At 41.6% G+C, this 144,179-nt stretch overlaps 5 protein-coding genes and 2 long non-coding RNA genes across 12 annotated transcripts in view; 2 read left to right on the forward strand and 5 right to left on the reverse strand.

The window, feature by feature from the left end:
• sil1 (SIL1 nucleotide exchange factor) overlaps positions 1–2,210 on the reverse strand; it is a 5,205-nt gene extending 2,995 nt beyond the window's left edge. Inside the window, exons 1-5 of the mRNA XM_076086806.1 lie at positions 2,058–2,210; positions 1,539–1,630; positions 774–894; positions 585–690; positions 334–412 (exon numbers count right to left, since the gene is read on the reverse strand). Coding sequence (XP_075942921.1) covers positions 334–412; positions 585–690; positions 774–894; positions 1,539–1,630; positions 2,058–2,136 — 477 coding nt within the window. The 5' untranslated portion in view covers positions 2,137–2,210. The remainder of the gene's footprint in view (positions 1–333; positions 413–584; positions 691–773; positions 895–1,538; positions 1,631–2,057) is intronic.
• A 3,249-nt stretch (positions 2,211–5,459) lies between these two features.
• trappc11 (trafficking protein particle complex subunit 11) lies at positions 5,460–26,237 on the reverse strand. Of its 2 annotated transcripts, XM_076086808.1 has the most exons (30): positions 25,878–26,237; positions 25,003–25,231; positions 24,579–24,748; positions 23,571–23,641; positions 23,185–23,299; positions 22,754–22,853; positions 22,574–22,647; positions 22,316–22,412; positions 19,424–19,557; positions 18,787–18,928; positions 18,288–18,381; positions 18,061–18,140; positions 17,403–17,481; positions 16,058–16,112; positions 15,542–15,687; positions 14,796–14,857; positions 14,447–14,579; positions 13,987–14,117; positions 13,322–13,447; positions 13,038–13,231; positions 12,743–12,891; positions 12,476–12,597; positions 9,782–9,901; positions 9,191–9,256; positions 8,702–8,858; positions 8,411–8,522; positions 7,824–7,915; positions 7,494–7,627; positions 5,962–6,129; positions 5,460–5,862 (listed from the first exon to the last, which is right to left on the reverse strand). In XM_076086808.1, the coding sequence occupies exons 2-30, from the start codon at positions 25,207–25,209 to the stop codon at positions 5,818–5,820; spliced, it is 3,375 nt and encodes a 1,124-aa protein (XP_075942923.1). In that variant the 5' UTR covers positions 25,210–25,231; positions 25,878–26,237; the 3' UTR covers positions 5,460–5,817. The 2 variants fall into 2 exon arrangements, with proteins under 2 accessions (XP_075942923.1, XP_075942922.1); XM_076086807.1 differs by lacking the exons at positions 25,003–25,231; positions 25,878–26,237 and having other exon boundaries at positions 23,571–24,412; positions 24,579–24,689.
• Positions 26,238–26,976: 739 nt separating this feature from the next.
• Positions 26,977–65,967, forward strand: rell2 (RELT like 2). Of its 5 annotated transcripts, XM_076086813.1 has the most exons (7): positions 27,117–27,182; positions 31,258–31,320; positions 59,553–59,762; positions 61,238–61,300; positions 61,600–61,654; positions 62,431–62,607; positions 62,697–65,967. In XM_076086813.1, exons 3-7 carry the CDS (start codon positions 59,567–59,569, stop codon positions 64,591–64,593), a joined length of 2,388 nt encoding a protein of 795 aa, XP_075942928.1. In that variant the 5' UTR covers positions 27,117–27,182; positions 31,258–31,320; positions 59,553–59,566; the 3' UTR covers positions 64,594–65,967. The 5 variants fall into 5 exon arrangements, with proteins under 5 accessions (XP_075942929.1, XP_075942925.1, XP_075942928.1 ...); XM_076086814.1 differs by lacking the exon at positions 31,258–31,320 and having other exon boundaries at positions 26,977–27,182; positions 62,522–62,607; positions 62,697–62,838; XM_076086810.1 differs by lacking the exon at positions 31,258–31,320 and having other exon boundaries at positions 27,005–27,182.
• On the reverse strand, positions 38,275–38,967 carry LOC142945878 (uncharacterized). The gene has a single exon (XM_076086816.1). The coding sequence runs from the start codon at positions 38,965–38,967 to the stop codon at positions 38,275–38,277; it is 693 nt and encodes a 230-aa protein (XP_075942931.1).
• Positions 50,816–54,446, reverse strand: LOC142945877 (uncharacterized). Its single transcript, XR_012952953.1, has 2 exons — positions 54,169–54,446; positions 50,816–54,028 (listed from the first exon to the last, which is right to left on the reverse strand). It is a non-coding gene; the product is annotated as an uncharacterized LOC142945877 (long non-coding RNA).
• Positions 65,968–73,923: 7,956 nt separating the features above from the next.
• Positions 73,924–105,601, reverse strand: LOC142945876 (F-BAR and double SH3 domains protein 1-like). Its single transcript, XM_076086815.1, has 21 exons — positions 105,581–105,601; positions 101,277–101,374; positions 101,070–101,115; positions 98,846–98,919; positions 97,231–97,375; positions 96,970–97,106; positions 95,778–95,841; positions 94,183–94,311; positions 93,003–93,125; positions 91,905–92,000; positions 91,528–91,644; positions 89,267–89,371; positions 87,993–88,148; positions 87,296–87,424; positions 86,711–86,794; positions 83,043–83,187; positions 76,597–76,697; positions 75,833–75,943; positions 75,496–75,637; positions 75,307–75,362; positions 73,924–75,118 (listed from the first exon to the last, which is right to left on the reverse strand). The coding sequence occupies exons 1-21, from the start codon at positions 105,599–105,601 to the stop codon at positions 75,068–75,070; spliced, it is 2,130 nt and encodes a 709-aa protein (XP_075942930.1). The 3' UTR covers positions 73,924–75,067.
• Positions 105,602–119,256: 13,655 nt separating this feature from the next.
• Positions 119,257–120,455, forward strand: LOC142945862 (uncharacterized). The gene is made up of 2 exons (XR_012952949.1): positions 119,257–119,684; positions 119,938–120,455. It is a non-coding gene; the product is annotated as an uncharacterized LOC142945862 (long non-coding RNA).
• Positions 120,456–144,179: the final 23,724 nt, after the last annotated feature.

Below are 144,179 nucleotides of genomic sequence, written 5' to 3' on the forward strand. Positions count from 1 at the left end.
AAGGGGAAAATAGTATAGTAGTAGATATTTGGAGAAAAAGATGTAAATATTCTAAACATAGCGTACACTTAAACTGATATCGACTTCTTTGTGTGGCTAAAATACGTTTTTCCCGTGCACAGCAGTACATTATTTTGCTCCTGTACATTATTTTGCTCCTGTGCCGGTTCTCCCGTCTGTTTCTCCACACTGGGGGTGTGCCACCGGCTATCTAGTGTAAGTGATACACCGACTATGGACCTCATACAACCCCACTTCAAAAAATACAAACTATCCTTTTACTCGAATATTGAATATCTGTGCTGTTAACTGTTGGTCTGTGTCTTTGCTCACTGGGCTCAGGTCCTCAATCTTCTTCATGGCCCGTTTCAGCTCATCAGGACTGATGGTGGACCGGATCTCTTCAGTCTCTCTGCAAAGACAGACCTTTACTGCAGATAGAATATTCAGATTGTGTCCTTCTCGAAGCAAGAACACTCAAGGCTGCAGTAACTGCTGCTTCTACAAAGTATGCAATAGGTGAAATTAAATACTTATTGAAGTCACTTGATCTTTAAGGAAGGGGTGTTTTCCTGGACCCATACCTGTGTTCTTGTGTCCAATATTTAAGCTGCTCTTCTCCCAGTCTGACCTCCCTCTGTCCTGTTTGCAGATTCAGCCTCACATGGGAACCTGCTGGCACTGCTTGGCCTGTGCCACACACACACACACGTCTAAAACAGAAGAGTCTTTTTGACTATGACGAAGTACCAGTCCACCCTGCAGTACATTACCTGCTTTGAGCGTTTGCCAATCCTCAGTAGGTTGGACCACCTCTAGATCTCCTTCATCAACAGTCACCTCTGCTTCTTCATCAGCACCTCCTCCCTCCACCACAGTTAATGCACAGTCAGACTGCACACACAGAAAACAACATCACTTTTTTGAAGTTTTGATACCAACACAAAAAACCGATTTGCTTTTAATAAGACTAACTATTATGCATGCTTGCATATTAGTTTTTAGGAATTAAACCGATTTATTTTCCCTGCAATGGTCTTGGATCATGGAGTGCATAAAACCCAAATTCCTTCTCAGTATTTGAAATCTTACTGGCCCTGATAACAGACATCATCCCATCATTAATGTACCCCAGTGTATCTTCCTGTTGGAGAAAGCTGGTTACATTGCTGTCCAAAGAATCAACAGGGCAGCATTGTTCTTGATAAACTGTCCATCTTTGCAGCTACTTTTGGTGATGAGGGAAACTCCTCTTCCCTCAGGAACTCCAGTAATCCTCAAATCAAGACTCCTCTCATTAGTTGAACACTAAAATCCAAATTGTCAGGTATTTTCCTGCTGATGCACAGAACCTCGTGATAACTGAGTTCGAGTTGCTGTTCCAACTTATGGCTTTCGTCCCTTGAATATCAAAGTTGAACTACACATAGAATACCATCCAGTGGCTAAAATATTTCACCCTATTGCATGCTCGGTCCCATCCCAAACGTGATGTAATGTAATGCATGAAAAACATTACATCATCCAGTAGAACTCACCTTCTGTCCAAGAATGCTGGCTATCTGACAGCAATGCAGCAACAGGAGAAGAGCGGCTCCAGCAGCACTGCAGGATATCAGCTTCATGGTGACTGAAACAGGAGGGAGCACAGCGATACAGCCAAACCGATACCACCTGTGTCCGCCTGCTGAATGTGGAGAATAAACTCTTTCTCCCCAGCCAGACTCCATCTACAAATATGCTGTTCTAAAGTTACCTTGTTCGGGCAAGGGCACAGTTACATTTGGAACATATAAACGTTGTCTTTCTTGAACTTTTATTTGACTTATTCTTTTAGCATTGCCTCCTGGTATTACACGTTAAGAGAGTTAGATGTATGACTACCAAAGGTTAGGTGTCCAAACGGAATTAGTCCGGATTTTGAACTGAGTTTGGCGTGGCGTAGCACACCTTCCCATGTGTGACAGCAACCAAGCAATAAAGGGCAAAGATACCCAGACTGGATATGAATGTAAGAGTAGTTAGAGTACACCGGCAGAGCTAGAGCAACAACTCACCGGTTCCAGTGACATCAGACACACTCAGCACACCGCGCTTCCTCCTGAAGGCTTCTGTCACTGGCCTCTGAACTCTCATTGGTCCACGTGGGTCTTCGTCTTCTTCTTTAGAAAGCTCTTAAAGCGGTGGCACGCGAACATTGCTGCCACCAGCTGGTCCGGAATGGTAATTAGCCAATATGATATGTGTCAAATTTGACACATTATATCATATTGGCTACATTTATGTAGCTCTTTAGACATTTTACATAAAGTGAGAAACATTGTCACATGCTTGTAACTAGTTATTCAATTAGGCGTAGAATGAAGCATCTTCTCTCTTTACATTTACAAATATTCAAAACAATTCACCTCATGACATGACTTATCACTTCACCACATAGAAAGACATTAACATTAACATCATGTTTTAACCCTCTATGTATCTATGTATCTTAGAGAACAAGTGGCCATGTCAATAAACTGTCATACAATTATATATCATTTTCCATTTTCAATGAGTTACATCTTTTTGCCAACATCAGTGCTGATCAAAACTACCAAATGTTAATTGATTTTCAACCTTTAAATACCAGTTTGTGACATTACAATGGACATTTACAAAATGGAGACGATAACAGCATCTGTCAACTACAAATTGGAACAATTTTTGTCATATTGGGAAAAATGGGTTACATATGTATCACCCCATATACCTGGCTTTATTTTCATAAATCGATGAATGTACCATAGAGAATACTCTGTACACTCTTTTAAAAAAAATATCCCTCCTTGTTCTTTGTGTTTACCTTAAATGGGCATCATCTGTCTGTCATCTCTCTCACAGAAATGGAAACAGCTAGGACAAGGACAACACAGCTGGACAGATAAAGGTAAATAAAAGACAGGGCTCTTAAGTACACAAGAAGTGAACAGATATAAAAGTAAATATTAATATTAGCTTATATCAATATATATAAAAATCCCCAATGACCAACAATAACATTTAAAAAAAAAGTGTTCTGTAAGTTGTAAACAATACAAATAGTGCAAAAAAAACAAATACTGAATGAGTACAAGTGGATGATTATGTGCAGTTCATTCATGTAAGCATGTAATGTATATACAGCGTGTAAGATGTATACTGATGACGGATGATATGCACATGTTCAAAAACAAACTAAAATTATAATCTACGATGGCAGCCGTGCATATTTTGGTGTTCGAGGGTATTTGACAGTGACTGATGTTAACTGTTCATCTGAGTGACTGTTTGTGGGAAGAAACTGTTCTGGTGTCTGGTTGTTTTGGCGTAATGTACTGTAGCGCTTCCTAGAGGGGAGACGCTGAAACAGGTCATCTACAGGGTGAGAAGGGTCTGCAGTGATGTTCCCTGACTCTGGAGGTAAGTCCTGTCCGTTGTGGTCTGGTGGTGGCTGATCCTAACCACACAGTGATGACTGGATTATTGCGCTGTAGAACCGGATGAGTTGCACCAGAACTTTTTAGTTTAGTTTATTAACTGGATTAGCTGACGCCTTAGCGGCCGCTAATCTTCCTGGTCCACAGAAAGAACAAAATGTAACACATACAAAACATGCAAACCATGACGTGAAACAAACAGTTAAAAATAGTACAATCAGAACAATAAAAATAATAAAAAATAAAAATAGTACAGTCAGATACATAGTGCAGTCAAAGACTATGTATATTGTATGTAATATCTTATTAATCAAGGCTTCATAGCAAAGGGGGTGAATACATATGCACACACAACTTTTTTTAAATGAGCTGTTTTTTTGTATTTCACCTGAACTATTTTGTGTAGGTATATTACATACAGTCCAAATAAATATCCAGTTGAATTCCAGCTTGTAATGCTAGAGGGGTGAATTCCTTTGCAAGGCACTGCACCTGAATTTGCTTGACAAGCAGAATGGGTCACAGATATACTCATATATATATATATATATATATCATGTGTTTCAATATAATTCATTGCAATTTCAAGTAGCCCAAAGTACACATTATCATGGAATGAAGGTAACTCTTATTATTGCAATCTTAACAGGGAATTGAAGTCAATAGATTAATGTTCATGTGTTTTGGAAAACTGAACACTGTATAATGCAAACTATTTTTAATACTTTAAGATTTAAATATATTAGAGCAAATACAGTGAAGTCAGTAGAAGAAAGAATGGAAATTTAGTAAAATAGAAATATTTCAATGAAAGCCGTATATATATATATATATATATATATATATATATATATATATATATATATATATATATATATATATATATATATATATATATATATATATATATATATATATATATATATATATATATATATATATATATATATATATATATATATATATATATATATATATATATATATATATATATATATATATATATATATATATATATATATATATATATATATATATATATATATATATATATATTTTAGTGCTGGGCAATTACAATTTTTAATCTCGATTAATCGCATGATTTCTGATAACTGTCAGAAATGAAAAGACTACGTAAAGTGCTTCATCCAATAAACTGAGAATGATTAGTTGTCTGCCATATATGGACCAGGAGCTTAAAGAAGAACCAAGTAGACAAGTAAGAATCGGGGCTTTTTTAGGGCTTGAGGCTCTTAAGTCTTCTGGACTTTAGGGGGTCTTAAGATCTTGAACACGTTTGAAGGTCTGATTGGGGTTTTGAACTTTTTACATTTAGTCTTTTCTTTTACATTACCCATTTTTGTAAACTTTTATCTCCTTTTATTGTAAAAAAAATAAATAAAATTTGTTTGTATTTTGTATCCGACCAAAGTCCAGTGTTGCTCATCTCTTCGTAGTCTCCTAAAGGTAAGAGAGCTCTTCCCCTGGGACGGGCTGACAGGAGTAATTAATCAGACATACACCACCCAGCGGGGAGTAACGGAGCCCCTCGTTCCTGGTGCGACTGATTTCAAAGAAAAAGCAGTGGCGTATATAACACTAATGACGGCTCTACTATAGCCAAGTGTGCCAGTAAACCATGACAGTGAGCCATCACCAATGTTATCAGCAACACCTGTGCTTTTCATGCCGCTGCCCGTTTATACTTCGGTCTTCTTGTTTCACCGACAACACCCCACACTTCATCACACACGCATTCACGTTTACATTACTGATGTTACTGACTGACACACTGCACAATGGTAACTATTGATTTATTTAGTTATAATAAATACCTTTAATTTAGCATCATCCCTTGTGTCCTTTCCATATTTGTCATATCCTAGGAGCCGGGTTATGACCACACCCATTCATACACTGATGGTAGGGGCTACCATGCAAGAGGCTACCTGCCTGCACTGTTAACAGTCATTATATAACATGAACATGGAACACAACTAGTTTACATCACTTCAATTTAATTAAACTTTCATCACATTACATGTTAATGTATTACACTTTACCCAAAATTTCATTTAGCTCACATCGGATTCATACATGATTTTCATTGTAAAATGATCATTAATCTATCAGTATATTCACCAGCCATCCTGCTCATCAAGTCATCACATTGACTCTGAACAAACAATTGTCTCCTGATGTTTTGTCAACCCATGGTTTTCCTGGTGTGTTTTTACAGAACAATGTCAAACAAACAAATAGTGTTAATATTGTCATCTGTGAGGAATCATACATCTAGAACAAGCTACACAACGTTGCTATGTTTTCATATTTACAGTTAACAGTTTGTGTGTTCTTCTCAAGCTGCAGCAATGGAGGCATCATCCAGCTGTCGACCCTGAGGCTGAGGAGAAAGGAAAAGACGATGCTGAATATGTTTACACATTCAGATAGCAATGACTGCTAACTCAGTGGTGCGGATAGGTTTCTGTGAGTGTGTTACCTTGACAAAGATGCGTTGGGGCAGGAAGCGTCTCAGTGTGTGTGTGTTGGCGGTCAGGCAGCGGGGCAGGCTGATGTTGAGCTGTGGTAGTGTTTGGTAACCAGCCATCAGTGGGTAATAGTTATACAGCATCTGCTGCTCTGTGCCCGGAAGGATACGCAGACGTACCTGCACACACACACACACACACGCACACGCACGCACACACAATAAATAACAGTAAAAACTGCAAATTCAAACCTGTAATTAGTCGTCGGTCTCCAATGAGAAGTGTTCATTTATACAATTTAAGTTAACGAAGGAGACTTTCTGACACATTTATAAAATAGAGCAATCTGTCCAGCACAACTTTCTACATGACATTAAACAGGTAAAGTATACAACTAAATACGTCACAATTGTCAAAAATCTTTTAGTTTTTCTGGAGATGCTGTTTATGGACATTTATTGACATGATGAACTTTAAATTAGAAATAGTTTCCCCGATATGATCAGTACAAACTCCACTAGCAACTAGATTCGGGAGACATTTTGAGGCAAAAGTGTGAACATGAACTTAACTAAACTTGAGGCTAATCTGAACCAAACTGAACTGTCACAGTTGACATTTTTTACTATTCTCAAATAATGTCAACTTTTCATTTTGGATTCCATAATCAGCTGTCTGTTTCTCACTCATATGTCATTGGTTGAAGTGTGCTGTAACATTTATTTTTCTTTTAACAGGTTTGGTTCTCTTTGGCTGATATGAATGCAATTACATGTCAACAACCTGTCTTGGTCTGATTGAAAGCTAATTCTGCTACGCTTCTGTGATGTTAGCTTGAATTCAAAAGCTAAGCTACATTTGTACTCGTCAGCTGATCATCAAGGAAGCAGCCTCTTCAGTGATCTGTAAAGGTGATGATGCAAAGTGTATGGTGACTGTGCTGAGAACCCCCACACCCCCACACTGGGTGGTTTTTGCAGGGCGGTTTTCTTTCTCACAAACTGATGACTTCATAATCAGTTTTTTTCTCAGATATGTAATACTTAATAACCTTAGTGTAGTCTCGTCATTCCTGTGGTTGTCCTCATAATACTACCCTCCCCCCCTCAGCTCAGTAAATACTTTGAAAGGTTTTTTACCTACGATGGCCCGAAAGCAGTCTTACAAACTGCTGTAGATTAAACTATCTAACAGTATATAAAGAAGTTAAAAGAGCTAAAATAAGTCAAATGCAAAATACACATTAATACAGCAGTAATATTAATCCAGAAACATCATATATAATAGCAATACACTGTCAGGGAACATTTTACTGCACAATGAGTACTTCTTACTTTAACCTGCAGTAGAGCATCACAGTGATATTAGTACTAAGTCAGTGTGACAAATAAACTGACAGGAACTAAAAGGCATCTTTGGTTCAGGTAAGTCACCACAGATGTAATCAGGAAACCTTTTCATTTCACGAAAAACTATTACTTTTGACCCGGCTGATTGAAATGCAGCTACATCACCCTTCACTTGAAAGGGAGCACCGTCGTACCTGTTTGAGTCCAGAGAACATGAAGGCATCAGACGGTTCAACGGCCATCTCCACCTCCTGCACCAGAGAGGTTCTGTTCTCTATGTGGTAGCGAACTGAAAGAGACTCTCTGACTCGCCCATATGACGGTAGCTCTACACCAAAACAAAGACATGTAGAAATAAGATGCCAACATACAACACAACTGACAACAGGAAAATTAATGATGGAAAATATAGAACATGTATGCATAGTGTGTGCAAACTAACTAAGTAACACTTGTAAGATCAGAGAGATAAACAGTCAGTTTACAAATGTGTACAGTGTGTTGTGTGAATTCCGGTGACTAACCAGCGTGGATGTAAAGAGGGACAGACTCCAGGATGACATGAGGTAGAGTGACTGCAGTCTGGATGAGGGGACTGTTTGCACTGGAGGACTTTCTGCAGGACAGAGTTAAAAAAAAGAGTTACAAATCTAATACAAATTACTAATAGAATTTAAAAAAAATTGCCACTTTTAATGTGGATGTCCAATCAGTATTAATGTTAAATGTAGTCAATTAACAATGACTTTTTACACTGGTATTACTTTTACTGAAGCACTTCTTCTACCACTGTGCTGTAGTTAACATTTAATCATGAACACATTGGTTTATAGATGTGAATGGTAATGCTTCTGATGCACGGATGGTACATGCCGACCATATCCTCTTCCACAGCTAATGCAGCTGCAGACGCCATCTGCATCTCTTCAGCGGTATACTAAAATAAATATGGCTGAATTTCTGAGTCAGCCTCACTACATTTACCATCAAAACTGATTAGCTATACACATGAAAGACGCCAGATTTGCCCTTTAAGAGTTTTACAAGCCGATTCAAAGCCACTAATGACCGCTCTCAAACTCCCAATGTCTGTTTATGTGTGTGTACATACCTCCTCCATGATATCAGGTACTGTCCTGTAGCTACAGTGTTATTGCTGTTGACCAGCGGTGGACACCGGAGACAGAAACACTCACTGGCACACTCGTCTGTCTGCAAAACAACTGGGGGGGACGAAAAAAAAGAAAAGAAGAGAGAGCGAGAGAGAAAGAGAGAGAGAGACACACACACACACACACACACAGTTGTAGTCATAGGATTTACATTTGGTTTTTTACAGCTTTGAATGTAAATGTAAATGTAAAATGTAAATGTAAAATGTAAATGTAACCTCATCAGGTACCTTCCTGTAGCTGTGACTGCAGCTGTGGTGTGTTTGTGTTCATAGTGAGCAGCTGCAGAGAAGAGGAGGCCAGCAGAAGAGGCCAGGGAGACGATGACAGGATGTCTGTCATCAACAGGAAGGGGATGTCCACCACCACTCGGTCCAGTGGCTCAAACTAATAATATAAATAATAATAAAGTCATAAAGTCTCACCAGCCATAATACCTGCTGCTGCACAACCACAATCTCAAGGCTGACTAACAATCGAAGCTATTTTTCAGTTCCCACTGAAGAGCATTTCTAAAAAATACTAATTGGAGTAAAATATACATGATCTGCCTGTTTAAAACTGTAAAGTGAAGACAAAACACATAATTACTGGTTTTAGAGTCAATTCAAAAGTTGTTGTGGCAGCAAACTGCACTAGAATATAAAAATATATGAAAACTAACAGCCCTCTGGCACACCTGCTTTGTACATAAACTAATAAAAGTATCAGCTACAGACCTTGGTGGACACAAACTTGACAGACACCTCAAATGGGACCACTGTCTCTATGGTAACAGTCTCATCCTGAAAGACAACAAGTGAAGAGTGAACCAAATGAAAAAAGCTGTGCGCATGTACAGTTGCACTCAAAGTTATTCAACCCCCATTGAACATTAGGTTTATTGGCAAAATTGACAAACTTTCAGCTGTTTTCAATAAACAACTCAAACAAGGACCATTTAAATAGCTCAACACAACTAATACTACAAGTGGTTTCTCCAAATTCAACACAAAATGCCACTTTTCATGACTACTGCAGTCTAAAGATGCTCGTCATGAAGGGGTTGAATACGTTTGAGACTGCAGTAGTCATGAAAAGTGGCATTTTGTGTTGAATTTGGAGAAACCACTTGTAGTATTAGTTGTGTTGAGCTATTTAAATGGTCCTTGTTTGAGTTGTTTATTGAAAACAGCTGAAAGTTTGTCAATTTTGCCAATAAACCTAATTTTCAATGGGGGTTGAATCATTTTGAGTGCAACTGTATAATTGAAACATGAAACACTATGCTAGCTGTCAGCTATGTCTGCAGGTCAGATGAGCTTCTCTACCTTATGACATTTGCAGACAATCTGACGTCCTTCCACTGTGGTGTCGATGCTGTAGGCCACATGGAACAGGAAGACCCTTGATCCAGTTGATACACACTTGACATATACGCATCTCTCCAACTGCAGGCACATCCCATACAAGAATGAAATAGTAAATGGTCAATGGACTGTATTTGTATTTCTCTTTTCTAGTCTTCTGACCACTCAACGCTCTTTAACACTACATGTCATCATTCACCCATTCATACACGAATGACAGGGCTACCATGTAAGGTGCCACCTGCTGTAATGGTATTTTTTTACGCAGTATATATTTCTACTCAGTATATTGTATTCATGCATAAGTCATTTTGCTCTGAACTTAGTTGAAATTCACCGTGTCTCTGTTGTGCAGAAGAAGAGTTCTCCCTTGCCTGTTCACAAAGATAACTAACTGTGTTCTATGAGAAGGTTCCAGCACCAAGGCCTTTGGGCTGCTTGTTGTTCATTGTTGTTCCTATCAGTCTGAGACCAAAAGTCTGAGACTGAAATGTCTGTAACATTGGCCATCGGCCCCCACCTTTGTTCATTCTGTGTAAAGAAAGCTTGTTGTCTTTTTTCTTGGTTCTTCCCAACTGAGACTGTACGCATTCTGTTGTGACGATTGAACCTTCTCTGCGCAGAGAATAAATACTTAAAAGACAACCCAGGGTTCATACACATTTTGACCAATGGATTTCCATGGCTTTAAACCAAATTTCCATGACCAAACATTTTGTGAAATCTCGGTGTATACATGAAAAAGTGAGAAAATGTATTTAAACTACCAATGAGAATTCCAAAGCATACAGTATACCTTAAATGACACAAACGAATGAGACAATAGTTTGATTAAAAGAATAAACATTTATAAATATACTCTGGTTGACACTGACACATCAATAAGAGCTTTAGTAGGTAGTAGCATCCAGCTAGTGCACACATTGCTTTCCCTTTTGTAGTGCAAATGTTTCATTGAACCCTGTTACTGTACGGCTTCATATTAACTTCCACTGTTACTGTACAGCTGTTGGAATTGTGGCCTATCTTCTATTTGCAATTAATATGCATTCAATCCAGTTCAATTATTTAAATGAAAATGATAATCTACTCTGGCTAAAGTAGCTTATCAAGAGTAAAATAATAGCTAATCTATACACACCTCTGCATTAGCAACCTGCTGAAATGAAGGTACAGGCACCTTAACACTCTCATTACTTCAGGGTTCTTGAGAGCAACGTGGGTCTGTTGGTACACTGGCTGTGGTCATTACAGTAAACAGTGTGAACAGTGTGATGAGAGGGCATGTGAGCCCTTGTTGCTGTAGTTCATCTCCTTGGAGCAGAAGCTGCATTTAGCATACCCTGCCTTATCAATGTATTTAAAACACTGTGACGGCAGGAAGCTGTACTCACGTCTGTTTAGACCTCCACCTTTATCCAGGCCCAGCTCCACTCACAGCTCAGCCCTGCGTCAAGCTGCGCTACACAACCAGCCTCCTCTCCCTGAAGCTCTTTGACCTCATCATCTCATCAGTATCTGGGCCTCATCATCGTGGTCATGAAAGTTATTCCGACCAAGAAATCGCCTCATTCTACTTTGAGTTAAACAAAACAACCTGCAACCAGATGCGCCGGTGTTCCGGTGTAACGTTAACGAGTGACCGCGTGAACTGAACCGCACACCGGAACACGGGAGGGCTGCATGTTTAATCACGCTACGTTTTTTCCTCCTCAATCGCGATAATGATGAACGTTAACAGTCGACAAAGTTCCGCATGCAGTGGACGTTAACTTAACCCAGCAAGTATGAACGGTAACGGAACATAACGGAACTTAAACTTTAACGGAGGGAAATGAAGACGCTGTACACATCTGAACGCTGATTGGCCAAGACTCGACCCATCACAGATGTTCTATTGCGAAGATCACGACATCACCTTTTCTCCTCGTCTCACTCCAATCTGAGAAACGCTGGCTGGCAACTCACCGTAAATGAACGACATGAAAATATGAATATAACACATTTCCATGACTTTTCCAAAACTTTGGGGATTTTATTTTTTTCAAGCACTTTTCCAGGCCTGGAAATAACCATCTTAAAATTCCATGACTTTTCCAGGTTTTCCATGACCGTACGAACCCTGACAACCTCTGGTTTTTGGTATTATGTATTTCAGCAGTAAAAGTAAAAGATATTTACCACCACACTGCCCATAAGGACTCTATCTAACATGTATACTACATTGACACATCGTAGGCTACGGGAGCTATTTGGGGTTAGGTGTCTTGCCCAAAGACACATGGACTAGTGGAGCCGAGGATCAAACCGATCCTCTGATTGAAGGACGACGCTGCTCTCTGAGCCACAGTGGCCCTGAATTACTACTTTTCACTGTGGAGAAGGTAAGGCAGGTGTATATATGAGGAATATACAGTGCAGAACATGTTGTGATTCCTCATTCTTCAGTCAAATATTGTGGTCTTAGTGGGTTTCAATGGAGACATTTTTGTTCCTAAGGATCTCAGTGCATTTCGGTTAGACAGTTTATTATAGAAGCTGAGGTTGAACTTCCAAAATATGCAACAACATAGCCTCATTTATCCCAAAAATGGAATTAAAAGGCCCAAAATGTCCCTAGGGAGGCATAATGGTTCATTTTGAATGTGTGTGTACCTTTGCTCCTGGTTTCAGATCTCCTAGAGGAACGTCAGGGAGCAGGGCAGGTGCAGTGTCATCACAAACCTTTGAGCCATCGAGTGTCACATGGGTGGTTTGGCCTAGATTGGCATCCTGACCTGGACAGACCAATCAAGAAACACAAAACCAGAAACTAAATGACCTTGAATACGTTTGAAATGCAAGCAGTTTTCCAATTTCAAAAGCTAATTTAGCTGCAATATATTAACTTTTATTCTTTATAAGTTTGAAATTTCAGTGTACCTGGTTTGAGGCCAGCTGTCAGTTTGACATCCTTTGCCACAACCCCCTCCTGTGATTGGACAGTGAGGTTGATGCAGTACATTTCATTGTTGAGTGCAGGAGGCTGGTGGCTCAGCTGAACAGAAATCTTTGGGACTCTGGAGATGATCCTAAACAACAAACAGTAGCGAACACACAAAACCCTTCAAACTTCTGTTGACTTCAGTGGAGATAAGATCTGATACTGTAACTGACAGATGATATAATAACTTTTACAGGAATACTGGGGTAGTACTGTGCCTGAACAAAGCCTTACATGGTACTGGGCTGCATGGCCATGATGTCCCAGTCCAGCTCTTGACGTGCCTCCACACCCCGCCCCCATCGGCGTGATGACCTGCTAGCCTGCAGGGCTTCATGGGTAGAGGCTGCATCTCCACCTGCCCCTCTCCAGCTCACAAACACACATCGGCCACTGTCACTGCCCAGCATCAGCTCAATACCGGTCATCTAAAGGTGCATAACCAAAAACATACACAGTCAGTGACCATCTGTTTCTCTCCGTCACGGACAGACAGACAGACAGACACACACAAACACCTCAATCTTCTTGCCAACGTCTTCGGTCTTCGCTACAAAGCTGAAGTTGTGGCATTTGGTTTTTCCTGGCAAAAGGCTCATACTCTCCTGACCTGCAGACTCCACCACACACCACTGGTTGTACTCCTGCACACACACATGAAACATCATTGTTTCAGTCAACATTTTCTATTTCTCAAAAATGGGTTAGAAAACGGGCCTGTGACTTAGGTAACCACTGGCAGTGTTGTACATAGAAGATGCTCATGTTTGCTTTCAGTTCCGTAGAAGTGCACACTTAAAGTGATATTGAATTTTCAGGTGTCTACAATGCGTTTTGCTGCTGCCCCTATCCACAGTGCAACATCATTTGCTCCTGTCCTGCTACTTCTCCAAAGTGGAAGTGTGCCGACTGCCATCTACTGTAGGTCAAACACTGATGATGGAGAAATACCTCTTAAAACCCTCTTCAAAAAATCCCAACTATCTCATAAACACCAACTAAAATCAGTAACTGCTGGAAAACAGAGTTGGATCTATTATTATTTCCAACCATAACTAAAAGTTATTTTGAAGATGTTTCTTATGTCTTGTTTGTGTAGTGGAAATCCAACAAAGAAATCCAATGCCTGATGCTGGAGAAAAGAAATATTTTCTGCCTTGTATTACATTTGGGTGGAGAGTACCTGGTTACTGAGGCTGACAGCCAGCTTGTTGAAAGATACAGGATGAGGACAGTCGGCTTGGAGGAAAACCTGGAGTTGGATGGGCTGGTCTACATGGAAACTGGGAGACTGGAACCTGGCCTTACACTGAACTGGAGTCAGAGAGAGAGAGTTTGAAACCATATCACCATATACTCTTAGAAATACAAGACATATTAGAGTACTTAGTGCTTGTACTAGTGTTCCTCACAGAACATTGCTTTAGGAGATTATCAGCCTCATGCTTGAAGCTTTGAATGCTTGAGGCCTTCATTTGAATTTCCCAAAAAGAAAAACAAATCCAATTGTTTAAAGTATGACAAGAGTAAGAGCATTACTCTTCATGTACACGGTGAACATTGCAGAGAGTAAAATACAGTTTTTAAATGTGAACAGTTACGTGGAGTGAATGGTTGACTTTGAGTGATTGTGTGTTACTCACTGAATGGGACGTAGTCCTGCACTTCTATAGTGAGATCATTTGATCCGGACAAAGCCATGCGGTCGCTCCACAGCGACCTGGCTGCACCGTCAGAGGACGGATCACACTCTGGCTCGGCGTCAGGGACTTCATTCTGAAAACAGAAAGACAATTCAAATATGTATGAATGAAATTAAATGTCAAATGACGCCTACTATTGCATTTAAATCATACCTTAACTGCAAATAGTCACATTCTGACATGGCTTAGTGACATGCTAGTTCTTTGATATTGCTTGAATCCACTGGATGGCTATTTGATTTGCTGAGCGAGCATGTTGTGTTGGGCCGGTTGCTATCCTTCTACTCACCATCAGGACTTGGATGAGATTCTTCTCAATCCTCATCTTTTGTTCCTCCTTCAAGGTTGAAGCTAGAAGACAAGACGACTAAACAATTACCTCTTCTACCATATATCTTTAGAACTGTTGGGTTCTGTGGTGAAATTGAATGCATAATATTTATAAATCTTGGGATATCAACGTAGTCAACAATCAGATGGCAGATCCGTCCCACATAAGCACTCAACCTGTGGGGTGAACCCTTTAGGATTTTGCAGCTAAGGAACAGACAGGAAGTAGTATTTGGCCAAAAACCCCAACACAGAACAGGTTCTTCCAATTACCAAATTAAATGTTTTATAGGACCAATTACTTGTTGTGTTTTGTTGTTTACTTATTCTACTTGATGAATTGTTCTTATGTGTTTTAGTGTCAAGTTCAACTAGTAAACATCACATATCACTCATGAGTGGTCTCATTTTTGAAAAGAATAGCGTAAGCCATTAATGATCAATCGTATCAAACAGACATTTCATTGTAATTTAAAGGCATATTGTTTGCACTTAATGCGATACTATTCTCCCCAAAACAAAAACAACACTGGTCAAGTAAGGCCCCTGACTATGGCAATCTCATCAAAATACAACAGAAATCTATCAAATATAATAAAATGGACAGTTTGTATCATCGATAAAGTAAACAGTGTAACCTCCTTCATGCCAGAAGTAAACGACATTGATTGGCTTAGAATCGCTCAGGTTACCCTTCTTGCTTACCTCTGCCCAGCAGCTCCATGCAGTATATGATGTAGTCTTTAACACTGGCCATCAGATAAGCACAGCGCAGAGCGGTGGTCAATATGGCGGTCAGGAGGCCCCACCATCGCTCTGTGCGATAGTCGCACATCACATAGTCCAACAGCCTGATGCAAACACACACACACACATGCAAATACTCATATGCTGCATACAAACACAGATTAAGGAAACAATCTCACTGTAACTCTAGATGTTAATAGTTCTGTTTGGAAAGTAGATTTGGTCTACTCAAGACTGGCTCATCACCCATTAGCATCCAGTTTCCACACAGAGGGTATATATTCCATCTGTGGAATATACTAACCTGAATTCAAAAAGTGTGTATTTTTCTCTTTTATGACAAACTGTGTAATGCATGGCTGACACTTTGTGTGAAGTATCACTTTAAGGTTACTTAAAGACTTTTTGGAGCACGTACATGAAAGTCAGAGAGTGGAATTGTCCTTTACAAGTCCAGCATGTGTTTGGACTTACTTAAGGGCTTTGGTGTAGTCTTTAGCATGGTAGTATTCCTCTCCCATCTGCACCACTGCAAAGGAGACAAAACGACACAAACACTGTGTGTGACAAGGTTAAACATTTAAGGTAAAGTATAACCCTTGTGCATCACTAGGGACAGTTTAGATTGTTTGTATTGAATTGTTTTGGACCATTATGGCTGTGTTTATCCATATGGAAGACATTTGGCTAGGATGTGAGTTTTGTTAAGTTTTTTCCAATAAGTCTATAATAAAACCAAAATACAGACACCCAGGGCCTTAAGACAAAAATGTGCCCATTGAAACCCCAAGGCCATTTCAGCATAAAATTATGCATTCTATTACATCTGGCTTTCAAACTATAGCGCTGGTTTCAAGATTGTAGTTTTTACTGGTTTTTACCAGATTGAGACATTTTTGCATGTTAGTTCTTTGACGTAACATACATGCTATTTTCCTGGTTTCTGTTAGGGTTATTGCTGCTGTATTATGGAGCAATGCATCCAAATCAATGTTGTTTCTAATCATTGACAATCAAAATCTCCCAAGCATTGTTTTCATAATAACAACAGTGGTATTACAAACAGACATTTAAAAAGGTTTACATTTCTGAAAATAAATGAATACTTGAAGTCAGAACTCATACACACTTTTAACGATACATTTCCATAACCTTTCCATGACTGTGAGGCAAATATTCATCACCATACAGTCTCTGAAATGTCTGCGTGTATATGAAAAAATTAAGAATATAGAATTTACCACAGTACATCTAAAATAATAATAAAAAACAAACTATGGCTGGCGGGAACAAAAGCTGGCTTGTGTCTTCATATGACATGAGGCCACATATGGCTCCTCTAGCAGATATCAATGTCAAGTAAGCCAGAAGGCAGATCCTGGTCTCTCTCAAGCCACGTCTTAAGTTACTTGTCCAAGTGCAGACCTGGCATTGCACTAATTTACATGTCTTCAAAAAGTACAAGCTGCAACTCAGGTTGGAGGCTTTAGTGACATAACTGATCTGAAGGATGCTTTGATGACCTCACCTTAATAAGTGGTCACATAACCGACAATTTGCATGTCCTACGTGGTACACCAAAGCCTCAAAACGTCTACCTGATGAGTGCAGGTGTTTACGTCTACATGTACAAGGCTGGAAAATGAGAATGCATCAATAGTCAAACTCACTATAAAATACAAACAGCATTTACAAGAAGAATAACATGTAGTGCCTTCAATAACAATGAAATCTAACACTCATTTTGTTGTAGCATCCTTTGGAGGCACTGGAGGCCGTAAAAGGACTGTGGACATTAAAAGAGCACAATGATACTCACTGAGGTGACTCTTCATTCGAGGGCATTTGTACTTCTTAAACTGGGCGACAGCGTTACTGAGAAGTGCTATTATCAGCTCCTGTTGGGGCAGAGACAGTGAGAGGTAACATTTTTAATATGGGACTGTGATGACAGCAGGAGGTGCATCGTTCTGAAGACTGGAGCATTTTGTGTTGAAGGTGCTGAAAACAACTCGTTTCTCAAATTTGAAAACATTGCTACTGTGATACTTTCCTAGCATAAAAGCACACCACAAAACTGACCATCTCTCCTCTGCTGTTGACTCAGTATGTAAACACACACCCACACAACTACAACACTATTTCAAGCTTGGGTTAAAGAATTATCTACGAGAAGGAATTTAAAGCTACTTTGTTTAAAATTTGAAATATTATTATTATTTCGAGTTTGGCGCCCTCCAGTGGTGGCATTAAAAAAAGACACTGTGGCAAATGGCAATGCAAACCATTACACAGAAATTGCACACATTTTCACAGAAATTTACTTATTTTCTACAAACAAAACCCATTAGAATAATTTTAAAATAATGCTATAATCATATATAAATGATAGAACTAGTGTATTTGAGATGCATGCCTTAAAGCAAAGGGACAATGAAACCATGAGTTACAATTTGACCACAGCTGTGAATTCTTACAGAATGTGGTACATCTCTCTCTTTGATCTGCAGGGCCAAAATCCCTGTCTTCTCCTTCTCTGCATCTGGAGGTTCAATACCTGGAAACAGCACAGAAACCATGCTTTACCCATACATGTCTAACACTGTCAGAGACACTTGACTGGATGTCATGATGCAATGCTAAAAAATGTGTCATCCAACACTTTTTTAATTGGACATTAGACAAACTGTGTGTGAGAACATACTCTGGTGTCCTTGTCTCCATGGTCTCTGGCCATAGAAGTCCAGTCCCCCAGTGTGGGTGTCCCCTGGTTCGGAAGAGGGATGAGTCGCTCCAGCCTAGAACAACCAACCAATCAAATGAAACCATTAACTGGTGTTTTATGGGAAAGATAGTACATACAAGCTTCTTCATAGAAACTATTATTCATTCAGGTTTAACGTGGTGAATATTATTGGCTTTTTTGCAACTTGATTTATGAAGATTCTATTAAGATTTTATCTTAAGACTCAGCACTTACTGTTACTACAACAGAAAATTGTGTTTTTTAAATTCTTTACACAACTATTTCTGTCACTCTTTATGCAAATAACCTTGTGCAGCATTATGAATGTCTTCCAAGGAGAGACTGCACTTATCATGTCTCCCCTCTCTATGACGGCTGGCTGTTTGCATCAGGTATAAACCTTTGATTTCCGACATCGTCCTTAGAGAGGTAGTAACAGTAGCTGTAGCTTTATCACCTGACAAAGCTGCTGTGCCTGTTGTTTCCTGTCCTGGCTGTAACAGGCAGCTTGTTGGTAGTAGAAACCAGGGTTCTGGGTCTGGATGGCTGTCAGACCCAACTTTATGGCTTCATCAAACAGCTCACCAAACGACTGGAACCTGTGAGGAAGCAAAGGACATTCTACAGTAGATGTACACGTCTGTCTCCATCAGGCATAAAGATCAGTCCCCAGTACAACATGACTAAGAACTCGATGGAAAATCGATGGAGGAAAAAATAAAAATACTTTTGCATTCTCGTGAGAAAGTTCTGCGTTCCCTCGCATTTTTTTAAAATTTATTTAGAGTCCCTATGACAGCTACAGTAGCTTGGAAAATAGCAATATGGGGCACAGAATTTGATTAACTTCGTGTTTATCAGACCACAAATGAGACAAGAACTAGCTAGGTACACACTGCGGTCCCTCCGCCTCACTCCCCATCGCTAGAATACTACACTAATTTAGCAACTGGGATTCAGCCAGTGTAAACCCCAGCAAGTATTGTCAGAGTACTTTTTTCAGTCATGCAGCCAAGTAAATAAAAACCTATAATTGAAGTTTTAATAACTTCAACATGTTAAACACAGGGTGTGATGAAGAGTGTGTATCTTACTGTTTAGACATCCATGCAGCGTGCTCAAAGGCCAGTTCAGCACTGCCGATCTTCTTCTTACACAGGTCAATGTGCTTCCTAAACTGGGCAATAGCATCTAGAGGAGTGTTATGCTGGAAACACAGACGACATATCTAAAGAGAAAAAAAAAAAGAGAACAGCAATTTAGAGAGAGAGGAAAAAGGAATGACAGCTCTTTCTTACAGTTTCAAGGTAAAGGTGTGAACATTATCTAAAAATAGCATACATTTAAACTGATATTGATTCTTTAGGTGGCTAATATGCATTTTGCTGCTGCCCCTGGCCATAGCAGTACATTGCTTTGCTCCCATGCTGGTACTCCTGTCTGTTTCTCTAAACTCGGGGCATGCCAATCATCATATACTGTGGGTCAGTGGGTCTCAAATGGGGGTACGCGTACCCCAGGGGGTACGTTAGATTTAAAAATATATATATATATATAAAATTAGCATCCATTCAAAAATCCTTTAAAAATAGTTAGTATTCAATATAATATAAGTGTAAGTTCATGAACAGAATTTTATATTCAGTAGGCTATTCAATTTCATTATCCCAAAAACCCAGAGTCTCCCCCATACCAGGATGGTTTGACCCAACCTGGCACACGCCACCTGTCATCACCTGTCAATCACTGCCGCCATGAAAAGTCAAACAATGGAGTCGTGGTTGAAGCGAAGCAGCAATGCTGCTGAAAACACGGAGGGACAAGTGACAAAGAAGGCGAAACCAGAGCCGGCACTATTCCGTCAGTATTCAGAAGAATATGTTTTAATGGGATTTACGCCCACGAGTTGCAACCCACCCAAGGCTTTGTGTTTTTTTCTGTGGGGAGAGATTAGCCAACAGTAGCATGAAGCCAGCACATCTTCAGCGGCATCTCAAGACAAAACATGCAAGTCATGTTGGTAAGCCACCTGAGTTTTTTTAAGAGGAAACTTTCTGAATTGCAGAAGCCTCCACGACATCAGCCAAAGCCCTGGAGGCCGCTTATGTCTTTGCTCATAGCTAAAGCCAAGAAACCATTCACTATAGCCGAAGACCTGCTCCTTCCAGCCGCTGTTGTGCTGGCTGAGACCATGCTGGACACAAACGCAGCGGAGAAGTTAAAGACTGTGCCTTTGTCAAATGACTCTGTGAGCCGCAGAGTAGATAAAATGGGAACAGACATTGTCGAGCAAGTTGTGGGAAAACTTAGCGACTCTTTTTCACTCCAGCTGGATGAATCCACAGATGTCAGTGGAAATGCACAACTTGTTGCTTTTGTGCGATACATCAATACTGACGACATTTATGAGCACATACTATTCTGCAAAACTTTGGAGGGAAATAACAGGAGAGGACATTTTAATGTTGTCAACACCTTCTTCTGTGAAAACGGCATGAGCTGGAAATCTTGCAGCAGCATCTGCACAGACGCAGCAGCATCAATGACGGGCAGCGCGAGAGGACTTGTAGCGCGATTTAAAAAAGAAAACCCCGACGTGAAGTGGACTCACTGTGTCATACACAGGGAAGCATTGGCGTCCAAGAAAATGAGTCCTGTGTTACATGACGTTTTGAACGACAGCATCAAAGTGATCAACTTCATAAAGTCAAGACCAGGTAATGCACGCCTGTTTCGCCACCTCTGCTAAAACATGGGAGCTGAACACACACAGCTGCTGCTGCACACAGAAGGAGAATACTCAACCGGCTGTTGGAATTACGATCTGAAGTACACACCTTTCTGATGGAACACAGATCTCCCCATGCCACCTTGTTCCAGGACACAGACTGGCTTGCAAAGCTGTGCTATCTGGCAGATATATTCAGCAAACTGAACGAACTGAATATGTCTCTGCAGGGCAAGGACACCAGCATTTTAAACCTGTATGACCAGGTGGGTGGCTTCCTGAAGAAAGCAGCGCTGTGGAGAAGGGCCTGTGCACAGGGGGATCTCACCTGCTTTCCTCAGGTGGATGATTTTCTCTCTAGTGAGGATGTGGACAGAGCTCCACTCGGTCATAGTGGGACATTTGACCAACTTGATTCAAGATTTTCATTCCTACTTTCCTGACATGGAGGAGAAATCTGCACAGCTGGATTGGGTGAGAACCCCATTTCTCTTGTCCGAAGCCAACGGAAGCAAGCTACCTGTCACTTATCAGGAAAAACTCCTGGAAGTGTCATCTGACCGTGGCCTCCAGATGAAGTTTGCCACATCCACACTCACACAGTTTTGTGTGTGTGAAGCAGGAGCACCCTGACCTGGGACAGACAGCTTTGGAGCAGCTACTACCCTTTGCCTCCACATATTTATGTGAGGCCTCCTTCTCTGCAATGACTGTGATCAAAACAAAGCAAAGAAACAGACTGTGCCTGGAGAAGAGCTTGATCACAGCAGTTGCCTCCCTGCCACCAAGACTGACAAAGATCCTCAGTGAAGCACAAGTTTCTCACTAAAATGTAAATGCAAAAGCACTCAGTTCAATGCAACAATGCAATCTTCAGTGTTGACAGTTTAATAAGTGAGACACTGATGGCACAGCGCTGTGTGTTACATATTTTTTCAACCAAGCACTTTGCGCTGGTTAGGGGGTACTTGGCTGAAAAAATATTCCACAGGGGGTACATCACTGAAAAAAGGTTGAGAACCACTGCTGCAGGTAATACACTGACTTTTCTAAGTACCTCATACAACCCCAACACATAAACGCTGACTATTTGATTCATTAGTTGAAAAGCCCCTGAGTTGAATCCCATTTCTCAGGATCTCATCTTTGTTATCTTCTGGCTGATATGCATGGCCCTAACTCTTTCTGAGATATCTGGTCACAGGCATGTGATGAGAGGATCATTTTCACAACTACAAACCGACAGATGGAAATGTACCTTATAGTTGATGAATCCTGCCATAGTTTTGATCTCCAACATGTTGGTCTCGTGGGCCCTGAGCTCATGAACAAGACTGTATGCAGTTCTGTAGTACCTACAAAAACAAAATAAGAGATACGGCTGGAATACAACATATAGGTCTACCTGTGTCTATACTACCAGCAACCTTAAAAATGTAATGCTTCCGAATCTTTTTTTTTGTTCAAGTTCAAGAGTATCATTGTACCCATTACGAGTCTATAGGCTCAGACTTACTTGAGAGCATTCTGGGTGTCCTGTTTCAGCTCACTGAAGAAGGCAATTTTAAACTGGTGTCTGACAAACAGCAGCTAGGAACATCAGAGAGATGAAGAAGAGAAGAGGAAGAAGACAGTGTAAGGACAAGGCATTTTAAAGTATGTGTGTGCGAGTGTGTGTGCGTGCACGCCTTCCTACCTGATGTGTTGTCTTGTTGAGGAACTCTTTATGTGATTTGACTCGACGGATCTCAGTGTAGTAGTAAGTCTGAGCATGTTCGTAGAAAGCATTCTCCAACCTACAGAATCACAAATTCTGTTTAATAAACACACAATGTTTCGAAGAGATTTCAAGGTATTTATTTGCTGCATGTTTGACATGCATTGGTTTCATTTTAGAGAGAAGACTGCACCATGTTGAAAGAGCTGTCAATGTCACAAAATAATAATCCATTTCCACTACGTGGCAAGTGTATTCAAAACTGCATATCAATCATGTAATAAAAACATCAACTTTAATTGGAGAGCCAAATGTCAATGTCATTTGGACAATTAGTTCATAGATTGCAAAATATCTATCTACATCGATATGTATTAAAAATGTTTATATGGCATTAGTGAATTAACTACCTTATAATGTAGCCCACTAAGTGGTCGGTGTGTGGCAGTACGAAGAGACTCTTGCCAGACAGATCACAGGCATTACAAAGAGTTGCTGCTCTCTCTGATGCTACCAGGTCCTCTCCTGTACAAAGAAGAAAATAAGTGATGTTTTGGGAGGAAAAAGAAACTGGAAACAGACAGCATTTGGCTTAGGTTTGGTTGAACACTTTAAAGTTGCTGCCTAATGTTTAACGCTTTTTAAAAATACGTTTTCCAGTGACCTTTGTGCGTACAGCACAATTTTGTACTGCAGAAAGAGAGGCAAGAATATACTGAAGATACACGTTAATACTTATGTGGATGAGATATGACACATTTGCATAACTTAAATATGATTCAGTAGAGAACTTTACCTGGTGGTAGAGGAGTTTTCTTCTGGATTAGAACCACAGCTACCTTGGTGTTCCTGCCCTGAAGACTGGTCCTAAAGACAAACGCAACACATATGACTGCAGAGAAAATTGTTCCAGACTCCAGAATTCTGTTTTTGTATTGCGTTTCTTGCGTAGCATAAAGATGTTTTGCGTTTTTTGCGTAGCATAAAGATGTTTTGCATTTTTTGCGTAGCATAAAGATGTTTTGCGTTTCTTGCGTAGCATAAAGGTGTTTTGCGTTTCTTGCGTAGCATAAAGGTGTTTTGCGTTTCTTACGTAGCATAAAGGTGTTTTGCGTTTCTTGCGTAGCATAAAGGTGTTTTGCGTTTCTTGCGTAGCATAAAGGTGTTTTGCGTTTCTTACGTAGCATAAAGGTGTTTTGCGTTTCTTGCGTAGCATAAAGGTGTTTTGCATTTCTTGCGTAGCATAAAGGTGTTTTGCGTTTCTTGCGTAGCATAAAGATGTTTTGCGTTTCTTGCGTAGCATAAAGATGTTTTGCGTTTCTTGCGTAGCATAAAGGGATGTCAAGAGCTGATCTGCTGGATAGTTTTAGCTCTATGAAACCCGGTCCATTCCAAATGCTTTTCTTGATTTTTCCAGGTATGACAGCTGTCAAAAATGCTTTCACTACAAAAGTCACTGAATACTGAAACAAGTTTTGGAAAAATTGAATAAGAAACAATTTTAACTATATAACAACAACAGTCTTCTGGCAGCGTTGCATGATCTATCATTTATTTAGCGTTATGTTGTAATTTTTTGTAAATGGAAATGGAAGTTGATCTGAAAAACAAATGCTGAAAATCCATGACAAGTGTTATCTGATGAAAAAAAAAAACATCAGAACAACTACATACAGAGTACATAAAACAGTTCAAATGGACCAAATCATGGCTGATCAAACAGAAATCAGAAGCATCTACCTGCTCTCTCGCTGCTAGTCACCCAATAAAACCCTTTCTGAAGGCAAATAACATGTACTCCTACCTGACAATCTCCACTTTAGTTGCACATTCAGATTGTTTCTCTTTCCACTGTGGGTCATCCCAGTCCAGTTCGTAGAATAGAACAACCAGAGCTGGTACCAGGTTCAGATGTTTATTCATCCAACCTGTTTTCAGGATGCCTTTAGGGATGTACCACTCATAGGACGTTCGCTAGACAGGCAAACAGAGACGATAAACTGTTCAGAAAAAAAGGTATACATACTTGACTGCAACACTGATCTCAGTGAATACTTCACAACTCTTTTTGTGATTTGATGTTTTTCCACATCTTAGCACTGGCGCAGTAATTTGTGAGTGAGCATAATGAAAACTGAAACTGTGTTCGAATTCCTTGTCATAGGTTGGGCTTTTTGGGATATCATACTGTCTTGATGGACTTCTAGATCTCTCTATCCACTGCTCACCTTTGTACGACATTTGGGGTATTCATGGTCTCCTGGAAGGACTTTGAAAGAGATAGGAACTCTGTCAGCTCGCCGGTTGGCGCAGAAGGCATCCCAAATGGCCCGGTGCACGGCATTGTACACCACATCCAGACCAGTTAGAGCAACAAAGGCCATGGGCCGACAACATAGCTCTGGAGGAAGCTCCCACTGGGAACCTGCCATCATGTTGGTTTAACAAAGGATACACCTGCACAGGACAGAGCAACAGAAACATCTTCAAGGGAAACACATTTTCTTGGATTCTTACACTGTACCAAATACCCTAGTACAGTGAGGTTATAATGTATCTTAAATTAGCAATAATGCTGAGAGATTTTCTACCAGAATTCTATTGATTTTCTGTTTCTACATTTTGTGGTAACTGTACAAGGTGGTTTTCAAAAAATTGTGTTTGACTAATTTACATTTCTTGACATAAAATGTATTTTGTGCATGTATCATTACGGAATTTCAACACATAAGCCTCATCGAACAACCAAGCATTAACAGATTTATCGATATCAACCTGCAGGTCACAAGACTTGAAGTTTAGCCGTAGCTAACGCAGAGTAGAGTTAAGCTAAGTAACGATAGGTGCCAACAGTGACAGTTCAGTTGTTTAACGTTACTTCGTGATGACTGAAGCTCGACTGTTTCTTGGGGAGAATAACTAAGTTAGTATATCTAATACATATGCAAATTTACTGTAACGTAAATTCAAGAAGCGGGTGACAAAATTATTTGCTATCAAAGTAAATACAAAACCGTTCAGATAAACGCGGAAGTGACATGATCTAACTCTGCTACAGCTACTGGCACTGATGAAATAGATGACGTTACATTAAACAACATACCTCAGTTGCATTACTTCATGTGAATTGGTAACGTTGTTAGGTACTGCTTGGATGAATTCGCTAAACTAGCTGCACTTCATAGGCTGGGGACTGTCTATAGAGGTTAGCGTTAGCTTAACATGTAACGCTAGCTAGTATAGTGGGCGAGGTTGCGAATCCAACGCCCAAAAAACGTAAATGCACTTTTAGGTTTCGGCTGCCTGGCCACGTTTTACCAAAGCCCCAGCGCTTGTTACCGTTCGACGGCTAGTCGCCGATGTGTCAAAGTCGACGGAACGATAAATAGCTAATTTAGCAGCTGTTGCTGAAGCAACAACAAACTAGCTAGTTAGCTAACGCTACCAGTTGCGGAACTTGAAACACATCCGGTTCGATTTTTCAAAATGAAATACTAACGTTATCTCAAAACTATTTGCAAATGAGTACATACATTTTTACTTAAACAATAAAGGCATATGATGATAAAATAATCCCAATAATGATGATGATAATTGTAATTGTAACACTGATAGAATTCCAACCCCATGTGACGATTTATTGGTTAAAATTACCCCTCTGAAATTGTTATCCCTTCAATAACTGACCCCATTAAAATATGCTAATCATTATCGATATAATGTAAGGATTAAGGATAGCATACCCCTAGTTTGTTCATTTTGTCTTTGTGTTTGTCAAAGTTTTACATTTTCATATGTTTATATACATATGCATATTCCTTTTGGGACGGAGCTTCCAATTGATGAAACAAATACAGAGAATATTTAATTCGCCTGAAACAGCAGAAAATGGGAACATTTGAATTTTTTATGGAAATGAATTATATGTTGGGGTAAATGTTCTACCTTGGGAAGGATTCAGTGAGACTTTGGTTATATATTTCTAAAAATAATTAGTCATTCAATTAACTGATCTTTAGAAAAGCAATACTTTACTTGTACTAACTTTATACTATATGTATAATACTATATGTATAATCATTATTTTATAATTACATTGTAAAATATGTTGTGGTCTGCGAACATACTTGGATGGGTGGAGGGTAAATAAAACAGATAGGCACCACATATTTCAGTCCATGTGAAGCTGCGTGGAGCTCAGCTGACTCTGGATAAATAAAGGTTAAATTCAAATTTGCAGCAGGAGTAGCTCGTGGAGCAGACAGACAGATGCCTCCCAGCTTCCTGTCATCCTGCCCGCCTCAGCAGATAGCCGCATCCTCTTGCTCCGAGCAGAGGACACGGAGCAGCTGGCTGCAGCCATGGGACAATCTCACCAGCTGGAACACTGGAGCTTGTCTGACTGAAGGTGCAGTATCCTGGCTAGATGTCTCTGTTTTGTGGTGTCTCGGGACCAGTTTTCTAAGTATAGCTTACTGTTTAACCTTCAGGATTCAGATAAGGTCTCACTGTGTGCTCAGTGTTGGACCGCTTTCCGTTGGGTGAACACATGACCGTGTGCCTAGAGATGAAGATGACGGTGTGGTTTGGGTGTTATTGACTGGAATGGGTGGGGATGATGGAGTGAATCAACGTGACTGTAGGTGATATACGCCGTCCCGTATCCTGTGCATGAAAAATGACACAATCTCACACTTTAGTGTTTTCTGACTTATAAGAAGGTACACGCAGTAAATAAACCCAACGTGTTTCAGGAATGAATAGAGACGACTGCTAATTTCGGCTTTATTTGATAATAATCAATATCTACTATATCAAGGTTCCAAACTTGAAATAGTGTCGCATATGCTTCCATCATAACACACCGCGCCCCCCTGGACCAGACAGCATACTGTGCTAAAGGTAAGGTAGATTACATATGGATACGGTTATTCATTTACTTTGTATGTGAGCCGAATTGCAGAACAGTGCCACGTGATTAAATAGTAGGTATCCAACATGTTTTAAAGACCTTGGTAGCTGCCAATAAGTAAAGTCGCGGGAACTTGAAACATTTTCGAATGACGTCTCGTGAGAGTGATTCTCCGGAGCATAGAATGGGAGGACGGTAACCCCGCGCTACAGTCTACGCCACAGGTGTCAAACTCAAGGCCCGCGGGCCGAATCCGGCCCGCCACGTCATTTTATGTGGCCTGCGAATCCGCCAGCAAAAAAAAAAAAGTTTTCTTTTTTTAATTTTGGAAAAATAATTAAAAGTTAGACTTGAAAATAAAAGTATCCCCATGGTCGAAATTATGAGATATAAAGTTGAAATTATGAGATAGCATGTTGTCTGTGTACCGACATTAAAACTATCACAACAGGTGGACAGGAGAGGCAACAGCTCGTAAAGCGGGTTTCCAACAGGTGATTGAGTTGAAAAAGATCGACAAATAATCCCAAAATGTCCACGAAGAGAAAAATTTATGCAGAGGGAAGAAGATGTAATTTAAGATGGGAAAGCGAATACATGTCTGTGCTTCAAGGAGAAAAACGGGTCTGTCTTCTGTGTTATGATGCGTGTCGGTGATGAAGGATACAATTCACGTCGGCATTTTGACACCAAACACGGAGCTAAATTTAGCCTCCAAGAAAAACATAAAATTGTCCAAGAATTAAAAGGCAGACTGCAATCACAGCAGAATATATTTACAAAAGCTACAGCCCAGTGCATGCTAAAGGTATGTGAGCAGGTGAGCTCCGACCAGATACAGACTTTTACAAATGTTAGTTTGTGAAGAAACACCATCGCAGACCGAGTTCAGGAACTAGCAGCAATCTAACAACACAGCTAAGAGACGAGATACATCATCTATCAATGTTCATAAGAGGCTCAAGGCAGACTTGACTGTCAGTGAGGAGCTCTTGGATGTAGCTGCCATGCACGGGATGACGGCAGGGAGGGACATTAGTGATGCAGAGAGGTGACAAAAATAGCTTTGAACAAAGTTAATGTAATAACTTGTGTTTGATGAAATTTGTTTTTGTTATTTTCTTTAAAAGTTTGATCTTTGATAGAGTAATGTGAGTTTCTTAACCCTAAATTAAAATTATTTATGTTATAACAACAGAAATGTGCTTAAATATCATTTTTCATTTATATAACTGCATGTACAATATTTTTACACTTGAATAAACAATAATCAAAAGCAGAGACAGTTATTTAACAATATGTTAGGAGTAGTTACAGTTATACAGTCTTACAGTTACAACCGGCCCTTTGAGGGAAACCATGATGCTGATGTGGCCCGGAGTGAAAATGAGTTTGACACCCCTGGTCTACGCTTTAACTAAAGACCAGTCCCGTAGTAAGGAAGGAGTGGAGCGGCTGATGCCGTGGGGCGTAGAACTAAAGAAGCAACATTAATGACCTATGAATAAGGTTGTGGGTCCTCATTGGGAGTCCTCAGTGAGTAGAACATTGACAGTTGGTTCCTTTGGAAGAATTTCGCCTGTTCTGGAATGTAGAGGAGTCGGCTTCAGTCGTGGAAAAAAACTCAAAGATCTCAGCCTTCCCACGGGAAGTTAGTCAAATAATCATCAGATGGCACTGATGCTGCTGCTACTGATGCAGCCTAGTTCATGCTGTACGTACGGCATAAGCCACGCATAGAAGTTTTGCTAAACTATTTCTGTCACCAGTAATAAATGATGGGGGTTTGTACACTTCGGCGTAATGTTAATAAAAGTGCCGTTTTAAAAAGAGAAGTTATGTGTACCATCTGTAGGGACAACACATGTATACAAGATATATCGCATACACATTTTTCCTTAAGATTTGAGTCCTGGTTGATATAGAATTTCTATATGAGTGAAAAGAATGACGTGGTAGAGTTTAGCATTCTGGGGTCAATTCAAAATTCCATACGAACATGCTATTTTTCAGAATTGTGTGCATAGTTTCATTTTTTATGTGTAATGGAGAAAAGTGTAATGCAGCATTTTTCCATGAATGTCACCACAGACACACAGTTTGTAATACTGCAAATATATACACCATTGTGCTGCCTCCTTTGGCAATATATAGTGACTTAACAGACATTTATTTAAATGAAAATCTTTGAGATCGTCACTTTAACTGACATGTCATATACAATTAGGGCTTAAGATCCATCTGTACATATTTTATTTTTGTATTCATTTATTTATTCACATTTGCAGTTTGTGTGCAAGTCTGAGGATGATAATGCTCTTAACCCCATTGGATTGTGTACTTTGTTCTGTTTGCGCTATGGATTTGTTTGACCATCATAATGAACAAATAATTACTAGCCTATTTGTTTCTGTTAGAGTAGGAATATGTTTATCCATCATACCTGCTTATTCCTATTTGTTGATGCGTGTGGAGCTGGTGTGGAGGCTATATCCGTGCTGTCTGGAGGATATTCCACTTGCATGCATTGAGCAGAAGGCAAGGAAAAAAAACTGGACAACCAGAAAGAAAACGCATACACAGCTATGGAATATTCTGTGTTTTCAGCTAATCTGAGATGTATGAATGTTGGACTTATTTGCATGTGTTTTGGACTGTAGGAACCACACAAACACAGGGAGGACAGGGGCTGACATTCAGACCAGTCACACAGTGCCAAACACGAAGGCAAATACAATAAATGACATGCTGATAGTCGAGGGGATTCACTCTTTTAAAGTGAGACGGATTCAGGAAAATATTTAAAGGGATAGTTGGATTCTATTGTTTTTGTTTGTAAGTTAGACAAACCTATGGATTGCTTTTGTCCCCATACATTAGAAGCATGGTGATCATGATAGTCATGATAGTCATTGTTGTCCTTTCCATTAAGTAAGTAATGTCAGTAGCACAAAGGTACGCATAGAGTAGAAAGCAGCAACCTTCTACAAACATAGAGGAAGTGATCAAACCAAGTGGACCTCCCATTTGTCTGATGTGAACTTGTCCTGTGCCTGTCTCATGCCACTGAGCACTAAATAAAGAGCATATGAAGATATTAAAGCCACAGGTATACTGGATTTTACTGGTCCAAGCTGTCACATTCAGTTCAGTACAAAACTAGGCTTGTACAAGCAATTCAATTTAATTAATTTTGTATAGCCCAAAATCACAGATATCAAAAAGAAAATCAGAGGGCTTTACAATCTGTACACATACGACATTGTCTGTTCCTGGACCCTCACATCAGTACATGAAATACTCCCCCCAAAACTGCACTGCACTGCAGCAGCATATTAACAGAATGATCCCATCATGATTGTTTCTGTGGTCTTTTAATAAGCTATTAATGAGAAAGTAACATACTGTCAGTCGCACCTGAGCTGACAACGGTGCTCTCAGTCACCAGTGAGAACTCCATTGCTAAAAGCTAATTCAGTCAGTGACAGTGGTGATTCAGTATATTTAGTTCACTCTGTAGATTTGACTCATTCCAACATGTACTGAACATCTCTATTGTCCTTTAAAATAGGCAGGGCAGAGTCAAAGATTTCCATCACACAAAGGAGCCCATTGTGAACTCCACGCTGACACGGTAAGAACATGCATAGCCAGAAGCCTTTCGCAGTGCGGCAACAGTGCTAGTAACTGCAACACATGCCGCCATTGAACATCTGAAATTTAATAAACACCTAATAACCTTGCAGTAAAAAATTCTGGTTAAAGCCCCATTGAGCCAAATTGATGATTTGTGATATTGGGCTGTAGAAGTAGAATTAACTTCACATGACTACTTATGTTAAGTCTATAATGTTACACTTTCAACATTATTTGTTGAATAACAAATAATGCTGAGCAACGCAATGTAGCCGTAAAGCTCTGAACACACACGTCATTGGGAGACGATTCTGTCGAGGTCATGATGATGCTGAGTCATCTCTGCTGCTTTCAGCTCTGTGCCTCTTTAAGCTGCGAGTGCGTGTCAGGGAGAGAGACTGGCCATGCATCAAGAACCTTCATCTCAGCGTCAGTATGTTTCTTCCTGCGTCTGTTTCTTTCATCTATTCGTTCACATCCATCGTCATCAATTGAATATAACAATAAGTGATTTTGTTAGGTTGAATAGGAAGGAATGTATAATTCTGCTGGTTCATAAAAGTTGTGGCCGCCAGGGGCATTGTTTAGTCACTGGACAAACAGCAACTTCTCCACTCATAGCCATCTGATGTCTCCCCCGCTTGGCCTTCTTCACCAGTTTGTTGTCTTTGGTGGCAGGGAAACCCCTACGGTTCTCACGCCTAGTCCCACAAGCCATGATGTGTTTTTGGTCCAAATCAGTCAGAAGCTTGTGACTGGTGTAGAAGTTGTCCATAAATACCTGATATCCTGTTCCCAACAGTGGAATTTCCAGAAGCCTCATCTCAGCAGAGTAGCCCAGTCCATCTTTCAACTGTACTGCTGTCTTCCCCTCAAAAAATTCCATGTGTAGCCATGCATGTCTGCAAGCACAAACCGTTTTATTCCCCACTTTGTTGGTTTTAGTGGAACCTAGACTTGCTTTTCAATTCAATTCAATTCAATTCAATTTATTTTTGTATAGCCCAAAATCACAAATTACAAATTTGCCTCAGAGGGCTTTACAATATGTACACATTTGACATCCTCTTGTCCCGGGACCCTCACATCGGAACAGGAAAAACTCCCCCAAAAAAAACCTTTAACGGGGAGAAAAGAGGAAGAGACCTGTGGGAGAGCAATAGAGGAGGGATCCCTCTCCCAGGATGGACAGAAGTGCAATAGATGTCATGTGTGGAACAGGATAAGTGAACAACACATTCAATGTAATTACAGCACATTCAATGTATAACAGAACCACGGCAGGAGGCAAGACCTGGTCCAGGTATAACCCGGATACACAGGAATCTGTGAGGCGAGAAAGCACAGAGACTCTGGTGAAGAAGCAGGTCAATAATGTGCAGTAATGGTATCGGTAATATGAATTTTTGTAATGTGAGTAATAATAAAAGTGATATTAGCAGTTGGAGTCAGCAGGGCCATGGTAGGAGGGAGGACCAGGGTCCAGATGAAACCATGCTCCATGGAAACCTGTGAGGAGAGAAAGCACAAGGACTCCGGGGAAGAGACAAAGTCAGTACTGTGCATTAATGGTATCGGTAATAGGATTAAGAATGTTAATAATGAAGATCGTAGTAGGTGTCAGCAGGGCCATGGCTGGTGGAAGGACCAGTGTCCAGATAAAACTGGGGTCATGGGAACCTGTGAGGCGAGAAAGCACAAATACTCCGGGGAAGAAGTAAAGTTAGTAATGAGCATTAATGGGACATCAATTCATACAGACAGGTGAAGAAGAGGAGAGAGGAGTTCAGTTTATCCTAGGAAGACCCCCTGTAGTTTTTGCCTATACCAGTTTGTCTAAGGGCCGGTCCAAGGCAAACCAGAGCCAGCCCTAACTATAAGCACTATCAAAAAGGTAAGTCTTAAGCCTACTCTTAAATGTGGCGAGTGTGTCTGCCCCCCGGACTAAAACGGGAAGCTGGTTCCACAAAAGAGGTGCTTGATAACTGAAGGCTCTGGCTCCCATCCTACTTTTTAAGACTCTAGGAACCACAAGTAACAAGTAATTAATGGAGCGCAGCTCTCTAGTAGGGCAGTATGGTACTATAAGCTCTTTAAGATATGATGGTGCCTGACCAATTCGGGCTTTGTAGGTAAGTAAAAGTATTTTAAATTCTATTCTAGATTTTACAGGGAGCCAGTGCAGAGAAGCTAATACAGGAGTAATATGATCTCTTTTCTTAGTTCTTGTTAGTACACGAGCTGCAGCATTCTGAATCAACTGGAGAGATTTAAGAGACTTATTAGAGCAGCCTGAAAATAAGGAATTGCAGTAATCTAGTCTAGAGGTAACAAATGCATGAACTAATTTCTCTGCATCGCTTTGAGACAGGATGTGCCTGATTTTTGAAATATTACGTAGGTGAAAAAAGGCAGTCCTAGAAATTAGTTTTATCTGAGAGTTAAAAGACAAATCCTGATCAAAGGTAACTCCAAGATTCTTTACGGTGCTGTTGGATGCCAGCGCAATGCCATTCAGAGAAACCACATCACCAGACAACCGATTTCGGAGGTGCTCTGGGCCCAGTAGAATAACTTCAGTTTTGTCTGAGTTTAACATCAGGAAGTTGCAGGTCATCCAGGTTTTTATGTCCTTAAGACATGCTTGCAGTTTAGCAAGCTGATTGGTTTCATCTAGTTTGATCGATATATATAATTGAGTATCATCTGCATAACAATGAAAGTTTATAGTGTTTTCTAATAATATTGCCTAAAGGAAGCATATATAAGGTGAACAAGATTGGTCCATGCACAGAGCCTTGTGGAACTCCATAATTGACGTTGGGCTTCATCGTTTACATAAACAAACTGAGATCGATCCGATAAATAGGATCCAAACCAGTTCAGTGCGGTTCCTTTGATGCCAATATAATGTTCTAGTCTCTGCAACAGGATGTAGTGGTCTATAGTGTCGAACGCAGCACTAAGGTCTAACAGGGCAAGAACAGAGACTAGTCCTTTGTCTGATGCGATTAGAAGGTCATTAGTTATTTTTACCAGAGCTGTCTCTGTGCTATGATGCTTTCTAAATCCTGACTGAAAATCCTCAAATAAACTATTGTTACGTAGAAAGTCACACAACTGATTTGCAACTGCTTTCTCAAGGATCTTAGAGAGAAAGGGAAGGTTAGAGATCGGTCTGTAGTTGGCCAACACCTCTGGATCGAGAGTGGGGGTGAGGTTTAATTACAGCTATTTTGAAGGACTGTGGTACATTAATAAATTTATTAATAAAGACAGGTTGATCATATCTAATAAAGTCCTGCTAATTAATGGTAGCACTTCTTTAAGCAGCCTAGTCGGTATAGGGTCTAAGAGACAGGTAGAAGGTTTAGACGTAGAAATTGTTGAAGTCAGTTTGTCAAGGTCGATGGGAGTAAAGCCATCTAAACATATATCAGGGTTTACAGCTGTTTCTAAGGTTACTCTATTTGTGGAAAGATCGGTACTAGTCGAGGGCAGTACATTGTTTATATTCTCTCTAATAGTTATAATCTTATCATTAAAGAAGTTCATGAAGTCATTGCTACTGCGGTCTATAGGGATACTCGGCACAACAGAGCTGTGACTCTCTGTCAGCCTGCCTACAGTGCTGAAGAGGAACCCGGGGTTGTTCTTATTTTTCTCTATTAACGATGAGTAATAAGCTGCTCTGTCTTTACGGAGGGCCTTCTTATACGTTTTAAGACTGTCTCGCCAGACTAACTGAGATTCTTCCAAATTATTGGAATGCCATGTTCTTTCAAGTTTTCGCGATGTTTGCTTTAATTTGAATTTGCGGGTTTGAGGGTTATACCATGGAGCGAACCTCCTTTGTTTTACTAACTTCTTTTTTAAAGGAGCAATAGAGTCTAGTGTCCTTCTCAGTGAGCTTGTAGCACTATCGACAAGATGATCAATCTGGGTAGGACTAAAGTTATCACAGGAGTCCTCTGTTATATTGAAGCATGGTATTGAGTTATATACAGACGGAATCGCTTCTTTAAATTGAGCTACGGCAGCATCAGATAGACATCTAGTGTAGTAACTCTTGCTTACCGGTATACACTCCGTTAGTAGGAATTCAAAGGTTATTAGATAATGGTCCGATAAAAGAGGGTTCTGTGGAAAGACTATTAAATCTTCTATGTTAATGCCATAAGTCAGAACCAGGTCGAGAGTGTGGTTAAAACAGTGAGTGGGTTTCTGTACATTCTGACAGAAACCAATCGAATCTAATAATAAGAATAGAATAGTACTTTATTCATCCCCAAGGGGAAATTTGTCTGTGGCAGCAGCAAACAGGGTTACACAATAAAATAAAAATATTAAGTGTGGAAAATGCACAATATATACAATGTAATAAAATAAAATAACCGAGCAGGACCTATTTCGATTTAAGAAGATAAAGTAATAAAAATGCACAGTTTAAACACTAAGTAGAATCGTATTAAATTAACTAAGTATGAAAAAATAAACAAAACAGTAGTGCACAAGATCACCAGCAGCAGCAACAACAGTGTAGCATTGTTATAGTCTTGTGTTTGATTTGGCCAGAGGTGATTTATTATAGAGTCTAATAGCAGAGGGCAGGAATGTTTTCCTGTATCGGTCCTTGTGACAGCGGAGCTGAATCAGTCTGTTGGAGAAAGTGCTCCGCTGTCCCTGCAGTAGGTGGTGGAGAGGGTGGTCCGGGTTATCCAATACGGATAATAGTTTCTTCAGTGTCCTCTCCACCACCTCTTCCAGATAGTCTTGTTTGCAGCCAATGATGGAGCCGGCCTTCTTAATCAGTTTATTAAGTCTGTTGGTGTCTCCGGCTCCAATGCTGCTCCCCCTGCAGACTACGGCGAAGTACAGTGCACTGACCACAACAGACTGGTAGAACATCTCCAGCATCTTGCTGCACACGTTGAAGGATCGAAGTTTCCTCAAGAAAAAGAGTCGACTCATCCCCTTCTTGTACACAGCGTTGATGTTGGTCTTCCAGTTCAGCCTGTTGTCGATGGAGACACCCAGGTACTTGTACTCCTCCACCATGTCCACGTCCTCTCCCAGAACTTTCACCGGTTGTGGAGCCGTCGTCTTCCTCCTGAAGTCGACCACCATCTCTCTGGTCTTGGCCACGTTCAGACGCAGGTGATTTCTACCGGCCCACTCTACAAAGTCAACCACTACTGTCCTGTACTCCTCTTCCCGTCCGTCCCTTATACACCCGACCACTGCAGAGTCATCAGAGAACTTCTGCAGATGGCATGACCCTGAGTTGTACTGGAAGTCAGTGGTGTACAAGGTGAACAGGAAGGGAGACAGGACAGTTCCCTGTGGGGCTCCAGTATCACTGACCACCGTATCAGACAGCACACGGCCTAGTCGGACAAACTGTGGTCTGCCTGTGAGGTAGTCAGTGATCCAGGAGACGGTGGATGCGTTAACCCCCACCACCCGCAGCTTCTCACTCAGCAGCACTGGTTGGATGGTGTTGAATGCACTGGAGAAATCAAAGAAAGTGATTCTCACAGAGCCACCGGTTCCGTCCAGGTGCGACTGAGCTCGTTGCAGCAGGTAGATGATGGCATCGTCCACCCCCACATGAGGCTGATATGCAAATTGCAGAGGGTCCAGTGAGGATTTCACCTGCGGTCGAAGGTGGGCCAAGACCAGCCTCTCCAGCACCTTCATCACATGAGATGTGAGGGCAACTGGTCGGTAGTCATTGAGGCCAGATGGTGTCGTCTTCTTTGGTACGGGAACCAGGCACGACGTCTTCCACAGCACCGGGACTTCCTCCTGCTTCAGGCTCAGGTTGAAGAGGTGTTAAAGGACATTAGACAGCTGGATGGCGCAGGTCTTCAGGACCCTGGGGCTGATGCCATCAGGTCCCGCAGCCTTTCCTTAATGGAGTCGCTCCAGCTGTCTTCCCACCTGGCCAGTCGTCACAGAGAGGGGGGGGAGGGCGGTCATAGTGTCAGTGGTGGCAGAGCCCTTTGAAGTGGAGAGCTCTGAGTCCATGCAGCACACCAGGGGGGACAGAGGGGGAGGTGTTTGGGAGATGTGGTGTGTGGAGGAGACAGATGAGGGCTCTGAGCTAAACCTATTGAAGAAAGAGTTTAGCTCGTTGGCCCTCTCCAGGGAGCCCCCTGGTTGTCTCCCTCCAACCTTAAAGCCGGTTATCTGCTTCATTCCAGTCCACACCTCCTTCACGTTGTTCTGCTGGAACAACAAGATAAATGAATAAGATAAATGCAGTACTAAGGCTATTGTTCTCGACATCCACATGAATATTAAAGTCACCTACAATAATTACTTTATCTGTTTTAAGGACTAGACTTGATAAAAACGGAGAAAATTCCGATAGAAATTCAGAATACGGACCTGGGGCCCGGTACACTATAACAAATATAACTGGCTGTATTGTTTTCCACGTTGGGTGTGAAAGACTAAGAACCAGGCTTTCAAATGTGTTATAATCTAGTTTAGGTTTAAGGTTTATTAATAGGCTTGAGTCAAAGATGGCTGCTACTCCACCTCCTCGGCCGGTGCCTCGAGGAATGTGAGTATTAATATGACTTGGAGGAGTTGATTCATTTAGGCTGACATTTTCTTCATTACACAGCCAGGTTTCAGTAAGACAAAATAAATCAATATGATTATCTGATATTAGCTCATTTACTAGTACAGCTTTAGATGGCAAAGATCTGATATTTAAGAGTCCACATTTAATTATCCTATTTTGTTGCACTGTTGCGGTAGTTTTAACTTGGATTAGGTTATTTTGTTTAACTCCTCGATCGTTTATTTTTGATTTAATTAATTTAAGTGGCCGTGGGGCAGACACAGTCTCTATGTGGTTTTGCGTGAGTAACTGCTCCAATAGAAGCTCAGAGAAGTGTGTAAGACCGCAACTCTGCTTCCTGGTCTGAACTCTGGGTTGTCATGGACCAGGTCCACACAGAAACTGGGTCAGATTTGCAGAGATGAGATCTGCTCCATCCAAAGTGGGATGAATGCCGTCCCTCCTAAGCAAACCAGGTTTTCCCCAGAATGTGTCCCAGTTGTCTACGAAGCCCACATTGTTTGCTGGGCACCACCAAGACAGCCAGCGGTGAAACGATGACATGCGGTTAAACATTTCATCATTGGTCAGATTCGGGAGGGGGCCAGAGAAGACTACGGAGTCCGACATGGCTTTTGCGTATGTACACACAGATTCCACATTAACTTTAGTGATCTCAGAGAGCCGTAGTCGGGTGTCATTACCGCCAACATGAATAACAATCTTACTGTATTTACGGTTATCTTTAGCCATTACTTTCAGATAGGACTCAATGTCGCCTGCTCTGGCCCCGGGTATACATGTAACTGTAGCCTTTGGTTTCGCTAGCTTCACGTTTCTCAGAATAGAGCTACCTATGACCAGAGTCGGTCTCTCAGCTGAGAAATCAACTCTGCTGGGTGCGGAAGACCCGTTTGTAACGCGAGGTGGTTGCTGGCGAGTCGAGTGCCTCCCGGGAGCAGTCACCCGGCCCCCCGGCTGCTCGGGGGCTGCAGGGAGACGGCTAGTGGGAGCCACGTCTGTTTGGGCCGCACCGGCTACGCCCGCAGTCACCAGCGTCTTAGCTTCCATGGTGCGGGGCCGTACTTCTATCTCGCTAAGCCTTGCATCTAACCGTTGAGTTACCTCAGTCTGCGCCAACGAGTAGGGGTGAAGGGTAGAGGAAGCCCGGGAGGGAGTATTCTCCGTCAGGACTGCGAAGCGGTTGGAGGTGTTTAACGGAAGCTCCCCAGCTGGTTTTCTCAGGAGGCCGCTGCGTACCACCTCCGTCCAGGATGCCGGTTTCGGAGTGGAGCTATGGGAGCTTTTGTGGCTACTATCCTCTCATCTATTGCCAGCTTCTGGTCAGGATGATACGATGCTTTACAGGCTAACATAATGTCATTGTAAAGTGGCTTGACTTTGAAAAGCCGGTCATGCTGTGGAGTTCCCCTTTTCTCTTCATTTTTTTCATCTTCATCAGGGTCACTGAGGTGGAGACACCAGAAGATGGCATTGAACCGATTTCGGCTCATGGCTGACACTGGAAAGCGGGAACTGTAAGGCGGTACTTTCCTCCAGTAGTCATCTTTTGTAGGACACCTCACCAGTCCACAGAAAATGATGACGGCCAAAAATGTGAAAACCTCGTCCTTTGTTATGGGTTTCCATCTGAATTTTTTTCCTACCGCCTCCAGTTTCTGTGCCATCTTATTTGTGTTTGTAATGATAGTACGTACCACAGTGAGGTTGAAAAACAGCTTGACAAGTTGGAAGGGTGACCACCTTGATTCTCGGCTGATAGTGGGGCCACTTGAATGATGAGGGTGAAAGTTGTGTGGGAGAGGCTGTGTGTCAGGGTTATCCGTCTCAAGCCATTTTACAGTCTCCTCCACTTCCTCTTCACCTCTCCTTTGTGTAGTGGGGGTCTCAGCAGGCTGTGCTGATGTTTAGCTGGATGGGGTCGTTGACACACTTCTCCGACCTGTGCTCAGTGCGGGTGTGGTCAATGGCTTTCCTCTTTGTCTGGAACGTTTGAACGTTGAGGGTGGGTGCTGGAGGTGCAGGTCTTCTCTTTGTCCTGGATGGTAGTGGGGGAGGGACTGACGATGATGGCCCTGGTTGTTGACTGAGCCCAGGTGGTTCATCTGTGTCCTCATCATCCAGACTGTTAGAAAAGTTTTAGAATGAGTTGGTATCACTACTGTAATGATAATTATATTCACCAATTTGTAGCTCCATGCAAATATGAAATCTCCATGGGACAATACAGTAGAATAACAGTAATAGTACAATGATAGCATGCAAAATACTTGTAGTCACAGATGAAACACATACCGTGACTTTCTTTTCTTTCTCGGTTGGGTGGCAGCAGGAGAGGCCTGTGGAGGCTCCCAGTCCTCATCATCATCTACCTCATCGACACTGAGAAAAAGAATAAACAAGATTATAAATAGTTTATGCAACTACCAATACAAATAATTGTTTCAGCTAGACAGCTAGAAGACAAGTAATAACTACTCAAATGTGGTCAAATGAACAAAACATCCTAAACTCAAGTACATACAATGGATAAATAGCATGTGGAAAAAGTATGTCTCTCCACCAAAAGCGACTATGTAGCAAACAACACACACCAGAATAGCACAAAGATATATATAACACATGTGAAACATGAAATAAATATAGGGTAAACCAGCTGTGATATGAATAATCGTACTTGTCTATGACCGGATCAATCCCACGCACAAACAAATCCTTCTCGTCTGTGGCATAATCCTGGTCGCTGTGGGAGGAATCCTCAAAAATCTTGTGCAATGCTTCTTCGACGGAATACTTTGTTTTCCTTTTATTTTTAGCCATTGCAAAAACTAAGTATTTATGGTCGAAGACGTGGTGTCTGTAATTAGCAGACTTGCTGTGCGTAATAGCGCACGACCGAGTATGCAGGTAGCTCAGTTACGTGTGACTGTATACGTCCCCAGGAAAGCTCAATTTGCATATGCAATACGTCGTTAGAAAGCCTAAAGTCTCCTCTAGACCAGTGATTCTTAACCATGGGGCCCACGATTGGGCCGCGAGCGCCACCTAGAGGGCCGCAAAAAACTTTCAGTTTTGCACCTGTGGGCCGCGAGGGCCGCGGGACCGCATAGGTTATCAATTGAAGACACCGGAGATATTACTGTTATCCATGAGACACTCAGTTACAATATAGCTTCCCACCACCTGCTCCAATAAGCAGAAGACACTCAGCTAGCCACTAGCCCAGGGGTCGGCAACCTGCGGCTCTTCAGCCCCTCTGTTGCGGCTCCCTGAGTCTACATCAGGGGTCCCCACCTCCCTAACAGGCGGACCGGATCCGGACCCAGGCCCTAAATCCGATAGATAATTCGGAATTATACATATTAGGCACTGAGTTTATACTTTCACCGGCGCGTCTTATCCAGCCGTTACGGCACTTGTTCGGCGGTGCAGGAAACACACCGACCAATGCATTGTAAATCACATCAGGTGATGCAGCTCAGCCAATCAAATATGGGTATTCTGACAAGTTTCCTGACTCGAGCGAGGTTTACACACACGTGACACACGGAGGAGAGACGAGGAAATAGAAAGAAGAGCAGGGAAACTGCGCTGATAGAAGAAGATATCTCGCATGACGTTCTCCAAAAAGAGAAACGTGTTCAGAGAGAATATAATTTATAAGCAAGAATGAACAGAATATTATATGTTAATTATTCCTACAGGCAGTTAAATCCTCTGCCTCTGTCAAGCGCTTTTCCCTGCGAACGCGAACGGCTAATCATGATTTTAAGACTGTAAACTATCCTCTGTAAACTATCAATGGATAAATCCAAAAAAAGAAAAGTCACGGAGGAAAATAGAGAGTTTAACTCTGCGTGGACGTCTTAATTTGCTTTCACTGCCAACGATGCTGGCTTACTGTATGCTTCCAGAACAAGCACACAGCATGTGCTGAAAAGTGTCATGCTGGAGATGATTTCTCAGCTGCTGCAGCAAACTCTCCTCTTCATAAGAGTTTGATATTGTTATATCAGGTAAAATTGCAATAAAATGTCAAGAATTGTCTTTATTCTTGTTCTATATTTTCATAAATACAACAAACTATAGTTTTTGTATATATAATATAACTATATATAACACTTTATAAGCTGTGATATCAAATAGCTTTTGCAGCTCCAGACACATTTTATTTGGTTTTATTTGAAGCCTTCAAAAATAAAGCGACACTTAGCGACGAAACATCCAACGCTTGTGGGAAAGCCTGTTGGGCTTCTTGTTGTGTATGCAGGTTTACATACACATGATAAATAAATGTCTTTGTGATCATCACATTGTATCATCTCATTTATTTGACAAGGGTTTTGCTTGTTAAACTGTAAGTGGATTTAATATAGTTATTGAATACAAATCAAACCAAGAGTGAGATCAATTAGTTAAACTAATACAGTGTTAATATTTGAATGGGCCCCGGGACACTTTGTACTTGAAAAGTTGGGTCCCGAGGTCAAAAAGGTTAAGAACCCCTGCTCTAGACGAAGGGCTTGACAAGCCTAACCGTATCGCTAGCTGTTACTAATAAATGCAGTCAAACAAAAACAGAGCAAATCCACATTTTAAGGGCATGGTAAAGATAGCTCGGTCTCCTGGCTTCAATACATTACTGTCAGTGAACACACAACGCTTAGCCAGATGCTAACATAGTGCAATATTGAAAACCGGCATCATTATGATCGGCAAAGTCATTTTTAGACACAGACACACCTTAATGAATCATCAGAAAAAACCCGCACATGAAAAGTGAAAATTATGACCCCGTTGATTGACGGCTTATGTCAGAGAAAAAATAGGTTTGTAGTAAAAGTACTTGCCTTTTCTGAAGCCGCTAGCTCCATGGTAACATCCGCTGGTACATTCACTAGTAAAGTCGGTGTGTCCTGTAACTTCCGCCGTCGAAATGCTGCAAGACCCGACTTGCAGCGGTTATCGCGACTTTAGACAGTGTGTGTTTGGGCTCCTCTTGTGAAAAATCCATAAGAAATAAAATAAATTAAAGCTGCGAGCAGCATTGATCGGGCCCTCGCAACTTCACGCACGTCGAGGGTACTAGCAGGACTCTGGCCATGAATTTCTGTGTCCATCACACTCTGCGTGCATGAGTGAGATATTTCCTGCGTAGACCAGCAGCGTAGCAAGATCATGTTGCCAGGTCTTAAGCCTCAAATGTTTTGAGTGTACATCCGATACAATCATAAATGTAAGCCTTAAAAGATCATTAAGAAAATGAATGTGTGTGAATGTGCTTCAGTGTTTGTAACATCACAGACTGTCAGTTTACTGGGATGGGGTTCAACTCCCTGCAGTGTCCTGCTGATTGTATTTGGACTTACATGAAAGTTAACAAAACAGTAGTGCCATTTGCTGTTACTTGAACACTTCAATTTAACACTGTTTTCATTTTAAGTTCTTCTGTAACTTTAGATTGTAGTGTGAAGCATTCATTATAACGTTTAACCTGATTGTCATGAAGAAGCTCTGGACAGATCCACTGTTAATCCACTGTTATCTAACGTTTGCTCTCCAAGCATCTTAGTTTGTACATATTTAGATCAGAAAAGTCTTTTTCTCATGGTGTGCCCACAAACCCTTTCAATAAGTTCAGAGTTTGGGCCGCTGTAATTATAGAATCCTGCTTACGTCCGTGCTTATCAGTAGGTGGCGCTATGACTATGAGTTAATATTGGCATGCAGAAGTCCTAAAGCCATGACAGTCAACAAGCATGTCAAGTTTGGGACAGTTTTGACAAAGTACAGTCGAGTTACAACAGCTTGATGGATGATGGCGAACCATGTAAAATGGCCATCACACCATATCCACGTCGTTTGATGAAACCTAAAGCTTTTAATCGCTAAGGTCTTTAGATTGTTCTGACCAAATTCTAAGCTGATCGGATTAATTCCCTAGGAGGAGTTTGTAGTACAGCACCTGGAAATGGAAAAAAAACACGAGAAATTCATACAAAATTCAAAATGGCTGACTTCCGGTTGGGTTTAGAGCATGGTCCCAAGAGACTTTATTTTAAGTCCACATGTGATACATGTGCCTACCAAATTGTGTAAATCTATGTGAAACGTACAGCGAGGGCTGCATCGTTGAAATATTGTAGGGGGCGCTATCGAGCCGATTTGCCACTCTGAACCAATAAAATCATATTATATAACTACATCTTGGGCTTTAAATGTGTATGCCAAGTTTGCTTATGTTTCGAGCATTTCTAGCCTCTCAAAAACACCTTCATTTTTCATGGTGAAGAATGCGTCGCCACGGCAACAGCTTTTCACGAAACAACAAGCTTTGAGTAACTTTTCATCACAAAGGTCTTTAGACTGTACCAACCAAATTTGAAGTTGATCTGATTAATTCCCTAGGAGGAGTTCGTTAAAGTGCAGCGCCTGGAAATGACAAAAACTACACTAGAAATTCATAAACAATTCAAAATGGCTGACTTTTGGTTGGGTTTAGAGCATGGCCCCAAGAGACTTTTATTTAAGTCCATATGTGATACATGTTCCTACCAAATTTCATACATCTAGGTCAAACATACTGCGAGGGACGCCGGCAGAAGCGGCCATAAATATCTGCGACCATCAGACACCGTGCCCACAAGTTAGACATATTTTTAATGCTTGGACTGTGTGACGCTGGAAATTATGTAGTGCAAATATTCCACCAGTTCCTGTATCCACTTTGTGGCGCTAGAGAACACGCGCAAACATGCATTGTGTTGCTCTACATCAAGTATAGACCACATCATGTAAATGTCATATAAATCGGATTCAGTTTGTCACATAATGCTGTCTTCCTGTTGCCAGTAGGTGGCGCTATGACTTTGAGTGAAAATTGGCTTGTAGACATCTTCAGGCCATGACTGTTATCAAATATGGCAAGTTTGGGACATATTTGAGCAAGTCCAGTGGAGTTACATCAGCTTGTTGTTTAATAGCGAATCACCTACAATGGCCGCCACGTCACGGCTACGCCATTCTATCAAATGTAAAGCTTTGAGTAACTTTTAATTGCAAAGGTCTTTAGATTATACTGACCAAATTTGAAAAGGATCTGACAAAGTCTCTAGGAGGAGTTCGTTAAAGTATAGCGACTAGAAATCATGGGAAAATTCACACAAAAATCAAAATGGCCGACTTCCTGTTCATTTTAGAGCATTATCCCAAGACACTTTTTTTTAAGTCTTCATGTGATACATTTTTCTACCAAATTTCATACATGTAGGTCAAACGTAGTGCCGGGGCTGCGTTTTGTGGAGTTACATCCGGGTTGTTGTTTAACGGCGAATTACGTAAAATGGCCGCCACGCCACGGCTATGCCATTCCATCAAACGTAAAGCTTTGAGTAACTTTTAATAGCAAAGGTCTTTAGATTATACTGACCTAATTTGAAAAGGATCTGCCAACGTCCCTAGGAGGAGTTTGTTAAAGTATAGCGACTAGAAATCATGGGAAAATTCACACAAAAATCAAAATGGCCGACTTCCCGTTAATTTTAGAGCATGGTCCCAAGACACTTTTTTTTAAGTCTTCATGTGATACATGTGCCTACCAAATTGCATACATGTAGGTCAAACGTAGTGCTGGGGCTGCGATTTTGAATATTTGTAGGGGGCGCTATCGAGGCAATTTAAAAGGGTCAAGCCAAAAAGCCATATGAAATATTTATTTCCATCACCTATGACACCTGTGCAAAGTTCCAAGGCTTGTTGAGCATCCTAAGTCACAGAAAAATAAGCTTCATTTTTCACGGCGAATGACGCGTTGCCACGGCAACAGCGTTTAACAACAACTCACAATAGTCATGATGAAGCATTATCAATGTCTTACGGCTTAGCTTACCAAATTTGAGACTGATCTGGGCAACTTCCTAGTCGGAGTACATCAAAGTATAAAACTTGTCATTTCCTTTTGCCAGTAGGTGGCGCTATGACTTTGTGAAAATGTTGCCATGGAAATGTACTCAGGCCTGGACCAGCATCATGCATAACAATTTTGGGGCAGATTGAATAAAGTACCTTGGAGTTACAACAACTTCCTCTTTCATGGCGAACAGCACGAAATGTGCGTGACATGGGCGCCACATAAAACGAAGGTCGTTCAATGTCAGTAGACCATTTTAGTAACTTTTCATCATTAATGTCTTTAGATCATCTTGACCAAATTTGAAGTTGATCGTATAAATTCTATGGGAGGAGTTTGTTACAGTACAATGCCTGAAAACGATGAAAAATGCCTAAAAATGCAAAGAAATGGGAGTATTACTGCATCGCCCCCTAGTGGTTGTATGGAATGAAAATTTGAGGGCATGTTACAGGACACAATGTGAACATATGCTACAGATTTCGTGATGATAGGCCATATGGTTTTGAAGTTATATATATTGCTGTAGAAGGCCACGCCCTATGAAGTTCATTGGTCCATATATTCTTAATACAATGACATATCAATAAGCTTTTAGTGACTTTTGATTATATAGATCCAATAATGATCCACAGCAAATTTGGTACCAATCAGACCCAGCGTGTAGGAGGAGTTTGCCAAAATGTGTTTTTCACAAAATTCAAAATAGCGGAACATTTTGGCAGGCGGAGCTTAGGGTTTTGATTGACTTTTTTGTAGAGTAGGCGGAGCTGGACATGTGAGTCGAATTTCAAGAAAATCTGACATACTGGGTGAGAGGCGCCGCAAGGCGTTACCGGTCAGAATGCTAGGGGGCGCTAGCGAGCAATTTTGTCATGCTCGAGCATTAGACCCATAAAATATCAAATTTTCCCGCAGTCCTGATATGCTCACCAAATATTGGGGTGTTGGGGACATGATAAAGCCCCCAAAAAGGCGTTTCATTCGAGATAATAATAATAATAATAATTCCTACAGTTTCAATAGGGACCTCGCGGCCCGACGTTGTCGGTGCTCGGGTCCTAATAATAATTCCTACAGTTTCAATAGGGACCTCGCGGCCCGACGTTGTCGGTGCTTGGGCCCTAATTAAAGCTGCGAGCAGCATTGATCGGGCCCTCGCAACTTCACGTAATTTAACACTGTTTTCATTTTAAGTTCTTCTGTAACTTTAGATTGTAGTGTAAAGCATTCATTATAACGTTTAACCTGATTGTCACGAAGAAGCTCTGGACAGATCATTTATACTAATGCCCACTGACATGGTTTGAAAATCCACTGTTATCTAACTTTTGCTCTCCAAGCATCTTAGTTTGCACATTTAGATCAGAGATGTCTTTTTCTTATGGTGTGCCCACAAACCCTTCCAATAAGTTCAGTGTTTGGGCCGCTGTAATTATAGAATCCTGCTTACGTCCGTGCTTATCAGTAGGTGGCGCTATGACTATGAGTTAATATTGGCATGCAGAAGTCCTAAAGCCATGACAGTCAACAAGCATGTTAAGTTTGGGACAGTTTTGACAAAGTACAGTCGAGTTACAACAGCTTGATGGATGATGGCGAACCATGTAAAATGGCCATCACACCATATCCACGTCGTTCGTTGAAACCTAAAGCTTTTAGTAACTTTTAATCGCTAAGGTCTTTAGATTGTTCTGACCAAATTCTAAACTGATCGGATGAATTCCCTAGGAGGAGTTCGTAGTACAGCACCTGGAAATGGAAAAAAACACGAGAAATTCATACAAAATTCAAAATGGCTGACTTCCGGTTGGGTTTAGAGCATGGTCCCATGAGACTTTATTTTAAGTCCACATGTGATACATGTGGACTTAAAATAAAGTCCAAATACCAAATTTTGTAAATCTATGTGAAACGTACAGCGAGGGCTGCTTCGTTGAAATATTGTAGGGGGCGCTATTGAGCCGATTTGCCACTCTGAACCAATAAAATCATATTATATAACTACATTTTGGGCTTTAAATGTGTATGCCAAGTTTGCTTATGTTTCGAGCATTTTTAGCCTCTCAAAAACACCTTAATTTTTCATGGTGAAGAATGCGTCGCCACGGCAACAGCTTTTCACGAAACAAGGTTTCAGTAACTTTTTATCACAAAGGTCTTTAGACTGTACCGACCAAATTTGAAGTTGATCTGATTATTTCCCTAGGAGTAGTTCGTTAAAGTGCAGCGCCTGGAAATGACAAAAACGACACAAAAAATTCATAAAAAATTCAAAATGGCTGACTTCCGGTTGGGTTTAGAGCATGGCCCCAAGATACTTTTATTTAAGTCCATATGTGATACATGTTCCTACCAAATTTCATACATCTAGGTCAAACATACTGCGAGGGCTGCTTCGTCGACATTTTGTAGGGGGCGCTATTGAGCCGATTTGCCAGTCTGAAGCAATAAAATCATATTTTATAACTACATTTCGGGCTTTTAATCTGCTTGCCAAGTTTGCTTATGTTTCAAGCATTTTTAGCCTCTCAAAATTACCTTCGTTGTTAACGGCGAAGACTGCATCGCCACGGCAACGGCGTTCGACGAAACATCAAAAGCTTCATGAACTGGCATTATGAACTTCTTATATTTGTGTGGAACTAATTTGATATTGATTTGATTTACCTAATATGAGAAACAAGCCAAAGTATAAAGACTTTAACTTCCTGTTACCAGTAGGTGGCGCTATGACTATAATTCAAAATTGGCCTGCAGATGTCTTCAGGCCTGGAGTCTAATCAAACATGTGAAATCTGGTAAAGATCTGATGATGTGGAGTTACATCAGTTTATTCATTCATGGCGAAGGATCGAAATTCGCCAAGCCGCCACGTCGCCGCCCTTCAACAACTTCTTACAATTTTCACAATGAAGCATTATCAAGGTCTTAAGGCTGTTCTGACAACATTTTAGAGGGATCTGATTAATCTGTGAGGAGCAGGATGTCAAAGTACACAACTTACAACTTCCGGTTGCCACTAGGTGGCGCTATTACTATGATTCTAAATTATCATATAGATGTGTTCCGGGTCAGGATGTTATGACATATGAGAGATTTGGAGCAGATTCGACAATGTACGGCCGAGTTACAACAACTTCCGGTTTCACGGCGAATGGTGTTTTTTTGACGCCACGCCACAGACACATAGTTCGATAACTTTTTGATCTTTGAGTAACTTTTCACTGCCAAGGTCTCAAGAGCATACTGACCAAATCTGAAGTCAATTGGGTTAAATCTCTAGGAGGAGTTCGTTAAAGTACGATGCCTTGAAACGGTCCAAAAACGTCATAAAAGTAAAAATGGCTGACTTCCTGTTTGGTTTAGAGAAAAATTCCAAGAGGATTTTTTGTACGTCCCATCACGATCCACATACCTACCAAATTTCATACAGCTAGGTGAAACCCGGTGTTGGGGCTACTCAATAGGGGGCGCTATCGAGCCAATATTTCATACTGGACACCCCAATCAGACTGCAATTTTCGCAAATTCTGGCTTGCGTGCCAAATTTCAGAAGTTTTCCAGTATCCCAAGCACCTCCTTTTTGCGACGAAACACTAAAAATAAGAAGAATAATTATAAACAATCGAAAAACAAAAGGCAATAGGTCCTCCGCTCCGACTACGTCGGTGCTCGGGCCCTAATAAACAATCGAAAAACAATAGGTCCTCCGCTCCGACTACGTCGGTGCTCGGGCCCTAAATAAATGATTTCTTTGCAAAGATGAGGATTTCGTGAATGCTGGGATACCAAACATGTCCATATTTATTGACGTAGTGTGCGTAAGTAAGCCGTAAGAAGGGGAGGGGACGTCCGCGAGGAGTTGAAGAGGTTAAGTATTGCGATAATATCGTAACGTGGGACCTCTGGTGATTCCCACCCCTACTACAACCCCACTTCTGTCAACTCCATCCCGTCTTTGTGGACTCAACACCAGCGCACGCCCACTCCCTTATAACATCATCTTAAAAAAACGCACGTGAATCACTGGCATCATTCACTCCAGTTCCACCAACCCGGTTCCACCAACCCCAAGGTCCTCTTCTCCACAATAAATAAACTTAACTAAATAAAAATAAACCCATGGACAATCTCTCCCACTCCTCCACAACTGAGAAATGTAACTCCTTCCTGTCATTCTACAAAGCAAAAATTTTGAACATTTACGACCAACTGGCCACTTCCAGCCTCGCCATATCCAACCCTATATCTGTAAATCCCCCACTAACTGACCGGTCACTCTCCCAATTCTCCCTGATCTCCCCCTCAGAACTTAATAAATCACTGTTTGACATCTGCGACCTGGACCCCATCCCTTCTACTTTAGTCATGGCTTGTCTCCCGGCTTGTCTCCGCCCGCCCCTTCTCTCTGTCATCAACTTCTCCCTGTCTACTGGCTCCGTTCCTCCCGCCCTCAAACTAGCCACAGTCACACCCATCTTCAAAAAGCCTGGCATTGACCCTGACATCCACAACAACTACAGACCCATCTCCCTTTTTCTGTCTAAAATACTGACACGCACTGTTGCCCACCAACTCAAAACCCACCTGGACTCGAACCAGCTGTATGAACTATTTCAATCCGGATTCAGAGCTCATCACAGCACAGAAACCGCCCTAATCAGAGTCTCCAACGACCTCCTCCTCTCTTCAAATCATACCTCTTTGACCGTGAACAGTTCATTAGCATCAATAAAGTCAAGTCCAACACAGCCCCAGTCTCTCAAGGTGTCCCCCAAGGTTCGGTACTCGGTCCCCTCCTCTTTATCCTCTACTTGCTCCCCCTTGGCAACATCATTAAAAAAGGGCCTCCCGCTCCGACTCACTCCCACCCGCAACCTTAGATGCGCCGACACCAACCTCCCCCAGCGCCTTTGTGGTGGAAAAATTATTTTAGCCGCTGCTGAGTCTTTTTAAGCTGAAATGAAGAAAATTGTCAAACACAACTTGTCTTTTAAAAGTATTTATTCTCTGGCCAGAGAAGAGGCACAGTTACACAGTCACTCAGACTATGTAGAAGTGTGCACTACAGAAGTCAAAATCACACAAAGTTATATTCAAGGGTAGGGGCCTGTGTACTGGAACATCATGTTTCAGGCTGTGCAGGCCATGGTAGTAAAGTATAAGAGGTAGGTGCTTTATCTGTGTAATAGACACATAGATATATACGTTTTATCCTTAGGGCACAGAACATGTGAATATACATTAGGTACTTGTTATCCAACACAGTAAGTGTCTGTCATGATGCAAGCATATGACAGACTGTTTCACAACAAGTATATAAAACAGTTCTACTTATAAGAATATATGATACTCATAATAATATCAAGTTTCCATTATACAAACAGCAAGATACATTTGAGCACATATGTTAACACAAAGGATGAAGGTGTACTGAGTTCAGAGCTAAAGTACAAGCACTTAAGCATTTACACAATATACTAAGACATTTTCCATTACACCTTCTCCATTGCTGCCCCCTCCTTCTGGAGCTCTCTCCCCCAGCACCTCAGACATTCACCATCACTCACCACTTTCAAAACTGCACTTAAAACTCACCTATTTAAATCTGCCTTTAAGCTGTAATACTAGTTATGTATGTTCCTTACTCTTGTCATCTCTTTTGTTCATATTCATATTGCTTTTATTGTTTCTGTTTTTACCATGTAAAGTGCCTTTGAGTACCCTTTAAAGCACTAGACAAAATAAATGTATTATTATTATTACTGTGAATAAATGGAGCTGAGTATTTGATTTCATTTATTAATCGTCATTATACCACTTGCTGTACTGTGAATTAAACATTTTTTTGATTTCACAAAGACGGTGACGTAAAATAAGCTGTTTTGAAGGTGTTCAGGGCTGAGTGCTAATGATAGAGTATGTAGGCCTACTATCAATGCTTAACCACCCTAAAACATTTCTGAGGGATAAAGTGCTGATAAATATGTTTGTGTGTGTGTGTGTGAGGGGCGTTATTGGACCCTGATAAGCCAGCGGGAGGGCAACACTGATAAGCTACTATATGTAAACTCAGTCTCTACACTGTGTGTATGCATATATTTTTTGTCAGCACATTCACAATTAGATGTTATGTGTCGTATACACGTAATTATATACATATGTTAATATATATATAAAATATAATATATATATAAGTTCCCTTGTTTGATCTTTTTCTCTTTTTATTCTCACGCACTGTCTCTAAGCCTATGTGTAGATAGAAAGGAAAGGTCTGGCTAAGGGGAACCCCCCTCCACTGTACAGGGAGGGCACACGCTGTCTGCTGGTTTGAGCTTCTTATCCAACGCACACATTTTTACATTGTTTATCAACCAAATCTCAACAGCTTTTTTTCTGTGTTTTTGTTGCCACACCACATTGACTTTCACATGTTTGGATGTGTCCACCGTTGACCGGCAGGAAAATGGTAAGAACTACTGTATCTATTTGCCAGCTATCATGGAGCGGCTCCGTGGTAGAGCAGGGTCGTCCTTCAATCAGAGGATCAGCGGTTCGATCACCGGCTCCACTAGTCCATGTCAATGTGTCCTTGGGCAAGACACTTAACCCCGAATTGCTGTGCCTGCGATGTATGAATGTGTGTGAATGTTAGCTAGAGTCCTGATGGGTAGGTGGCACCTTGCATGGTAGCCCCTGCCATCAGTGTATGAATGGGTGTGAATGATGTCATGTAGTGTTAAAGCGATTTAAATGTTCAGAAGACTAGAAAAGCGCTATACAAGTACAGACCATTTATCAGGCATAAAGACAGATGCTACAAGGTTTCTGTATTTTGCAAGGCCTGTGCATTCGTAAGAGAGTTTATAGGTATGGCAAAATTACACAAATTGCATATTTAAAAAAAGGTCTTTAAAGTAAATACATCACTACAAGATAAATGGGCTATACAAGCTTGTGCATGTCATGCATGTGCAGTGTATCTTTGTGTGGTATCTGTTGATGCTCGCTACATGGTTTAATTGTATCTGTTCTTCTGTTCTTTCTTTCGTTAAGCAGACAACTGGCTTTCATTTTTGTGGTTTAATGTGATATATAGTATTTTTCCCAGATACTAGTTAAGACTCCTTTGCTGAGGCAATACCTGAACCTCTGTTTTCTGTGTATCAAATTCTTATTTACAATTTAATTTACTTAGGAATATGCATTGTTTAATTAAGGTCTTAAAATTACATATTGACACAGGGCAATGAAGTTAGGTAATAATTAAGGCCCTGTCTTAAGACCCTTATCTTTTAACTTGATAATCTCCTTATTGTACATTCTTAAACACATTTACATTTAATCAAACCAACTGGCACACAGTGAACCTGGGGGATTCAGGGCTCCTGTTGGCCTGGTTGATAATCTAGCCATGACCACACGAGTCTCTGACATTGCTGTGAGATTGTGTTTGGGAGCCAGTCAGACATGAAAATGAAACTTACAGTCATTCGGCTTGGGCTGTACTTGTCTTCCTCTTAACTGCAGACAAACACTGAACTGTTGAACCCATAGTTGTAGGACGAGCCAAGAACTGCAGCCTTGGTTCAGCAGGGTGTGATTGCAGCCACATTATTATCACACAGTGATCAGAGAGTCCCAAAGCTGCACGGGGGACAGAGAGATAAGCATCCTTTATCAATCTTCCAGGCCCAATCCCAATGTCCCCCCTAATACCTTCAATCCTGAACCCTCAGGGACTCTGACCTCACCTGTTAAATTGCTGGGTGTGAGAGACTGCAAGGGCTTGAAATTGTGTAAATTGGACAGCATTTTGCTGCGACATATCACGTTATCTTGACATTTATTGACATTATTTGTTTTTAGCTTTTTACTCCATGATTTGAACGTCTTCCAGGCTCTTGCCTCACGAGATGAGAGGTATTTGTCAAATAATCGATTTACTTGTTTATGTCAAAACAGCTTTGATAACAAAATTAAAAGAAATGGTTGATGAATATACCACGTGTGTAATATAGTCTCTGCTTTCATTCCTCTGCTTTCATGTGTTTTTATGTTCCATCTTTAATCCTTAATGTTTTGGTGTGAATGTAAAAGGCCATTCAATGTAAATTGTCCAATGTAAAAGAGGACAGCACCCATGTGCTGTCCTCTTTGTTAACCTTTTTCATACGTCCCCGGCTTCCATTGGTAACCCTGTGTATAAGATAGATAGACAGATAGTTAAGTCATCTTAAAAATATTAGATGTAAAAATGCACAATATATACAATTAAATATAATAATATTAAATTAACTAACCAAACAATAGGACAAAGATTTAACAAACAGTATTACGGTGTTATAGTTGTGTGAATGATCTGGCCAGAGGTGATTTATTGTACAGTCTAATGGCAGTGGGCAGGAATGTTCTCCTGTATCTGTCCTTGTGACAGCGGAGCTGGATGAGTCTGTTGGAGAAAGTGCTCCGCTGTCCCTGCAGCAGTGGTGGAGAGGGTGGTCCAGGTATGGATATGGATAATAGTTTCTTCAGTGTCTTCCTCTCCACCACCTTTTCCAGACTGTCCAGTTTGCAGCCAATGATGGAGCCGGCCTTCTTAACCAGATCAAGTCTGTTGGCTGCTCCTCCAGCAGATGAAGTACAGTGCACTGGCCATAAAGTCAAGGGGTTATTGCAGGGCAGGGGGGAGGGGCTGGAGTCAGTAATATGGGTGGGTCAGGTGGAAAAGTCAAGGGGCATTTGGTTGATGGGTAGAAAATGGCCATGAACAGGTTTGGTTGGAGAGGTGGGAATGTGGCTGAAGGAAGGGAGGGTCAGAGAAGCAGATTGTGACATCCTGTAATTAAAAGCCCACTCACACCAGAACATGGCACAGACTACCACGCTAGCCAGATGGGCTGGAGCTATTCAGTTTCTGGAGCCTCTTTGTATTTTCTCTTAGTCCTGGTCACACCAGCATTTAAAATTGTGAAATGGTGGCAATTCCATAGCGTATTGAAATTGACGTGATTAGTTGATTCCCTCCAACAAGACAATATAAGTCTGCACAATTGTGATGGACTTTTGTAATGATCGCAAAAGTCTGCCTTTGGGTACGGCAATTGTGAATGGTGAACCTATGGGTTATTTTCCTTCACATATTTAAAAGTGCTGTATTTATGAATGTTATTAGTTGCCTGTAATGATTAACACAGGATACGAATAGGGTCTGTTATTGTTTTTATTTTAGTTGACCTGGTTTGTATAAATTGTGACGGGGGGGAAGTGACACGAGAGGAGAAGGTGTGCGCCGACAGGAAAAGCCGTCGGTGTTTAGTGGACTCGGAGAGCACGATTTGCAGGTGACTGCTCAAAAAGACCAGATAGGACCTTTCCTGGGATTTCAGAGCGGGAGTCTGCACGGAGATTCGGCAAGGAGTACCACCAGCTAAACCGGCGGTGGTGAGGTAGCGTGTGTTCAGGGGATTAAGGAGCCGCGGCGTCTCGTACGCTTCCGCCTATCATTGACTTTGCGTCGGAATTGATTTTGTCATCGGACTGTTTTGCGTTACTTTAAGAAACTTTGGAACTGGGTTTGAGCTACAACTTGTAAATGTTTGGTTTATTGTGCCAGAGTAGAGCGGGAGCGTCACGGTTATTTTGTTCTGCTGTATCCCGTATGCCGAATGAATTTGATTTATATTAATTAGTGCTGGGCAACGATTACAATTTTTAATCCCGATTAATTGCATGATTTTCTGCGATTAATCGCGATTAATCATATTAAGCGCAAAATTCAATAATGAATTCAAAAGTTGTGTATTGCGCACTTTTATTTTAAAAGTACTGCTATATGAACAAAAGTGCAATAACATTTGGTTTGCAAACACTTTAAACAAATAAGGTTCTTTTTAACAGCATTATTCCCTTTACACAGTGTGACAGAACGATGCAGGGGACGTGTTCAAAAGGCAGATGTCTCGCAGCAGCGATCATATTTCTTGCAGCGATGTCCAGTAGTCTCCAATGAGAGCAACAGCTGGTGCACGTTATAACACCCTCACTTTTGTAGTCCTCTCCTTTTCATACAACTCGTGTATTCTTCTTGTAATAGTGCGTCTTTAGGCTCATACGTGCCGTCATTCGTTGCGATCCTAAAGGTGCGTTCACACCAAACGCTACGCGAACGCACCTTGAGAACGTTCCTTTCACATCTTCCACAATACTAATACTATACTAATACTAATCGGCTGCAGTTTGTATCCACTTCTCTGTGGCATTTGTTAGCTTGTCTTGCTTTTGTTTATCTATACTTCTCACACACGCTGCATCAACGTAGTCTGCTGAAGACTTTCTCCACCGCTGCCAGTGAGCAACGGACTTTCAAAATAATAATTTTTAAAAATGCGTTAATGCGCGATAAAATAATTGTCGGCGTTAATTCATTAAAACCTCTTGTACACGAGAGCCCCCTTTAAAGGGGGCTATAGGGGGGCGGGGGGGTGGTGTACATGTGTACAATTCACTTTTGCGAAAGGAATAAAATAATAAAACAATAAATAAAAAAAACCTGTGTAACAAAGAGATTCTGGGCGAAACAACCATGGGAGCCATTTTACACACTGCAAAACACAATTATACATGAACTAAGATCATATCTGGAAGATATCTAGAAGATTTGCCACAAATTTGGCCAAAAATCGACGAACTGTGCTCTTTGGATGATCTCTCATCACGAAGCACGGATCGCACATGGCGGATGAGCACATCTAGCAGGCTCGTGATTCGACCCGGATACGCACAGCGGCGTCCAAATTACTCTCTTTCAAACCGCTCAAAAGTTATGGGTATGCATGCCAACATCAGCCACAGGTCACGAGAAAAATAATTGGGTAAAAAAACTTACGTTTTGACGGTTTTGGCGATGAAAAACGGATTTATTCCAGCGGATTTCGGAGCAGCTCTCTCCTCCATGTTGTGCTGCATGCCTGTGAGTGAGATCAATGCGCTGGCGGAATGAATGACAAAATGGCAGACGATTCTGTGGGGTGGAGCAATCCATGTAGAGAGGGGGGTTTGCCCTGCATTTTGCGATTTTTAGTCAGTAAAGAGAAACGGAGATTCTCAAACACCCCCGCATGGCTCCCGTTGGACTATCCCACATCTAAAATGGTCTCACACTTGTAAATCGGCCGATCACAGGCCTTACCAGGGTCACATATACACATTATGAGCCAATTATTGTTATGCATGACAGATATGACACATCATAACTGCTCAAAATTATTCAAAATGGTATCAAACTGATTTATTAGGATTATTGAACACTCAGTGATAAGAAAAGTGAATATATAGTTAATATTTAGTTATATAGTATATAAAATTAGAATACAGCAATGCAACTGCTGCTTCCAAAAATGAGAATTTTGCATGCCCTTGCTTGGTTTATGCTGGCCTGCTTCACTCAGTCAAAGTCAAATTTTGATTGATTCAGTTTTAGAGACTGTAAAACCTGTTGTGCTATGACTTTGGCTATGCCATTCATATTTTTAGGCCTTATTTCAAGTAATATTTTAGACACAAGTGCTTTTTTTTCAGGCGAACTTGAAACTTTTTCAATTTGAGCTGTGCCATATGTGTATTTGTTATTAACCAGTAACATATACACAATATTTACACATATCAGCACATCTCACAAGTGTTACCTGTATTATACAATCAAAAAATTATTAAAATAGACCTTGTAGTTGCAGAAATACACTCACTTTAGTATGGGTATGCAATTTTCGACCAGAGGCCTAAAAATAGGGCCAGTGTTAAAGAGGGTCGCCCAGCACTAATATTAATATATTGTGTTATATTTAACTGACTATGTGGTTTCTTTTCTGTCTGATGTGGTCTGTCCTCAGAGTGAATAATAGAGAAGACCCTTCAGTGTTTTTTTGTACCCTAAACTGTTATGCCGTGTTCACACCACAATTCGCGACACTGGTCTCGCTGGGGACTATTTGTGTTCATTCGCGTGAATCGCGCTGGACACGCCAGAGACGGGGCGTGGCTTATCGCCCTGGAAGCCGTTCAACTGTCTGCCATCAACCATGGAAAAAATAACCTATATTTCTCTTTAGTACGTGTTGTGGAAGTCCCAGATATCACGGGAAACTAAACGCCGTCATGTCTGGGTGGATTTTATCGAGCTGTATTCACTGTGTCTAGCAAGCCACACGTCGGTTGGTTTACTACAGCTGTATGAACACAAAATAAACTGATTTGGCTGTGATTTAACGGCAATAAACCGACAAAAAGGGAAATAACTACGTAATGATGCCGATTTGTAAAAAGTCTGAATCCATGTTTAGTTAGTTCTCTCCGCAAGGTTTACACACATACATTTATACACATAGTTTGGTCTCTATTGATATGAGGTATCGTAGAGCTCTGGGTCAACGCTCATAGGCCATCGCGCCGCAGCGTCACGTGATTTTTTCGCCTAAGTTGAACAATTTCAACTCGCGCATTTGTGGCGTTTTGGCGTTCGAATTCGCGTCAATCGCGCGCGCCAGACGCGCCGTGCCATCGCAAATTCGCGTCACTCCAGTCTCATCGCGTCTGTGCATAGACTTTGTATGTAATCTACTTGCGCGAATAATTTGCGCCGCATTTGGTGTGACCGCACCTTTACGCAGACGTAGTGTCTGTATACCTGACCAATTCAGATCCGCCCGTAACCTACCGCGTATGTACTTTTCCCTTTTTAGGTTAATATAATTAGGTGAATTGTTACACTTTGACACACACATTTTGAGCCATTGACTAATAACAAGCCATCCTGACAGTGCTGGCCTTTGAAGGGAAAGAGCCGGAGAGTCCAAAATAAGGAAGCCATCGTAACTTTTAATCTGTGTTGCGCCATTCACTGTTCACAGACAGTTTAACAGTTAAGCTAATGAGCTAACGAGTTTTCTAACTGGCCATTTGCTAACTGACTTTAGTACTTTGTTCACGGTCAGTTAGCAAACTCTTGTTAGCTTTGCTCAACCACTAACTAATAAATTCACACAGTTTATGCAAAAGACATGTTTGTAACACTGAGTCTTATAACTGCCTGTAAGGCATTTTTCTTTTGTGGAACAGTTTTCAAGGCAAAAAATGAGTGTCTCTCTTTCTTCCTTCTTTTCTTTGAAATATCTGAAAGGTCACTTCATATGGATCTATCTTCCTCCCTTTCTCTGTTTACGCTAGCTTGAGGTGTTTCTTGCTTGCTTTGTTGAGAAAGAGTTGATGCACTACATCTGTTATGGAAACGCATTTGCCGAATAAATTCTGACTAAGAGAACATTTAACTCACATGACTGATCAGTCATCTTCAGTGTTCTTTCTGGATATTCGAATATTCTTGGTCTCTAGACAGCATTAAACATTCTAGCAGACATGAAAAGAACAATTACTAATTGCCGTATTGAAACAAAATCTGTATTTGTTTATTGCACATGAATTCGATTCAATTTCCAGTTACGGTTCCAGTTTGCAACCGCTACGTCCTCTACTCTGTTTACTGGCAGATTGCAGCCATTCCTAAAGCATAGTCTATACGCGAAGTTCTGACGAAACTACGCTGTAGTAGAGTTTATTCGCTCCAAACCAGTTGTTAGAAACACGCTTAATATACATCTAAAAACCCTAAAAACCCTCATTGCTCAACTTAATTATTAAATCGAATCTTTCTCTCTTCATGACTCAGACCGAACCTACGTTATGACTGAATTAGAAGATTCTGGGGTGGTGGATAATCCCTCGCCCTACATAATCTTTGTGGTGGTCTTCCTCTTCTTCCTCACCGGACTGCTTGGCTTTCTCGTCTGCCACCTGCTGAAGAAGAAGGGCTACCGCTGCCGCACTGGAGAGATGAACGATGAAGAGGAGGAGGAGAAGCTTGGAGAAAATGAAGACGGTGGGTTGAGAATAGACAAGGAGGTCACAAGTACCTAAAGGGACACTGAACAGGTTGCATTGAATTTACTAGTCTCGAGGAGTGCTATTCAGCCTGTGCATAATGTTTGTGGGCTCTGTAGAAGTTTTCAAATGTCATCAGGGTTATCAAGTGCTTAAAGACCACACATTCCTAGCAGAAAGTCTGCGTGTTTAAAAGAATGGGCAATTACCAGTGTTGGGAACGAAAAAGCGGGGCACCACACTGAGAACAGGGACCAATAACCAAACTATAAACTGAGTCTCATAATTAGTGTTCACTCACGATGACCTCAATAGCCAAAGGACTATTACACATTCAGAGTGAACAGTGAAGGTGTGAGTTTGAGCAACAGGCCACATATCCAGCTATAATCACAATACACATGCACAAAGTAATCAAACACAGCTGCTCTTTAAAGTATAACAGAGTTTATTAAGTTCCAATTATGTCAACTAATATCGAAACTAACAACAACTACTATACATTTATAGTACTCTACATTTAGAGAAAGAGAGAGAGAGAGAGAAAAAAAACCTGGCTACGTCACGTGGGACTTCACGTTGAAGAAACCCGGATGACGATCTTATACTCGCCCAGCCGCGGTTCTGACCTTTGAACTGATAAAATAGCAACTACTGTCCCCACTAGCGGTCACTGATCAATCTCAAAACACGATTGCAGCAGTATGAAATGCACAGTCACTTCTACACAACATTAACGATCTTGGTCATTAATCTCGGCGATTATTGAGCATACACAAAACCAATAATAACACAGTAACTTAAACAAAACACAAACAAGATAATAAACGCACTATGACCTAAATCTGCCCAGACTCACTAAGCTAAACATCTTACGTTGAGATGACTTCTTAATGGTCCTTCTCTGTTAAACTCAGGCTGCGCAGCTCTCAATCGAACATTACATAGACTTTGTACTGGGGAGCTGGCAGTGTATGTCTGGACCAACTTATTTGAAAATTTTTGCATTCTCAAGTACACCTCTTCCGCTTAATGTCTGAGTTCAGGGTTGCAGTGCATGTGTGAAAGAAACATTACTCTATACTCTAATACTCTATACACAAATACTCAAAAAACTATTTGGTCTTCTTTGAAGTCTGAATCACAAGTGCTCTCACACACACTGATTTAATCAAACATAACCTTACTTTGATACATAAAACTGTATATGCACACGTATGAGCATTCATACACTTGTAAACACACAAACACAGCTAAAGATAGTGGACTTCTCTGAATGGCATGATGACTATTTGAAAAAAAAACCATTTGCCCCAAGGCAAATGAGGGATAGCTCTAAACCTCTTGTCTCTTCTTGTGAACTTGAGTGAACCAACCCTTTAACTAGTGTTGGTTGACAAACCAATCTGGACCAGTTTAGGCAAAGTTTAAAAGCTGAGGGTTTAATCTGTTTGTTGTTCTGCTGTGTTTCAGATGAGGTCGAGGAGAACCAGGACACAGTGGAGCAGATCCTCAAATGCATTATTGAAAATGAAGGTGACCAAAGAATTGCTGAATAGTAGTTTGGATTGAATATTGTTTAATTTACTTCAAGTTGAAATTAAAAGTCATCAACATTAATCTATTCACTTCTTTGCTGCTACACTGTGATCTGTATCCGGATCCTGTTCTGGGGATGATACATGTGATGGATAAAAACAACATACATACATATCCTGCAATAAATAATGCTTTGCCCTGCAATTTTATTCTTATCAGAGGAGATCAGTATGTATCGGCCATCTACCAGTACTTAGTGCGACTCTTTTATGGGTTCTTCCTGTTGTGTCCTCCAGCTAACATGGAAGCCTTCAATGAAATGTTTGGAAACCATGTGCACCATGACCCCAGGTAAGCTCATCCAACAGTCTGTATTAGTGTGACACATTTCTGTCTGTTGACTGCATGGTAATGTCACAAGGACACAACTATTTCTTTTTTAGCCTCAAGCTCCATAAATCCTGGAATCTCCTAAAATGAACATGAACAACGTATTTCTTCCTCATTAGTAGCTTGAATGTCGCTGAGCAGTCACACTACTTAACGGTTTCCCATATCTGACTACTGTATGTGATATATTCAATCATTTTAAAACCAGCATTCAGGAACATGTATTCATGTATTCGCCGAAGTTGAACAATTTCAACTCGCGTGTTTGTGGCATTTTGGCGTTCGAATTCGCGTCAATCGCGCGTCAATCGCGCGCCAGACGCGCCGTGCCATCACAAATTCGCGTCACTCCAGTCTCATTGCGTCTGTGCATAGACTTTGTATGTAATCTACTTGCGCGAATAATTTGCGCCGCATTTGGTGCGACCGCACCTTTACGCAGTCAGACGTAGTGTCTGTATACCTGGCTGCACAATTTTAATTTTAAAGACTGCTAATCACTGATTTTGCCTTGTCATCACCAATATTAATATTCTGACAGACTAAAGCAATTAGATTTTCTAACTTTAATTGTTTAACATTGCCAAAATGATGTGCCAGACAACACCAAATGTTGGCTTACATGCAGCCCGGAGAAGCGTAATTGCAGCTTTAGACTACACACATTACATACTATACACATACACATACATAAGAATGATGTTCATGGTAATACTAATGATAATGTTGATGTCCAGGTTGCTTAAGGAGTCCGTTGGTGGTGTTCCTCCCCATCACCACACAGTCCACTCAGGTACCGACCACAACTCCTGTCACCTCTGTGCCCAGGTCCGATCTAAAAGGGGCCGAAGACAAAGTCGAAGCCCCCGCTTTAAACAACGTCCGAGAGAGCAGACTGTCTTCTCTGTTGGCAGGTAGCAAACAATGCAACCACTTAAGCAGAGTGCAAGTTTGGATAGAGTAGCAGAAATATTTAATCCTGAATGTATCAAAATCCTTTCAGGTTCCGGGTGACGCATACTGATAAGAAGCTTCACGGAGGTCCTAATCCAATAGTCAGTTCAGGAGACCAGCTGGATCAATGCCAGGACAGCGAGGAGCGGAAGGAAGGCGGGTACAATCTGAGGAGCATGTTCAAGGATGTCCGATCGCCTTCAGAGGGCTCTAATGGGGTTACTGTGAATGTGGGAAAACGCAGGAAGAGTGTAGCCATATTTGGGTTTAGGCGGGGAAGCGACCCCGTTGGCATTAAAGTAGGAGAAGGGACAGGAAGGGATACTGGAGGTGTTAGATTCGCTCTTCAGCAGCAACCTGTAGTGCTGGAGGAACTGTTGCAGGCAGAGAACATTGAAGTTGCTAATGGAAGTGATACTAAACCTGGTATCAAACCTGAAACCGATCCCTCTAAGAGTCAAACTCCTGCTTCACCTCAACGTGCGGCTAAAATGTCAGGTTCTGTTAATTCTCCCTCTTCCCAAAGTAAGGATCTGGCCCATGCTCCTGAGAATGGCTCTAAACATAGGCCTAGTCCTGAACCTGGTACAAACCATATGTTCAAACCTTCCTTTGGGACTTCCGCAGCTTCTGCCCCCAGCTCTCTTCCCATTCCATCTCCTGCTTTATCTGGACATTCATTTAAGACAACAGAGAAAGAAGGAGATGTTGGTGAGGATAAGGTGTTAAAAAATGAAGAGACATATGATCCTGGACCGCTACAGACCTCTACACCCATTGCCCCCATGCCTGGAGCCATTCCAGGTTTCACTCCTGTCATTCCTACTGGTCAACCTGAACCCTGTTCGAGCCCAGGTTTTTCAGTTACCCAAACTTCCCCTGACCCAAGCTCTGGCCCAGATCTGCAATCAGGTTTTGATGCAAGCCTAGCTTTAATAAGCTTAGGTTCATCTCCTCCATCTTCGTTACCAATCAAGACCCTATCTTCATCCTCTTCATTAAAAATGCCCATATCACCCGTGGGGGTCACACCAAGCCCCAAACTAAGCTCAATAAATACATCATCAGAGGCCTCAAGCCTCAAACTCCCATCAGGCCCAGCGATGACTAGCCAGGCCCCTGTTCCATCTTCATCCTTTGGAAAAAGTGTAAGTCCATTACAAGCACCAACTCCCTTACCTCTTACTGATAGCTCCAAACTTGACACCATACCAGTAACACCACGAACCCCCTCTTCTCCAGCTGACCAAAACCTGTCCTTTGGATGTTCACCTCGTCTGACTTTGAAGTCAGGAAGTGTGGTGTCTGTAGCATCTATGACCAGAGGGGGTATGATTTCAAGCCCATTGTCTCTAAAGGAACAAAAGCTGGAAGGAGCCAGAACCCAGAAGATGGAAGAAAAGACAGAAATAGCGACGGTAGGGATTCTCAAAACAGCTAAACTTTCACCAGTTGAGGGAGATTCTAAAGGTTCTGCCCTTTACTCTCCCACTGATCAGCTTTCTAAAGACAGACTGAGCAGTTTGCCTCTGTCACCTTCCAGTCCCCTGTCCCCCTCCTCACCAATAGGAAACAGAATAAGCAGTGTGACCATCATCAAAGCCAGCCCTGACAGCAAGAGAGAGTTCTCTGTTGTCACTATGATGGAGCAGGAATTATCCTCTACTTTAATAAAAGAACAGAAAGGAGCAGCTTCTGAACTCAGGGTTGAATCAGAAAAAGCAGGAATTAGTCTAGCCATGGGTCAGGAAGGAGAGGTTTATATTTCAGGTGTTGGACAATGTGAAAGTCAAAGTGAAGAGCCTCATAGAGCAGAGGTTAGGCCAAGGGTGAGCCAAGAGAAGGATGATATGGTTGAGATGGAAGATATTAGGGACTGCAAAGTGACACAGGTGGAAGAAGAAGAGAGGGTGGAGCAGGAGTTGGAGAAGATGGTGAACATTTAGTCAAAACAGAAATGATAGGTGGACTGTCATATGGAGATGGTTGAGCATTCAGCGCTGATGATCCAAAGAAAGAAGTGATGAGTCGCACGACTCGGTGGACTATGCATGTTTTAGCCTTTTCACCACAAATCACACATACTTTACATCATAGCTAACTATTTTGCAGACCATGCCTTTGTGTTTAAGATTTTTCAATTGATTTTACAGGCAGCTCACTGGGGAGTTTTCTTTTGACTAAATTGTTTTGTGACAGGCTGACCACTTGGTTGGCGGATGGGTTACTTGGCATCTAGGTGCTTAATTGACTTGCTAATAAATGTGCTTAGGGCTGGCAACCCCTAATCTCATCAAAATCCTGCTGATTGTGAATCAAGATTTACAGCACAAGCACAGGGGAGCAACAGCCGTTCTATGGGCAGCTTGGCCATTGGAAATGTCTCAGTTGTGTGAATATGCAACAAGCTCATGTATTTCTGTTTGCCCCCTTGCTATACTTCTGTGGATTTTGTCAAGTTTGTCTGTTCCATATTTCTCCAAATTTGGAGTGACTATGACAACCAATCTTACAACTCGTCAAATACCAACACTTGGTCAGTGCCCCTCAGCGTCTGATACCAACGCACCCTTTAACATCTGCATGAGACACACGAGGCTTTCAACTGACTACAATGTAATTGTGTCGGTATTAGACGGTCAGTGCAATTGACCAAGTGCAAAAGTCCATGTAGGGAGGAGATGGATAGTTAGGTCAAAAAAACACAGACTTTCACTGAGGAGACCACTGTTCATGTCCAGTGTGAGACTGAGTCAACATTGACTTATTTTACCTCACTTTTGTTACATAACTTACAAATGCGCCGAAGTTTATTTAAAAAAAAGAATGCATTATGCATGTAACAAGCCTTCTCTCACACATCCAAAACTGCTAAAAGGGGTAACTAGAGCATCATAGCTTGAAGCGAAGGGTCACTGACCAATTGTTGGTATTTGAAAAGCTAGAAGTGAAACTGTGTTGCCCATGAGAGTATATACTTATGGATGTTCACAATGCCCCCCACAGATTCACCCTCACCTGCACAGGTTACCACATGTTAGTGCTAGTGAAGAAATATGGACTTGATCCCTCACTGGTTTCCCACCATACAACTACTACCAGTTGTTTTGAGTAGGAATCTTATTTTCTTATTACCAAAGACCCTGTCAGCAGTCATTGATGTGACGAACTAGAGTAGTCCCACCAGTAATATCAGTATCGTAGTAAGTTCTTCTACAAGTGTAATCAGGCACATTTCCTGTAGACCAAGCACTCCAGTCACAAACTAGTTTTCTGGAAATGTGAAATGAATACATATTCAGAATAAATTTTTTTTTCTAGTCTTGTTATTCACAATACTTCTCTGCTCATGCTATCTTGTAATGTGTTCAACATAAATCGAACCAGGATACTGCAAAATAATGGCAAAAGGTGTCACGATCAGGCTTTGCCCTGTGTGTTCTGTGTCTGTTTCTTTCTGTAGCTCCTCACTCACCTAATCAGTTCATTCAGTGCACCTGCCAGTCACACTCACCTCATCAGCTCATTACTCTCACCTGTTCACTCTGCCTAGTCACTATTTAAACCCCTGTCTTTCACTCACTCACTGCCAGATCATTTTGTTTGTTTCCTACCTACCCGCCCGTTTTGCTCATCCTGTTCCCGGTTTCCCAGTCTGTCTGCCCTGCCTTGTCCTGCCGGATTTTCCCCCTCGTCTTTTGTCTTGTCCTTGGATTACCTGTTTTTGTTTGTGAGCTATTAAAGACCTTTTTTCCCCTACTCTGACTGTCTGCGCTTGAGTCCTCATCATGCCCCGTGACAGAATGATCTGGCCTACAATGGACTCAGCAGACCATGGGTTGGAGTGCCGTCTCCCTGAGTGGTATGAGCAGTTCATGGGAACCCGCCTGGCCTTTGGTGGGCCTCGGAGTGTCCAGAAGGCGAACCGCGACCTGATGGACTGCCAGCTCAACACTCGTAGGAGACAGAGAAGGAAGGGTCAGACTTCCATCCCCGCTGGGCCGCAGCGATCCCCCGCTCCCGCTGGGCCGCAGCGATTCCCCGCTCCCGCTGGGCCGCAGCGATTCCCCGCTCCCGCTGGGCCGCAGCTAACTCCACCTCCCCGTGTCCTGTCGGTGGTCCGACCGACTCCACCTCCCCGTGTCCGGTCGGCGATCCAGCCGACTCCAGCTGTCGCCTCGGAGCAGCAGCTATCCCCAGTCCGGGCCGCCGCCGTCTCCGAACCGCAGCGACCTCCAGTCCGGGCCGCCGCCGTCTTCGAACCGCAGCGACCTCCAGTCCGGGCCGCCGCCGTCTCCGAACCGCAGCGACCTCCAGTCCGGGCCGCCGCCGTCTCCGAACCGCAGCGACCTCCAGTCCGGGCCGCCGCCGTCTCCGGACCGCAGCGACCTCCAGTCCGGGCCGCCGCCGTCTCCGGACCGCAGCGACCTCCAGTCCGGGCCGCCGCCGTCTCCGAACCGCAGCGACCTCCAGTCCGGGCCGCCGCCGTCTCCGAACCGCAGCGACCTCCAGTCCGGGCCGCCGCCGTCTCCGAACCGCAGCGACCTCCAGTCCGGGCCGCCGCCGTCTCCGAACCGCAGCGACCTCCAGTCCCGGCCGCCGCCGTCTCCGAACCGCAGCGACCTCCAGTCCCGGCCGCCGCCGTCTCCGAACCGCAGCGACCTCCAGTCCCGGCCGCCGCCGTCTCCGAACCGCAGCGACCTCCAGTCCCGGCCGCCGCCGTCTCCGAACCGCAGCGACCTCCAGTCCCGGCCGCCGCCGTCTCCGAACCGCAGCGACCTCCAGTCCCGGCCGCCGCCGAACTGCAGCGACCTCCAGTCCCGGCCGCCGCCGTCTCCGAACCGCAGCGACCTCCAGTCCGGGCCGCTGCCGTCTCCGAACCGCAGCGACCTCCAGTCCCGGCCGCCGCCGAACTGCAGCGACCTCCAGTCCCGGCCGCCGCCGAACTGCAGCGACCTCCAGTCCCGGCCGCCGCCGAACTGCAGCGACCTCCAGTCCCGGCCGCCGCCGAACTGCAGCGACCTCCAGTCCCGGCCGCCGCCGTCTCCGAACCGCAGCGACCTCCAGTCCCGGCCGCCGCCGTCTCCGAACCGCAGCGACCTCCAGTCCGGGCCGCCGCCGTCTCCGGACCGCAGCGACCTCCAGTCCGGGCCGCCGCCGTCTCCGAACCGCAGCGACCTCCAGTCCGGGCCGCCGCCGTCTCCGAACCGCAGCGACCTCCAGTCCGGGCCGCCGCCGTCTCCGAACCGCAGCGACCTCCAGTCCGGGCCGCCGCCGTCTCCGAACCGCAGCGACCTCCAGTCCGGGCCGCCGCCGTCTCCGAACCGCAGCGACCTCCAGTCCCGGCCGCCGCCGTCTCCGAACCGCAGCGACCTCCAGTCCCGGCCGCCGCCGTCTCCGAACCGCAGCGACCTCCAGTCCCGGCCGCCGCCGTCTCCGAACCGCAGCGACCTCCAGTCCCGGCCGCCGCCGTCTCCGAACCGCAGCGACCTCCAGTCCCGGCCGCCGCCGTCTCCGAACCGCAGCGACCTCCAGTCCCGGCCGCCGCCGTCTCCGAACCGCAGCGACCTCCAGTCCCGGCCGCTGCCGCCTCCGCGCTGCAACGACCTCCAGCCCTTTACCCCGCTGGGTCATCAGTCTATCCCCCTGAGCCCCAGTCTATGGACTCCGGTTGCCCGGAGCCTCATCTCCAGTCCCTGGAGACCTGTTCCCCGTCTGATCTCCAGTCCCTGGAGACCTGTTCCCCGTCTGATCTCCAGCCCCTGGAGCCCTGTTCCCCGTCTGATCTCCAGCCCCTGGAGCCCTGTTCCCCGTCTGATCTCCAGCCCCTGGAGCCCTGTTCCCCGTCTGATCTCCAGCCCCTGGAGCCCAGTTCCCAGTCCGATCTCCAGTCTCTCGAGTGCAGTTCCCAGTCCGATCTCCAGTCTCTCGAGTGCAGTTCCCAGTCCGATCTCCAGTCTCTCGAGTGCAGTTCCCAGTCCGATCTCCAGTCTCTCGAGTGCAGTTCCCAGTCCGATCTCCAGTCTCTCGAGTGCAGTTCCCAGTCCGATCTCCAGTCTCTCGAGTGCAGTTCCCAGTCCGATCTCCAGTCTCTCGAGTGCAGTTCCCAGTCCGATCTCCAGTCTCTCGAGTGCAGTTCCCAGTCCGATCTCCAGTCTCTCGAGTGCAGTTCCCAGTCCGATCTCCAGTCTCTCGAGTGCAGTTCCCAGTCCGATCTCCAGTCTCTCGAGTGCAGTTCCCAGTCCGATCTCCAGTCTCTCGAGTGCAGTTCCCAGTCCGATCTCCAGTCTCTCGAGTGCAGTTCCCAGTCCGGTTCCCAGTCTCTCGAGTGCAGTTCCCCTCCTGGTTCCCAGTCTCTCGAGTGCAGTTCCCCTCCTGGTTCCCAGTCTCTCGAGTGCAGTTCCCCTCCTGGTTCCCAGTCTCTCGAGTGCAGTTCCCCTCCTGGTTCCCAGTCTCTCGAGTGCAGTTCCCCTCCTGGTTCCCAGTCTCTCGAGTGCAGTTCCCCTCCTGGTTCCCAGTCTCTCGAGTGCAGTTCCCCTCCTGGTTCCCAGTCTCTCGAGTGCAGTTCCCCTCCTGGTTCCCAGTCTCTCGAGTGCAGTTCCCCTCCTGGTTCCCAGTCTCTCGAGTGCAGTTCCCCTCCTGGTTCCCAGTCTCTCGAGTGCAGTTCCCCTCCTGGTTCCCAGTCTCTCGAGTGCAGTTCCCCTCCTGGTTCCCAGTCTCTCGAGTGCAGTTCCCCTCCTGGTTCCCAGTCTCTCGAGTGCCGTTCCCCTCCTGGTTCCCAGTCTCTCGAGTGCCGTTCCCCTCCTGGTTCCCAGTCTCTCGAGTGCCGTTCCCCTCCTGGTTCCCAGTCTCTCGAGTGCCGTTCCCCTCCTGGTTCCCAGTCTCTCGAGTGCCGACCCCCGGACCCCCAGTCTCTCGAGTGCCGACCCCCGGACCCCCAGTCTCTCGAGTGCCGACCCCCGGACCCCCAGTCTCTCGAGTGCCGACCCCCGGACCCCCAGTCTCTAGAGTGCCGACCCCCGGACCCCCAGTCTCTAGAGTGCCGACCCCCGGACCCCCAGTCTCTAGAGTGCCGACCCCCGGACCCCCAGTCTCTAGAGTTCCGACCCCCGGACCCCCAGTCTCTAGAGTTCCGACCCCCGGACCCCCAGTCTCTAGAGTTCCGACCCCCGGACCCCCAGTCTCTAGAGTTCCGACCCCCGGACCCCCAGTCTCTAGAGTTCCGACCCCCGGACCCCCAGTCTCTAGAGTTCCGACCCCGGACCCTCAGTCTCCAGAGCTCCGTCCTCCGGACCCTCAGTCTCCCCAGTCTGCCAGGCCGGCCATCCCTCCTCCGGACCCCCTCCACCCACCCGGTTGTGGACTCTGACTCTCGGCCTCGGAGGAGTTATAGCCCTCCTCCGGGCCCCCACCGCCCTCCCTTGGAAGATGTTCATGTTTTTCTTTTTTTTTCTTTTTGGACGTCTGGAATCCGTCCCTTGGAGGGGGGGTACTGTCACGATCAGGCTTTGCCCTGTGTGTTCTGTGTCTGTTTCTTTCTGTAGCTCCTCACTCACCTAATCAGTTCATTCAGTGCACCTGCCAGTCACACTCACCTCATCAGCTCATTACTCTCACCTGTTCACTCTGCCTAGTCACTATTTAAACCCATGTCTTTCACTCACTCACTGCCAGATCATTTTGTTTGTTTCCTACCTACCCGCCCGTTTTGCTCATCCTGTTCCCGGTTTCCCAGTCTGTCTGCCCTGCCTTGTCCTGCCGGATTTTCCCCCTCGTCTTTTGTCTTGTCCTTGGAGTACCTGTTTTTGTTTGTGAGCTATTAAAGACCTTTTTTCCCCTACTCTGACTGTCTGCGCTTGAGTCCTCATCATGCCCTGTGACAAAAGGTGATGGATGGCAAGTACAGCCATAGACTTTGTAGTATGTACTGATGATAGTTGTATCGAGCAGTACATGCCAAGGCATTACAGTGTGGGAGCCCCATATGTGAAATAAGCTCCCAGACCTGAAACTTTCACAGAATAAACTCTGCTGTCCTTAAAGCTGTGAAACCTAAGAATGATGTATTTTAAAGTATGAATTCTATTTTGAAGTACAATGGAGTATTCTGAAGTCTAACTTGCAAAGCTTCATCGGCAGATAAGAGAATCATACTCATAGTTACAGGTGTGTGATGTCATACATAAACTATCTACAACTTCACCATTCACCTTTACTGTGTCTCTACTCTAAATACAAAACTACTACAGTATAATTATCATGTCATTATAATAATAATTATCATTATAAACCTTGCAGCAACAATCTAAAGGCATGATCTATGGTGCATATGGTTGTACGGTTGAATTACCCTTTTTTCCCCAACCTTGGTTTGATTTTGTTGTTTGGCATCTGAAACGCTACAATCTGTGGACAGAGGAATTATAATTACATCAAATTTGGTTACACAAGACTTTGGTTTTGTTAAAGGCCCTCTGACTACTCATATAGATTATAAAAGCACTGTCATTGCCTTCAGAAATGGTAGCTAAAATTACAAAAAGAAGATCCCGGTTGTAACAGATGTTTTCCATTCAATGTCATAAAATAAATTGGCTTCAAAAGCACTCTTGATAAGTAAAAGAAAAACAACCTTTCCGATGCTTAGCTTGTTAAATATTATGGCAATTAAGGATAAGAAAATACACAACTAATAAAGTAATAATCTGAAGTATTGTTATATCACATTCAGTTCATTAAGTTTGTTTGGAATACATAGAAAAGGAACCAGGTAGTTGCTATGACTGAGCCACCATGACTGAAGAAATCAGCGAAAGAAACTTAAAATTGATCAACAAACTAAGTCAAGAATAAAGTGAGCTATGGGAGGAGGCGAGCTCAGTGCACGGCAGCAGCGTCTTCTCCCCGTCACTACTAGTGTTTATATGGGAGAGGAGACACAATTGAAGATCGGCTTCAGCTGCGGCTAATTAAGCCTCTACACTGCACCGTTCCCTGAACCACTCCCCCCCCCACTCTGCCCCCTCTGCAGCAGCGCCCAGCCACCACACAGTACAAACTTTTTGCATAAATATTTCAAAGTCATTCTCAAAACCTTAAGAGTTTTGCCTTATAAAAATGGCCTAATACATGCTGAACTCCAAACCCTCAAAAACAAGAGGAACAATTTGAATGTACGGTAGTGTAACACTTACAATCCCTTCGCCTCATTGGCTGGCCATGCAGATAGCTTTAGTTTTATGGGTGCTCAGGTTTTGAGGTATCGGCCTCTGAAATATTAACCATCCAAATAGTAAAGGTGAATGAAATTTATGTACCATATAAAACTTAGGGTAAGGTGAGAAAATATGTACTTTATTTATATATTTTGAATAAACTAATCTTTAAGACATAGAGAATGGTGACACAATGGTGACATCAAACCCTAGAAGGGAATCTTTATTTGTTACGATTTGCTGGCATTCAGCCCAGTACAGTACAGCCGGGCCTCTGGCTCTGGATACTCCTTCTCCAGAGACTGGTGAGAACAGAAGGAGTTTATCAGACAAAGTTCAAAGGTTTCAGGTCAGTGGTCAGCGTCATTTCCTGGCCTTTATGGGAAAGCAATCAGGAGGCCTGAGTCTGCTGACCCAATTTCCCTTTCACTGCATGTCTTTCTTTTTCCCCCAAATTTTAATTTCAACGATCATCTGTTGGGCTGTGTGAACTTTTTTCTTTTCTCAAGCTGACATGTGCACAGAATGTCTCCATCCAAGTCTAAAACACTGCATCTTTATCCGGACCTCTGCAGTGAACTTTGATACCTTCATGATGTGTTAACGTTTTTACATGTTTCTTATGAATGTTTCAAAGTGTGATTATGGTACCCTCTACTGGTCACCAAACACCTCACATATATACACCTCCATCATCTACCTTCATCGCCACAGAAAATCTGTCCATAAACTGCTGTGTCAACAACATATTTATTCTATTGCAAATACATGTGCTCAAGTAATTTACAAGATTATTATCAGTATGTGTAGAGGACCATGTCTTTTTTTCTTCTTATGCACACTAACAATTGTTTAAATGCATCATATATGTACATTGTATTGCAAATATAGTATTATATATATAAAATATGAGATGTCTTAATGGTGCAGCTCTCAGTAGCCATATTATTCAACACAGACCCATGAGGCTCGGTGTGTCTAGATTTCCCTCCCTCCAATAACCAGCAAATGCCTCTACAAATCAAACCTGTATACCTCTAACTGCAAATTTAGAATGGTGTCACAATGACGTAATGATGCTTCCTTCTATCATAGGTTCCTTGGTGTGTATGTGAAGTCTCAAGCAGAGTAAATGCCTCTTTAAGGCAGAGTCACAATCAGCCACCAGCAACAGTATAAATGTATGAATACTAACAAGTACAAATCCAGTTCAACCAAGAGATCCAGTTTCTTCACCTAACGAACATGGAAATACACACTATTTGTCTTTTACTCTATTTTTTTGACAATGGGAATGAAAATAAATACATTTTGATCATCTTTCAATATATGCACCATGTTGCTGGGGCAACATTATACCAATTATACCAAAATGGTGAGATATCAAGCATTACACAGATCAGCGGCTATTGAACTATACTCATATTAAAGGACCACTGAAAAGCTAAAAGCATCTAAACTCATTTCTCTCCATAATCACTGTAAATCCTCAGATTTGATTAAACCGGAGGTTGGTGTTTTATTTCTAGATGTATAATTTATTCTCATTAGCTGGGCCTATGTACAGTATACTACACATGCTGTTGATGTGAGAGACTTGTAAATATGCAGATGTATCATTATTTACTCTAATGAAATAAATACCATAACTTTGCTTTTCAAACCTGTGCAAGTGGGTCCTTGTTGAGCTTGATGACATCACAACATGACATCAGTCAAGGATACAGGAAGTAATGAACATTATATCACACAACACAACATGTTACACACATAGCCATATTATTGGTATTAGTTTAATTCAATCCATAATGATAAAAAAGAATAAATACAGTACAAAACAGTTATACAAATGCAGACTAAAATGCAAAAAATAATACTTATTTATCTGTATAGATACAAATTTCATATAATATTTTGTTATATTGTAATGTAACTGTACAGGACAATGTTTGTTTTGATGAGCAATTGTTTTGGTAAAGTTACAACTTGCAGAATTTAATACAGTATTTAATAGTGTATATTATTCTGCAATTACCTATATAGAAAAAGACTATTGAGGTGTTAACAGATGTTTTCTTTACTCTACCATTCTTTTTATATTCCTTCAGATAGTGTTTAAGCAATTCATTTGAACCGATGTGCATCACTAGGGCCATTTGTATTGCTTTGCCTGTGTTTTAAAGCATATGGCATACATTTTGCCAAGGGTGTGAGCTTTTTTGTGTTAATTTTGTAAGTTCAACCTCAGTTCCTATAATAAGTCTATGATAAACTGTGTATCCGAATTACAGACAATCAGACAAAAATGTCATTGAAACTCCTTCAAACCACAATGTTTGATCCCACAGTCATCACAGCATAAAGTTATGCATTCTATATATCAGGCTTTCAATCTAGAGCCTCGGCTTCGAAATTATATTTTTTTCCCAACAGGTTGAGCCAATTTCCTATGTGTCATGTTATATTCCTGGTTGGCACTAGAGTTTATGCTGCTGTATGCAATCCATCAAGATCAATGTTGTTGCTAATCGCTGAAACATGTCAGACTGTGAAAACATATTTTTAAATCCCCCTGGCATTTTTTGTGCGTTTTCTTACCATAAAAAAACAACAGTGACATATTGAAAATGAACGAATATTTAGTAGTTATGATCAGGCCTGAAGCTGATTTTAAGATTTAACTCAGTGAAGGTGGAACATATCATTACTATATAATTGTATGGCAGTATGCAGACATTTTTACATCAGAGTAACTTATTTAAAGGGATGCACAGGGGTTAAGTTAGAACTGCATACTTACCTGTAAGCAACCTACTATGCAAATATTGCTTCCGAAGGGTCATTTGCTGAGAGCTAACAAAGTAAAAGCTCAGTTGCCTGTGATAGACACTATGTGTGCTATAATGTTTTTCACAACCACCCTTACTTAAATGTTAATGTTATATCACCATTACACTGAATGTTGGTGCGCGTATTGAAGCAGCTACACTTTGTTTCTGCTGTTAGTTCTGTTAGTTCCACTGTTCTGAAGTCTTATGGGTGATTATGCTATCTGCTGTAAATTCACATCACCTTACAAGTAAGTTGACCAGTGGGAAAAGCTAAGAAATACAGAAGCAAACAAAACAATAATAACAATAAAAGTCACAAAAGCAGTGTTCCTTTGGTCCTTACACGTCATGTGACAGTGACTCCCGTCTTTGTGTCAAGGCTGAGGTGAAGGCTTCTGTGTTGGAGGAGGAGGAGGAGCTCGACACTGAAACAGTACAGAGTGAAGTAAAACATGTGCAGATTTTCACTTTTCAATGTCAGGTCAAAGATCATTTATACATACAAGTATAATCAGCATTCACCAATCCCCATTTAGTTGTTGAGTGCATGCTGTTATGCCCCAAATGATATGCATAAATAGAGAGAATATTCTTTTTTATAAAAAGTACATACTGGTCTTAGTCGAATGCTGGAGAAGTCTGGAGAACTGTGGCTGCCGCCTGCAGTGTCTGATGGGACAACACTGACAGCCATTACCATCTTAACAACACATTTAGTTTACAAAAAAACTGACATTCGAAATGAAGCAGATGAAGCAAAAAACAATAATCTCTGGCTGGAATAAAGTTTGACACCACTCACCTATTGAGTTGTCTGCGAGCGTTGGGGGAAATACCTGCTGTTTGTACTCCACACAGCCAGGGGGAGTAGCACTAAGAGCTGAACTACAGCCAGGGTTGGAAGGGATTGGGATGGAGGGAGGCATGGTAGTGGCGGGGGGAGGCTGGAGAAAAAATACATAAACAACAGAGGAGCAACAAAGCCAATCAGAAAATTAAATAAACAGAAATGAGTTGAGTTGGGTAGATGTCAGAGGGTGAGCGGTATAAAGCTTTTAGCATTATGTGATTTTTGTAAGATCATCTAGAAAAGTCATGATTTACAGGATTATTCATGAAACCAGAGAATACAGTCGAACCTCCTCCTCCTTATCCTCCACCTCCCCCTCATCATGAACGAGCTCCACCACCAGCGATGGGAAGAGACCGATCCGTCCATTCAGCTGTCCCTCCCAAAACCCATCATCCACCTGTAAAACAAAACATTCATGTAGATACACACAAATAACAAGTAAGAATAGAACAGATAGACGGTTCGTAATAAGAACAATTCCAGCATTGTCTCATGAACCCATCTATTCCTTCTACAAAATACTCTAAACTCAAGATCCACTTACTAGCTTTTCCAGAGCTTTCATCAACATCTCATGGCCTTTATCACCAATTTGATTTGCTCAGTTGTAATGCTTTTGTCTCATGATGACAACTAAATGAATTCCATCACAACTGAGAGCAAACTCTATTCCCTGGTGGAGACAGGGAGGTGTGGTCGAGAGCTCTGAAAAAAACTAGTGAGTGGTAATTATTTTTTCAAACTGCTGTGCCAAAGGTCCAGAATAAACTTCCACACCCAGTGACTCCTGTTTACGCATGAAGCAGTTGAGGGGTGTTGTGAATTTTAATATGAGAGCCAACACTATTAGTTAGCCAAAAAACTGGAGTCAAGCTGAGACTGATGAAAGTGGAGCCCTAGTACTGCCCCAGAGAGCCTATAAACCTGGATAGCGATGGATTGTGGGATTTTGAAGTCTGAAAAGATTTGCTGTGTTCTTATAAGTTTAGGCAACAGAAGACAGCATATCTCTGAGGCTTCAGGCCCTACATTAATACAGATAATACACACCTCTGCGTGTTCGCAGCGGATCAGGTGGATTAGTGCCCCCTCCTGGAAAGAAAGCTCCTCTGCACTCTGGGCCTGGTAGGAGTACAGAGCTCTGGCTACACCTGACACAGAATTCAAGTGAAACTGGATTAGTAACACACACTAGGGGTGGCCCCAAAACGTACTATTAGATGATTCATTCTGAGAAGCCTGAAAAAACTGCCAATCTCACAGTCTGCAGTGGCGGAATAATGTGGTTATGAAACAATGATCATTACAGTGGGGCTATATGGGAGTGCAGAATGTCTGATTTTACATAGAATTACTTTGTTTCTACTAATATATCATGATATGGAGTATAGCTTTCGGAAGATTTTTTTTCTTCTTCTAATAGATTTCGTTGTAAATATCAGTCTATTAGTAGTACTGATAATAACAAATTATACCAATATAGATTATACCAAATATACTGAATATTTTTTTCAATTCCAGATTAATGTAACAATTCACTTAACTAACATAAATATCAAAAACTTCTTGTCCTAGGGTTAATATTTCAATATTTTATTCAATCATCTTACAAACGTAATGTAACAAGATAATTGACACTGCTTGTCAGATGCCTGATCAGAAAAATACTGGAGCTCAAATTCAAATGGTTTGCTATGGAATATGGATTACTTTAATCACTGTGTGGCATAGCAACCCTTTCTATGACCTGGAGAATCAGTATTTTTACTTAAGTGCTTGACTTAAAACTTAAAATATTCATTAACAGTAATATTCAAATGTATTTTTGCATCAGTGTGGGGCAAGGGAAATAATTCTAACTATTTACAGACTGTAACAACAGTCTGTAACATTAATTAGATTAGTTGTATTTAACATTCTGAGCATTAATATAGCAGCAAACAACTATTTGCTATGTAAAGATATAGTAGAGTAATGTATACCTGAGCAGAAAATAAAGTCATTCTCCCTCTGTGTGTGTTGAATTATCCGTGCTTCTCCTTGCTTTGTTGACATAGTCGGGCCGGCCATGCATGCTTTTGGTGCATGTGAGCTTGCCCCACTGGTTAGCTCACTGCCGCTACTCTGCACTGCTCTCATATGGCAGTTACAGCTAATAATGCTGTCCCAGGCAACTACCCTCTGTTCCCCCCTCAGGTAAACACTGTATAGCTCTGTCACACTTTTCTGTCGTTTGAACTATTAGCCCTGTTCACACTGTTAGCTATGACCTGCCGGCTTGCTGATGACTTGTCATATAATATAACATGTCATGGGGGGGATTAAAAGTAAACAAGACATGCATGCTTGCAGAGTTTACAGAGCACTACAATGTTGGGTCTCTCTCTAAAATACTTCCACAGATATTGGGCAAAGTTCTGAGAGACTTCTGACAGTGGCAAGGAGTCAGATGTCAGGACAGGCTTCTTCAGGACACCGGCAAGCGAGCAGCACTCGTTCGGCACGCTGCAAGAAGGTGCCGAGCTTAGTGGGCGGAGCCACAATTCCTGAGAACACCCATTGTTGTTAAGACAAATCGGTTTTATGATTTTAGTTGAGTCGCCTGAGCCACCCATTCTCTTTATACATCCTTAAAGTTGCTGGTTTTGAAACAAAAGCAACTTTATAGTCATTTACAACAATCGGCTAAAATAATTAAAATAATCATCCGTTTTATTATAATATAAAAGTATAAAAACGTTTTAAAATAAAACCCCACAGTCTGAAAATATCTTCACTCGTCCTCTGCTTACATGTAGGTGCCACGAGCTGCCAGTGCCAATCGTTGTCACAGGAGTGCCACCACTAGTCAGACGATTGCCACTAGTCAGACGATTACCACTAGTCAGACGATTGCCACTAGTCAGACGATTGCCACTAGTCAGAGGGGTGCCACTAGGCGTCAGTCGATTGCCACTAGTCATAGGGGTGCCACTAGGCGTCAGTCGATTGCCACCAGTGTGCCAATTTTGTGTGTGTAGAATCAGCTGTTTGTGCCTTGCGTCTCTCTCCGGTTGACTGTCCCTTACTTCCCTCTCCTTTCCCTTCCGTCTGTGGATTGCTACAATGGGGAAATGGAATTAGGACCGAAAATGAACGACAAGCAACTAAAAACTACAAGCAGGCTAAGAAACAGTGTCTGTCATTCTGGCTGTCTATTGATCTCCGCTCCATTTTAGTACTCTGGATAGTGCAGCACTGTACAGACACAAACAGCACTGTTCATAATTCCGAAACGACAGTTAAGTAATAGTCACATGTATCTCAACCAATAATTTTGTTGTTTTTACTATTATTCCATAGATACATCAAGCTTAAACAAAGGAGGTTCAACGAGCAAAAAACAAAACCATGATTCGACAATCTGTCGACGATAGGCAAGACTTGACCAATCAGATTTGACTATGTGAATTCTTAGTCTGGGACACCCCTGACACACACTCACATGACATCACCTTATTTTGAATCAAGTCTGCATGCAAATTACATCAATTTAGGGAGCCAGCATATGATGTGGGTGACTGTGGCTAACAGTGGTGGGCTGTCAGGGCCTGCAAGGCCTTCTCTGCTGGCCTAAACAGAATCACAAAGTTATAGCTATTTTATAATTTAAAAACTTTTCTTAAATACACTTGTGACGACCCCTCCCTTCCACCAGGGGTCTGTGTCCTGTTTCCAGGTTGTCTTTCAGGATGGTAATCTGCTGCTGATGAGCCACACCTGAGCCTGCTGGAAGTCTCAGCTATAAAGGCTGCGCCTCTTCTTTGCCTCGGGGTGCATCTCCTCTCTGCCTCCTGTTTGGAGGACCTGGCTGGTTGTTTGTTTGTTTGTTTGTTTAGTTCTGTTAGTTGGTTCATTAAATAAATGTCTATTTATTACTTTTATCACTCGTCTTGTCTCCCTCATGTTGCGGCCTTTTGAGCCGGGTCTTGACATATGGGGGCTCGTCTATTTCTGGTTGACCCGGTGTCTGCATTCACTTCAAATCAGTAGCGGCTGTAACCTGGTAGGCAGGTGCACCTCGTTTAAGTGAGTGAGATGTGCAATCTGGTTGTTTGGGAGACATGGACGAGTTTAGTGAGTAGGCTGTTTTCCTGTGTTTGGTTATTGTAGCAGCTGTAGTGAAGTGTTCCTGAGGAGTGTTTGTGTCACTGAGCATGTGTTATGCTGGTGATTTTTTGCGGAACAGAGTTTAGGTGGTCCTGTATACACGGTGAGGAAATTGCTGTTGTTCTGTCCCGGTTAGGCTGAAGAGCGGACTCCCTTTGGAGGTCATTGGGGGGTTTCTGTAGTGTGGTGTGAAAGTGGTTAGAGCAGTTGTCTCGGGGGCACGTCCGAGGCTGCAGGTGGGCGGCCAGTTCCTGGTTGCTTTACCGAGCCTGCGGGTTTTAGTGCGTAAGTACCCACCACAAGTAGCACCTGAAGACTAGGGGGGAGCTTACTTAGTCTCTGGATAGTCAGAGGGACATGGTGGCAGTGATGTTAGCTGTGTAAGGGCTGCTCTTGCTGTTAGGGGTTAAAGTCTGTTCCTGGTGTTAGTGATGGAAACTAGTTTCTGGTGTTTCCTGCTAACTGCATGTTTTGTATTCTGGTGATCATGGTCATGTTCTGGATAGTTCTGGACTCTGTAACAACAGCATTGCACAGCCTGATGGGTGTCTGGGTATTGGATCCAGTTACCTTGCAGGTGGAACCTGAAGACTGCTGCTGCACAGTGTGCAGTAGGTATTCATGGTTCATAGGGTAAGCAAGTGGGTAATAAAAGGAGGGATGTGGTGAACTGTTTTTTTGTGTTTGTGCGGTGACAGACAAGTTGGTAACTTGGCCTGTTACCTTTCAGGAACATAAGCGCTACAGCTCATGCCTTGATTGGGTGAGCTGAGTTGTAGTTGGGTTGCCTCTTTGCGCGTCTGTCAGAGGAACCTTTAGGCTACTACAGCTTAGCGCTTATGATAGTTTAGTTTGGTGCTTTCTGTTAGCTGGCAATTATGACAATTCCAGTTCTGGGTGTTCACCACTCGTTCATCCAGCTCATTGCATGAACTGGCCCTCGCAGGAAACCCTGCTTCCCCTCATGTGCGGTACCATATCACTGTGTAATCTCTCTGGCCTTCCTACCTTATCCACTCTCACTCTTAGATGCTTCTCCACATGTTGTAGTTGCTGGGTTGCAGAGTGGAGATTGGTTGGAGGGCTGGGGGGATGCACTTTTAATCTGGAATATGAAATCTGTAAATTTTGAAATCTTTATGCAGTTTGTTGGTGTTCCTGGTGGGAACACTGTTTTTATGGAGGGGGGTGTGACGACCCCTCCCTTCCACCAGGGGTCTGTGTCCTGTTTCCAGGTTGTCTTTCAGAATGGTAATCTGCTGCTGATGAGCCACATCTGAGCCTGCTGGAAGTCTCAGCTATAAAGGCTGCGCCTCTTCTTTGCCTCAGGGCGCATCTCCTCTCTGCCTCCTGTTTGGAGGACCTGGCTGGTTGTTTGTTTGTTTGTTTAGTTTAGTTCTGTTAGTTGGTTCACTAAATAAATGTCTATTTATTACTTTTATCACTCGTCTTGTCTCACTCATGTTGCGGCCTTTTGAGCCGGGTCGTGACACACTACATGTATTATAATTTATGAAAATATTTTTCCCATCATCTTATTTTCTCATTGCACAGCTACTGTCTTCGTCAGTTGCTCTGCTTCCAGTGCAGCTTGTTTTAGGTAGAGCTTTTATCCAATCAGATTTCACCTCTGTGTCTCTAGGTAAGAAGAGAGGCCCGAGGCCTGCAGACTCACAAGTGCATCCCTTTGCAGTTTAAGTCAATGGGGACGATATTGTTGATTGTCATAGTGGTCAACCAATCAGATCTTTAGTTTGACACGTTGGGCGTATTATTTGACGTGACAGAGCCTGCTAGCTGGCCTACAAGTACGTGATTGGTCAGTGGGCTAGCGTGACATGTTGGATGGTGACAATCCCAATATCTGCTGCCTCTGTCGAGCGGACATTTTCAGCCCTCAAACGCATTAAAACGTATTCAAGAAATACAACTGGGGAGGCTCGACTGTCTCCACTGGCGTCCCTGAATGGAGAAGGACTTCTTACTGGAACTAAAACGCACGGATGTACTGAACAACCGTGGGATTAAACTCTTTATTAACGAAGAAAGGAGGATGCACTTTGTCTTTAAATAGTGAACTGCAGTACCTTAACTGCCATAAATATTATTTATGTCATTATTTAATATGCTTGTTTATATTATATATTATTTGTACAACTTGTTTTTGTGAATATGGATTTTTGTTTGGTTTTATATGTGATAGGAACTATTGTTACGTCCTATGTTGCGCTGGGGACATATTTAGCTGGTGCACAGCAACAAGAAGACGTGCGAAGCGGCAGCGGTCTCTATAAAGTTAAAGTGTTAAAGTTAAGTTTTTAAGTGATCTACTTTGAAGATTCATGTGTTTTCTAGTGGACACATTTTCCCTCTCGGTGTTGAGAGACGAATAAATCCGTCAGTAACAAGAAGACTATGGAGTCGTGTATTTCCTGGAGGGAGTGGTTAATTTGTTAATTTAATCTGTTAATTTGTCTAATGTGTCGTTTTCATGATATGGGTATCATGAAAACGACACGATATGAATAATATTTGAATGGCCCGTGCTCTTGAGTGTGTGGTGGAATGCGTGTTTTAGCTGAATTGATTTTGACTATATGCATTGTTCGTTAATGCCACCGCATCCCGTTATGCGGGTATTCATGTATCTGCACTCATAGTGTATTTGTAGGTGTTGAGCTTCATTTTTACGAGTGCAGGCCCAGGTATAAAATGCACGGCCCGCCACTGGTGGCTAAGTGGCGCAGGGCCGTCCTTCAATCAGAGGATCGGCGGTTCGATCCCTGGCTAGTCACATGTCGATGTGTCCTTGAGCAAGACACTTAACCCCAAAAAGTGCTCCCGTAGCTGTGCCTACGGTGTAGAAATGTGATAGAATCTGAATTGTAAGTCGCTTTGGATAAAAGTGTCTGCTAAATGACTAATGTAATGATAGAGGTACTTTCCCAGAGCTGGGGAAAATGCTCACATCTCGCTTTCACATTAAACTGCAGAGTTGGTGAGAGAATGTTATTTCCGCAACACTGGCGAGGTGCCACTGGTTGTGAGGTGCCATGCTAATAGTAGCTTGCCACAAATTCCTAACAGGACGTACGCTTGTAAGGGATGCCCGGTTTGACGCAGTAGCCGAGTAGTGTATTAAATGTAAACTATTGAAAGTGAAAGTATTGAAATGGTCCGCGGATGATTGCATTTCATGTCATGTTCGGGGGCCGCACAAAAGGTTTCTAAAAGGAGCCAATTTATGCAACTATGCATTACATTCTCACGGGAGACTGTTTCAAATACGATATGCAAGTACCTGATACATTCAGCTGTACAGTAAGTTACACATACAAAAGACTGACCTCTGCTAACTGCCCTCTTGTTATACCCAGTGGATGAGGTGGAGCTGAAAGAACTGTTTAGCTGAGTGGCATCCTCTGAAGGTAGACACGGGAACTGCACATAACGTTCAGGAACATACCCCACCTGACCACACGCGTTACACACCTGGACAGAGACATGAACAAGTAGAGAGAAAGATGAGACACTGGAAAACATGCACCCTTTAACTCAATACAAAATAGTGTTGTTTTTGTTAAGTTACTAGGAGGAACTTTTAAGTGGTTGTAAGAGCCATTTTGCATTCTTAACAGTTTTTGTATTTTGTGTTTATTGCCAAAGTATGTGTGTTATGCCCTTTAGAATGTTTACTATATAATAGAGTTAAGGTAATTGGTCATGTTGTAAAATGTGTTTTTGCCCTATTAAGATAAAGGCTCCTCTCTTCTGTCCTGCTATTGGATCATTTTTGGTTGACTCCTTTAAGTAGGTTTCAGTGCTAGTTAGGCTTTGATGGAGCAGGATGTGGAGCAACAATTTTTCTGACTTAATGTAGTGGCAGCTTATTTTACCGTCCTTCTTGGCCACTTCTTGCAGGATGTAAAGGGTTCTGACTCGCGTAGACTACCATGTGCTCTCGCAGATTAGACTTTTTAGTTATAGCCAGCATAAGGTCAATGTTTTGGTACTCCAGTTATTGCATAAGGAAATTGTTTATTTTTTGTTTACATGGAATAAAACTACTTTTAACTACGAGCTACGAGCCTCATCATTGGACAGCTAACAAGAAAAGTTTAGCCTGCAAGAGCACATGGTAGTCTACGCGAGTCAGAACCCTTTACCTCCTGCAAGAAGTGGCCAAGGACGGTAAAATGAGCTGCCACTACAGTGGTTATGAAACAGTCTCAATTGAATACTGATGCCTTTATAAGACCTACATAAGTAAATGAGACCATCAGCGAGAATATATTTCTGTACTCATAAACCTAAATCATCAGCGGCACAAAATCTTGCAGGTTCACCAGAAGCCCCTCAGGTCAGAATTCAGTGGGGCCTCCTACAGCAACCACCCCACCACGAACAGACCCAGATCCGGCTTTGCTGCTGCTTTCAACCTGCAGTCGGAACTCCAGTGGCAGGTGGAGAGCAGACTATACATTGGTCAGAGATCCACCACGTGGAGATGAGCCACGGCAGAATAGAGCTGACCTCCACTCCGGAAGTGGAGACAAAGGGGAGGACATCAAAGAAACATGGGAAAATAGGCAGATGCTGAGGCGCTGCAGGTTTTGAAGTCATGGGTCACAGATTACAATATCCTGTTACAGTAAATGTTGAGTCCATTGGCAGAGTTTAGGGCTTAAGGATCCTGGGAAATTGAGTTTGATGCCTCAGTCGCCATGTTTAGTGGTGAGTCCTAACTTCCCCCCTTTTGGTCTTAAGGTTAGGCTTCCGGCCGCAGTCCTTTAGAGCAACTCAAAGGTTTAAAGAGTTCTCAGCTTCTTGGAAACAGCTTGAAAGTTGTACAGCTCAAACCTCGGGGACAAAGACTTTTGTCAGTTCACTCAACTTGTTGACACTATCTATCTTGGCTAGGCAGCAACAATCAAAATTACAGACCAAAATCCAGTTGAACAATCATAATGGCAATGTATAAAATACATAACCAGCATTTCTCCGTTTTTTACCAGGTTAGTCAGAAGAACATGAATGTTAGAAATGTAAATTGATATGGTGAGATGCAGAGAGAGTGGCACCTACACTGATATGGACATGCGACTAGTTAGGGTCAAAATTGTGTCGTAAAGCATCTGCACCAGTGATCTCATGACAAGATACCATCAAGGAGCTGGTCCAAGTGTACTGTTAAAGTTGGACAGTGGTGTCATAGTCCAATCAGCATTTAGTTCTATCAACTAATTGTATTATGACCAATCATAATTTAGTTTCATCAACCAATAGTAAGATGTCTGGCTCTAACTGGGCTCAGAATTATTGAGTTTTGCTGTTGCTAACAAACTCAAGTTGCCTTTGTAACTGGAAGAAAAGTAAAGCATAGCCATGTATTGACTAGTACCGTGAGAAGTGAACTCTGGAGCTCTTGTGCATAACTCGTGGCTCAGGGCTGTAACGCTCCATGTAGCTAGAGGCAGGGAGGCATTCAGAGGCGCTGTCACTCTGTCAGACTATGACCACAATCTGAACTGTGCTGCGGTCATTGTCTGACTGGTCTATTGGCTGATCACACCAAATCTGGGCCAGAATTTGGCCTTTAACACTTCTATTGTGTGAATGCCTATCTACAAAGGCCATTGGTGGACATGGCATTTGCGCTCACTGTTGTCATGCAGCCTTTTGTCACACAACCTTTGGCCTGTGGGAAGGGTGAGGTAAGGCTGGTTTTCCTGTGAAAGATCAGAACCAAGCATTTTAACAATCTTTCTTCTCTGTCTGTGCATCACACCTGTCAGTGAGTGGCGATTATGTTCCTGTCCTGCAATCGCTGAAACTCAACCTTCTGATGGGCTAGGGAAAAAATATGGAATGCTCTACATTGTTGTGCGACTGTGGCTCAGTCGCACAACAATGCCCTGCAATCGAAGAATTGGCGGTTCGATCCCCAGTTCCGCTAGTCCATGTCGATGTGTCCTTGGGCAAGACACTTAACCCCAACTTGCTCCCGTAGGATGTGCCTGTGGTGTATGAATGGGTATGAATGATTAGAGAGTCCTTATGGGCAGGTTGCACCTTGCATGGTAGACCCTGCCATCAGTGTGTGGATGGTTGAATGAAAAAGTAGTGTTAAAGCGCTTTGAGTGGTCAGAAGACTAGAAATGCTATACAAGAACAAGTCCATTTACTATTTACTAAACAGATTGTCTAGTCGAACAAAGCAAAAAACATTGGCTATGATGTTGCGTTGCCTTGTGGTGTAGCTTGGACAGTACACTTGCCAAATGAAACAGTGCTGCTCTACACTATGGGGAGTAACTTCCTGTGAAAGAGTGGTAGCTATGACACCATCTAGTGGCTATAGGGTGGAAAGCAGACTACATGGTGGTCAGAAATCCACCACATGGTGAGGAGCCAGGGACAGAAGAGAGCTGACCCCCACTTCTGCTGTACAGGAGAAGAGGTAGAGAGCAAAGAAAGAGCAGAGTTAAGAGGCAGGACGCAACAGCACAGTGGGTTTTGTTAACCTGTCTTGGGTCACAGATCATAGTATCCTGTTATTGTAAATGTTGAGTTCATGGGCTGAGTTTAGGGCTAAAGGATCCTGGGAAATTGAGTTTGATTGCTTAGTAACAGTAACTTATGTGGGCAGACCCGTAGGTTGTGTTCGTAATGACCGATGGCTGCGGCTTACGGTTTTCTTGCAGACCTCCTGTAATAACGTTGGCCTCTCAGGCTTGGCCTTTGGTTCTACGGGGTCTTGACCTGGTTGGTACGTAAAGTACATAGTTTGTTTGTTATTTGTTGTTTTGTGAACTAGGCTTGTGGGCTGCACACTCTCCTCACGGGGAGTCTTAAAGAGTTAACCAATACATGGACATGTAAAGGAGTGGAAGGACCGCAGGGCGTGGCTAGGCAAGCCAGTGTGTCTTATAGAAGTATCTGTGTATTCTGGCAGCAGGGGATCATTCTTTGTACATATACCTTGAAAGGTTACAATGTAACCAAACCAAACTACCTTCAGCCAGTCCTCCATGTCTCCATCCTCAATCACTTGAAGCTCTTCCCCTTCCATGATTGACAGTTCATCTGACTGGCTGGCCTATAGGAAGTAACATGCTTTTGTCATTATAAATTGTCCAACTGCAGCACTATATATACAGGATAAAACACTGTCGATTGCCTTTGTTGAAAACAACTGCAGTTCAATTTGTAATTGTTTTCTGAAGATTTTCTCAAAATACAACATTCTGTATCTTTTCCATAAGGTTACACAGATTTCAGAGAAGGTCAACACTGTGTAGGATAGGCATGACCTTTTATCTTTTAACAACATCTGATATACTTTTTCTAGTTACCTTGTTGATTTCTCTAAATGTTCTGGCCTATAACTTGACTTTACTTTCCCATATATTGTCATGACCACAGGAAAAAGAGGTGTCAAGTTGTCATGTTGAGAATTGCGTGGTGTTGTTCATTTCAAAAGCATGGAGGGAGTTCTGAATGGAACCATGTGAAGCCCTGACCCTAAGATTAAAGATGGTTTGCTTCTTTTGCAGAGGTAAACCACCTCTTAACTGCAGAATATTTCATTAATCTCTACCTGATAGCTATAAACAACTCTGCAGGCTGCAGGGTAAATACAAACTCCAGATGCTGACACTGGATCTGCAAAGATGTCTCCGTTCTCATCATCGTAGTCCTCAATGTCAGTCAGCTCAAACTCATCCTCCTAAAAAGACACACAATGAAAACTTGTCCATGAGTAGGCAAGGTATATCACATATTCTTCTCAATATGGTACATCCTCCAAATGTTACCCTTCTTTGTTATTTTTGGTTATTATTAGAGGCCCGCAGCCCACCTCACTGAGCAATGGAATTTCATTTTTTCAATAAACAATGTTTTCATCTCTCAATGACCAGCATGTCTTTTTTTCCGACTGGATCAGTTGTTGACAGATTTGACTTAAAGGAGATGTCTGGTGAAATTCTATATTTTCACTATCATCAACAAGTCCCATTAAGAGCCAAAACCAACAATGATTGTATCCTACGAACAAGGAGTGTGTGTGTGTATCAAAGCCTGATATATCATCTTTCTCTGTGACATAGAGCTCCATTTTTGAACACACACATTGTTTGTGTTGACTCAATCCTACATAAAACGTCCTGCACCTACTACACTACTGCAAATAATCCCCAACAAATGCCCTATTTCTTCCAGTTTGAGTATTATTTGATAATAAAAATACAGTGGACTGTTTTTGGAAATTCCTGGGTCTATGTGTGTTTGCATACTGAAACGTCCTCAGTAGACTTCCTCTGTTCACTGAGGCGTCTCTCCCTCTCCAGCTCCTCCTCTGCCTGGTTCATGGCGTTGTGAAGCCACATCTCAATTCCTGTGCCGCTGTCTGACAACAATGCCAGACGGGCTTCTGCCTTCACCCTACTGAGCTGAGACAGGAAGAAAACAAGACACACAGTCAGTCAGACAATCACACACACACAGACAGCAGCTGGGTTTTGTTCTCAAATTCAAATTAGCACGAGGTCCGGCGCTTCACAATATGCACTTTTTACTTTCCTTCATTTTGCTGGTGTACGTAGGAGAACTACGTTGGCAGATGTGCAAATGCTGTTTAATACTTGTTTTGTAGATATCTGTTAAGCACTGGAGCACAAAGAAAGTGTTTTCTGTGGTTGAACTTGGAATATTTGTAGAAGAGAAGGTATTTTTAGAACTGGAATATTTCTTCCCACAAAAAAGGAGGCTATATGTGATGAATTATTAGTTAGTAGTCCAATGTTGAATGGGGAAATATATTTGGTCAGACCGGTTACTGACTCTGTTCTGACATCTGGGTTGTCAGATACACAGTGTTGCTAAGCTCTGACGCTTATTACCATTATCAAAGAAAGGTTTACAAAATGTTCAGAGAGCAGTTCCACATTTTTTAACCCTGTCTCCTAAAATTCATGTTTGCATACAACTAAACAGCATTCTCATTTACGTGAAACATATTTTCTCCCGGATTATGCTTGCAGATTTAAACACATAGTTAACGTCTTAAAAAAAACAAAAAAAAAACTTAAGGCAACAAACCTACATGGTAAGGTTTTGTAAGAAGTGGTTTGGCTTAAAATAACTATGTTTGTGACATAATTTAAGTTATGGATGTGACTTAAGTAGACTTTTGGTTTCACATGGGACATGCGATCTCTAGGATGAAAGTCCTGTTTATTTGCCTTTTACAATAACTTTCTGCCAGCACATTATCATTTTCTACAGATTTGTTTCTTACAGATGTGTCTGTCCACTCCGACCTCCTCTATACATGGACTTCCGCAGACTTTGAGTAGAAACATCTTAGATAGATAATTGGTATTCTTTGATTAAATGTTGTTGTTCATTTTGAATAAAAACTGTATTTTTTATTGTGATTCTGGTTTTTTATATGCTTTATCAATTGATGTGCTTTCTTCTATACATTAAAGAAGGAGGGAGATACTGAGAGCCGAATGGTAACAGGACGAGGTGAAGAACTAACTGACATGTTGGATTTTTTTATTACCTTGGCCTTCCTGACACTGTCCTGCACCTCTGCTATTTTCTGCTCCACACTGTACCCCGTGTCCCCTGACAAGAGCTTCAACCGACTCTCTAACATCTGTAGAGCCTGACAGAGAAAAAAAGACAGAGATGAACAATTCTCTGGCCATAAAAACATTATTTTTTATGGCCTGCCCATAGTACATGAATCCAGTTATAATAATAATTAAAGCTGCAAGCAGCATTGATCGGGCTCTCGTAACTTCACGCACGTTGAGGGTACTGGCAGGACTCTGGGTGACGCGGCCATGCATTTCTGTGACCATCATACACTGCGTGCACGAGTTACATGATATTTCCTGCGTCGACCAGCAGCGTAGCAAGATCATGTTGCCAGGTCTTAAGCCTCAAATGTTTTGAGTGTACCTCCGATACAATCATAAATGTAAACCTGTTAAGATCATTAAGAAAATGAATGTGTGTGAATGCGCTTCAGTGTTTGTAACATAACAGACTGTCAGTTTACTGGGATGGGGTTCATCTCCCTGCAGTGTCCTGCTGATTGTATTTGGACTTACATGAAAGTTAACAGAACAGTAGTGTCATTTGCTGTTACTTGAACACTTTAATTTAACACTGTTTTCATTTTAAGCTCTTCTGTAACTTTAGATTGTAGTGTGAAGCATTCATTGTAACATTTAACCTGATTCTCATGAAGAAGCTCTGGACAGATCATTCATACTAATGCCCACTGACATGGTTTGAAAACCTACTGTTGTAATGATCACAAAAGTCTGCCTGTGTGTACAGTAAATGTGAATGGGGAACCTGTATGAAGGCAAATCACTGTCAAAATCCGAGAGCGCAAATGAGATCCATGCGCGCACGAAAATCAAACAGCCACGCGCGTATTTTACTTTGACGAGCGCTTTTACCTCACTCCGCGATCAAAATTCACTCTCGCGCGAGCGATAATCTTGGCTCCAGATCTTTGAGCAGGTCCAAATTGTTGCTCATATTATATACAACTATATTATATCTCTTCTGTAAACACAACAGTATGATTAAATATGATCACATCATGTTTTAATCAATTAAGATCAAAGAGTTTCTTTGAGCTGTTTGTCACAAGAGGTTTGACTCAAACACACATTGTCTGTAATAGAATGATGGAGTGAATTTAAACCAATCTGAGCAACTTGACTTGAACACATTTTTAATTATTGTATTTAACAACTCTATTAACATAATTTGTATTTCATCAGCCTCTACAGTCTGAAAAGTTTACAAAACCTGTCAGACAAATGTAGAACATCTTGTCGTCGGTGCTCGGGCCCAAATAATAATAAACATTTGAAGAACAATAGATCCTCCGCTCCGACTACGTCGGTGCTCGGGCCCTAATAATAAACATTAGAATAACAATAGGTCCTACGCTACCAACTACGTCGGTGCTCTGGCCCTAAAAAAACATTAGAATAACAATAGGTCCTACACTCCGACTACGTCGGTGCTCGGGCCCTAATAATAAGAACAATAAACATTTGAAGAACAATAGGTCCTCCGCTCCGACTACGTCGGTGCTCGGGCCCTAATAATAAGAACAATAAACATTTGAAGAACAATAGGTCCTCCGCTCCGATTACGTCGGTGCTCGGGCCCTAATTAGAATAACAATAGGTCCTCCGCTCCGACTACGTCGGTGTTCGGGCCCTAATAACAATAGGTCCTCCGCTCCGACTACGTCGGTGCTCGGGCCCTAATAACAATATGTCCTACGCTACCGACTACGTCGGTGCTCTGGCCCTAAAAAAACATTAGAATAACAATAGGTACTACGCTATCGACTACGTCGGTGCTCGGGCTCTAATAATAAACATTAGAATAACAATAGGTCCTACACTACGACTACGTCGGTGCTCGGGGTTTAATAGTAAACATTAGAATAACAATAGGTTTTACACTCCGACTACGTCGGTGCTCGGGCTCTAATAGTAAACATTAGAATAACAATAGGTCCTACACTCCGACTACGTCGGTGCTCGGGGTTTAATAGTAAACATTAGAATAACAATAGGTCCTACACTCCGACTATGTCGGTGCTCGGGCCCTAATAATAATTAGAATAACAATAGGTCCTCCGCTCCGACTACGTCGGTGCTCGGGCCCTAATAATAACTTTTAGAGAAAGCTGTATTTCCAGAAGAACAAATTCTGAGGGCCACTGCTACAAGCATTCATTAGCTCAGGAGTATCTTCCCAACTTTGAAATCAAAGTCTCACCCTCTCTCCATGGGTGATGATCTTGTAGTCTTTAGCAGCTTTTGTAGCCCATTTCTTGGCCTCCTTAACCAGCCAGCCCTCTGCTTCTGAAGCACAAACCTCCTGTAGAGCAGACACCTGTACAAAAGAGAGACAAACGTATTCTTCATTCTTAAGCTTTCCATGTGTCATCTTGTACACATCTGCATAGTGCAACTCAACACAAGCCTTATATCATAAAGTTATTCTATGAATGTTATTGTACCCACACCTTCACATGCACACACATGCACCCATGCTTATTTATTGTTTTGGCTTAATGATGAAAATCTTGTCAATTCTTTCCAATATCTAAATGAGTTCCCCCAGAGTTCCCACACACAAACATTCAAGCACACCTTGTCATGTGGAGCTGGCTGGAAGGTGAATTCAGGGGTTTTGCTGAAGACGACAGATTCTTGAAGAAACTGCAGAATGTTTCTCTCTCTGGTCACCTGACAATAGAGCAACCGATCAATGTTAATCAGGAACAAACAAAACAATTCCTCCTACCTTATCCTTTTGGAAAAAAAAAATCAGCACATAGCAGTCATGGTTTCAAACCAAACTGGATACCAAACTGACCTGTATCGCTTAGGTGTGAGTGGACAAAAACCAATGTTTTCATCTGTGCCACCCTTGTAACATCATACAAATTAAGAGCTAGGTGTTAAAATGCTTTCCAAACACTCACATTTTGAAGGGAACAACTTATGAGATTTCACCAAGTTGCTACATTAGTTCAGACATTTTGTATATGTGTTGAATTTTCTTATGTAAACTTTTGTTTCTTGTACCTAGATGTACCAGTAAGCCTCTCTTAGCTATTGCCCCATTCTTTGTATGTACTTATATGCTATTATCTTCCAACTTTTCTTGCGTCTCTCATTTCCCTTACATTTAAAAAAAAAAAATTCTCCTGTGTTTAATTTGTTTTTTTTATTTCTTTCTGCATTTCCCAATCTGCCAACCTTGCTGTAACCCCTCTGCCTCCACCCCCGTCTTTCAAGAGACAAGGTGAGAAATGTCTTATGTCTGGTTTCACAGGAGCCACGGTGGACAAACACCGCCTCCTGGGTGAATGTACTGTGTTTGCTTGACCCATCCATCCATCCACCATGACCTCCTCCTTAGGTGCACTTTTGCAAACTATGAAATTTAACTTTATTTCAACCGTCATTTACATTAGGTACATATATGAAAATTGGCCTGCATTTGACCCATCCTTAGCATATTAGGAGCAGTGGGCTGCTGTGAAGCGCCCAGGGAGCAATTTGGAGTTCTGGACACTTTGGCACAGGACTCGTAGCAGCCAGGGATCAAACTGCCAACCTTGTGGTTCCCGGACGACCCCTTCTACCCCATGAGCCACGGCCGCCCCATGACATGACAAAACTACTGAATGCTTTACTGTAGACAGAACACAAGTAACACTGTATGCACATATACAGACATACCTTGGCAACACTCTCCCATATCGTGCTGTATAGTTTGTGTACAGCAAGACAGGTGTCCATTTCTGCCCCACACAGCAGGGTAAAATGGCTTCTTAAATCATCGTAAACATCACCGTCCATTTCCTGATGAGAGAAATAGAATACAAGTGACAGTTTTCATTATTTCAAGTTGTTTTGCCACCATTTTCAACACTCCAGCTCTTATCCAACAATGCCTGACTGGAATATCATATCGGCGGCCCCAAGGAAAAATTGCTGTTGGGCCCCTTTTGAACGCCACCACCGCATCCGCAGTCCTCAGTTCATTATGTATATTTTCTATGGTTCGCAAGTTTCTACCAAGTACAGAATGTGCAACAGACTATACATGGCACACTATTCATTCAAGTCCAATGCTAGGCTGTGCTGTGATTTTAGCATAGTGGCCACACTCAGTATTGCAGAGACACACTGTCCCAAAAAGATACAGTTTTTCCCATACACAATCTGTAAAACACTGACTCGTTTCACTAAGCATTTCAACCCCCCAAAGTAACTCTTTATATCATCAGAATTCAATCCATTAGGTCCTGAAAGTCTGGAAAAGGTAAATCATTAAATAATTTTTCTTATGAATCTTCAAGTGTGCAGGGAGAACAAGAGCAACGGCTTGGCCCTTTCAGGCTTGGTCTGATGCGTATGCTAATACCCAGTTCAGCCAGAAAAAATGATAAAGTCAACACTGACTTTTGGTTTTTAGACGGTACATGGACAACGGTCTCCTGGGTGAAAGTCCTGCATTTGTTTTAATGGACATTCTGACTTGTTTTACTTGTTGTTATACCAGACTTGTCACGGTTAGACTGTGCCTCCTGTTTTTCCCCTGTGTTCCTGTGTGTGTTTGTAAGCCAACTTTGACTCGGTTTCACATACAAACTGCTATCTCCTGGGTGATTTGGTAGAAAATAAGTTTCCCTCGAAAAATGCAGTTTCATGTATGGAAACGTCATTTTTAGGAAACCAGGCTGGAAATGTACAGATTAAGTGAATAAGGGGAAAGTAGGCTGTGTTTTGTGCACTGTACAGAGAAAATACGTCAGGAAATGATGTGGTAACTATTTTATCAGATACACGACCCAAACTGGCTTCCTGTTCTCTGTATGTGTGTGTGTGTGTGTGTGTGTGTGTGTGTGTGTTTTACCTCCATAATATGTGGTAGGTCGTTGGTGTAGTAGTGTTGATGATGGCCGTTGACTGCTGATAACGCCAGCAGATACTCATTACGAACTTCAGTCAAGCGGTTGTCACACTCTCTCAACCTGGCACTGAGCTGTTCACACATCATTTTTTAGTTCAAGTGAAACATGCATCAAACATCACAAACTTTAACATGAAAAGAGGAACAAATATATAGAATACAGACCACTGTAAACCACTTACAGTACTGTAGTAAACTGAATTTATGACAACTTAGAGTCACCTAAAGTCAGAGTGTTTTAAGACTATTTGATAATGGATACCCAGTGTGTATTGTAATAAGCTGCCGCATAATTTAAACATATCCGACTCTGACACCAAATGTAGCCCATTTCAGTTTATTGTTTTATCTTAAAGGTCTGGACACACCGGGATTTTGAAGGAATCCATAGGAATTTGCACCATTGACCAATAGCAAGCTGTCTCAGCTGTGCTGATTTTCGAGACAATTGAGAGCTTTTTAGTTGTGTTGCATCATTCACTTTTATCTCCTCTGTTGGAGTAAAAACTGCTCCACAAAACCGCAATGGTTTGCAGACAGTTTGACAATTCAGACTAACAGTTAGCAATCTCCTTAGCCCTCTTTGACTTTTTCTTCAACAAAATGGCAGCTTGCAGTAACAGCAGTTCACCAATACAACTGCAAATATTCTGTCACCAAGCTTCTGACCCTCACCTACAGTATTTCTCGTGGACGAGCAAATGTCACTTTGTAATGTTACCGCTGCATTACAGCTTACTGGAAGTAGTTCAGTCTGAGCTGCTCTCATGGACCCTGTCAGCAGAGTTTCCAGTAAAAACTACTGATAAAACCACTGTACACTACCTGCTCAGCTCCAAACAGCAGACCGACACAGTCAGAGACTAGTAGGGGACTAGAGTGGAGCATTTAGCAGCTAAAGAGACAGATATTTCCCTCAGGAGCTAAAGGAAAACAAACTAGAAACTAAAAGGAAAGAGAATATTGGACTCACATTAATCAGGTGGACACTAGCACAACTCTGTTTGCTGACATGTTAGAGGCTGAAAATGTTTGGTCAGATTGTTTCGATGTTTTTCTATCCCTCAAGCTGTATTTAGCTTGACAACAAGCTGGGCCATAAAGTATATCCTGGAGGCTAGGTGAGGGCCCTGCAGTTCCACGGGGCCCTGCTTTTGAACAATCCTCGATAATGTAAACAGCCTTGTACAACATTAAAATCAAATCGTGGGCTCTTGATGATGTTGAGTGTATTTAAAGAGGCAAAACTAAAAGAAAATCAAGTTATCTTTACTTAAAAGCCTGCTCACTCATGAGCATATCTGGAAGCACAGGAATATTTGTCAGACTAGTTCCCCTCATATTTCCTTACAATATAAGGCACATTTGTGATTTTTGGCTATACTGTATAAATAAAGCCGACTGGACTTATATCAGGAATATGTTGAGTTGAATGTTATTACTGAAACTTCCATTTGGGGAGAAACAGCACAGTTCATTTCTGTTGTATAGACCTACATACACAATATATTATAATATAGTTCATTTCAGATTCATACCTTAGCAGTCATCTTATGTAGTCCTGTTTTAAAGTGGAAAATCCCATGTTCACTCTTTCTGGCTCTGGAAGACACAGTTAAAACATATTGATGACATATAAGATACCTCTTCACATAAAAAAAAAGGAATCATGAGAAAAACATTGTCCATCAACTTTGACTGTTTATGCATCATTGATGTAAACAGAGTCCATCTCCTCTCACGCCATAACACTGTCTCACATATTGCTTGTATGTGGATGGATGTGCCTCTTAAAGTAGCAATAGACTTGTTTTTTGCTATAATTTATCATCATGGAGTAAATGTTGATTGCACAATGAAATGGCTTTAGAATATTGACACCAACTGCTTTTGGATTGGTTCCCAAGAGGGCTCACTTCACTATGCAATTCTGTCTGCCATAAGTTGCGATCTCCTGGGAAAATGAATGCTCGATTTACAGCACAAAGCTGTGACTTGGTACTGTTGCCAACTCTTTTCCAATGATAGTAACTCGCACTAGCTCCAAAATAGCTAAAAGTTGCAAGATTATGTCATCTTCTCATTTGCCTTTTGACTATGTCACCACGCATTCATTTGCATAAAACTTAAGTTGGAGCTCCACCAAATCCAACCAACACACAGAAAGACGCGACGGAACCCCAAACGGTCAGTTTTGCTCCGGCAGGTGGGCGAGGCTTGGTTCTGGCTCAACTGATTTAAATATGGCGGACGGGTCACAAACTTTCTCATTTTACAGTTGAACAGTTAACTAAAATATGTTTCGGAAAACATTTGAGGTGAGATAAAAGCAATGCAGGAACAGAATATTGATTAATTTTTTATTGCACTGCCTAGTTTGACTGTTTGATCTGAGTTTCGCGAGCCTGCTACATTGCGATGGAAGGACCTAATTTGCATAAAGTTGAGGTTGAGTAATGATTGTGCAAATTTAGATACGGCGAATGGTCAGTCAACTCCCCCTGTTGTATCCACCATGCGGCCGTCTCTCTTGCTCTCAAATGAATGGGATCCGTCAACTTCACATACGGATTTGTTGTATCTCCACCTTTTGAGGTTGGGTTGGTTGCAGCGGGGGAGAAGCTGCCTGTGCATGTTGCAAGTAGGCCCTGAGGAAATGCGACAGAGGCGCCAATAATAATCCTACTTAAAAACGGGGGGGGGGGGGGTTACATCATAATTTTTGTTTACCTGGTCTGCGCATCAGCAGCTTTCTCTCTGGCAACATTGGCATTGTGACTGAGTTGGTGGTAGCTCTTCTTGATCCCATGCAGCTCCTGCAAAGCATCCACCACTTCACCCTGTACCTTCTGGAGCCGCTCCAGGACCTTACACGTACACACACAAACGCACGCATAGCAAAAATATCCATTCAGCCAACAGTATACTTTGGTAAAAAGGCTCTGTGTAGTGTGTTAATATGTGTTTCTATACTGTCTGCAGCTCTCTCACTCTCTTAGCTCGGATGTCCTTCGCATTGCGATAACTTCTGGAGGCTTGCCCAATCAGCTGGCGGTATTCCTCTGCAGCGGCTAGTCGTAATGTGGCAGACTGAGCTGTAGCATCTACCACTGACCGCCACGCAGCAAACACACTCCTGAAAACACACAGAGATATGGACTGACAAACGCTGATTAAGTTCACTTCACACTTCTTTCTCAAAGCTCAGTCAGTATCAGTGCACATCTAAGCACCTGCCTGTAAATATGTGTGAAACTGGATCAATACTAATATGTGCCATGAAGACACATGCCTTTATTATATTCCTTGTATATTATAATGTAAATAGCCACAATGCACCTTTGAACATATTCCTGCTCATATAACCCTAACCAATAATGTGAACCATGCATTTGCTATGTTGCTTTGCCCCTGATTCATTACTATCAGACAAGTCAGACATATTTAATGATGATCAGAGTTTTTTCTAAAATGACTTTTCTTATCTGTTCTCTATGTAAGTAGCCTGGTTACAGCCTCCTAAACAGACCCCGATGTAGTCTACAGACCAAGAGGTGTGACGATGACACAAGTGGCTATTAGTGGTGCAACGGATCATAACACTCACGGTTCGGATCAGATCACGGATCGGATCAAAGATTGAATCAGCACAAAAGAAAAAAGGGAGCAAATATAACTTTTAAAGGTTTTTTTTGCCACTGATATTAATTGCAGATCATTGATGATCCATACTTGCAGATACAGATCCCTTTGTTGTTTGATTATAGCAGCTGGTCTACAAGGCATCACACTTTTTTGCCACTGTCCCAAAAATCATTTCAACCACTCTGAAGTCTGTAAACCATAAAAAACACACAATTCCAATGATAAGGAATTCAAAGATTGTATTTTTATGGATTAAAACAAATCTTGTCATCGATAGTTTTAATGATGTATTATAAGCTGTTCAGAGCTAGTGTTAACAGGACATAGTTCCTCTCTAATATCTATTTATGTTGCTGTGAAAACATCTCCTTCAAAACAACTGGATTTATTTAAGTTTCTCACCAAAACTACATTTTACGAGATTACATGTGACCACATCATGATAACGTTATAATTTACTTTCGCCCAATACTCATTTTCACCTAACAGAGCCTGAACGCATCATAAGGTAACCGAACGGAACCTTCATTCTCCTCCTGTTAAACGAATTGGTCGTTTACAATGTAACATTATCAGAGAGCAGCGAAGAGAAAAGCATAAATGCCCGATCACATATTTTACTGAATGTTGGCAGATAACGATCGTCAAAAATTTCATTTCACACTGCGGTGATTAACGTTCTGTGTAAACTGTGTAATTGATCCAGGGTCAATATAAGAAAACATATAGACTCAGTGCCATATGTGCTATCATGCATTAAGATACATATTCTATTTACACAACAACTTTCCATACTGAAAATTACATCAAAGCAACCAGGTACACCTAGTCTAGTGGTTGGTTTTGGAAAATAAAGTTAACCTAAAAAAATGAAACAGAAAGCTGCTGTGTGTGGGTGTGTGTGTGTGTGTGTGTGTGTGTGTGTGTGTCTGTGTGTGTGTGTGTGTGTGTGTATAGTTACCCAGATGTGATGGCATCTGTATTTCCTCTTTGCCAGTCTCTTTTCTGGTACTGGACTGCTAATCTCTGAAGAGCCTGAAAATGCACATTTAACACCGGATTATGACCTCAAGAAAAGACTGCAAAATATAATGTGTCACTAGTGGGCTTTTTCATAAAAGGTGCTCATTTAGCTCAGGATTTTGTTATGTGAAGTTCCCACAATGCCTTGCATTATTTTTGCATTATCATGATTACATTGGCCTTGTTTTTGCCTTATTATGTTACAGATTTTTGTAGCCACGCACCATCATATGGTCAAGTTCAATATGTCCAATATTTTGATTTATAACAAAATACCAAATACTTTCAAGCGTCAGGTATTAAACAACTGATCAGTCGTTTTTTAAATATTTGCTTCAAAGCTAAAGTTGGTTAGTATAGTTATAGTTGGGTACGCATTTGTAAGCAGTAGTGTGGACACTCTATACACACACACCCACACAGTTGTGTTTTCATGACATTTGGGGATATGTACATTCACTTACATTAATTTCCTGGAGACTTATCCAAACCAAAACCGTAACCCCTACCAGCCTTAACCCTTCCTTACCCTAACCTTAAACCAAGTCTTCACGCTAAGCTATAATGATTATGTTAATGACACATGCATTTTGTCCCCAAAAGGAATGAGAGTCCCCACAATGAGAGTGTGTAATCAGACTTATGTCCCCACCAGACTGGTAAAACTCGCCCACATGTATAAGATGTTCACACACACATAAGTGAAACATTCTCCACCAATGTGCAAACACATGAAGCTCTCTTCAGAGCATTCCTGAGAAGGTAAGAACTTGGTACAACAGCATATTTTAAATGCAATCTCTTACCAATTGATTTAAATGGACTTGTTCTTATATAGTGCCTTTCTAGTCCTACTAACGCAAAGTAGCTTTCACACTACATATCACTCACACCCATATATACACTAATGGCAGGGGTTACCATGCAAGGTGCCACCTGCCCATCAGGACTAAGTAACCATTCATACACCATAGGCCGCCTTCGAGAGCAATTTGAGGTTAAATATCTTGCCCAAGGAAACATCGACATGGACGAGGTGGGAATCGAACCGCCGATCTTCAGATTGAAAGATGACCCACTCTATCACTGAGCCACAGCTCTAGGGAGGAAAATCAGTCACTGTTACAGCTGTGCCCCAGTATTTTATCTGGTGTCCCCATTTTCCATGTCTCCTATGCTCCCCTTTCTGTCTCAGTTCTTGGTGCGGCGCTCCCTCTCTCGTTTTCCTGGCTCCTGCTCAACCAGAATGCCCGCCAGTAATAACCTCTCCTGCAGATCAACCCTTCGCTACATCGTTGTTTGGCCTCTCAAGGCTAGTTAATTCTGAGAATGTCACAAACCGGGCCGAATGGCCATGACAAAAAAGGGAGATGCATTCAATGAAGCAGTTTAACAATTATTTATTAGGTTTAAAGTAACATAAAAGACAAACATAAACTAACAGTGACATGTGAAGTCAGTAATATCAGCAGTGTAAGTGAGTGGGTGCGTGTAAAGTGTATATGCAGTGTTGTAACCAACCGCAACCAAAATGGGTGTCTCAGGAAGGCGAGAGCGACCCACTGAGAATCCAGAGGGTTTTTATACAGGGTGCTCTGGCACACAGGGCTAGTGTTGCTAATGGCCTCAGGTGTTTCCACTCTGCCTGACGACCCTCTGCCACACCCACCTCCAACACCTGCAAGGAGAGCAGCCAAACGAACAGGCAGACAGGGCAGAGAGGGTCGCCTACTACTGTGCAATGTTGTTTTTCCACCCTGACATTAAAGGGATAGTTCAGCTTTTTTTGAGATGGGGTTGCATGAGGTACCTATCCAGTTAGTTTATTTTACCTACAGTAGATGGCGGTCGACACGCCCCTAGTTTGGAGAAACAGACAGGAGTACCAGCAAAATGTATTTTAACCACATAAAATATATATATATCAGTCCACCAAGTAACTTTTCGACAAAAAATACAGAATAATTCCTATCAAAGAAGGCATCTGTGTATACCAATGCACACACTGTACACACAGAGTCAGAGGGGAAACAAACAACAACAGCACTCAGGCACTGATATGGGATCTCAAATCAATAAATCATGAGCATTTCCAGTAAAAAAAATAAAAAAGTTCCAGATATAGGACTAATAGTGGACTAGAATAGTTTATGTGCACTCACCTGACCATACTCTTTCTCTATAGCTGCTCGTTGCTTACTGAAAGTCCTTGGGGAACAGGGAATAACACAACACACAGCATCAACAGACATGTCATCTGACATGCTTTTACTCTCCGTCTCTCTGTTGATCTTTTTGCATATGGCCCGCTGTCTCATTGAATACAATTGGATGATTTCATGCAGATATCAATTGTCTGGTAAATGTACCTGATCTCCTCCAGCAGTTCAGTGTCCTGATGTTGTTTGGTCTGCAATTTGCTGAGCTGCTCTGAGAACACCAGTTTCACCTGCTGGCTCTCCTTTACCTGCACGCACACACAAGCACACAAACACACACGCACACCGATATATCATTCTGCATAATGAGATCTTTACTTTTGATACTTTAAGTATATTTTGATGCAGGTACTGATGTACTTTTTATTGACTAAAATTTTGAATGCAGGATTTGTAACAGAGTATTTCCACACTACTCTTACTTAAAGTAAAATTATTCAATACTTCTTCCACCACTGGCCATCAGTCAAGCTTGGTTATCAAACAACACTGTCCAGTCAGTAATATTTTTACCATTATACTGTTTCGTAACTACTGTTAGTAAAATACATGATCAAATTATTTCATAAATAGAAAAAACACTGTGTCTATTATGAAGAAAGTTAATAATGCATCTATAGCTTAATCTAAAAACTCATAGCAGGTAGCATAGAACAAAGGTGACAACACAGGTTACACATCCAGGTAACTCTTGTTTGAGGAGTCATGTGGGAGTGGTTACAAATTATGATATTTTGCCCATTTTTGAAGACAGTACTTTATGAAGGTCAAGTTACTGCAATGTCTCATTTTCGTTTTTTGTTTCAGATGTCTTTACATTAAATCACAATATATCACACATGTAAATGAGACTGTACATGTTACCAGCCTTATTGTGTGACTATTAACATTAATAGTATTAAACTTAAGACTGCAACTTAATAAAAAGTAGGGATAACATGCAATAATTATCATACAGATTATGCAATTTACCATTATTCCACCTGCATGAAACTACTATAAAGCTACACTGAACAATTTCACTGATTCATGTCTACAACAGTGACATTAAGCAATGATATTAAACAAACAGTGCAGTAACTTTGCTTTCAAGTTAAGTAACCAGAAGCTCTCTAAGGTCTTGAAGCTGTAGTTGAGTTGAGCTACGCATATAGTCAACGAGATAAACAAGGATTTTACACAGAGTGATAACTTCAACTTTTTCAACAGGCAGGAAATATCAACAGCATTATTCTAAAACCTCTAAACAGACTTATTTGTTAAGACATACAGTCTGCCCCTGATTTTATTGATATTTTTCCATCCTTCTTTCTTTGTTAACAAAGAGTTTAATCTCATGGTTGTTCAGTACATCCGTGTGTTTTAGTTCCAGTAAGAAGTCCTTCTCCATTCATGGACGCCAGTGAAGACAGTCGAGCCTCCCCAGTTGTATTTCTTGAATAGGTTTTAATGCGCTTGAGGCTGAAAATGTCCGCTCGACAGAGGCAGCAGATATTGGGATTGTCACCGCCCAACATATCCACTGACCAATCACGTACTTGTAGGCCGGCTAGAAGGCTCTCACATGTCAAAGAATACGCCCAACATGTCAAACTAAAGATCTGATTGTGTCACGATCAGGCTTTGCCCTGTGTGTTCTGTGTCTTTGTTTCTTTCTGTAGCTCCTCACTCACCTAATCAGTTCATTCAGTGCACCTGCCAGTCACACTCACCTCATCAGCTCATTAGTCTCACCTGTTCACTCTGCCTAGTTCACTATTTAAACCCCTGTCTTTCACTCACTCACTGCCAGATCATTTTGTTTGTTTCCTACCTACCCGCCCGTTTTGCTCATCCTGTTCCCCAGTCTGTCTGCCCTGCCTTGTCCTGCCGGATTTTCCCCCTCGTCTTTTGTCTTGTCCTTGGATTACCTGTTTTTGTTTGTGAGCTATTAAATACCTTTTTTCCCCTACTCTGACTGTCTGCGCTTGAGTCCTCATCATGCCCCGTGACAGATTGGTTGAAGACTATGACAATCAACAATATTGTCCCCATTCACTTAAACTGCAAAGGGATTCACTTGTGAGTCTGCAGGCCTCGGGCCTCTCTTCTTACCTAGAGACACAGAGGTGAAATCTGATTGGATAAAAGCTCTACTTAAAACAAGCTGTTTAGGCCAGCAGAGAAGCCCTTGCAGGCCCTGACGGCCCACCACTGCTGTTAAGTCACTAAACCCAAAGGCAGTAACACAATGGTAATTAAGCCTGATGAAAGTATTGCAATAAAAATTTGCCGTATTACGAACTTGGTGTCTGCGGCGACATTCCCAAAGAAAATGCTGTATTAGGGCCTGTGTCCACATAGCGCTTTTCTAAGTGCCAGTGTCTCTTTTCAATCGATGCGGCTGCCCAGAGAAAAGACACTGCACCCAGCGTCTTTTTTCTGGACGCTCCGCCTTTTCTGTGCGGCCGCTCCGAGCGCTGGTGATTTAACTATAGTAAATGGAGGAGAAGCTTGTTTTGGCCGAGTCTGTCTATCCTGAACGTTATATTTCGGACGGATGCTATCATATCAAAGAGAGAAAAGCCCATTCATGGGATCGAATAGAAAGTTGCCCAAATAGATAATCCAAAGCAAAGGTGCGATGCTAGTCTACCATACAAAAGTGTGGTGATTTGCTATAACATGATATGGCAACGGTAGTGCATATACATGCTGCAACCGGTAGCTCCCATGATTTCACTACATTTCTGTCTTTATTTGTTGTTGTTTTTGTGTTTATGGCATATGACAGAATACATTCATCAACATCTGAAAAGGAAGCGTGGGGATTAAGTGCAGCGGACCTTGAGACGATCACCGCGCACGGCCGACCAACCAGCCGGACCTGCCGGACCAAACGCCACCAGGGAGGAGAGGGACCACAGCTGAGATGGAAGCTAAGCTAACCCAGCTAGGACCTGAGGCTAAATGATCCTTGAATCCTTGAATGTTGTCAAGATTGTTGTCATAGCATATTTTTTTTAAAGTGCTCGGAGGGCTTTTGGGTTGAAACGCTGTTATGTAGCACTACCTAGCGCCCTGCGGCCGCTTTTCTGTCTGACAAAGGTGCTATGTGTACACAGGCACTGACTGTTTTTCTCCATGGCCTACAAACAAAAAATGGAACTATAAACACAATTATGAAAAATAGCATGTTAGTGTGGAATTTTAGCCACAGCCCAAGACTCTATACAGAACCTCTTAGCACAATTTGATTGTTTTCACATTTTTCACATTTAAGAACAAACAATAACCCACCCATTCAATTTCATATTATGACTGACCACATCACACTTCTTTATTCTACCAGAGAGGTGTTTGAACGGCCATCAGATAGGCTCTTCAGTCTAAACAGCCTTTAGACTTTATGGCAGACCTTTAACTTAAAAAAAGCACAGGTGTAACTAATGACATTAATTATGCCCGTGTTCCATTTCCCATCATTAGTGAGCCAACAGTTTTCCCTTATGAGGTAATAGATTACATTGACTCACTACTTGTGATTTTTCTGTAATGATGTGAAATTGTCTACCATGACAACAGTTGTATTAGGTGATGGTTGAAGTTCGTAAATCAAAGGCCAACCGTGGCATTTTTAACATAGTCACAGTCACATCATAGGAAAATTAGTTTTCTTCTTTCATCATTTTTATTTTCAATGTTAAGTTCTCTTTCAATAAAAAAAGAAGTGTTTCTCTTTCAACCAGTGTTAGGTGTTCATTTAGTGGATATTCAAACATAGGGTTTGAGAGTCAAAATCTTCATTTTTTGAGAGGTAATATCAATCATTAAGCTTTCCAAAAAAAAACAAGAAAAACAATCCGAAAGACATTAAAAGGTCTATGGGAAAGGTTTTTGAAAATTCCTGTCGTGCTGCTGGAATTGTAAATTTTCCATTTCCATTTTACCAGTAACACAAACAATTTTGAATTGCTTACTCTCCCAATTGTAAAATGAGTTATGGGTTGCAGATATTTGCTTTCACGAGAGTACTATGAACTATAATGTAGGTAACACTCCAACTAGAGTGCAAGATGTAACGTCTCAAAAGTCATAGGGTCATTAATGCCTTATAACATACATGCTTAGCTTGTACAGTACATTTATTTAGAACATGTAACCAACATGTAACCAATACCTTGAAGGTACATGGACTGTTATTGGCATTCACAGAATGGGCCAAAATACATTTTCAATACTTGCAGACAGAGGCTTTCACAGAAAATACATCCACTATCAAAAGCAAAATATTTCAAATGCCATATGTATAGAATATAGTATATATACAACATAAACCTCTCTCACCTACTGTACCTCTTGAAAGCAAACTATGTATTGTTGTACAAGTATTAATTAGAAAACTTTAAAAAGTGTGTTATCAGTAAACAACATTAATATTTACTCTTCTTGCACAGTAGTCTACGGTACCTTACCTTTCTGGGTGGTGGCTGCATAGCTGGTTGCTGAAAGTGTCCCCTTTTGTCTCTGTTAATGTGTTACATTACTGCTACTTCCCTAATATTTGCACATGCTGCATGCATGCCGTCTCTGTCTCTCTTTCTCTCAATCTCGCTGTCTCTCTCTGTCTCTCTCTCTCTGTGGTGCCGTCTCGAAGAAAGCCTACAGAGGGCAGCAGAAGCCAATGGCTACATCATTAAACAAAAGGACAAGTCACAAAGTCACAATGTTGCCTTCAACACAAAACAGCACAGATATGTCAACATTTTTTCATGTCTGTCCTAAAAACATCTCTTACATGCCCAGAAATACTTTTTGTTTGCTCTAATTATTTCTTGTAGTCAGTCTGGCCACAAAGACCGTTTTAAAGCAATTTCACTGTAATCGATTGGGCCAAAATCATCGCCCTCATTCAGAAGAAGTTCAGCTGAAGCAGTACAAGGCTTCAGCACGTGGACAGATCAGGTGTATGTCTTCCACGGGTACAGTTTAAAGAATTGCTTTTTGGTGTACAATATGTTAAGACAAACTTGAAAAAATTAAAATATATCCTCTGATGCACCACCTTTCTCCATAGAGCAGTCCCAGTTATAAGTCTTCAATACCAACTACACATGGAATAATCTTTTTTTTTGCACTCTACAGGCACAAAATAAAGAACTCCAATGAGACATCTAGCCCTAGATCAGGGTATCATCTTTATAAAACACTACACAACCCTTCAGTTTTTAACCTGATTCCCCAAACACCTCCACTCACACACCAGTCACAGTTTGGTCATTTACACAGACAGGAATGACACAACGCTAACTCTGGTGCAACACATTTCATTTCTGTTTGAAATATGAAAATACAGTTGAAGTCAGAAGTGCTCTGTATTGCGTGCACACTTGAACTCACCCATCACGCACTGACGCTTCCTCTGCTCTTCTGACTTTAGCTACTGATGCCCACATATAATGAGTGCCGTCTGCTGACAATGTTTTGCTTGGCAGTAATAACATTGTTACAAATCCCAATGAAAGTCCTAACAATAGAACAATATAAATATGCAAAGTGGTATTAAGTTTTAGTGACTTTAGCCTGTATGTCACATAGAGTCAGAACCAGTGGCGGGCCATGTATTTTATACCTGAACCACCTCCTAATAACCTCATTATGATGCCACAGCTACAGGTTATTAAGGGTGTAACATACACGTATTCGTATTGAACCGTTCGGTACGAGGCTCACGGTTCGGTATGCATTACGAACCAAACAATACGTTAAAACAAAAGCCCAAACAGAGAATCAAATGTCCGAAACCTAACCCCTACGGGTTATTATTTGTATTATTTGTTTTGTGTAAAAATGAAGCTCAACACCTACAAATACACGAACTGCAGAGTGCATATACATGAATACGCACATGATGGGATGCTTCATCATTAACGGACAATGCATATAGTCAAAATCAATGTCATTAACACAATGACAAGAACAAACTCACAAGAACCAGTCACATATATTTATATGACAACAAAGCATGACACATCAATCCAGCAAAACTGCGGCGCTAAAACACGCATTCTGCCACAGATTAAAGAGCACGGGTCATTCAAATATTATTCACATCAGAGGGAACAATATTAACCATATCATAAAAACGACACTATAGACAAATGAACACAGTAGTAACGCTACTGCAGATGTAAAAAATCAAAAGCAGTTCACTTACCAAAGCTGCTGTTCACTTAAAGACAAAGTCCATCCTCCTTTCTTTGTTAACAAAGAGTTTAATGACACGGTTGTACAGAACATCGGTGCGGTTCAGTTCCAGCCAGAGGTCCTCCTGCGAACTCGTTGAGTTGTTGATCCACTTGGGTTGAAAAAGTATTCAAAAGCACCGTAGCTTGTAAGTGTCCTGTCGTGCTATGGTGTGTTGTTGCTGCCTTGGTTAGGCAACTTAGGTTAGCAAATCCAGCGTAGCTCCAAACACCAAGACGCTCAGTGGCAAATAAAACGCATTCCCAGCCATAAAACTGCGAAGGCTTTGCTGGCCCTGACGGCCCACCACTGGTCAGAACTATACGTGTGTTAAATTTCACTATTTTATTTGATGCAGTTGAGCTGTTTCAACAGTCACTTAACACAAGGTTAACGTTTCAAATGGTCACAGTTTGATTAGGTTCAGGCAATAAAACAAATTGTTTAGGTATAGTTAAAAATCACAATTAGGGCTTCAATAAGTATGTTTGTTACGTAGCTACGTTACGTATGTGACATAACCCGGTGAGCACCAACCAGGATTTCCCTGTGGATTTCTGGTTGAAAACTGGTTGAAATTTGGTCTGAACGAAAATGTTGATGGTTTGTTCAGTTGTAGGTTGAAAGAGAGATAATGATGGTTACTTTGAACGTAATTCTCAAAGTCATATTACACTGGTCATTGAACTGTGGTCTACATGAAGACGTGATTTGAACGCCTTTAATGTTTCATATAAAACCTTATAAATATGGATTTATGAATGTGTGCTGCCAACAATCGTAATGAGAGCAGAGTATTCTGTCTGTACATTCATGTAAAATACATGTCTATGCTGCTGGAACACATGCGCAGGAACTTTGGCTCAGAGAAACTCGGCACGGGACTTGCGGAGCGAAGTGAATGAGCTGACGGAATAAACACGAGGCTTCACGCTAACGGCATACTTTGTAAGTACTTAAACTACTGGATTCCAATATTGCAAACCAAAATTAGCACCATTAGTATCATTTCATGCTGCTCACAATGCGGCCGAGGCTGCTAGCTTGTAGCGTTAGCATGTTAGCTGGTAGCATTAGCTTGTAGTTGCAGCAGCACGGGCCAACAGAAAACATAAACATGTGTTAGTTAATGTTGGAGACTGTGTTTATGGGCTGTCGCTGAAGCCCAACGTTATTTATAAAACGTTATAAAAATTCAGTTTTTAGGCCATTTTACATACAAGATACACAACAAAAATAGCGAGTTGGGCTGTACACAGTTTGAATGGGGAGGAAGTGAGTGAAACAAAGTGATGTACTGATACCATTAATGCAGATTGCTGACTTTGCTTCTTCCCCGGAGTCTTTGTGCTTTCTCGCTTCACAGTTTTCCATGGATAGTGGTTATACCTGGCCCATGGTCTTGCCTCCTGCAGTGGTGCCAGTTTTGAAGACATCTACAGTCCAATTATGTATAATAGTCATAGCGCCACCTACTGGTGACAGCAAGTTAAAGTCTCTATTTTGGCTTGTTTCTCTTAGTAGGTAAATCTGATCAACATCAAATTAGTTCCAAACAAATGTAAGAAGTTCATAATGCCAGTTCATGAAGCTTGTTTCGTCGAACGCCGTGAAAAACGAAGGTGCTTTTGAGGTGCAAAAAATGCTCGAAACATAAGCAAACTTGGCACACAGATTTAAAGCCCAAAATTTTGTTCCATATTATGGTTTTAAAGCTTCAGAGTGGCAAGTCGGCTCAATAGCGCCCCCTACAAAATTTCAACGAGGTAGCCCTCGCAGTACGTTTCCTAGATGTATACAATTTTATAAGCAGATGTATCACATTTAGACTTAAAAAAAAGTCTTAAGGGTCCATGCTCTAAACTAGCGGTTTCCAAAACTTTTTAGGCCAGGCACCCCCTTCTACATCCCGACCAGGTTCACGCACCCCCAATCCCCCACACCTTAAAAAAAAAAAAAAAGCAACAGAGCCTATTTATAGCCCAATAAAAATCGGACCAATGAGAGAACAGTTTGCTCGCGCGTGGCGTTTGTTTACAAGATTTAGTCCGCTGTTAAATGTTGCAGTGTGAACACAAACCAAACAAAGGGGCAACTGCAACATTGTATCATATTAATCCCTGAATCAGAACAAAGCAAACTAACTACCGGTGTGAAAACACTGCAACAAAGTTTCAATAAATTTCAGTTACACAAGGCGTCACTTTTAAAGAGCAACAAGGATGGCGAGGACACACGCACAGGCTCAGAGGCAGATTGCATCACATTTAATTTACAATTAACCATACATAGCGGTTACATTAATCTGAATCAAATTACAATAAAGTTACACATCACAACTGATCATCAGAGGTAGGGGACTGAACTGGATACAGGAATAGAATTATGTAAGACAGCAAGAGGCAACACCATGTACAGTATACATATTTACTGTGTAATTTGAAATTACTTAAACACAGTAAGCCACGTAAAGAACAAAGAGTGGCACATGCATAGGCTCAGAAACAGATATGGATAAAACAGGAGGAGTCCATTTGAGGATTTTCACATGCAGCGCAGGTGGCTCAGCCTGCAGCAAGAGAGAGGGAGAGGGAGGGGGAGAGAGTATTCCCAGTAACCTAGTAGCAATAATAACAATAACATTTGGCCACATACTTACATATATTAATGCGACGGATGGGCCTGCATCTTTGCACAAAGCTCTCCGATGTTTGGCGCAATTGAAGATAGTTTAAGCCTCAGATCTTTCTCAACAGCATCCAGTCTCTGCCGATATTTAGTCTTCACTGCTGTCAGAGCAGAGAAACCAGCCTCACACAGATACGTTGTGGCGAAGGGCATCAAAACCCTCAATGTTTGCTTTGCCAGGACTGGGTATGCTGGCATTGCCTTGGTCCTAAAATCCACAGGTGGCTTTCGTTTGAACTGCAACTGCAGTGCTCCATCAGATGACAGCTCAATCAGCTGCTCCTGCTCCTGAAATGATAGCTGTGGGACAGGGAGGGAAGCTTCAAATGGGTTGCTGAAGTTCGTGCCGCAGTTCAAAAAGCCTTGTCAACACCTTGCCACGGGACAACCAACGCACTTCAGTATGCAGCAGCAGTGCTTTGTGTTCACTGCCCATCTCATTGCATAACAGTGTGAACAGTCTTGAATTTAGCGGGCGCGCTTTAATGAAGTTCACCAGTTTCACAGCATCATTGAGGACCGAAAGTAGATCAGCTGGCATGTTTTTGGCTGCGAGGGCCTCCCTGTTAACACTGGAATGTAACCAGAGAATGGATGGACAGACTTTCCTGATGTGAGCTATAAGCCCTGTGTGCTTCCCCGTCATCGATTTTGCCCCGTCAGTGCAGATTCCCACGCAGCGTGTCCAGTCGATCCCATTGGTCTTCATAAAGATGTCAATTAAATTGAAGATTTCTTGTCCTGTTGTTCGGGTAGCAAGGGGCCGACAGAACAAAAAATCTACAAAAACTTACGAAAAGGTAACGGACGTACACCAGAAGATTGGCCAGATTAGCCACATCTGTAGGCTCGTCTACTTGCAGAGAGTAAAACTCACTCTTCTTCACACGACCGACTAATATAGCCAGGATGTCTTCGGACAAAGCATCGATGCGGCGCGAGAGTGTTGTTGGACACCGGGATCATGTCCAACTGTTTGCTTCTCTCTCTCCAATCATACATTCCACCATCTCTTTGGCAGATGGCAAGCACACGTCTTCGGCGATTGTGTGAGGTAGCCCCTTTCTTGCTATTCTGTAACTGACCAGATATGAAGCCCGTAGTGCGTTTTTTGTAGACCCAACACATGAATGAGACTGCAGTTGTTTTAGGCTGTTTTGTAACTCCTCCAATTTCGATATAAACAATGTAAGGGGCTTTTGACTTGCACTGGCATGCTTGGTGTTCAGGTGGTGACGTAAATAAGAGGGCTTCAGACAGCTGTTAGCCAGAACCTCACTGCACACCACGCACTGTGGCTTTGGGCAATCTGCATTGCCAATCCAAGTGAAGCCCAGGCCCAGATCATTTTCATCATATTTCCTCTTTTTTTCTGATGCTCACTCTCGTTTCCTCTTTTTTCACCTTGACTCCGCGATGGGCCTATGTGCTCCCCATTTGTCTGTGCTATCCCTTCCTCCTTTTCGGTCTCCTCCGTCTCATCTTTCTCTGACTCCCGCTCAATTTCTTCTCCCGGTCTCTCCCAAACGCACCTCTCCGTTTCTCTCGCCTCCGATTCCTCACTCTCTCTCTGTCCCTCTCCTCTTTTATGACTGATAGCTTCAGATGTCCCACCTGACAGTTTCCCCGATTTCAGCCAGTTTAGCATATTTGCATGTGTTAGGGTTAGATGTTTTCAGGGGAGACCCAGACCGCTGGACTTTCCAGTCGCACCAAAAATGAACTGGATCCGGTTAACAATCAAAAAGTATTTAATAAACAAGAGAAGCTAGAACAGTTGCAAACTGAATTACTCTATCGATATCAATATGTCCCCAGGGCAGAGTTCTCACAAGGCCCACTAAATAGCCCAGCCCAGCTGGTAAACTACCCAGAGTGGTAACGGCGCGAACTCTGGCAAAAACCCTCTGGAACTAAGCCTATATTTAAAAGTCTCTGTCCGAAAGTTTAAATGTCCAGTATCAGCCTCTGTGATTGGCCGAAATTCAATAGCCCCTCCTGGCTTGGGGCAGTTATCATCTCAGTGTTTGGTTGAAGTCGTCCGGACTCCTCCTCAGGTCCTGGTGGTCAGTTGTCCATCCCTCTGTTCTCTGCTGCACCTCTGTAAAGACTCACTCAAAATGTTCCCTTTCTGACCCTCAAAACTATTCATACAGTGTTTTAATATCTTTAGTGACTATACTTCTATGGTTTAATACATTCAATGAGTAAAATACTGTAACATAATATCCTCTACAAGTAAGAATATTGTAAACATAATACATTCCATAAGTAAATATTTTGTGACTTTTTAACCTATTTTGACATTATTATTATTGTGACACTTCTACTCACCACTAGGGGTGTTATTTAATCCTACTTATAATATTTCTAATACTGAAATCCTTAACAAATCCCCCCTAACACACTATTCATAGTGTGTTCATAAAACCCCGGAAGAACACAGTCCCTTTTCCGAACCAGCGTGCATGGAAGTTTCCAACCGCAACAACCTTATCTTACATACTGGCCCGAGGGCATCCTTCCCTAACTAAACAGTCGCTAACAACAGTTCAAGTACACATTCATCATCTACACCTAACCGATTGCCCTATGCTTGCCTCACTAAACAGTATCAATCAACCTCTGTATAAGTACACGAATGCAAGGGATGCAGCAGCATCCAGAGAGGACCAGGTGGCGGGGCTGCAGATCGTGGAGGAGGACATGCGTCGAGTTCTGGATCCATCCTGTGAAATGAGGGATAGAGAAGAATTCTGAGAAGCTTTGTCTGCTCCTTTTTCACTTGACAAAAATAATATTTCCTAATACAATGCACCTCTAAATCCCAAATTGACCCTATAAAACAAAAATCCCAAAAACAATCTCTCAGAGTCAATTTTCCAAATTGTCAGTATCTCACCGGATGTTTTCAGAAGTCCATCTGGACTCAATCGGGTCCTTCAGGATCCCAGCGAAGATGATCAGGAGCTGCTCTGTTTGGAATGAAAATACAACATGCAGATCCAAACATCCTGCAACTCTGCTAGAATCATATTTAATGCTATTCTGTTCTACCAGGTCATTAAACTAGTCTTATCTACCTGCTCGTGAAGTCCTGCTATGGCGTCACGAGTGAAGTTTACAAAATGTTGCTGGTTATAACATATGTAATTGATCCAATTGACATTTTTATTGATCGACACCCTTCAGGAAAAAACAGATTCTAAATCTGCAGCTATTTGATTTCTGGCTTTAAATTCACCCCCCTTGGTACCCCTATGTCATCTATGTATCGTGGCTATAAAATGAATCTTCCATGGTCCAGTCCACCTTGTTGGTCAGTACCACTTACACCTTTGGACCACATCCACAGCCAACTACCTGGTGAGACAATAGGAGACTGCTTTCTCCTGTCTGCGGATGCCTCTGTGTTCTCCACCTGTGAAAACAAAACTTAACTCATGTTAGTTAGCATCCTATTCTATCTTATTGGTCAACACCGCATCTGTTGCTGTGGGGGTTTCATGAGGGGAGGTGGTCCTGGATACTGCTGATGTTGTGGTGGGAATGGCGCTCATTGTGGTGGTGCATTGGACTGTCTTCCTCTTCTTTTATGTGGGCAGCCTTTTGCCCAATGACCTTCTTTTCCACATATGTAGCAATTCCATTCATCTACATGTCTTCCACACCCCCCTTGCTGAAGTCCTCTTCCTCTGCCGTATCCACGTCCTCTGCCTCTGGACTGTGGAGGGGGCTGGTCGTACACCACTGTAGGGGCCAGGAATGCTGGATATTGAGGCTTTGAGGCCTCGGTTACTGCCATCTGTTTCTTGCTTATTTCTCTGTCGGCCTCCACTATTTGAATCTTCAGCAGCCGCTGTATCAGTTTTTTCAGATCTTCCTCTCTGCTTGTCTCATCAGTTAGGTGTCTTTGATTGTGATGGTTGAGATATTCTCTCCACATGGCATCTTCCATGTTGCTCAACCCTACTACTCCTTCCAGCGCTGTTTGTACTGGTAGGGGCAGGCCTTTCTGTACAGTATGTCTCCATACAACAGTAGTAGCTTCATGGCTGTCATGTCTTCCTCCTGTGGCCTCATGCCACTCTACTTCCGCTCTTTTTAAATACTGATACATTTCTTCTTCTGGTTTTATTTTCAAACCAGTGAGGGAGTTCATGTTTGGTTTCGTGGGCCAGATGCTTCGCATCGATGCCCAAAAGACTCCTCTGAAGTTGTTGAATGGGGTCTGGTCCGTTCTGGCGGACGTTCCCGTTCTTGCTTCCAGGGCGTTCAATTGAATTGTTCCCTCTGCTCGGATTATCATAGCCCGTATGTCCCCCAATGCCAATTTATCTGCTGCCGTGAGCTTTTCAAAGAGACGGATCCAAGGGCTTGCTCCTCCTCTCAGCGGTGGCAGTGCCTTCTCCAGTGTGTCCATGTCTCGGTGTCCCCATGGCACAAACTCAGTTTGTCCATTGGATTTCACCAGCAGGGGATACTGTTGGGCTCTGGGCAATGGTGGCATCTCACCTCTTACAGGACAAAACCTGTTGGCATAGCGTTCTGGTTCCTTCCTTTTCCTGGTGTAGCATCTGAGAGGTGGACATCTTCCAGATGCACCCTTCATCTCTTCATCATCGTCGCATGGGGATGTTCTACGTCTCCAGGGTTTAATGGTCAAGACTCCCATTGCCTCAAACATCTCACTCTCATCCTTTTTCTTCTTCTTTATCTTTTCTTCTTCTTCACTTCTTCTTTGTTCTGTCTGCAGTTGCAGATTCTTTCTGGCATCTTCCAGTTGTATTAATTCTTCTTCCTTTTTCTGTCTGTACCTTTCATACTCTCTTTCTTCCTGCTCCACTATATTCAACACGTCCGATAATGTCATTGTTTGTTTGTAGACACCATTCTTGTGCCTTGTGGTCTCTCTTACTTTGTACAAGATTGCTTGGATTGAGGGTTTTTCCAAGGAGGGATTGGTTGTTCTTTGCTTCTTCTTCTCATTCGATGGGAGAAGTTCAGACCGCCCGTGTGCTTCTGTTGACAATGGCGGATAAACCGGTGTGTGGACAGGTTTGTCAGGTTCGGGAGTGGTGGCGGTCCTGTGGGGCTTGAAGTCTGTCACCCCTACTTTCAGGACCTCAGGCAGTCCCACAGCAGATGCAGGGGTGGTCGGGTCTGCGGCCTTCCAGTAGGTGAGCAGCCGTTCGGTGTCTGCGCACCTCTTGTCTTCTTTGTCGAGGGCTCTTTTCCTACCGTATCTGCTCATGCGACTGGCTCCTTCGTAATCAGCAGTGGCGTCGTTGCTAGCCTTCGCAGCCTCTCTCAACACCTTGCATCTGTTTTCAGCTGTGGGGGCCGTCACTGTTGGAAACCACCCGTTCTTTTGCCATCTCTCCAGATATTTCTTCATCTTTCTCCACTCCTTTCCCCTCTTTTTGGGCTTCGTCTTATCCTCCATCCTTTCTCTGGCTCTTCCAGCATTTCCTGAGTGCTTAGTGTGACCATCATGCAGCCTGGGAGAGTTCACTGACCTCTCAACTATCTCTATCATATGGATCTCTATTCTGGCTGTAGCTTTGACGTGTGAAAAATGTAAGCAGTGGAATTTTACAATTTTGAGCAAAAATTAATCAATAGCAAATATCTAAAATATTAGATTTTTTTTTCTTTCTTTTTTTAAAAATGTTGAATTAAAAATTGAAATCTAAACTAAGATCCTAAATTAAAATTTAATTAAAAATTGACCATTGAAGTCAAAATATTGAATCAATACTGGAAGTTAAAATATTGGATTAAAACTAAACTTAACAACTGAAGTTGAAATGTTAAATTGAAACCTAAATCAACATGAAAGACACGCAATTAAAACTATCAATGAAAGTTAAAATACTGAATCAAAACTAAAATTACCAATCAAAGAAGTACAATTAAAATGATCAACTGTAGTTTAAAATGCTAAATTAAAACTAAGATTAACAATCGAAATAAAAATGCAAGTCAAAAGCAAGGAATATTACAAGTTCATCCCCAAAACTCAATTTATCTATCAATCTACTGGGTGACTGAGTATTTTGTAGTTCTAAGACAATTTCACCTCTAGGTTTTCTGGGTAATGGAGTTTTCTGTAATTATCAAGCAATTACTCCTCCAACCGATAGGTGGTAAAGTTGTCTCTTCTTCTTCTATGGTGTTTTGTTTTTCAAAAATCCGCGCGAAAACAGACAAAGGACTAATGCTATTAGCGGCTATCGCTACAGGCTGAGCTAACCGGCGAAAACACGTCTTCAGCACACAGACAAAACACCGTAGTTTTAACTCGTATAACATGCCGCATTCACACACTTTATTTCTGCTAGACCGGGCCTTGGCCTTCCACCAACGTACCGGTTATTTTTTTATAATCTCCTCTTACCTAGATATCTAAGGTAAGCACCGAAGCTGTCAGCAGCCTCAAGCTAACCATTTCATTCACGCCGCACTTCGCCACAACAATCTTTCACAACGCTATTTTCAGCACTGCAACAATCATTTATCACGAAGTACAACTGTTAGTACACTGTACTATGTTCCCCTTCTTTCTTGTCTACCCACGCCAGATTATTTCCCCGTGAACTCAAGTCAAAACCAGCGCTTTGTTACAGCCAGCCTCCTTCCAGCGGAGCTAACGAAAGCGTGACCCCGTTCTTTTCGGCTCTTTAAACTCGTATTAAATGTATTCCCTCCCGTATATTTGAGCCTTTAGTTGCCTAGACCCAAGACGCAAATGCAAGACCCCAAGAGACCTCGCTTCGCGATCTCAGTCCGCTTGTAGCTCACTCAAGGCTCTGTTATCTCGCCTGAACTGCACAATTCAGAGCTAGCACTCACTCAAATATCACCATGCAGAGCTACCACTGACTCACCAAACCACCTCGTTTAGATTACCAAATTAAACATCACATACCAGTATTCGTAATTCAGCCTGCAAATGTGCCTCATAGAGTAGACCAGCTACTTTAAAGTTTTCAGTCAATACACATTACCAGTTTGCTGCGGTCTCCCCCTCGTCTTCAGGCTTTCAGAGGCACGCAGACCCTCGACACATTCCCTAAGTTTTCCTATACTAACTATACAGATTTTATTAAAAAGGTTCTGTTTACCTGTTTGTCTGTGGGCCCAGAATGTGTCGAGTGTCAACAACCTCTTCCAGTCCGTGTTCGAGGTCCAGCAATTATCACGTCGGGGTCACCAATTTGTTAGGGTTAGATGTTTTCAGGGGAGACCCAGACCGCTGGACTTTCCAGTCGCACCAAAAATGAACTGGATCCGGTTAACAATCAAAAAGTATTTAATAAACAAGAGAAGCTAGAACAGTTGCAAACTGAATTACTCTATCGATATCAATATGTCCCCAGGGCAGAGTTCTCACAAGGCCCACTAAATAGCCCAGCCCAGCTGGTAAACTACCCAGAGTGGTAACGGCGCGAACTCTGGCAAAAACCCTCTGGAACTAAGCCTATATTTAAAAGTCTCTGTCCGAAAGTTTAAATGTCCAGTATCAGCCTCTGTGATTGGCCGAAATTCAATAGCCCCTCCTGGCTTGGGGCAGTTATCATCTCAGTGTTTGGTTGAAGTCGTCCGGACTCCTCCTCAGGTCCTGGTGGTCAGTTGTCCATCCCTCTGTTCTCTGCTGCACCTCTGTAAAGACTCACTCAAAATGTTCCCTTTCTGACCCTCAAAACTATTCATACAGTGTTTTAATACCTTTAGTGACTATACTTCTATGGTTTAATACATTCAATGAGTAAAATACTGTAACATAATATCCTCTACAAGTAAGAATATTGTAAACATTCCATAAGTAAATATTTTGTGACTTTTTAACCTATTTTGACATTATTATTATTGTGACACTGCTACTCACCACTAGGGGTGTTATTTAATCCTACTTATAATATTTCTAATACTGAAATCCTTAACACATGAATGTTGCTGAATGAATGAAGTTAGCTGTTAGCTGACGTTAGCTGCACAAGCTAGGCTAGCTAGTGTGTACGTAAAAGACAGTCTGGCGGCAGGAGCTGAAGTGCATTTATTTATTAAATTGTAAGTTTTTAATTTTCAATTTAAATCTTACAAAGGGAATTTTTATAATTCATGTTTTTATTTTGTGAAAAATCCCACTTAAATTTTTTAAAATTATATTTAATATAAATTATTACACCATTAGACCACCATTACATTTTTTCTCTCGCGCACACCCTAGAGGCAGCTTGCGCACCACACTTTGGGAATCCCTGCTCTAAACCCAACCGGAAGTCAGACATTTTTAATTTTGTGTGAATTTCTCGTGTATTTTTTGCCATTTCCAAGTGCTCTACTTTAACCAACTTCTCCTAGGGAATTAATCAGATCAACTTCAAATTTGGGAGTACAATCTAAAGACCTTTGTGATTAAAAGTTATCCAAAGCTTGTGGTTTCATGGAATGGTGAGAACGTGGTGTAGCGGCCATTTTGGTTCCCCAGCATACATCAAGCTGTTGTTTCAAAACTGTTCCAAACTTGACATGCTTGATGACTGTCATGACTTTAGGACTTCTGCATGCCAATATTAACTCATAGTCATAGCGCCACCTACTGATAAGCACAGACGTAAGCAGGTTTCTATAATTACGGCCCAAACACTGAACTAACCCTAACCCAAACTAAGATGTTTGGAGAGCAGAAATTGGATGAAAAAGGTTTCAAAATCGCACTTGTATGTGCAGTTTTCATTAATAGTAAATTGAATTGTTTTTGTTCATTTTGGAACAGGCCGTAATCTAATGTAATTTCATGCAATGTGAAGTTTGTTTAATAAAATCAAGCTGCACCCAACATAATTTGTATGATAGATTATTCTACATCGGCTCACCTTTTGGCTTAAACTTAATTCTGTTCTAAAAGATGTTTTTTTTCTCCACATGGAACTATACATTCTCCTAATTCTCTTTGACTCTTCCAGCTTTGAGTCACTCAGCAGTGATTGTCAGAGCTACCTGCACAAACAAACGACCCGCATTTAGTTTGACAGTCTGTTATGTTACTAAGGCCCTGTCCACATTACTCCGGTTTTACTCCGTATTTGCTACGTTTACACTGAGCGGCCACACTACGCCGGAGTTTTGGAGCACCCTAAACGGAGGAATCTGAAAACTCCGCCGAGGTTGGAGGTATTTGAGAACTCCGGGGTTGCGTTTGCGTGTGGACGGTGGGATACGGATGTGCTTAGAAAAAATTACGCCCACACCCGTGTTCGCTACTGGATTGGTTCTTGGCAACCATGACGTCTCCGTCCCTGATTCGTCACACTCACTATCACGTGACCCGTACCCGGAAGAAAACAAACTGGGCTACCAGCGATTCATTTCAACATGGATAGCTAATTGCAAGCGTTGCTGCTAGCACAACAGCTACATGATGTTGCTGCTAGCACAACAGCTAGCAGCAGCTAGCAGCTGTTGTGCAGTAAAAGTCTGCATTTCTGTGGAGGTAGCAGCTGTTATTGGAGTGATTAGCGAGCGGCGTGACCGTCATCAGCCCTATGGAGCAGCTCGTTGTTTTTAGATTCTAATGACAAGACACGCTGCACTAACGTTTTACTTCTTCCGTTTGGTAGCCTTGAGAGACCTTAGTCTGTAAGTATGTATTTATGAAGCATGAAAAGATGTACGTAGATATATTCTATTCGCGTGTTTAGTATAACATTTGTGTTGTATTAAATGCTAATCGTGGTTAGCATTTCTCCATTGGCAGTAATGTTAAAATTAGCTTAGAAGCTAGCTAGGCGGACATGTTACATGCTGGCTATATCATGGATTATTGTTTTGTATTCATGTAATGTGTATAGGGACAGTTTGTAAAGCCATATTTCATATTGTGTTTCCACAGTTTTACAAATAAGAAAGATTCACACTGAAGTCTTGAAACTCTTCTATGGATTCCATGGTCTTTATTTCACGGATCTACTGTTAGCGATCTGCTAAGCTTTCCTGCACGAAGCAAGAGCAGAATAGAGTGAGAGACATGTGTTGACTACATTGATGGACCCATATTCTAGTAAACGTTTACGTGTAAGTGTTGATTTTAAAGTAAATTTGATGTGAGAGAGAGAGAGATAGACCCGCACCGCTGTAATGCTAATCGCGGTTAGCATTTCTCCATTGGCGGTAATGTTAAAATTAGCTTAGAAGCTAGCTAGGCGGACATGATGTTCAGAGCTACTAGTGAGAACAGACATCAACAACACGGAGGAAACGAATGAGAGACCACATTGATGGACCCATAATCTAGTAAACGTTTACGTGTAAGTGTTGATGTTAAAGTAAATTTGATGTGAGAGAGAGAGAGAGAGAGCGAGAGACCCGCAGCTCTGTAACTACGTCTGAAAAATAAAACTTCTAAAACTTTCCACGAACTGTGTCTGTTTGAGTTTATAGAGGGAGATTTTAGAGGAAGATCTTAAGTATCAAATACAACCTTTCATTATTAAAGACTACTTTATTACTCTGTCGTATTTTTTTTTTTTAACTAAGCAAGCAATCCACTTCCTGTTTACACCGTCACGCGCATGCCCAGTGTACGTTAATGGTCACGTGCTGTCCGCCTTCGAAGGCTGCCGTGTGGACGCAGATCAACTCGAGAATGATGCTGAAACTCCCGTGTGGACGGAGATCGTTTCTATTTGACAAATCTGCATCCAAGGAGAAACGGAGTAATGTGGACAGGGCCTAACACTGAAGCGCGTTCACACACATTCAGTTTTTTGTCGATTTTTACAGGCTTACAGTTATGATTGTATTCGGAGGTACACTCAAAATATTTGAGGCTTAAGACCTGGCAAAATGACCTGGCTATGCCATTAGTCGACACAGGAAATTCCGTTTAACTGGTGCACTTAGTGTCTGATGGTCACAGAAATGCATGGCCGCATCAACCACAGTCCTGCCAGTACCCTCGACGTGTGTGAAGATAGGAGGGCCCGATCAATGCTGCTTGCAGCTTTAATATTTATATTGTTGCTTAATAAATACAAATTAATTGTTCCCTGTGTGACTCGGTTTTCTTTGTCCTGTACGTGGAAACTGTTCATCTGTTACTATGACTACATATTTAATTGCTTCATATTTCACTTTGAGCATTTCGATGTTTAAAAGACGTTTAAAAGTGGTTCAAAAGTGAGTTTTTTTCTCCGATTATTTGAAGGAGTTGATTAAACGTTTAGACAATATTTCACCGGGATTTGAAATGTTGACTTTCAACTGAGAATTGTTTATGTGGTTTCTTTGTAAACCTCTAAAATTAACATATGTAATTATTAGCACAATGTAGAGAGTTAGAACTTTAGATTTGCAAATCCTGTTGAAATCTGGTCTAAACATGAACGTTCAATAAACGGCTTCAAATAGTTGGTGAAAAACATTCACTTTTGAACCAATTTTAAATGTCTTTTCAACAGGGGCCATAGTCGTCTTTTAAACATCTTTTCAACGGAAAAATGCTCGCTGGGAAGTTAAGTATTTTTACTAAACGTTGACTTCTAGACACGAACAACAGTCTTGTTTGTTTCACCGGTATATCCACCCCAACCACCTCCATATGCACTACATAAACTGACTTCCTCCTTTGCTCCCGTCATAATTACTACGGCCACTAGAGGTAGCCGCCTAACAAGAAAAGTATATTTGGGCGGTAATAGATCGCTTTAGGGATGGGGTACTTTGGTAGGTCAACCCCGGAATTTAGCATTGCATTAGTTCCCTCGACAAAAAAGCCAATGGGTTTTTTCCGTTGGATATTGGGTTATTGCAGAAAACAAGCTCTGTGACACAAACGTTTATAATTCTTAGCCCTTTTTCACTGCTGTTACGATTTATGAAGCATGAATGCAATTGGCAAAAGTAAAAAGCTAACGTTAGGCAATAAACGAACTACACCACGGCTGACTAGTCGGTGAGATGAAATGTCTCATTTAGCCACTTGTCAGCAACCGTGTTTTTAAGACATCAAAGTAAAAGCTTAAAAGTTCAGGAGAGGGGTATTTACTGATGTATTTTATATCTTAAAACAAAACTTTAAAATCTCTTAAGCTTGTGTTAACCACAGACATTTTTTCAGGCATCTAACCAAAAATCACTTTAAAAAACCCATTGAGAAGTGAACCAGAAGTGCAAAAATGCTGGTTTTAAAACTCATTCCTGCAGCACTCTATATGCTGCTTATTATTTTTGGAGAGGACAGTCTCTATCAGAATGATCACTACTGTTCAATTATTATCATAAGTAACTGCATACAAATGAACATATATTCTCTTCTGAGATCAGCTATAATAGTCTCCTTCAACATATAAATATATAAATATAGTTAGGGTAAGAAGGGATTATACCAACAAACCAATTTACTCTATAATGACAATGATCATTTTATTGATGTGGCACTGAGTAAGAGTTAACAAAGTGATACACAAAAACATGAAAAGAAAAGTTATATAAGAACCAATAAGAACGTACAGGGACATGGTCATTTGGGTGGGATGGTGGTAGAGTCTGATAACATGGATCTGTGTACATTACTGTTCAGTCTTTATACAGCTTAATTAACATTATTTATTTTCAGTAGTTCAACTGTAGTTTTTCCACACCCATATGGAGACAAATAACCAATAGCTAAATCAATTGACGTATGCCCAACACAATGATAAATTAATAATAAATAACATAAATAATAGGTTCAAAACAATACATTTGCAAACATACATCCTACTTCATGGTCAGCATCAATGATATCATAAACACCCAGGTTGTATATTTGTAATCCACAAAAGTACTGCTGTCATACATCTGAATATTAATCATGCAGCACACTAAGAGGACTGATTATCAAATGTATGATGCATGTTCACGAGATGAATCAATCGTGATCACTTATTGAGTTATTCGAACAAACACTCGACTTTTCATTCAGGAGCTATTCCTGTCCTGTGCAAAACAAAAATATTACGTCACATCAGTCGTAAGGAGTGGAGTGAGTCGTTAGTGTTGTTAGTCACTTGAGTCAGGTGAGTCACTAGTCAAGGGACTCTTTTGTCACTCGCTAGTCGTGTGACTCATTAGTTACTCGGAAGTGACTCAAGTCGTCAAATTAACTTTAACTACGCTCTTTTCCTGAACCTAACTAAGAGGCTTTGCTTTATAATAAGTATGTTTGGTACCTTATCTAATTTAAGCATATGAATAAAAATAAGTCAACCTTGACTTTTGGTTTCATCCGAGACACCAACAATGGTCTACTGGGTGAATGTCTCGTGTTTCCACCCATCCGTCCAACCTCCTGCTTGTGATTAGAAATACATTTTTTTACATCAAAAAAATATATAATCTGATGGAAAATATGGATCCTTCGAAATGTAACTGGCAATGCAGTTTTGTTGGAGGGGAACATCATTTTTAAGGAGACGAGGCTACTCATTCTGATCCATCTGAACAACTGACTAAAAACTGAAATCATTTACATGGGAAGCATTCTCAAATCAATGGGATGTAACTTATATGGTCAAAGCTGTCAAACAAGTTTTACTCACTCTTTTTTAAACTGGGGTATTTCTTTACTTTGTTTCTTATGGGAGTGAAAATCCACCAACAGAACTGTCCATTAATATTCTGAGTGATGCCTAATAAGTAGTGAGAACATGTGTTCAGTAACCAGCTCAAATAAAATAGTGAAAAGAAACCAGCCAAATCTGCTTTGAAGCATACAGTGATCATACTGATGACTGCAGAATTCGGAATCTGTCAGAATATCTGTCATTGATGCAGAGTCATTGATGTCATTGCTGAATGTAAATGAAGGAGAATTAGGATTACTGAAGAAAGAGTTTCACAGGTCACCACAGATAACTGAGGTTATCGACCTGAGTTGTACACTTCTGCCTGGTCTTCCAGTTTCCCACAGAGGCTTTTTGGTGAGAGGTTCACAGGCAGCAAACAGAAGTCCATCATGTTCTGAAGGGAGAAGCACAGTTAAGACATTAATTAGACATTAATGTTAACTAGCTCTGCAACCCCTCAGCTATGGTTCAGTCTCACCCCTCTCATTGGTTTTTAATCTTTTTTTAAAATTTAATTAAACATCAACAGGTTTATAGTACATGAGTGATTTGATAGATTAAATGATCAACGTTAATGGTAAATTCACTTGCATTTGTATAGCAAGTCCACTTACCATTACCAAATAAATGTCTTTACAATCAACACTTGAAATCATGAAGGCAATTGCAAATGACAAGGTAGTACAAAATACAAACCATACTTTGGTGTTCCATTTGTACCTCTTAAATACTAAAACCTTGATCTACAGTGCATTCAAGTCATGCTGGCATGGTGCAAATCATTTCCCATATGACAGCACGTCTGCGTAAAAGAAGGCCGTTGTTGTTTTTTTCTTTTTACAAAATGTACAAAACACTAGTCCTCCGACCGCTCAAAGCGCTTTACACTTCATGCCATCATTCACACATTCATACACTGATGACAGGGGATACCATGCAAGGTGCCACCTGCCCATCAGAACGTAATTCATTCACATTCACACCCATTCATACACTTGTGTTGTTATATTTACACACAGCCACAATCCTCAATCATGATCACTTACCGGACATGCTTTACTCATTCTTCTCAGTGCCTTGATCAGCTGTTGGGTGGCATATTGTTTGCAAATACTGGGGTGCAGGGCCTCCAGGGCTTTAATGACGTAATAAGGAGAGGTACAGTTCTGTCCAGAGGGCAGACATAGAAACTTCAGAACACATGAATGCTCACATATCGCCCATTTAGTTGATTGTAGAGCTATTTGATAGCTTGGCTATTGTGTGGCTTTATCTAAAAGACAAACACAGGACTTTCACCCAGCAGACCTCATGTCCTGTGTGAAACCAAGTTAACATTGACTTATATTCCCTTACTTTTGTTACTCAATTTACGTACTTAAAGATGCAAAATACAGGATTGGAATTTCAATTTCCTCTCAATGGCTCTCAACATTTCAGCTCACAGCTAATAGTGCTAAATGCGCTAACAGTGCAAACAATGGCAAAAGTGCTGACAGAGCTAACAGTGCTTAGCTGAGGGGGAACCTCAGTCGGTCGGTATGGAGTTATCAACTGTAACCACCGCATGAACACAATGCAGAGCGGTGGCAATGAGCTAAACAGTGGGGCACAATCACATGCACTAAAAGCACACATGGTCGGCTGGCTATGTCAACAAAGCAAGGAGAAACTGTTTCGTACACACAGAGGGAGAACGACTTTATTCTCTGCTCAGGTAGACTTTACTCCACTATATCTTTATAAAGAAAATAGCTGTTTGCCGCTATATTAATGCCCTTGATATTGAATGTAGCACCTTTAACTAATGCCAGTTATGTAACAAAGGTACATTTTCTTATTTTAACCCAAACCACTATTTTTTAAGATCTTACTGTCGTTCTTATGTGGCGGTTAGTTGTTACAAAATGTTGATACTCAGTAACTGTGTAACTCTTTCATAGCTTACTAAATGAACTGACTAAACGTAGCTTGTTAATATATATTGATGAGTGCTCAGATTGTTCAGAAATCTGCAATCCCATGCCAGTCTATTTGGACAGGTCCCTTCCAGATCAAATGTTTCCTTGTGAAAGTGAATTTATAGATGTCACATTTTTAAAGGTTTTTTCATATGTTTCGAATTGAGTCCAAATCTGACACGGGGGCTTCGCACAACTCTGGCTCTTGCTGGCTGTGTTATATACGGCAGAATATCCTGCTGTTTATATTTGTGAATAAATGTTTTGCAGTTTGAATTTTGAAAACTGCTGGGCATTGGTATGCTTTTAAAATATATTTTAGTGACAATTGCATGTGACAAATAATTGTCTTATGATATTAGAGACCCCACCAAATTTTGCAATTGAGGCTTTCAGGGGGTCTCAAGTGTCAATCAAAGGCCCTGATGACCCCCCTGTATTTCGCACACTGGTTAAAACTCCTAGTTCGCTTGAAACTGGGAAATCAAACAGTGCGGACAGGACTTCTGAGAGGTTTTTATCTGCTTCCAGTCTTTGTGCTAAACTAAACTCTTTGCTGGATGCTGAGAGATTAAGATTTCCATTTTTACATCTGACTTTCTCTGGTAAATTTTCTAAAATGTCAAGACACTAAATACATAGGAAACAAGCTTATAGTAATCACAGTTACAGTGATCAACCTCTCTATGGCTCAAAAAGCTTGGGTCTAAATTTGCTTCTAGTACACTGCAGTGACACAGACACAAAAACTGGTAAAGCCTCACCCCAAGCCGGCCCTTAGTGAGGAAAAGCAAAAGAATTGGGAGTGAGCCAGTAAATAGCAGTGTAATGGTAAGTGTCATGTAATAAATATATACAAGTGTGAATTAGATAATAGGTAAGCTGCATGAAAAATAAAGAAAAACTAAAGAAATCGGTATATAAATTATCTTCTTAAAGTGATCAATCTGAACCAGACATGTGATCACTTTAAGAGGTTTACACTGTACAAATTCAACTCATTTCTCACTTGTATACTCACACACAAAAACACACACTACTTACCACTCCGGACTCGTTGAGGTTCAAACACTTGCAGGTTCCATTCTGAGGAGATAATATAAAGAGATTAGGTCAAAATGTTACCAAACATTAAATCCAGTTCATTCAACCAGCTCCCCTGTCTGAGATGTCTTGTTTGTTGGAATCAATTCCTTCTATAATTAACAATGACACTTTTTAGACTTTTTTTTCAAATTTTAAAAAGCTATAACTTATCTTATTTTAAGAATGAATACACTACAAATGAATTAATATATATGATGTTAAATGCCCATGGCATGGACATGGATCAAGATGGATGAAAGAAAAGCATTATTTGGCTCTGACACACACGTAAGAAAGGATTAGAAACAAAATGCATCTACCAGCCAACAAAGCTATGCAGGAATAAGTCAAATTGATTCAGATGAGATAATAGCAAAGTGAAGAGGAAGTGGTAAAGATGTCATCGTGCTGACAGTGTGTGTGAACACTGCAGAATAGAGCAGTTTTACAAGCATAATACAGAGTGCAATTCCAAAGATGTCTGCATTTTTCCATCACACACATCTTGAAAATAACATTTCAGCTTGTTAGCTAATTCTTCCTAACATTATCCTCGGGTAGAAATGACACTTTCCTGTGTTTTTACAAATACATTCCATTGTATTCATATTTGTGTGGTTTCTTAAGGCAGACTAGTAGACATACATAACAATTTTAATGGGAAAATTATCTGTGCGCTGTTCGCACCCCTTTCCATTTCTTTTTAACACTTACAAAGTCATTGAGCATGACATGGAATGACAGTGTGATTAAAAAATATTTTCTTTAACTAAAACACAACAGCTGTGTTTTATTGGGCTGACTATTTTTCTGTTAAGAATTAATATTTGTGACATTCTAAGATACCACACAAAGCAATTTGCTAGAGAGCGTGCATTAAAGGATCAGTGTCTAGGATGTGATCTAGTGGTAAGGTTGCAGATTGCAACCAGCTAAATACCCCTCTGCTCACCCCTAATATGAAGGACTCCTCCCAAGATAACAAAAAGTTTCAGGTGATTATATGCCATGAATACTATATTCCATTTCTGTTAATATATCCCCCGAAATGCTACACATTGGACCTGCAAGTGAATATTTTCTCACATGCCCTTTCTTCCCAGCAATAAAGGGCAGAATTAAAGATGGACTATGGTTCAAAGTGACAAGAGTCAGTGAAGACTCAGAGGGTCTTCGATTCATGGCATGGCAAAAAGTGAGGAGGTAAAAAAGAGCGAGTGGCAGAGTTACAGAAGCAACAGAAGATGGCAAAGGGACAAAATGCAGAACATCATGGTAGACTTACAGTAATATGAACTGAGCTGCAATTCTCAGAACAGTTCTGTCAATCCAAACAAGAAACACAATTAAAGAAATAACCATCATCATCAGTTTAGTGAAAAGATGTAGTCCCAGCAGCAACAAGTAATAGGCTGCTTGCACATGTTTAATCACTTATCTATAACCTACAACATTATCAGTTTTCCATGTTGCCTATATGACGTGAGTTGCTTAATGAAGTGAGAAGGGTACGTGTAACATGCTTGGAAACAGTCTTCAGTATTTGTCAATGATATTACAAGGGGATCTTTTACCATCCAGCCACTGCTTTTGATTGCTTTAGTCTGGATTCACCACTGACCTTACACACACACACACACACACACACACACACTATACCAAAACATATACACTATATGTATATAAATACAACCTATTATAATCTATACTACTATACTGCACTACTTTATAATATCAAATAAACATCAAGTAAAAATGGAAATAAATAAATCATTACATTTGTGCTGTGATGCAACACCTGTTAATGTAGAGATGTCATTTCTTTTTTTCTTTTGAATGCTTGTTTTCTAATCCATCCATTGTTAACATGTGATTACTTTGTCAATCATGAATGAGCTGAAGATCATAAAATACATTCAATGACTTACTATTCCCTGGCCTGTATGGGAGGTATAAGAAACATGCAATATCTGATCAGAATAATAACACCTTACCTGCACGCTCGTTCCTAATTTCTTCGCATTGATCCAGAACTCGTTCATGTTTATGCAGTCGTTTGCAGAGGATGTCGGACGAAAAGAGATGAAAAGAGGCAGCAGCAGTAGAGACAGCATCTTTATGGAGGAGGTAGAGGACCCAGTTATGGCTAATAGAGTTGTCAGGATGAATACAGAAGTCTTTGCTCACAATGCAAATACCTGTATTATTATTCTAATGTTTTTGACTTGACTTGTTTTTCTGGTCCAAATTAGTTTACTGTAAAGGTCCAGCCAATTATTTATGCCTACACCTGTATTAGCTTTCTAAATCTTGTCCTGCATCCTGTGGTACACGCCTGAGGCTTTGTCAAAGGATGGGCAGCAGGTTTGCAGCTTTTAACACATCAGGATGTGACATTTCCAAACAATTGGGGAATCCCGACACTATTTGTCCATGGTTTGATGCTCCCACACATGAGGACGTCTTTACTCAACAGGATCCTGACATGGTGGCAAGAGTGATGCAGCATGTGTGTGATGTTGCTAGCCACATATCAGTCAGATCTCACAGCGTATGACTGTCGCGGCATTTCCTCCCCTCTCTGAAGACCTGGCCGTCACTGCACAGAGGAAAGCAAGCCAGATATTTCCTCCTCTGCAGTTTATTGGCTGTGGATAAAACTCAAGTTATGTTTTCATCCAGCCAGTTTATCCATGGCAGGGTTTCCACGTTAGCTTCAGGTGTGATGGAAGAAGAATCATTTGTGTGTTCGCCATAAGCTCTAGAGCTGGGAAAGTCATGTGAGACCCTTATGTTAGGTAACAAATGTCATCACCGGGCAACTGTGGCTCAGTGTTGGAGCGTGTCGTCCTTTGGCGATCGGTGGTTCGATCCCCGGCTTTGAATTAACCATAAAATTCCCACAGTTCCTGTTCCTGCGGTGTATGAATTGGTGTGAATGTTAGTTAGTCCTGATGGGCAGGTGGCACGTTGCATGGTAGCCCCTGCCATCAGTGTATGAATGCGTGTGAATGGGTGAATGATGACACGTAGCTTTGAGTGGTCGGAAGACTAGAAAAACTTTACTTCAAGGAATTCCCAGACATGTTACCCCTCCTTCATAGGAGCAAGACACTCAGACTGAAGACACAAAACGTGTCTTTTCCTCTCTACAGAGTAGTTTTTATTTCTAGTGGCAGTGTCCGCCAATCCCATGCTGGATTCAAATAGCCTTAATCAAGATTAACGTGATCTTTTAGAAATATGTGAAAATGACCATAACCTCTTAACATCCCACTACGTGGTGGTGGCACTGAACGTAATTTAGAAAGGTCATTTTTGGTTAAAAGAACTACATTTGATACATAACATCTTACATCATTTAAAGTAACTCCATGGCCTTTGGTTTCACAATGCACACAAACACCAGTTTCTGTGGTGAAATTCACGTATTTGACCCATCCATCTACCACAACCTCCAATCTATGCAGACTTTGATTGAAATGTATTTCTTTTGAACCTGGGAATTTGTGTGTCTTATATGATGTTCCATCGGCATTGTTTCAGTGATGCCGGCACGTCATTTTAACACATTGCATGCCACCACCACGTAATGTGCTGTTAATAGTCATTTCATGTATTTCTGAGATCAGAGCAATATGATCTAATTGATATAAGCCTCACTGTTTAACTGTTGACTTTTCAACAACTGTCATTTGTCAACTTGCGTGGCCCTCATTCATTCATCAATAATGTGTTTACAAAACAAGACATGGGCATTTTGGGCATCACAGGAAGTAATAGGATATGAAAGGACAGCCATAGAAAGCTGTTACATTAAGAGCTCACCAAGGTAACCAACTCTGACCGAGGAAAAAGAACTTCGCAATCAGATCGCAGCTGCAATTGTATTAATTGCATTCTTTAATAAAACAACATGAGTTTGTTTGGCTGCACTGTCATCAGATACACAGAAAAACACAATAAAATGATGATGCGATAAGATGAGTGGGTCCCTGCTTTGTTTATCTGGTGTACAACGATGCACAAAGCATCTTTAACAGCCAACTTTTCTGGGGTTTTGAGGTGCCAGTGGATATCCAACTAAGGCCAAGACAACGCTTATGATATCAAAATCTTGTCTAGAACCTTCATTCATATTTAGATATATGTCTATGGAGATTACATGTATAATGACACATGAAATTAATACATGTGCTACTTTCCACTGTAAAATGTGTTTGTTGATATAAAAAACAAAATGGAAGTCCAAAAACATTTCCTACTCAAGTTGTGCCAGCCAGCATTGCTTTGTGAAAGATATAACAGGACTAAAACTCAAAGATGTCACTTTATTTCTCAAGCTGATAATATTGTTGACCAAAACAGCAAGTCTTACTAATTTCCACATCAAACAGTAAACGGAGCTTTCCCCACATACTGTTATTAGGTAACTAGACCCAGTATTGATCACTGCAGTCAGTGGGAAGCTCAGAAAACGAGAGTGATGCAACAGATGAATAACTGCAGTGTCAAAGTGATAAAACCACCCTGCCACATCTGAGACTTGATGCACATAGTGGGAGCTTGGTGCAGACAAGAAAATAACATTCCAGATCTACACTGTCCTTATGAGATTGTGTATGAAGTAAAAAAAGCAGTTTGTATTGTTGTCTCTGATTATTTGGATTTTCAGGTTATTTAAATATTACCTGCATTTTACCTGAGTACCCTTTGTAAAAAAGTGAACATGAAAAGCAAATAAAGACAGTGAAGACTGCGTAATATATTGGTGTTGCTCTGGTGTACAGGTGTTGCTGATATTCTTTACAGGCCCACATATTTGCATATAGCTGTGGAGTCAACATAATGGCTGGAAATGTCAGAAAACCATCCGTAATTAGGTAACTGAGTATAATATATGTAGGTTTTTAACTAACCGAACAGACTGTTCTCATTCACTTTTCATACTTTCTGTTTTGTACCTACGAAAAGTAATGCACTTTAATTTGTATATAACTTGTGAGCCAGGACCTGCAGGGCTGCCTCTAATGAAGTCAGGTGACATGGTATAAACAACGACAAAGTCTGCACAGAGAGGAGATTGCCGTGGACGGATGTGGCTCAGTGGTAGATTAGGGTCGTTTTTCAATCAGAGGATCAGCAGTTCGATCCCCGACTCCGCTAGTCCATGTCGATGTGTCCTTGCAAGACACTTAATCCCAAATTGCTGCCGTGTATGAATGGGACAGGTGGCACCTTGCACCTGTGTGTGAATGGGTGAATGACATGTAGTGTTAAAGCGCTTTGAGTGGTCGGTAGACTATACAAGTGCAGTCCATTTTCCATTTACGGATGGGTCAAACAGAGGACTTTCCCCCAGGAGACCAAAAGTCAACATTTACTTATTTTAACTTACTTTTGTTGGGTAATTTATGTACTTATTTCAACACAAAACATGATCCTAAACCTAATCAAGGAATTTTCGCAGGAAGCGTTGTATGAGGATTCGTTAAACTTCGAATATTTACACACTTCGTATTTTACACACAAGGGCATGGTTGAATAAACAACACCGAAATGCAAAATACTTTGCATCAAAACTATTCATACTCGCAGTGACGCAAATTTGCAACACTTTTTAAATAAAACGTTTGAATAGATTTGTGCAAGCTAGGAGCTATGGGGTCAGATCAGTCTCAATAATCACAAATGCACACAGAAAGACTCACAAATGCAAACAGAAAGATTCACAAATGCGCACAGAACAATTCACAAATATATTCGATTTACAAATGCACACAGAAGGATTTACAAATAAATTTGACTCACAAATGCACGCAGAACGATTCACAAATACATTCCAATGCACACATAAATAAATTACGATTTATATAAATGTAAAAAAAAATCACAAATATATTTCTGCATTTGTGTGGATTTCTGTGTGGATTCTTTCTATTTGTTTGTGGATTTGTATGTATTTATTTGTGGATCCCACTGCATTTATTTGCGGATCGCTACACATTTATTTGTGGGTTTTTTGAGACAATTACAACTACCAACAGTCATACCTTCAATGACCTTAATATATTGTCACATAATGTCAAATAACGACAAATAAAGACTAAACTACCGCGGAATCCGCACCAAAACTGTGACAGCTTGCAACAGGAAGTGCCTCTACTAGCTGCCGCTGCCACGATTTGAGCTTGCCCTTTCTCGACTTCTGACCTGTCGCTCCGCAAATTGCGCACTGTAACGCTAGCAGCCTCGTGGGGAGGGGAGGGGGGAGCTTTTTTTTTACAGAGTTGTTGTCTCAAACTGTTAGAGAAATTAACTCGATCCGTAGTAAAAATCATTAATCACAGGACATTTATTCTTGCAAGAAGGAGACAGAGTTGATTCACATACAGAATATGCATCAAGGCTGCTCGGAGTCATGACTCCGAGCCTCTGATATTTATACTGATAAGACATTTGCCACTAAGGAAAACACACACAGTGTAACTATCACAAAGTCTGGAACATCACTTTAACAATTCGTTCTAGTACAAAGGTCACTTTCTCGTAAGTCATGGTCGCAAATCAACCAGGCGTAAGTATTGACGCCTCTACAGGTTTATTATGGCTTATTTAGGGTAAACAGGTTGAAGTGTTCTTTCGGCCGTCAACTGCTTCTTAACAGACTAAACATTTGCTGAGACTGGTGTTACAGAAAGTTCACACGAAACCATTTGAGGACACAACTCTAAACACTTACAGAGAGTCATTAATTTATGTCAAATGTATAACATTCACTAATTATTAAATGCATAATAATTAGTCATTTAGATTTTTCCCAACACAAACATACTTTTAAGGCCACCGTCATTTACAATCTCCAGCAGGTGATCTTCTTCCGTCGCCACATATACTGCAGAGCGGGCTTGGCACGTCAGAATTACTCCTGATATTTAATTAGACTCCTGATATTGTCTGTTAAATGAAGCTTTCTTTTTCTTGGAAGTTGTAGCTCTTCTTCTGTCTCCTTAGTGGGCCTTTTCCCCTTTGCAAAGAAGCTCTCCAAAAGTTATTTACTCATTTTCGCTAGCTTGTGGGCTTAATTTTTGAGGTAACATATCACATGACCGAGACAAGCGTCTTGACATGTGTCAAGAGGCACAGGCGGATGCAATTGGGAGAGAATCCGGTCATTTTTCAAAATAAAAATTCTTTCAGACTCTGATAATCAATAAAACGGAAATAATATAAGTTATTTATTCTTTCTGTGCGGCCGGTACCAAATGACCCACGGACCGGTACCGGTTCGCAGCCCGGTGGTTGGGGGCCGCTGGTCAAGAGATTTTTTTTTAAGTCTTTATGTGATACATGTGCCTACTAAATTTCATACATCTAGGTGAAACGTACCGCTGGGGCTGCTCTTTAGAATATTTGTAGGGTGCATTGTCGAGGCAATTCTTTATGGCAAAGGCAAAAACCCAAATGAAATATGTTTGGGCAGCTATAATAATAGAATCCTGCTTACGTCCGTGCTTATCAGTAGGTGGCGCTATGACTATGAGTTAATATTGACATGCAGAAGTCCTAGAGTCATGACAGTCAAGCATGTCAAGTTTGGGACAGTTTTGACAAAGTACAGCGAGTTACAACAGCTTGATGGATGATGGTGAACCATGTAAAATGGCTGCCACACCATATCCACGTTCTAAAGACTAAGGTCTTTAGATTGTTCTGACCAAAATCTAAGTTGATCTGATTAATTCCCTAGTCCCTAGTGGTGACATTTTGTAAAAGTCATGTAAATCTGAATCTGTTTGTCAGAAAACGCAGATATCCTTTCGCCAGCAGTTAGCGCTGTGGGTATTAGTGAAAATTAGCTTGTAGACATCCTCAGGCCATGAGTGATATCAAGCATGGGATGTTTGGGACAAGTCCAGCTGAATTACATCAGCTTTTCTGATGGGGAATCACGTAAAGTAGCCGACCGCTACGGCTAAGCCATTCAACCAAACGTAAAGTTTTGATAACTTTTAATGACAACGGTGTTAAGATTATACTGACAAAATTTGAAGTGGATTTGACAAAGTACCTAGGAGGAGTTCGTTAAAGTATAACGCCTATAAATTGTCCAAAATCAAGGGAAAATACACACATAAATCAAAATGGCCTACTTCCGGTACGGTTTAGAGCATGGTCCCAAGAGACTTTTTTTTCAACCATCAGCTTCTTTTTCATGGCGAATGACGCGTAGCCACGGCAACAGCGTTCAACAAAAACTCACAATATTCATGATGAAGCATCTTCAATGTCATAAGACTGTCCATACCAAATGTAAGACTGTTTTGGTCAACCGGCTAGGAGGAGTAAATAAAAGTATAAAATGTGACATTTCCTTTTGCCAGTAGGTGGCGCTATTAGTTATTGAAAGTTTTCACATTGATATATGCTTAGACTTGAAGTAGCTTCATGCTCATGTATTTTTTTGCAGATTGAATGATGTGTCTAGGACAGGGGTCTCAAACTCCTGGCCCGCGGGCCAAATCCGGCCCGCCACGTCATTTTATGTGGCCCGCGAATCCGCCAGAAAAAAAAAAAAGATTTTTTAAAGTTAGACTTGATAATAAAAATATCCCCATAGTCGAAATTATGAGATAGAAAGTCGAAGTTATGAGATAGAAAGTCATAACTATGATAGAAAGTCATAATTCTGAGATTGAAAGTCAAAATTATGAGATTGAAAGTCAAAATTATGAGATTGAAAGTCAAAATTATGAGATACTTAAACACACAGTCATAGAAGCAGCTCTTTGGCTGGTTACTGTACACTTGAAATGGAAATGGATTGCGAGCACATTGAAGACTACTTTAAACGTGGCTTTAAAACACATGAAATACTTCACGTGGGATTGTGCAAACGCACCCTTGAAAGGATTTAAGCTTTGAACAAAGTTATTGTAATAACTTGTTTGATATTTGTCTTTGATATTTTCTTTAATAGTTTGATCTTTGATAGAGTAATGTGGGTTTCTTAACCCTAAATTAAAAGGATTTAAGTTATAATTACAGAAATGTGCTTAAATATATTTTTACATTTATATAACTGCATGTACAATATTTTTACACTTGAATAAACAATAATCAAATGCAGAGAGTTATTTAACAATATGTTACGAGTAGTTACATTTACAACCGGCCCTTTGTGGGCGACCATGATGCTGATGTGGCCCGGAGTGAAAATGAGTTTGAGACCCCTGGTCTAGGAGGTATAACAACTTTATTGTTCATGCCGAATGATGCAAAAAGACCGCCACGCCACATCAAGGTTCTTCAATGAAAACTCACGAATTTTATAACTTTTCATCACAAAGGTCTGAAGAGTGTCCTGGCCAGATTTGGGGTTGATCCCATTAATTCTGTAGGATAAGTTTGTTAAAGTACAAAGGCTGAAAACTGCGAAAAGTTACAAAAAAGTACAATGTGGCGGGATTACTGAAGCGCCCCCTAGTGGTTGAATGAAATGAAAATATCAGGGTATGTTACAGGATGCGATGTGCATATATGCTGCAAATGTGGTAATTTTAGGACAAAAGTTGAGAAGTTATGTGTATTGATATATAAGCCATGCCCCTAAGAAGTTCAATGGTCCATATCTTGTAAATGCAAAGAGATATCAAAAAGCTTTTGATAATTTTTGATGATATAGATCCAATAATGACCCAGAGCAAATTTGATAGCAATCGGACTCAGTGTCTAGGAGGAGTTTGCAAAAATGTGTTTTTCACAAAATTCAAAATGGCGGAAAATAAAAGTAGGTGGAGTTTAGGGTCTGAGAGGCTTTTTTATAGAGCTAGCGCAGCTGGATATCTGTGTCAAATTTCAAGTAAATCGGCCATACTGGCAGAGGGGCATCGCCGGTCCAACTTCTAGGGGGCGCTAAAGAGCCATTTTTTTACACACAACCCAGACAGCAGTCGACTCCGGGGCGGATCCGCCCTCAGGTCGGCAGATCCGCCTTACTGTTGCACTCAGTTCGGCCATGCGCACAGGATACGGGCCGCCCACGGATCGCGCACCATCAAACAGCGGACTCGCTGCGGACACCAGGCGCATCCGCACATCGAACTCGCCTTTTTTTCAAATACTGCAGGCAGGTAACAGGCAGCCTATTAGGACCCACGCAACAGGGGGCATACAATTCAATGGGGTGGGACGTTCACCTTTCCTCCTGAACTCAGACACACCTGAGGGAGCAGCTGAGGCCAGCCTTTTTTTGGTGACTGATTTGGTAGGCTCTCTTTCTTTCCTTTTTTAAATATGTTCAAAAGCATGATTTTAAGAGTGAACTTGTAGAACCATGATGTATTATTTTTAGGCCATAGCTTTAAATCAAAGGTGTGTGAGATAATGGTTAAAAATGTGTTATCTGCTAGAGGGGACGGTGGTCTAGAAAGGTAGATAATTACTTTTACATTGCATGTTCTATCAAATGTTTGTGTAGAGGTTCCTTTTTGTATAATGTATTTTTTCTTTTTAGTTTTAAACAAAGGCACTAGAGGAGACAACCACTGTTTTTCCCATGCTTATTAGATTTAGTGGGTATTTTTTTTAAATAAATCAATTGACTGGGCCATTTTTGGGGCTTTGCATGCATATCTTATTGTGTTGTTTGAGTCACCTTAAAAAAAAAACTTGCTGTTTTCATATTTTTAGTGAAATCTGTCTTAATCAGTTGTCGAAAGAATTTTTTAACCTAATTCTAATGTTCTTGTTTTAACAGCTGCTGAAGTTCATATTATGAGCTTACTGGAGAACATTAAACACCAGCACCAATTAATTGCCAGAGTAAACTATCTCACAAACAAGCTACACACAACCAAAAAGTCGAAGTGACTGACCCAGTACAGTTTCCATTTAATTCAATGGAGGAAGTGAAACATTTTGAGGACCTCCTTAAAGATCCTCTAACTCTCAGCTGAAGAAGAGTGGTGATTTATTTTGTTTTATGAAGCATCTCAATCAAATCTGATTACATTTTTCTGATTAAAATCAATCTTGATTTTAACTATTCAATATTATATGTAATTAACACTGGATAATACCCTGTTTGATGAAAATGTATTTTGAAAAACATTCTGTAAAGTATCAGATGTTAACAGTACTTTTTTGATCCATTTCAGATTTCCTCCCTGGCAACCATCAGAGGACATGACACAAAACGGGTTACATGGAACATCTTGCCCGCATGTTCAATGATGATGTTGGGACCCGGGCCAAATGAGCCGCTTTATGAACGGGTCCATATCGGATATGGGTGGACAAGCTGCGTCATGAGCGGATACGGGTCGGATCTGTGCCGGATCTGGTCTGGATCTTTGACGCGTATCCGTTCTATCTGGGAAATATGCAACCTATATCAGATGGCTATTTTCACCAGGCCTGACAACTGCGCAAAATTTGGTGAGTTTTCGAGTATGGCAAGTCTTCTAAATATGTGCCCAATGTACTATGTGTGTTCGAATTTCAATAGGGCCTTCGTGGCCCGACGTTGTCGGTTGCTCGGGCCCTAATAATAAACATTAGAATAACAATAGGTCCTCCGCTCCGAGTACGTCGGTGCTCGGGCCCTAATAATAATAAACATTGAAGAACAATAGGTCCTACGCTCCGACTACGTCGGTGCTCGGGCCCTAATAATAAACATTAGAATAACAATAGGTCCTCCGCTCCGAGTACGTCGGTGCTCGGGCCCTAATAATAATAAACATTAAAGAACAATAGGTCCTACGCTCCGACTCCGTCGGTGCTCGGGCCCTAATAAACATTAGAAGAACAATAGGTCCTCCGCTCCGAGTACGTCGGTGCTCGGGCCCTAATAATAATAAACATTGAAGAACAATAGGTCCTACGCTCCGACTCCGTCGGTGCTCGGGCCCTAATAAACATTAGAAGAACAATAGGTCCTCCGCTCCGAGTACGTCGGTGCTCGGGCCCTAATAATAATAAACATTGAAGAACAATAGGTCCTCCGCTCCGACTACGGACCATAATTATAATAATAATACAATTACTACAATTACCTCATAATTTCCGTACTAAGCATTTGTTATTTAGTAAACACTGTCTTATGTTAAAATGCATGTGAGTCTATTTTTGATGCAGTCACCTCATAAATCATGACACATGGCTTTCTCTTGCATGATAGTGAATGCCGCTTTTGATAAAAAGTATTAGTGTGAATATTTTTGATTCTGGCCCGGTACTTACTTGGAATCATAATGAATTTCCGATTTATGTCAATTGAGAGAGCAACATGGTGATGCTTTTGGTTTCAGATCCTTACAGTACTGGGGCTTAAAATGTAAGTATGTCCTGAGGGATGTGTCGACTTAAAAGAGGTCAGAATGATTTCTCCTGAAAATGCTCAATAAATGTTACAGCAGAATCTGACAGACATTTCTTGCATGCGAGTGGAAACTTTGTCCTGATGTTGGTGACAGAAGAAGAGATCATTTTTTTTAAGATACCTTATTGTTGACTAAAATGTTGATCACAGTAATATTTGACCTGATGGTGGTGCTAAAAGAAAGGTGAGGGGGTCATCATAATGATTCATCATGATGAAGAATTGTATCACTTTTTCAATGAGGCCTATCAGTAACTGGCATACATTTATCAGCTCAGTGAGGTTAACCAAACATGAAAATCATATTACTAAATAAATACAAGAGAATGTGAGTGAGTAATAAGGGAAAATGTGATCTCTGCCCTGACATTTGGGGATGCACACTAGATGCACAAAAATGCATTCAGTATATAATATATTCTATTAGCTACTTATAACAAAGTTCAAATACTGAATCAATAAAAGTATATTTTGAACTAGCATTGAGCTAAGGTGATACTTGAATTGCAATGCTTCTAATTTACCAGCAATTGACAAATGATACTTGTGTACAGATGACACTTAGACATTTTGGGCAGCTGTCCCGTTTACAATCAAAGCAGGAACAGTGGATATAGTTTAGTCTTTGTGCTTTTAGGGAACACACTGGTCAAACGAAGAGGACTATACCCCCTGGTCTTATTTACTTGCTGTGATGGATAGCTAGCCACAGGCGTCTGAGCAATGGAGCAAATACCCTTTAGGGGGAGTAAAGGAATAGTTTTGCGTTGCTACCTCAGTTTTTGTCTTTTAAAAATAAACGTATCATCAAACAGCCACAGCATGCCTTGGCATGTTCACCAAAGAGCCTAATCAAAGAGTCAGATCTTTTAGTTTAACTGGGTTATTCATATTTTTACCTCATAGCCCTGTTGATTTTATTATTTGGGTTGTAGTGGAGAGTTAATCAAAGAGGAAATTAGTTTTTGAATTAGTTTTAAATCATGCCCATGTAGCCACGAGTTAGCCTACATTCAGGAAGCAACAGGGTTTGGAAGTCACCATGGCTAGCTCTGTTCAGTAAATTCCTACAAAAGATAGCCAGTGAACATCATTTGTTTCCTCCAAAATTTTAGGCCAAAACCTTATATCAAATAAGGCCAAACCTTATATCAAAATTGAGGCTTTGGAATTGTTGGAATTCATGCTTGAAGAAGCTATGCTGAGGAATAGTAAGTAATGTAACAAGTTTGTAACTTCTAACATCTGCTGTGAGTAATTACAAAACTAATGTAAATGATTAGTAACTAATTACATTTTCCAACAAGTTATCCCAACATGGCTTATAATTCTACAACCTAAAGACATAGACGATTTAGCTGGAGAATAATACGGTAGAGACTACTTCTAAAAGTTTATTGTCTCAACTTTCTTTCTACATTCGACTTTCTACATGTACTTCTTACATTTAAAGCAAGATATAATGTGCAAAGAAGTCTGTGTTGGGGCCTATCTACTTCAGTACTGTTACAGCTCTGGAAACACAGATATGAATCTGATATCAATAATCTAGTTTGACTCCAGAGATGATGTGGATTTAATTTGCAATAAAATATTTTACAAAGATTACAGTTTAAGAAATTAAAAACATTATTTTACGGACAGAACTGTTGTTAAGCAGTGACTATATAATACATTATGACATGAAACATGAAATAAGTAAGCCATCCTAGGTTCCAAAGAGTGAAAATGAAATTTATTTAAAAATCATTCAGCAATTACAAGATCAACATAAAATCAAAACATCCTCTTTCATTATTTCCCTTCCTTTCTCTCCTCTCCCGCCCATCTTCTTCATCTCTACTCCAGGAACTCACTCCTCAGACTCCCCTCGCTGTCTGAGAAGTTGATCAGCTCCTCCACCTCATCACCCTCCTCATCCTCATCTTCCTCCTCAGCCTGGGATAACTGCGCCTCCCCCTCTCCACCTCCCTTTCCCCCCAGCTCAAGGTAGCCCTTGGCTGTTTGGTTGACTGCCCCGCCACTCTTTGTCCCACCTGCTCCTCCCTCAGCTTTGCTTTTGACAGGCTGAACCATCAGGATGCCATCCTCCAAAATGGGGGTCCCTTCAGGGCTGACTCCCTCCCCCGCTGCACGGCTGGCTCGGTCTGCACTTAGGGTGGGAGCGCTGGGAACCAGGGTGACGGTGGACTTGCTTGTGCAAAGACCCATAATCAGGGCCTTCTTGGGAGTCTTCAATTGACTGAATGACTAATCCTGAGATTAGCTACTTCTCACAATTCTCTCACATGGCTTGGGGCTGTCAAATTTGTAGTCTATAACAAGAAAATTAAGCTATGAAGCAAGAATAGTAATGTTGATTCCTTGCTTGATTTGCAGTTCGAAGGCAATCTCCTTTCACTTCACTTCTTCAGGTTGGTCGTGCCAAAAGATTCACAAGCTTCGGCAATCCTGGTGAAGATCCCTCATAAGCCTCGCTCTTTGATGATTGTTAAAAATAAGTCAGATGAAAAGCAAAAAAATATACATTTCCCTCTTGAAGATCGCAGTTACCAACAATTTTGTGAATTAAAAATGAGCCTCTTGATAATGTCAGGAGATTTCTCCAGGCCAGCGAAGATGCTCCCATCCACACTGTCTGGTTGAATATGTTCATCTGGTTTGAATGACCATCCCAGCCGAGCTGTCAGAGACAGACTTCTCTATGCTTGCCTTCAGTCCATGAAGGGGTTCGAGAGAATGGGTTTCACCTCATCTACTGTCTCGAGCTATAAATAGAGCCAAACCCATTAGGTATATCAGTTTATCCTTCGACTTCTTGGAAAATGTGGATGGGGAAAGTGAAAAGTACCCACTCACCAACTTGTACTGAAGTACTCTTGCGCAAGCGACTGATCCAGTCCATAGACTTCCATGTGAAGCATGTCAGATCTGAGAAGATAAGATTGACCAAAGTCTGTGTATAGCCAACGAGGGCTGAGACCTGTTGAAGATGAGTATATGTCCCTTTTCCAAACCGTGTCAATGTGGGGTTCGACGTGCTCTGCCGCAGAAGGTTTCAGCAGCCTGCAATTGTGCTCTCTGCCTCAGCTGGTCTTTTGAGGGTCCTTGACTTTAACCCGCAAAGCTCTCTGTCTGTTTGTGGCAGGTCTGCAGATATTATTAGTCAAGAGTCGACAGGTAGTCCGGTTAATTTGGGCTCTTGGGAAAGCTATCCATGGAACCCTGGTGCTGACCAACAACCAAACTCTGTCTGAGTCTCATGGCACGATTTGTTTATGCAAACTAGCCATAGGATTTTATGATAGCAGATATGTTTTGCTGATCGTAACGTCTGTTCAGGAAGCAATCTATTGATCTGTATCAGGCTATGTAAATTATATAAACTATTCAAAAAAATTTACGCAAATGCGCGTCAGCGCTGGTATTTTCCCTGATTAATAGATCAAAAGCTGTTGAAACAGCTGTGCTTTCATCTGACTCTGTTAACTTTGTCAGTTCGTTAAGTCTAACGTTACATGGCTCAGCAGAGAAGCTCTTATTTATTTTTCTTTGCAAAAAACTGGCCGAATTAATGGAGCGATATGGCCAAACAAATACAAACACTCAGGAGCCGAAGCGTTAGTGCGTGCTGGGAGCAAGGATGGGTGACAGCTGTGAAGAAAAATGTAAAATGAGGAATAAGTGAAGTTATTGTGTGTATTTAAAGCAGGACGTTTTATAATAACTCACGATAATGATGTTAACAAATAAATCGGAAAACGGACAGGCAGTTTAGTGATATCCACGTAATTGTGGTCTTGAATTTAAATCCTGAGTCCTTTTTGTCTTTTTCAAAGAAATTATGAATTAAAAACATAATGACAATATATGTCATCTGAAGAAAAGAAAAAGAGATATTATTATTTTAGGATACTCTAGGAACTCTGTGCCTGCTGCTCCTAGCCCCCTGAAGGTGTGTGATACTTTAAATCATAGCAAACATGAACTCAATAACTACTTTATTCTCTATTAAATCGGCACATGCCAAGTTTGGGTGCTTTTGATTGGGGTCCTAAGAGATGTTCATTTAAAAAGATTATTTAAAAAGTGCTAATTAAAACAGAAACAGAAAACATTGATTGACAAGGTCAATAAAAATATAGAATAAAGCAAATATATATAACAAAAAGTGTACCTTTTGGGTCTGCGGGTACCTCAGTTGGATTAAGGTTTTTAATATTGTCCAGGGTTCGTACGGTCATGGAAAACCTGGAAAATTCATGGAATTTTAAAATGGTTATTTCCAGGCCTGGAAAAGTCATGGAAAAAAATAAAATCCCAAAAGTTTTGGAAAAGTCATGGAAATTTGTTATATTCACTATTTTCATGTCGTTCATTTACGGTGAGTTGCCAGCCAGCGTTTCTCAGATTGGAGTGAGACGAGGAGAAAAGGTGATGTCGTGATCTTCGCAATAGAACATCTGTGATGGGTCGAGTCTTGGCCAATCAGCGTTCAGATGTGTACAGCGTCTTCATTTCCCTCCGTTAAAGTTTAAGTTACGTTATGTTCCGTTACCGTTCAGACTTGCTGGGTTAAGTTAACGTCCACTGCATGCGGAACTTTGTCGACTGTTAACGTTCGTCATTATCGCGATTTAGAAGGAAAAAACGTAGCGTGATTAAACATGCAGCCCTCCCGTGTTCCGGTTCAGTTCACGCGGTCACTCGTTAACGTTAAACCGGAACACCGGCGCATCTGGTTGCAGGTTGTTTTGTTTAACTCAAAGTAGAATGAGGCGATTTCGTGGTCAAAATAACTTTCATGACCACGATGATGAGGCCCAGATACTGATGAGATGATGAGGTCAAAGAGCTTCAGGGAGAGGAGGCTGGTTGTGTAGCGCAGCTTGACGCAGGGCTGAGCTGTGAGTGGAGCTGGGCCTGGATAAAGGTGGAGGTCTAAACAGACGTGAGTACAGCTTCCTGCTGTCACAGTGTTTTAAATACATTGATAAGGCAGGGTATGCTAAATGCAGCCTCTGCTCCAAGGAGATGAACTACAGCAACAAGACTCACATGCCCTCTCATCACACTGTTCACACTGTTTACTGTA

This window comes from Anarhichas minor, unplaced genomic scaffold, assembly GCF_050575085.1.
Source record: "Anarhichas minor isolate MPS153535 unplaced genomic scaffold, ASM5057508v1 ptg000008l, whole genome shotgun sequence".
NCBI lineage: Eukaryota > Metazoa > Chordata > Actinopteri > Perciformes > Anarhichadidae > Anarhichas > Anarhichas minor.

What these genes read in the sequence shown, in the direction of transcription:
- trappc11 (XM_076086807.1), bottom strand. Translation starts at nt 24,048, where the DNA reads ATGCTACGCAAGAAACGCAAAACACCTTTATGCTACGCAAGAAATGCA. An exon ending in GCAGGACTACGTCCCATTCA is followed by an intron (nt 14,118 to 14,446) that starts GTGAGTAACACA and finishes CTCTGACTCCAG; the next exon opens with TTCAGTGTAAGGCCAGGTTC. An exon ending in CCCTCTTTACATCCACGCTG is followed by an intron (nt 7,628 to 7,823) that starts GTTAGTCACCGG and finishes GTTTTGGTGTAG; the next exon opens with AGCTACCGTCATATGGGCGA.
- rell2 (XM_076086810.1), top strand. Translation starts at nt 27,044, where the DNA reads ATGCCTCCCAGCTTCCTGTCATCCTGCCCGCCTCAGCAGATAGCCGCA. An exon ending in GCTTGGAGAAAATGAAGACG is followed by an intron (nt 59,763 to 61,237) that starts GTGGGTTGAGAA and finishes GCTGTGTTTCAG; the next exon opens with ATGAGGTCGAGGAGAACCAG. An exon ending in CATGTGCACCATGACCCCAG is followed by an intron (nt 61,655 to 62,430) that starts GTAAGCTCATCC and finishes GTTGATGTCCAG; the next exon opens with GTTGCTTAAGGAGTCCGTTG.
- LOC142945878 (XM_076086816.1), bottom strand. Translation starts at nt 38,967, where the DNA reads ATGGAAGCTAAGACGCTGGTGACTGCGGGCGTAGCCGGTGCGGCCCAA.
- LOC142945876 (XM_076086815.1), bottom strand. Translation starts at nt 105,601, where the DNA reads ATGCAGCCACCACCCAGAAAG. An exon ending in TACATAAGATGACTGCTAAG is followed by an intron (nt 94,312 to 95,777) that starts GTATGAATCTGA and finishes ATGTGTGAACAG; the next exon opens with CTCAGTGCCAGGTTGAGAGA. An exon ending in ACATGGAGGACTGGCTGAAG is followed by an intron (nt 83,188 to 86,710) that starts GTAGTTTGGTTT and finishes GTCTCTGTCCAG; the next exon opens with GTGTGTAACGCGTGTGGTCA.